Source organism: Ambystoma mexicanum, chromosome 2p (genome assembly GCF_040938575.1).
Source record: "Ambystoma mexicanum isolate Mex_15411 chromosome 2p, UKY_AmexF1_1, whole genome shotgun sequence".
NCBI classification, from domain to species: domain Eukaryota; kingdom Metazoa; phylum Chordata; class Amphibia; order Caudata; family Ambystomatidae; genus Ambystoma; species Ambystoma mexicanum.
In genome coordinates, this window is record NC_090923.1 from 441,574,550 (window position 1) to 441,718,728 (window position 144,179).

The following is a 144,179-nucleotide window of genomic DNA, read 5'->3' on the forward strand; positions in this document are numbered from 1 at the left end:
GGGAGAAGAGGGGCAGAAGTTTAAGCCCAGTTTGAGTACTGATTGTTCTTCGCAGGTAAAGTCTTGTGATGTTAGATTGATAATAGACATGTCTGGTAATTTGCTTTGTGTTTTCATAAATTTTTTGTCCCAGAGAGTGTTTGCCTGTCTGTCTTGTCCATTACTGCGGTATATATGGCAGTTGCCCCTCCTTGTTTTCTTGTTCCTCGCAACCTGGTTGATTTTCCCCGTCCTCTTCCTCTTGTTTTTTTGCTGTTGTTGTTGCTTCTGCCATCCATTCCTAAGAGTCTCATCTCTTCCAAAAAAAATTCAGGTTTCTCTGGGGTTGTTTGTTTTCACTTTCTGTAGTTTCTATATCTGAAGATGAAGGTTCGCTGGGTATATCATTGTCAGCATTCAATATGGCTGTCAGGAGTTTCTGTCTTAGGGTGTCAAACCTTTTGGCAAATGTGAATACTCTCCCCTTCTCATAGTCGTCCTTGTCCCGCAGAAATTTTCACTGTTTCCTCAGCTTTATTTCTTCCTCAAATATTTTATACCCCTTTTCCATATTCATATGGATGGCTTTCCCTTCTTCACTTTGGCTGATAGCCTGCAACTCTTCTTCAACCTTTTGTATTTTAGACAATATTTTCTGTCGGTCAATTTTTGCATATTTTATTAAGATATTAAGGAATGTCACTGAGCAAGTGTTGCTTGATTCTCCCCATTCTTCTAGCATTGCAGGGTCCTGTTCTTCAAAGATGGGTGTTGTCACTATACGTAGGCCTCTAGGGATGTGTCCCACATCGACATAATTTTGCAAAGAATATTCTTCCCACCATTTGCTGATTTCTCGTCTCTGTAACTTCTCTAATTCTCTTAGAAGCCTCACTTCATTGTTGGACTGTACATCTGGCGGTTTATTGCTGGGCCATTCTTTCCTCTCGGTTCACGTTGTCCTTGTAGAAGTTCTGTTTGGAGAGGCCGGCCATAATTGTTCACAAGAACGGAGGGATAGTAGTGTGGGATACAGCTGAATAAACAATACAAAAAGAAATCAGAAGCCTCCCTCAACATGCATGCAAACAGGGCTGGATTTGTGAAGATGAGATACACTTCTTGACGAAAACCCACCCACGGATACCAGCTTTCTACGTCCTCCAAAAAATACACAAGGACACCCAAAAACTACCAGGGAGACCTATTGTATTGACTTGTGACTCTTTGCTTAAACCCTTATCCCTTTACACAGATTCTTTCCTTAAACCTTTTTTAGCGCAAATGCCGTCCTACCTAAAAGACACCACTAGTACGATCCATCAACTTGACAATGTCGTCTTGACTAACAACAGCATTCTTGCCACCATGGAGTCGAATCCTTATACACATCAATGCCACAGACTGAAGGTCTTGAGGCCATTCGTGACATCCTCAACACGAGAGAGAACACCTATTCAACTCCAACAGAATTTATTTTGGAGTGTACAAGACTGGCTGTGTCTAAAAATGTCTTTTTATTTCAGAATCAAATATACAAACAAATCAAAGGGGTAAGCATGGGGGCCACTTTTGCCCCCGATATTGCACATCTTTTCATGGCCAACTATGAGAAAATCAATGTATACACAAATGAGAATCTGTTCCTAGCCCACATCTCCCTCTGGAAACGTTATATAGATGATGTTATACTTATATGGAATGGTTGCCCCTTGGAATTGCAGAATATTCATCAATGGATCAATCAACGGAGCCCACATATTAAATTCACCATACATTGGGACCATCAACAGATTGATTTTCTGAACCTCCACATATACCGGACAGGAGACGGTCTAAAAACTGAGCTATACCGAAAACCGACGGACCGAAACAGCTTATTACACTTTCAGAGCTACCATCGGCTTGGCCTGAAATACAACCTGCCTTGCGGCCAATTTCTGCGAATTTGCAGGAATTGCACCGAAGTAGATCGTTACAAGAAACATGCAGAAGACCTTCAAAAAAGGTTGGCAGAAAGAGGCTACCCCCAAAAAGCCATAAAACAAGCAAGGAAAAGGGCTACACATACCCCGAGGGAAATCTGCCTTGAAAATAAGCCAAAGAAAGAACTAAGACGTTTGCTATGCGTAACCACTTTCAGTCGACTCAGCAATCTGGTACAAAAAAACATAAAGAAAAACTGGCATCTGGTCAAACAGTAAGAACCCTGAATAAAGTACCCTGTTTTGCCTATAAGAAAAATAAGAATTTGAGAGCCTCTCTAGTAGATACTTTTTTAGAACCAACGCCTCAAGCTAGCAACACTCTGTGGAACCTCCCACCTGCCGTGGGACATTTCAAATGCGGCAAATGCGTTGCTTGTGCCCTTACACTACAGAAAAAAACTTTTGAACACAAAAACATCAAGTGGGTAATGCAAGATCACACAAATTGCATTATGAAAGGCGTGATTTATATCATACCTTGTGGGCTCCTCTATGTAGGAAAAACTATATGCCCTATCAAGATGCGTATCTCTGAACCTCGTTCCTGCATTAGGAACAAAGTAACCGACAAGCCACTAGTAGAACATTTCAGTAAGAAGGACCACAAAGACACAGACCTAAAATGGTTCATCCTGCAAAAAGTGACACCCGCAGTAAGGGGGGGAGACCTAAATAAGACCCTAGCACAATTAGAACAAAGGTGGGTGCATAGATTGGAGACGGTACAGACAGGACTAAATGTTTCTGTTGAATGGAAATCATTCCTCTAACTACCAAAGTGTTTCTATAGCGATATTTCACCACCAGAGACTATCACTGTTTGTTCTACTCTGCTTAAATAGCTGGTTATATTTCAATTACCATATGAAGTTGATGGATCTATTAGGTTTGGATGGTTTTGCAGAAACAGTTTTTAATTTGCCTTTGTTATTAAACCTAAAAACTGTCACACACAATGTTTATATGGCATCTAATGTAACCTAGAAAGAGATGGGATATCTCACACCTCGTTTTTCTATTACAATTAATGACTACAGACGATTGTGAATGAGACTCTGTCATGTATACCTAACTACACCCTGTCTACGATACCACCTTTTTGCATATGTTCATATTTAGATATGCAGTGTATTTTTTCACATAGGCTTCCAGTTGCTGCCACTATTTAAAGGGCTCTTTTTCCATCAATTTAGTCCACAGCTCTGTGACTGTGTTAATGTCTCAAGCCGATAGTTGCCATGGCAATGTTTTGATGCATGCTGTGAAATTTCCACTACAATTCAGCACTTATCTAATACTTTCGCTATAATTATCTCTCGAGTGCTTTAAAAACTTTGCTGTTATTAAACTCACAATACGGCGCGATTTAACTTCCTAAAATGGCTGCCACTATTTAAACTACTGACTACCTAGCAACAGCATTAGCAACACCATTGTTTGAGTTCGACAACCAGCGATCCAGCCGGAATTCTGAACACGCTGAATACCATGACTCAGCATTAAATCGGAGGCACGGCACACGCTGCACACAGTTTGCAGCGATAAAGATCCTTACAAAGGTATTGCTCACTCACAGACACCATAGGATTTAAGAACGCTAAGGTGCATTGAAAATTACCGATCCGACTGACTGTGTGCCCTTTTTTAGGACACCCTGAAAGCAATCCATTCGAATCATGCATTAATGCATTCAGAAGTCTGTAGCCCGCGTCCAGGTAAGCCGATGCATATGTGCTGCTAAGACTTTCCTATACGTAAATTATATGTGGTTCTTCTATGAATAACCCAATAGAAGACAATACTGATGTCACCCAATTTCTATTCAATCACAGGAGTTCACTGTGACCCAGATTAAGGAGAGATTGCCCATGAGATTGCCTGTGGACATTTTTTAACCACAGGTAAGCGTTGTCCAAGTTTTGGCACACGTAGTGATTAAATCACTTTGCTTACAATAATTAACTAAAATAGATTGAGCACAGCACCCCACTGACTATATCTCCTCTCAAGCTTACAACACAGTTTGAACATCCTGGTCAGACAGTACCCCGTCCTGATGAAGGCCATATTAATCATGAGGCATGTCCAGCCCCTATAGACGGCTGAAACACCTTGGTGTAGACAAACTTTTACCACAGTGTTATTCATGTGTCCACACTGTTTTGTACACAATCATGTTCCCGTGTTGTAAATGTTCACACTATGACATTTATTGCCATACTACTGCATTAGAGAATTGTACCATGTTTGCTTTATAAGCAATTTGTTAATTTGTTGCCTATTGTTTTGTGATTATACTGTGACCATTTTCTGAATACTGTGATGTTTTATCTTTGTACCTAACATCTCACAAATAGATGTTATTAGTAAAAATGAGAATTTATAAAAAATGAGAATTAACTATAGCTAGGTGCAATAGTAAAAAAGAAATGTTTGTTTGATTGACTGTGACTGAATGGAAGAATAGTGGAGTGCTCAATTTATTTTTCAACCCATTCACTTGTATCCTTGTCCTTGAAATGTACTGGTGACAGTGAAATCTGACCAACCCCACCCATTTGCCCTGCACAGGGCGGTGTCTGGCCCTGTGTTATCAGTATAGGCGATTTCGGGAGATGGTCGATTTTGCGACTTATGAAAAAATAGTAAGTTAGGACACAAGGTCGGCATATCAGTCTGGGGTTTACTGGCGATTGTGAAATTTGACCAACCCCACCCATGGGCCCTGCACAGGGGTGGAGCGGCGTCCGGCCCTGTGCTATCAATATAGGTGCATTTCGGCGATTTCTCAAAAATAGGAAGTTAGGACACAATATAACATACACTAGGCTTTAGCAGACCCCCACTTGCATGTCAGCTACAGACCCGGGCAACCACTAGTTTGAAATATTTCTGTGTATGTGAAATAGCCCTAAATAATATATTATGTGCCTTTTATTACTAGGACTTTGCAATAGTAACGCTCACAATTTAAAGAAAATGCAACAAATGCTAAAATACAAACCTACCTAGATTATATCACATGAAATTCACCACAGGTCCTTGGCAGAAGTACACAAAACAATGTGTAAAGTATTTTTTGCTGCATGCAAAATACTTGTAAGTGACTCCAGATTTCTTTGAACCATTACTTAACGATTGATTGTAATAACCTAGCATGTTATTCATGTTGTAGCAGCTACTTATTAAGCAAGGAAATGATTATCAACCAGTATACTGCAAAATTATACCATTATAAACATATTTTGTCAAGTGAAAAATGATTTCGTAAGAAAGAAGCCTCTTTCCGTCAGATGTATACAATAAAAAATGTAACTAATGAACGCATACTCATTATATTTTGATCCAATGTAGAGCGTGCTTATCAAAATAAAAGGCCTTGAATTTACAAATTATGCTAACGTACTTCAAATTCAGCCTATTCATCTACAGTAGAAGCATAATTAATTTCAGAATCTTACAAGATTACACCATTGACAGTGGGTGTTAATGTAGCATTATTTAAATGTCCATCTTCACATCAGAACACTTATTATTCATCATCCCATTAGAGTCCATCTTGAAGCATGTTGTGAATAGAACGTTACAAAAATAATATTAAGTACTGTCACAGATGGCCTCAAGACCACACCAACTACTGCAAACATTTCAAGGGTTTGCATTGAACGTTTGGAGAAGGTTTTCATAACGGTCATCCCATTTTTTCTTTTCATCAGTGGGCTTTCCCTTCCCTAGTCCAGGTGTCCCTAAATCCCAAGATGGTCACAAGAGATCAGTAACCCCTACCCTCTAACAGTTGACTGACTGGTTGGGATGGCCTAAAGACAAATACCTTACCTAGATGTCTCCCTCTGGGATTTACTAGCTGGATACCACCTCAGCGTTCCACAAAAATAGCAGTGAACTTTACAGTTCAAATGTGTGCCTTCCAATTTCCCAGGCTCCACTTGTTCTTCCCTTTCATCCCATTGTTTTCCTTGCCCAGCCCTTTTCTCGATCTCCTTCCCTTCTACCTACTCTCCTACATGTTCATCCTTCCTTTAATCTCTCCGGATTGACGGTTGGATATGCACAACATTGCTCTGCCACTATGTTTTTGCCACCTCTCTCTCCGGTGAGCTACAGCCACAGGTCTTTACTACTAGAACTCTTGGTAATTGCGGTCCTACGAGAAAAGAGAAAGAACACTGGCAAGTGTTGTCCATAACCGACATGAGGAAAACATTTTGTGTTCTGATAATTGAACCAGTCACAGGTCGAAAGAGCAGAGACTTAGGCTCTTTCCATTCCCACATCCAATGTTTGGGGGAGGCTAGTCATTTGGAACGATTGACCCCCACTTCAATATGTGCAATTCTTGGCATATCACACTGCAAATGCTGTAAATATACTGCATAATCCATTGTACATTTTGTAAATATTATAATAATACTGCAAAACTATTTGTATATGCATTGTTGCTCCTCGTATGTCCCTTCACCCTGCATTGACTTGTACATTTTGTTAAGTTTATTTGAATATGTAATAACCCTATTGTGACCTACTTTCCTGTAAATTGTAACTGTAAGAAATGCACCCAGATGCCTTTGGGTCAGGTGTGCAATACAAATAAACTAAATACAAATACAAATACTGTCTCTGGTAAGTACACTGGCAGGCCTCATGCCCAAGGTTGAGTGGGGTCGCCATCCCTGTCACAGTAAAAAGCAAAGTATTTGAAAATGTCTTCAACATAAAATTAATTATTTTACATAACTGTTATAAAACTAAAGAATGTTTCATAAATATGTCAATAACCAGTTTTGAAATAATCCAGAGATATTACAAATATCAATCCAATGCAATCACCCATTTCTCACCAACGTACATATATTCATGTCTTATTAGATAAGTTACTCTTGCAATGTTCAGAATGTTCAAGTTAATCACTGTCTAATGAGCTGGACCTTTACATTAATAGCAATGAACATGTCTTCCTGTGTTTAATAGTAAAGAGTGCAACCTATAATTGTTATGGCACCCTTGGTTATGGAAATAAGGCCCGGAAAATATAGTGTTCTTTTCTACACCATGTCTACTCAGATCAGTAAAATTAAACAAACCTTGATGAAATCATGTAGTTTGAAAAACTACAAATTGTGGCCAAAGATATTTGATATAAGAAACAAATATTTCCAAATCAGGCAATCCTATTTAATTAAGAAAAAAAAAATGTTATTAAAACCTTACCAAAATGCACGCATTGAAAGTAGTATTGCTGCGTTACATACTGAAAATATAAATGATCAGTAGCGTTTTATATGTAATAAAACAATCAGAATCTACAAAGTGTGCCCTTTAACTGATACGAGATCCAAAAGTAATCAATTTGCATATTATAGGATAAACATTTGGGTATATACCTATATGAATGGTACAATCAACTTGTCATTTTTTCATATGTATTTTTAGTATTTGCCATTTTGTAATTAAAGTTATGCATTCCAAAATATTAAAAATGTATGCGTTCTCTTTGTCTTTCAGCACACAACTACGTGAGGCATTATGCACATAAGTACAGACAGCCTGACCTGCCCACTGCCCCTATAGGGAGCAGCTCTATACCTAGTCCCTCTTACAGGCCGTCCCTGTTGCTCCCTTCAAATGTGCCCTCATCAATGCACGTTCCCTACCCGCACATGCACTGGATGTTCTTGATCTCATCCAAAGCAGCAACATTGACCTTCTAATGATTACCGAAACCTGGCTCTCTGTTTCGTCAGGACCTGCCCTCGGCTTGGCCATTCCCCCAGGCTACAATATCTTTAGACACGACCGCCCCCTCCAGAAAGGAGGAGGGGTAGCCCTAATTGCAAAAAACTGTATTGCCATAAAACAACTAGAAGGAGATGTTAGCCATAACTGTGACTACCTTCCTCTCAAAGTTAAGGTCTCTGCCAACTCCACCATTGCAATCCACATCATCTATAGACCACCTGGGCCTGTGGCAGACTTCCAAGATGCACTAATCCATGCTCTCTCAGACAATTTAAGAAAACATCCCAATCCATTCTCCTAGGAGACTTCAATCTGAGCTTCGACGACCCTAATGATACCCAGGAAGCCTCCCTTAGCAAAGCCTTATCCACCCTAGGGTTCACTCAGGCCATCAAAGTACCCACACATAGCAAAGGCCGCACCCTCGACTGGGTTGCTCATCACAACTGCTCCATCAGAGTCACGGACGTTTCTCATATTCCATGGTCTGATCACCATTCTATCATGTTTGAAATTAAGGTCTCCAGGGACCAACTCAAACCGACCGCCCTACCTGCTGCTATGGCAAGAAGTGCCCGATAACTAACTAAAGAAAGGCTTACACCCTATCCGTTAGTTACGGCCCTTCAGGCCCCTGGCTCCAATGACCCAGAAACCCTTGCTGAAGTGTTTAAAATGGTCATCTCTCAGGCAGTGGATGCAATCGCCCCCCTTACCTTGAAAAAGGCCAAGTGGTCCAAGCATTCCAACACCTGGTTCTCCAAAGAGCTATTCGACCTCAGAGCCAAAAAAGGAAAGCGCTCTCCCATTGGAAAGCAAAAACCAATGACGCCACCAAGTCCACCTTCAAGGCTATATCCAAAGAATATAAAGCAGCAATTATTAAAGCAAAAGCCTCTTCCTTCAACTCTAGGATAGCAAATGCAAAATCCGACACCAAGGAAATCTTTGCCATTTTCAGGGAGCTGGAAACTCCCACTACCCCCCCACCAACACTCCAAAAGGATGAAGATTGGTGCAACAAAATCCAAACGGCTATGTTTGACAAGCTCAACATGCTCCAGAACAAAATCCTAGCCCATCAACAAGCCCTGAGTCACCAGATATCTCATTCTCAGTCCTCTGCTAGCATTGTCTCCCCCTCATTTGAGTTCAAGGAATTGAGCGAACAAGAGGTTATCACTCTCCTCAACTCAATTAAACCATCATCCTGCAAGGGGGATGCTTGCTCAGCTCAACTTATGAAAGAATGCGCCCCCTCTTACCCCTTCATCACAGCGTTCATTAACGCCTCTTTCCAATCCGGCCATGTCCCACTAGTCTCAAGGAAGCATGGGTTTGCCCTCTCCTTAAAAAGCCGACCCTTGACCCTACCATCCCAGGAAACTATAGAGCCATCACGACAGTCCCCTTCCTTCTAAAAATTCTGGACAAAGCAGCCTATCTGCAAATCCAAAAGTTCTTGGAGGAAAATAATGTGCTTGGCCTTGAGCAATCGGGATTCCGTCCAGGACACGGCACCGAAACTGCCCTCCTAGACCTAAAGAATCAAATGGATGACCTGAGAGACACTGGCAAACCCGCTCTTCTCCTGCTCCTTGATCTATCAGCAGCATTTGACCTAGTGGACCATAATACCCTCTGCCACCACTTGTCCACTAGTGCCAACTTTTCCACTACAGCCATTGCTTGGATCACCTCGTTCCTTCAGGAAAGGGTTATGAAAGTCTTCTCGGACTCAGCCTCTGCCCTCCCAAGCCTCATCAAATATGGAGTCCCACAGGGATCCTGCATTTCTCCCACGCTCTATAACTTGTTTACAAGGCCCCTGTTCCAAATCTTGGACGCCTTGGGTATCACATATACCAACTATGCTGATGACACACAGGTCCTCATCCCACTCACAGGTGACTATGGAGCGATTCGGCCAGGCCACCCTCGAGGCCATCTATTCCACTATCCAAACCTGGATGGCCGAGAATTGGTTATGCATCAATGGGGAGAAAACCGAGCTCCTGATAATAGGATCACCGGCCGCACTAAAAAAAATGGACAAACAATACAGTTCCTTCACTATTGACCACTCGTTTATCCCAGTATCACAAGCTGTAAAGACACTGGGCGTCTACCTGGACTCAGACCTCTCGATGAATAGGCAGGTCAATGCCATTGCCTCTACCTCCGCCTATCACGCCAAACTAATTAACGCAGCCAGACCTTATCTCTCAAAGACCAACTGCCTCACCATTGCAAGAGCCATAATCGGATCCAGATTAGACTACTGTAATGCCCTCTTCCTAGGGACCTCCAACAAAAACCTCTCCAAACTGCAGATAGTCCAGAATAACGCCCTTAGGGCAGCTACTGGCATCTCTAAAAGGGAACACATTTCGGAGACCAGAAAGCAAGCTCACTGGCTACCCATCAAAGAGAGGATAGTCATTAAAGCCCTTGCTCTAACACAGAAGTGCATCAACAACCGTGCACCCCTATACTTAGCACAAAGAGTTGTTGAGCAAGTATCCACCAGACCTACCAGAATAGCCTACACGAACATGATTTCTGTGCCTAAATCTAAGAGAATGCGAGCAGGAGGCTCCAGCTTTCCAGTACTGGGAGCCTCACACTGGAATGCCCTAACTCCCCCAGCCAGAAAACTTGAATCGCACCTTGCTTTCAGGAAAGCTATCAAAACAATGCTGTTCACCTAAGGGCCTTGATTCGCGGACCTCAATATGGCTGATTTGTCATACCAGCCTACGGGTGTTCTGTACACCTAAAATGTATCTTGCTCACTGTAACCGAGAGCCAAATCATGTCTACTGTATGATGATCTCCATTCGCAATAACGCCTTCATATGTCTCCTGCTCACTGTAACCATGAGCCAGGCATACTCACGTAACTAAGACAAATATGTGCAAATAAGACAACTGCTGCAACAGCGAGTGGGCTGTACGTGCGCTTTACAAATACAAATAAATAAATAAAATAAAGTGATTAAAATAAAATAATTATGGAACGTTTCCTTAATAGGGAAAGGGCAGTTTCTAATCCTAGGAAAATTAGTATAACTAAAACAAGGGAATCTTCAATCAGGTCAAACCTTTGATTTTGTAAACATGCCACCACCATGTTGATGTCCACCCAGCAGCAATTTAGAATGGTTATAAGATTTACTGTTAAAAATTTCAAAGCAAATATGACATGGAAACAGAGAACAACAATTTGCAGAAAAAGTACAAAGTTAAAGATTACAAAGTGTAAACTTTCACAAGTGAAAATAGCATCATCGAATTACACAATGGATAGGTTCACAGCATTTTAAGGATTATGACAGAACAGAATAATGACTTTGACGACATTGTCCATACCAACTACCGCAGAAAAAGCATACATTTTCACAAATTTTGTTTACAAGTATTGAACTTGACTCACAAAGGCAACAATCGTATTTTTCCAGAGCATTAATCCCTGTTTCATGTGCGTGTATACAAAGATAAAAGAACACCACATTTCATTGGATGTTGGCTCCTCATAACACACTTATACATGCCTTGTTATGAAAAATGTACATTGACCAAATTCCCACAGCAATGTTAAAAAAAAGTTGCATAGTAAAAGGAAACAGTTCAGAAAAGAAATAACCCTTTGAAAGGTATTGAAGACTGAGCTGTCCAGTGTCCAGTAGTTGAGTATTGCTTATGTTGGGAAAAGGGACAATAGGAGCTGTTTGCACACCCATTGGAATAATGATGCCCATGAGGTATATGTAAGGAAGAGGTGTGTTGATCCTGGAATTCCACTGTGCTCATTATTGCAAATGATTAAGAAACCATGGAAGACTACTACGAAGCAGGTAGGCGGCCTGTATCGAATGGATGAGGAGTGGGAGAAAAAGCTGATGGAGAAAGAAGCATCCAGACAGTGGGTGATGCAGCAGAGGGCTTCCCCAACTGCACAGATTCAGCAAGCAGCATGACATCCTGAAATGATAAGCAGACAATACAAAATTTCAATTCTGGTGGTCCAGCAAACAAACTAAATTAGTAAAGGAAACAATGTACTCGAATACAATTATTCAGCAGTGGGAGGTAACTAAGCAATACATGATGGAGTATGTAGTCTACCTAAGGAGGTGAACATAAGCTCTATTGTGGGGAGGACCATTACAGGTGCAAAAGACACGGTTTGGGGTACCCACAGCAATAGGAGATTAGGAAGGCCAGGACATTCTAAATTATTTTGGAGCTGATTCAATTAGATAAACATGCAGAACTGTAAATGGAATTAAAGGCTCCTAAAGGAGGAATGTGCCCATGTGCACCACATACAGAGATTATTGCAGGAGCTCTAAATGATCTCTACATGTTTTTCTTATTCTGAATGACCATTCTGTTGCATCCACAAAGAACCAGTCTTCTAACACACAATTCACAACAATGCAGTTGGCATCGGAAAATGATGTTGGAATGTGGAGAGGTTCACATACGCACCCATAGCATTCACTAAGAACAAACCGCCTACATACTTAGGTAATCTACAAGAAAGTATTAACCAGAATGTTGTTTGAAAGAAGATATGAAGAGAGGTCTTGCAGGAATACATCAAGAGATCACATTTCTGGGTGAAATTGTTGATGTTGACAAATAAACACTTACTGATTACTCAATATAAGCACCTAAATTACAGGAAGATATGCCAGCACTCAAAACCCTAACCTTCCAGCTAATCATCAAGTGCAAAGAGCTAGCGAATCGGCCATGCATAAGTAATTTCCACCTTAAAGGTCACGGGTAGAAGGATCTTATCTGTATTCCTTTATTAAGTAACTGATAATATAAATGCTTCCCAATGACACCGTTATTGACAGTGCACGTTGTACAGGGCCAGGAAAAAATTGCATTCTTATACAACTAGGGAGGGCATCTTAGATGCAGAATAGGGCAGAGTGTACATAAAACACAACCTCTCCTTTACCTCTGGAACCTTTCCCTCTGAAGCACTCTTTTGTGTACCTTCTTTTCAAGAAACCCACAGTCAACCCTTCATGCCTGGCTAACTATCGTCCGATCTCCATCACTCCTTTCCTGGGCAAACTCCTGGAAAAGCTGGCCATCTCCCAGCTTAGTCTTCACACTGAAGTCAAACTACCAACTGCACCTCCTCAGAGGTAGTCTTTCTTTCCTTTCCTTCCCCCAGAAGTTCACTGTCTCTAGAGCTCTGGTTCTCTCTAGGCTGGGCTACTGCAACAGCATCTTTCTAAATCTGCCTGCCTCTAGTCTCCGCCCTCTACAACTTATCTTGAACAGGACTGCGAGACTTGTCCTTGGCCTCAAGTCCTGGGATCATATCTCTCCAGCCCTGAAATCTCTGTACTAGCTCCCTGTGGCTGAAAGGATTAAATGCAAGACCCTTTGCATTGTCCACAAGGCTTTCTTGGGCCTGGGTCTACAATACCTTTAACTCTCCCTCCTTAATACCTTCCTAATTGAGTTCTTCGCTCCTCCACCTCCAACTGCCTCAGGGTCAGTCGCTTCTCCAAGGCACAAGTTGGGGAAAGATCTCTTTCCTCGGCTGGGGACTCCCTCTGGAACAGCCTCCCTGCCTTTCTAAAACTTGAGGAGAACCATCTTCGGTTCCAGAAGCACCTCAAGAGCTTCCCCTTTGCTTCTGCCTTCGATCTTACTCTCCCCTGCTGATCTGTCTGCTTCAGCACTGGGCAACTGGTTACCCTGTGATTTATGGGCCCAGGTCCCTGCTCACCCAGCCACACACCTGCCTTGGGTCTGGATCTGCAACCCTACAGTCCCCTTACCTGCACTTATTAGACAACCTGTGTCTGTGCTTTAACCTTGCACTTGCCACCTGCTGGCTGCACTACCTGCTGTTGTTTTTTCCTTTGTTCAGTACTTTCCACTCCTCCCTCCCCCTTTCACTTTCCTCTTTCCTTCTCCTCTACACTTGCACATTCTCAATGTCACTGGGCCTTGTAAGATGTTTGTTTTTGTCCTCCCTTGTTCCCCTCCCCTGCCTCGTCGCGCTCTGAAACACTTGTGTATGATTGCGATACAAATAAATAATAATTTCATACCATAAACACAATGGAAGTAGGATCTACTTTTTCTAAGTTGCACCAGCAAATACTCTGAGACATGAGGTGTTTAGAGCACCACATAATATCTGTAAAAACATGAATTGCATATTGACAGACCTTCCTATATGAAATAGGCTTCTGACAAAGTGACCTTTAGAAGACATATATTTTCTACAACCTGGTTGTGAAATGATGGCCATTGAATATGTTGAAGAGCCAGCAGTGATGTATAACCAAACTCATGAGGCCTGGAAAAGGGGCTGGACTAGAGTCAATAACATGAAGGAGACAGATAGCAACAAGAAGTCCTCAAGATGACTTTGTGTCAAAAAGCTTTATTAGAATTGATCCTTTAGCACAGAACAACACAATCACAGTCACAATTAATATATTACAAACCACAAAAAGTAAATCCACATGAAGATAAAACCATACACTTAGTGAAAAGGGATAAAAACTACTTAAAATTAACAACTATGTGTTGTTAACCTTGGATTTCAACCTTGGGAGGAGAGCAGGGCTCGGAACCTCAATACTGCATTATAGAGGTCTGATTGGACTACAAGAGTAGAGCACAGCTCGCAATCTAAATGTAGCCTTTGGGTGGTCTAAATCAATACCTGAAAACCTGCTTCTTAAAAGCCAGGCACATAGGACATACCTTGCAGAGGCAAATACCCATTTGCACTCTAGTGTGTTAATGAGGAATTTCATTGATTCCCTCGTGGATCTTAGCCCGATATCAAGTAGGAGTGGTAGTAAGTCTCTGCGCCTGAGCTCCAGTAAGGATGGACATAACAATGTAAAATGAATCATGGTTTCTTTAACTTTTTTCCAAAGTGGGCATACACCAGTACTTTCAGGCGACCAGCATTGCATATACCAGTCAGTATACAATATACCCAGTCTGAAACAAACATGTAGGGAGCGCTCATATGGCGGATGGATGCCATCCAAGAACAGTTTGCTGTTTCCTATTGAATCGGGTAGGAGGAATACAGGGGCATTTTTTAGAGCATGCATTTCAATCTCTAGGTTCCTGAATATATTGCATTTGGCAGTTAACTTGAGCTCAGCTTTGAGTAAGGGGCGACACTCTCTGGAGTTTTCCCAGAAGTGTCTGGCACCTAACGTACACAACATCTTTTTCACATGTAGGACCCATCCCTGATTTTTTCTTCCTTTCAATTCCAGGAAGTTTCTCCAATCATCTTTATAGGGGGCCACGTTCATGGAGGACCAAAGTCTCACCCAATACAGGGCTGGATTAAGGGCAATCAGATCCGCCACGGACAGTATTTGCAGTTCTAAGTGAATCAAAGTAGTTGGTGCATTTTAAGGAAGAGCAACCATTTCTTTAAGAAAACATCCTCGACTGGGGATAATAATTTTGTATTGACAAAACCCCATATCTCTGCGCCCTAAAGAGACGCAGGCAGTGTGTGTTTGTCAAATAGTGCCAGGCTGGTGTGATTGCCCCACTGTCATGGCTCGAGAAAAAAAGGCAGATAACTTTGTATGCCATACTTGTCTTGTTAGTTATGCTATGCTGTGAGAGTGTGAGGAATCTGTTCGAGGTACTTATGAAGTAGAATTATGTACCCTCTGTGTTAGTTCACACATTTAAATGTATAGGTCGCATTAGCCCGGGTAACAATGGAGTCCTTGATTGGTCTACTCCATTAGGAAAGGGCAGTTAAAAAAGGGTTACCCTTGGGGTATATTCATGCGCCCATTTGTTTGAATTCCATTGAAAGAAATGAAAAAGTCACACACAGTATGTATTTACTTCACACAGTATATAGAAATTCAATGCCCTTTAGTGATGACACGTGTTTCGACATATAAAACGTCTTTTTCAAATCAGGGACAGACACGTGTTTCGACGTATAAAACATCTTTTTCAAATCAGGGCTTCAAAATCAAAAATGTAATGGACATTCACATTTATGGTTGACAAAAAATATAAATAAATAAAGCATAATAAGTTGCAATTGTTACGATCATTGCCAAATTATGTTGTGAGTAACAAAAGAAAACCATCAAATGAACATTTTTTGTAAAACATAAAAGTATTGGTAGTTATTTGTTCATTCATACAATGAAGGAAAGACATGGCCATGTTGGGGAGGGGGAAAAGGGTAGGAGGATTGTGGGAAGTAAAAAAAAAAAAGGAAAAAGAGACAAAAGATTTACAGGGTAATTCATGGAATAAATGTGCGCCAAAAAGGGGAGCACAAGCGTGAGAATCGCAGCGCACGCGTGCCAAAGCCGCGCACACAGCCGTTCATCGATTCATGGAATGCGCTGCGCTAATAAAACCTGGGATGTGCGCCAAATCTGTGGTTGGCACACGCGGGCGCATACGTCACTAAACGGCATGCGCTACACGCACAGAGAAAGCACATCCCAGGTTTTATTAGCTAAATCAATACCTGAAAACCTGCTTCTTAAAAGCCAGGCACATAGGACATACCTTGCAGAGGCAAATACCCATTTGCACTCTAGTGTGTTAATGAGGAATTTCATTGATTCCCTCGTGGATCTTAGCCCGATATCAAGTAGGAGTGGTAGTAAGTCTCTGCGCCTGAGCTCCAGTAAGGATGGACATAACAATGTAAAATGAATCATGGTTTCTTTAACTTTTTTCCAAAGTGGGCATACACCAGTACTTTCAGGCGACCAGCATTGCATATACCAGTCAGTATACAATATACCCAGCCTGAAACAAACATGTAGGGAGCGCTCATATGGAGGATGGATGCCATCCAAGAACAGTTTGCTGTTTCCTATTGAATCGGGTAGGAGGAATACAGGGGCATTTTTTAGAGCATGCATTTCAATCTCTAGGTTCCTGAATATATTGCATTTGGCAGTTAACTTGAGCTCAGCTTTGAGTAAGGGGCGACACTCTCTGGAGTTTTCCCAGAAGTGTCTGGCACCTAACGCACACAACATCTTTTTCACATGTAGGACCCATCCCTGATTTTTTCTTCCTTTCAATTCCAGGAAGTTTCTCCAATCATCTTTATAGGGGGCCACGTTCATGGAGGACCAAAGTCTCACCCAATACAGGGCTGGATTAAGGGCAATCAGATCCGCCACGGACAGTATTTGCAGTTCTAAGTGAATCAAAGTAGTTGGTGCATTTTAAGGAAGAGCAACCATTTCTTTAAGAAAACATCCTCGACTGGGGATAATAATTTTGTATTGACAAAACCCCATATCTCTGCGCCCTAAAGAGACGCAGGCAGTGTGTGTTTGTCAAATAGTGCCAGGCTGGTGTGATTGCCCCACTGTCATGGCTCGAGAAAAAAGGCAGATAACTTTGTATGCCATACTTGTCTTGTTAGTTATGCTATGCTGTGAGAGTGTGAGGAATCTGTTCGAGGTACTTATGAAGTAGAATTATGTACCCTCTGTGTTAGTTCACACATTTAAATGTATAGGTCGCATTAGCCCGGGTAACAATGGAGTCCTTGATTGGTCTACTCCATTAGGAAAGGGCAGTTAAAAAAGGGTTATCCTTGGGGTATATTCATGCGCCCATTTGTTTGAATTCCATTGAAAGAAATGAAAAAGTCACACACAGTATGTATTTACTTCACACAGTATATAGAAATGCAATGCCCTTTAGTGATGACACGTGTTTCGACGTATAAAACGTCTTTTTCAAATCAGGGCCAGACACGTGTTTCGACGTATAAAACATCTTTTTCAAATCAGGGCTTCAAAATCAAAAATGTAATGGACATTCACATTTATGGTTGACAAAAAATATAAATAAATAAAGCATAATAAGTTGCAATTGTTACGATCATTGCCAAATTATGTTGTGAGTAACAAAAGAAAACCATCAAATGAACATTTTTTGTAAAACATAAAAGTATTGGTAGTTATTTGTTCATTCATACAATGAAGGAAAGACATGGCCATGTTGGGGAGGGGGAAAAGGGTAGGAGGATTGTGGGAAGTAAAAAAAAAAAAGAGACAAAAGATTTACAGGGTAATTCATGGAATAAATGTGCGCCAAAAAGGGGAGCACAAGCGTGAGAATCGCAGCGCACGCGTGCCAAAGCCGCGCACACAGCCGTTCATCGATTCATGGAATGCGCTGCGCTAATAAAACCTGGGATGTTCGCCAAATCTGTGGTTGGCACACGCGGGCGCATACGTCACTAAACGGCATGCGCTACACGCACAGAGAAAGCACACATTGTGTAGCACACACAAGAAAAGTGGGCGGAACACGGGGCATAACATGCGGAATGGGGAACAATGTGTGAAAATGTGGGCATTAGGGGGGAAGTACAGGAGGTAAATGCTTGCAATGCCCACACGCGTGCTAACAACACGTATTCATGGAATCAAACAGGGGAAAGCCGTAAGCCAAAAAAGACGCGCTAATCCGGAAACACGTACGCCAGCAGGAAGCAGGTGTAAGCGGCCCTGTGCAGCATAAAAGTGCATGCAAACAACAAACAAGGTCAGACGCTACGATGAATATACCGTTCCTCACAGCAGTGGTCGTGGTACACCGCAGGAGGAGGAGGATAGCCAGGCCCCGCATTATTTTAACCAGGACCAGCCTTTTTGGGATGCCTGATGACCAGGTGTATGGGAGGTACAGGATTCCACCACACATAATCCTAGAACTGGTCAGGGAGTGGGAGGATGACCTCACATCACCCACCCTGTGCTCCCAAGCACTGAGCCCCTTGGAAAAGGTGCTCAATGTACTGCACTTCTTGGCTGCTGGGTCATTTCAGTGGACAAGTGCCATAGTGGGGGGTGTGTCACAGGCCACGCAGTCACGCTGCCTACACCAGGTGTTGGCCATCATGACTGCACGCCCCTCAGTCTGCAGGCACATATACATGCCCAGAACACCTGCAGAAAGGCAGGCTGTTGTCCAGAACTTTTACAGGGTGGCACACTGCCCCAAAGTGCTAGGTGCCATTGAATGCACCCATGTGGCTCTACGTCCTCCCAGGGCCACTGAGCATATCTATCAAAACCGCAAACAATGGCATTACATCAACGTACAGGTTGTATGTGATGCAAAGGGAATCATCACCCCAGTATATGCCAACTATCCAGGGTCCAGCCATGAAAGTTTCATATTCAGAATGTCACCCCTAAACCGGGACCTGGAAGCTGGGTGTCATGGCGACACATGGCTAATTGGTGAGTATAAATGCCTCTGCACATGCATGCATGTCAGAGATTGAGAAATGTGAAAACCCCACTAATGACAACCATTATCACCTCCCCAGGGGACAGTGCCTACCCTCTGAGCACCTACATGATGACGCCAATTCGGAACCCCACCACACCACCCAAGGTAAGATACAACACAGCCCATATTGCAACCTGGGGCATAGTGGAGCGCACATTCGGAGTGCTCAAGTCACGCTTTCGCTCCCTTGACCGCTCTGGTGGGCAGCTGCTATATGTACCCCCAGTAGTGTGCAGGATCATAGTGGCAGCATGTGTCCTGCACAACGTTGCAACCCAGCGGGGTGGGGCCATGTGAGTACTCCTGGCTCTGTGCCATCTTCTCCTCCTCAACAGCCTCAAGTGCCTCATCACCTGCAAAAACATGAAAGATAACTAATGAAAACAGGCATGAGCACCATAGCACACACACATAGGCATGACGAGGCAGACATCCAGTACAAAAATTACACATGTCACACATGACAATAACTCTGGGATGCATGCACTGTCATGAGTTGGAAGGGGAGGTAAAAATCAGACACTAATGACTCCAAGATAGAAAACCAACACATATGCTGCATGCTGGATAGCACTGGCATCACACATTAGCCTGTGAGTGGCAGTGACATGACACATGCCAGCAAACAGATGGCACTTAGCATAGCCATGGCAGATTTGACAAGGACACCCAGATGGTAGCAAATCACTACTGTCACCCATCCATGTGAGATGGACATCATGAAATTAAACATGGATAAAAGTGTGACAAAACACACATGTGCCACACGCTGCAACAAAGCCAGTGTTCACTGATGCAGTGATGGCAGGCACATCGATACATCAATGGTTGCTCACTTCGACATGACAGAATACAATTGTCATGTTCAACATTCAAACAGGGCCCAAAATGATTGTGTGCAGGCCATGTGTAGGTGCACATTACTCAATCAGCCTGATTGTTCAAATCATTCCCATAATAAGTTGACAAATGTGGGCCAATTTGGGGTGTAATCTATGACGGAAGTATGTCAAATTTGGGGCAGTAGGCCACAAAAATGTGTGGTAAAAATGCTAATTATTTCATCAATCAGGCAGAATGAACAAAAAAACAGTATGAACAATGTTGTGGCAAGAGGACAGTTGAAGGGCAAGTGCAGTAATCATGTGCAATTTGTCAACTGCGGTCAGAAGGGGTACTGTGAAATGGAACCCCAAGGCCGGGGAATGGTTTGGAGGGACCACAGGGGTGACCCATAGCAGTCATGACTACACAGCCTCACCTGGCACTCAATCAGAACACATCACCCAATCAACATACACATGGATTGCACACACATGCATGGTCACTCATCGGACATTGCTTAAAGATCTGATAGGTCTCCCACGCCTTGGATCTGATCCTCTGTGATGAATGATCCAGCGATAGACTCCAGAGTAGAAGCATGATTGGAAGCCAGCTTGTTCTTTGCTCTGCGTTTCAGGTCATTCCACCGCTTACAGCAATCATCAGCTGTGCACTTCACAAATCCAAGGGAACTAATGTAGTCCGCGATGGTCTGCCAGTGGGCCCTACGTTGAGCAGTCGTAGTCTTGCACCCTGCAGTCGCCACCATTTCGTGGCCATGGGCCGACACGTAGCCCACAAGTGCATCTAGTCCTGCATCATTGTAACTAGGCTTCCTTGACGTGCCGGAGTGGGTAGCCGTGTCTGGGGTCCCAGCCTGTACCGCAAGATCACCCTTCTTCCTCTTGGAAGGTGGTGCGGACCCTGAGTGGTTTACACCACTCTGGTTGGTAGGGGCAGAAGCGCAGGTGGAATGGGCACTCGAAGTAGCCAAAGGCACGATGATCAAAGGTCTCACTGCAGGCATTGGCTGCTGGGTGATGTTGGTAGGACCAACCTCGGTGTGATGGACTTGGACCAACACTGTCCCGGCTGGGAGACTCGGAGCTGGGGTGGATTGAGCTGCAGCTGCCCCTGCAGCCTCCTCACCCTGGCTACTTGGGGCAGCAGATGACATTGGTGACACGGAAGTCATCCTGGGAGTCATCCTGTGCCGGTTCGGTTGACAATATGGGCCGGGTTATTAACAAGGCCTGAGCTGGGATGGTGTCAGATACATCGCCTGACCCATTGGGGGGGCATAGGTGTCCCTGATTGGTCCTCCACACACTGGCCTCTTGATCCACCCTGAACATCCTGGCCACGTCCCCTACCGCACACACCTCTTTGAGGTCGGCTACCTTTGCCTCCCTTACTGCTTAGTCCCCTCCCAACCATGGCACTGATGTTGTTGTGCGAATGAGGGTTGCAGTAAACAAGTGTCCTGGGCAATTGGGGTGAAAGGGGTAGGGTACTAGATGTAATACATACCCTAGTGCTCTAGCAAGGCTGTATGTGACCCCTGGGGGAAGATGACGGGTCACGTAATGCAGAGGCACCCTGAAAACAAAATTTAAAGTGCACGCGACCCCTGGTAGACCACGTGCGTGGAATAAAGAACCTGCACTACGCTGTGGCACCCAGAAACACAAAAGTAAGCTTACGCATGGTACACTCAGCCTACAATATCCTCTGAATGGGTACACGACACACGGGGGAAACCACAGTTGAAAAATATGTGCGCGACTCACTGTCTGCCTGGAAAAAGAACATGAAAAAGACGCGCGTGTGCACGTTGGCAACACCCCCGCCAAAAGAAGAATTGAACGCTGTCTGAGTATACAGGGAGTACGAACTGGAACCGTTGTGAAGTAATCGCGTGTGAACCAACAAGAAGTACAGGAATCACCTGCTCGCTCTCCGCAAAAGCACGCACAAGTAAATGGCGTCCTACGCGTACCTTTTAACCCAGCCCACACGTACAACGTCACTTACATGCGTACGTGCTAAGGGCCTTTCCTCCAATTACACGCAGTGACACCCGGACGTGCAGTTTTTGCACGTGTACAATCAACATGCACCCGTGTTGAGGGAAACACCCTTCCGCATCATGTCACAGACGCGCTTACGCACTAAGGGCCTTTCCTCGAATTACACGCAGACGTCTGGTTTTTTCACATGCCAAATCACTCGGTATCAAGCTGGCCACGCAACAACACACGGAAGACCACGCTCCTGCCCAGAAGGCCATTTTCCTGCCCCCCAGAGCCCCGAGCATGCTCCCACCTGTCATCTGCTGCTGCCTGCCTGCCTGCTGCCCACATGCCCTGCTGTTTGGTGCCTGCACGTCAGCCATCTGCAGGGGTGCAGTTTCTGTGACCACCCCTGCTGGAACAGAAGACTCCCGACTGGTATTCCATCGCTCCACAACCCAGCCCCAGGACCCAGTTGCCCACCCACATCTGCCTCTGGGGTTGCCATGTCGGACACAACACCATCTGGCACCACTGGCAACACCCAGCCAGAGAGGCAGAGGGCTCCCAGCTTCAGTGCCAATGAAGTTGGTATCCTGGTGGAGCAAGTCCTGGGGCAGTATGATGCCCTCTTTGGAAGTTTGCGCGCCGACAATGAAGGACAGAAGAGGATCTGGATGGACATCGTGGCTGCCATCAACGTGGAGGGGGACGCACTCCGCGAAATTCAACACGTCCGGAAGTGCTGGGAGGACTTCAGGTCCAGGACCCTCAACAAGGCCCGGCGCCTCTTGAAGGCAGCGGATGCTAAGGGGTGCCGGGTCCGCCTAAACAATAACCAGATGAGGGTCCTGGAACGTATACGCCCAGTGCTCCACCTCCAGGTCCTTGAGAGGCAGACCCGTCTGGAGTCGAGCGGTAAGTGTACATGCATACTGATTGGACGCTGTGCATGTTGAGGTGTAGCAGGAATGTGCAGGTTGCACATATGTCTTTGTAGGGCCATGTATGGATGTGTATGTACAGGGACATGAGCCTGCCGCATGTGAGTCCTCTCATGTGTGACACACATCGACGGTGTATGTGTTGCTAAGCATGCTGGCCAAATGCAGGTGTGGGTGCACACATTTTTAAATTTCTGTGTATGTACTGTGGCATGGTTGTGGTGTCACACATGGATACTGCTTCCACCTACATGTATCTGCACTATGAGCATTTGCATGTCTGTGTATTTGACAAGTGTGCAACTGTGATACACCATGGATGCATGTGACACTGACATGTAGGAGGCTGATTGCCAGATGTGACATGGATGACGATGTTATCACTGCGACAGGTGGTGGAGATGTACAGATGCATGTATGTCTGTTGACGTGTGTGCATGTGTTCTGCGCTCCCTGTGTTGCATGTGACGTCAGGCTCACCTTCGGCTGCTCATGGTGTTGTTTGTGTATGGATGGTGCTGTCTGGTGCAACATTCCTGTTGATTTGCTCATGTATGTGAGTTGAAATGACATGTGTGTTGGGGAGTGTGATGCCATGTCTGAGGTTTAACACTGCCACTCATGAACAACTGTCATGTGTGCATCAGACCATTGTACAGTGCTCTGATGCCTGTGTTCTATCTCTCCCTGTCTGCAGCATCAACTGATGAAGAGGGCGGAGACGGTGCTGTGGAGCAAAGCACCAGGGATCGCACCACCAGCTGGAGACGCAAGGCCCGGCTCCCCTCCCATGTTGTCATCTCGTCGGGGAATGAGGAGTCTGGTGCCGCGTCCGTGGCCGCAGCTGCCGAAGGTAGGTCCAAGAGGCGGAGGTTGGAGGTGGACTCCTCGGCAGCAGAATGGGCAGCTGAGACCCCACAGGGTCCAATGGAGGAAGATGGCACAGAGTCATCCAGGTTGGTGGGGGGTTTGGTTGATGAGGGGGCCGTAGAAGGGACACACACCGGGTCTGGAGGGGGGATTCCAGTGGTGCTAGTGGTGCAGTCCAAGGGCAGGGACAGGAGGCAGCACAGGCCGCCGCGGAGGTGCCTGTGTGTAATCCTGCCCCGATCCTGTGACTGCATCATCCCGCACCAGCAGGGATGCCTACGTCCAGACCCGTTCTCAGGGAGGGGATGAGCGCACAACAACTGGCCTTCCTCTCCCTAGGGACGTGGCAATCCGGGACCGTGTTGAGCCTGTCCTGGCTGGGATGGCGTTGCGTCAACGGGGCATGCAAGTTGACCTGTAGTGTTTTCGTGAAGACTCTGCACGTCATCTCGGATGCCTCTTTGACCGCGTCAACCTACTTGGACGGGTCACCAGGGCTATATTCCTCCGTGTGCTGGACCTTCTACCGACCCCCTCCTCACCTGAACCCCCTATGTGCCAGTCGTCCTCTGTGCCATCTTCGGGGCCCATGTATCACCTGGGTACCCTGTGGAGCTGCCTCTGACCCAGCGGCCAGGCTGGTGGAGGACACATCCCTGCCACAGTTGGGAGTCGGAGGTCCAGCAGGGGTTTGCCACAACAACAGCAGCACCCCAGCAGGAGGAGGACATGCAGGCATCAAGAGGCAGGGCACAGTAACGGCAGCAGCAGGCTCAAGGTGGGAGCGATGATGGCTCGGGGCCATCAACATCAGAGGGGCAGGCATCGGTCGGAGGGCAGGAGGACCCTGGATTGGGAGTGTGTTCCATGTGGCAGCGTTTGGGCCAGCAAATAGATGCGGAGCGGCGGCGGGTGGAAGAGGCACGGCTCACTATGGTCAGGGTGGAGAACTCCATGCACAGGGTGCTGAGGCAGGCTGAGTGCCTCGAGGCAATTCGCAGGGTGTTGGAGGTGGACATGGCTACATCCCTGCGAAACCTCGGGGCCATGGAGCAGGCCCGCCTCCAGGACGTAGAACAGGAGTTCGATGATGCCCTGGCCTGGGAAATCAACAAGTGAGACGTAGGACTTGCCCGCCGCCATTGTATATAGTTAATTAGTGTTAGGTTTCCTTTCTGTTTTTTATTTATTTTGGGACGCTTGGACAATGCCCCACCTTTTTTATATAGTTGTTCATTAGGTAGGGATTTTTGTAGGTTTCCTTTCAATGGTTGGTCTCATGGACCCTGGATTCGTACGATGTATATAGTTTTACACTGGATTTCACTTCTTTTTTTTTTCATGGATCAATGGTTTTGTCTTATTTTTTCACTTTGGATTTGTTTTGACGGACAGACACTTTGGAACCATGTGCTTTTGGATTGATTTGGATTCTGCTTTCACACATTTTTATTTCATATTTTGGACAAGCTTTTTCTTTATTATTGTGTGTTTCATTTCATTCCCTTGCTTTTGTGTTTAATACATTTTTATGTCATCCTTCAATTTGTGGTATTCTCTCTTTGGTTTCATGCATGTCACAATGTATGTTTTCTCAATCACGTGCATCGATTGGGTGTGTGTGAGGGACATGTGTTGATGTGCATACTTGCCTTTTGGGATGTATCATGTGATGGGGATTTCAATGTGGGGTGGATGTAATACTTGGTTGTGTGTTTGGACTGGGATGGCATGGTGTGTGATTTGGGTGGCCATAAAGCCCATGATTGTGGATCGTAATGACGTGTTGGGGGGTACATGAGTCGGGGCCTGCTGGTAGGTGCCTGTCACTGCTGGGTGGGTGAGTGGGTGGGGGGACATGAGTCGTACCCCACTCGTCCAGCGAAATCCCGTGTGAAACTCCCCGCACACCCCTCAGAATACATGTACCCTGCTCGCCCAAGGCCTATCGCGTGTACAACTTCCCGCGCACCCCCAAAATATACGTACCCCGCTCGCACAAGGCCTATCGCATGTGCAACACCCCGCACACCCCCAAAATACACATACCCCACTCAACCAAGGCCTATCGCGTGTACAACTTCCGGCGCACCCCCGAAATACACGTACCCCGCTCGCCCAAGGCCTATCACGTGTAAAACTTCCCGCGCACCCCCAAAATACACATTCCCCACTCGCACAAGGCCTATCACGTGTACAACTTCCCACACATCCCCAAAATACACGTACCCCGCTTGCACAAGGCCTATCGCGTGAGCAACACCCTGCGGACCCCCAAAATACATGTACCCACCTCAACCAAGGCCTATTGCGTGTACAACTTCCTGCGCACTCCCAAAATACACGTACCCCGCTCGCCCAAGGCCTATCACGTGTAAAGCCTCCCGCGCACCCCCAAAATACACGTACCCCACTCGCACAAGGCCTATCGCGGGTAAGACTTCCCGCGCACCCCCAGAATACACGTACCCTGCTCGCACAACGCCTATCGCGTGTAAGACATCCCGCACACCCCCAGAATACACGTACACCGCTCGCACACGGCCTATCGCATGTGAAACTCCCCGCGCACCCCAGAATACATGTACCCCGCTCACACAAGGCCTATCACGTGTTCAACTTCCTGCGCACCCCCGAAATACACGTACCCCGCTCACCCAAGGCCTATCGCGTGAAAAACTTCCCGCGCACCCCCAAGATACACGCACCACTCTTGCACAAAGCCTACCGCTTGTGAAACTCCCCGCGCAGCCCCCAAATACCCAGTGAACTGGTGCAGGGTTAGCGCTGCATTGGGCATTTCAATGCCTTATCCTTGCGCAAGGGGTATTCTTGGGGCGTAACTGGCGCTGCGGGATGTTCTCTGCGCCATCGCTCAAAATGGCTTTGATATTCCATGACTACGTGCTGCACCCGAATGCTGTTTAGCGCTCGTGGCTGGTGCATGCTGGCGCATGCTAACTCTCTGCGCTGCTCGCGTGCACTGCCTCTGCGCTGAAATCTATGAATTACCCCGATAGTATCATTGGTAAGTATGATATGGAACTTGATATAACCACACTGTCATCTTGCTAATAAGTTACATTTACATCAAATTGTAGTCTCGTTTAGTGTCTTACCCAGTAGTTTTTGTTGCATTAGATATCCTTCACAGCCTTTTCATCCAGTCATGGGATAATCCTTGTTTCCCTATAGAAAAATGCGATCACATACTCTCAGTCATCTTATCCATGTTGTAACGGTAAAGTCAACAGTATTCTTGTGTTTTTTTCTATGCATGCGTTCATTATTGCTAGGGTAATTCCAATTCCCAGATCCTTGTCCATGCGAAAACATTTCCCGTGACCAGCCGCGGCTTAACATTCCCGTAAGGCTGATCCGCCTTGTGCACTTGATATTCAAAAAAGGACATTGTTTTTTTTTTCTGTTTCATGACTTTGCATCGGCAAAGGTATATGCCTGCACGGAATTCGTATTGTTGCTGCAACATAAAGGTCGCCGTAGGGCTAAACCGCGTTGCGCGTGTTAACATCATGGGAAAAAGATCGATGATTGTTATCTCGTGCTATGCAGGGGCCGATACCACAAAGTTCTGCATGCCTCTTATCCGTATTCAATTACTAGGTGGGCTAGTCCTGCTATGGAACTCACCTCCGTTTTGCTAGGGTAATGTCTTTCTGTTCTCATGCAAGTGTGTCCACCCGATCCCTGTCTGTTATGTGGTTAAGTTGCTAGGTAACCGTAGTCCTTCTACTGTTTCTCTCTTGTCCGCCATGTTATGGGCTAATCTACTCCTATTCCAATGTGTAGTGCGTGTTGCTATTCCCATTGTGCTCTGTTTGGTGTTCAGGTGAATTACTAACTATGACCATGTTTAAGTATGGCTAAATCCGAATGTCTAATATAATACTAACTGATTATTTGTGACTGATTTGCTGTGCTAAACTCAAATGGAAAATTACAAAAAAATTATAAAAAATTACGACACGTGTTCCAAATTGTAACTGAAAAAGGTTAAACAGTGCCAAATCTAATAGTTGTATAGCTCGCTCCCGCTACATGAGATTTACTTATTTTTGGAAATGTTTAATTACAATTACTCAGGTTGTAATGTAATAGTTCCCCATAGATTTTATGGTCAAGTTCCCTTGTGGATGTCTGCCGTGCCTATTCAATGTGCTGGCCGGAAGCCCTTAGTCAATGCTCCATCTTGGTGCTAGAAGCCTCGCTTCTTGTGTTAAGTACAAATCCAAATTAGCCTGAATGGTGGATGAATGTTGAAATAAAGTGAAGTTGGATTGTTGGACAGTCACTCTTCTGTAGTCATTGGAGGACGATGTGCCATGCCCTTAGAGTAACACAGTTGATAAAAAAAGAGGGGGGGTGTTTTAAGCCAATGGTATGGCTATACTCCCTGGATTCCTATTTGTGTGAATCTAATGACAGGTAGTTTGCATGTTCTGTCCTTTATTTCAAATAGTTTTAAGGATTTCTGTCAAATCTGTGTGCATCTGTTGTGAAATGGGGGTATTTATATTCTCCTATATCCCAGATGAACAGATTAAAACATTAAAGACATTTTACAGGAAAGAGTACATCTCGTTGTCCGAGTTTAAACCTCTTTCTACTGTACAGAATTTACAAATCATTTTTGCTTCTTCCTGTCACAGTTTAGCTCATGATTTTCTCCTCTTGATCCTAGGGTTACTCTCTTCAAACCTGCACATTTTAATGTTCTTTTGTCATTGCATTGGTGTTCCTTTTGCCAATGCTGGGCCAATGGTGAATTTGTGCTTTGATTTCCTATGGATGAAAAATGTTCTCTTCTCCGGGTCCTTAATTCCCTTATCGTGCTCCCTATGTAAATCCTGTGGCATTCACAAATGGTGACATATATGACATATTTAGTTCTGCAGTTGATATGTTCAGAAATGTTGTGCTTTATGCCATATTTGTCTTCAAAGCTTGATGTACCATCCATGGCGTGTTTGCACATTGTGCAGGTCCCACATTCTTCCATTTGGTTGTTAGTTTTGTTTTTTGGAGTTAGAGTCTCGGTTCTATTCAGATTCCTGGCTTTCTTTTGAGCCTTAGTAATGGTTTGAGTGCCATATCCTCTTGCTTTAAACCTCCTCAAAAGCAGGTGACATTCTTCCTCAAAAGTCTCTTTTTCAGAGCAGTTCTGGTGGGCTCTGACATACTCTAGCATTGGAATGTTCCTACGACCGAGTTGTGGTGACAGCTGGTTGCGTATAAAGTTGAGTTTGCCTGTGTTGTCTTTCTGAAAGTTCTGGTCATCAATTGATTTTCTTTCAAATAGATGTTAAGATCCAAGAAATCTATTTCTACTTTACTGGAGTTTCCAATAAATTCTATCTCCATGGAGTTGATGTTTGCTCTGATCCTGAATTGTTCCAACCCGTCCTCTTCTCCTTTCCTTATTAGTAGAACTTTGTCTATGTATCGAGTCCAAAGGATCACGTGTTGTTGAAATGCTTCATCTTCATACACATGTTGGTCCTCATACATCGACATCATCAGATTGGCAAGCGCGGGGGCAAATTTAACCCCCATTGCCACCCCTCTGGTTCGTCGGTAAAAATCTCCATTGAACATAAAAAAGTTGTTTTGCAGGGTTAGGAGTACCATTTCCTTTAGCATAATGACTGATTGAAATTTGGATGCAGTTATTTTGGAGAAAATGTAATCTATTGTTTCAATTGCCGTGTCGTGTCTGATAGATGTGTATAATGACTTAATATCCCAAGTGGCTAATATATAGTCAGATTCCCATTTGATTGAAGCCAGTTTGTTGATTGCAGAGGTGGTGTCCAGAGGGCTGAGTATGTTGTCAATAAACTCCCCCATGTTCATTGTTGCCCAGTTAATCCCACTGAGGATGTGTCTCCCTTCTGGTATTTTGTCAAATGCCTTGTGAATTTTCGGCAACATTTTTTTTTTAGGTACAGTGGGTTGCTGCATGTCCAGAAATGTTTTTTCCTCATCTGTGATCAAACCTTGTCTATACCAGTTTGTTATGGCATCTCTTAGTTCAATTAGAATTTGCTGTTTCGGGTTCCCATCAAGTTTGTTGTAGCCTAAGGAGGTCTTTAGGTGATTTGTGGCCATTGTTATGTAGTCTTCCCTATTTATAACAATAATTTTACCTCCCTTATCCGCCGCTTTTATAGTCAAGTTGTGATTCAGTTTAAGTTCCTGCAGCGCTGTTCTTTCTGCTTTAGTCAAATTGTCATATTCGTGTTTGAAATGGTCTCTGTTTTTCTTTTTCTTTTGGTTGTCCATGAAGTCATTGAGATCTTTAGTGACTGCTTTATAGAAGGTGTCCACAAGGTTATGTGGCACTAATTGTGGTGTGAACCTAGCTTTTACTTTCCTGTACTTTGTCTGAAGGCTGGTCTGTTGTATCTGTAAATCCTTTATGGTTTAATGAATGGTTCGCTCTACCATGTCGTGCAGTGAGCTCAAAAGATGGATGTTGCTTAGATATTTGATTGTATAATCACTGTCCTCAATGTCTGATTCTTTGGCATGGAACATCGAAATTTGTGTTGCAAAGTACTTTTTTAATTTTAATTTTCTGATGAATTTCAATAGATCTATTGCACATCAATTTGATCAAAATCAGTTAAAGGGGCAAATGAGAAGCCTTTATTCAACAATGAAATGACTTCTGTTTTTAAGTGATAATCAGATAGGTTCAGAACTAAGTCATTTGTTTGTTCTTTTTCGCTGCTTCTCTTGCCCCAGCTCTTGTTAACTGCCTGAGATATTCTAAAGCATCTGGATTGCCCATGTCTACCACTCCCCCGCTCGCCCCTCCTCCTGTGGTTTGATGTAGATTGGTCTGCTGGGGTAATAATAAACGCACCTGTTTCTGTAAATTGATTTTATTACTTTTCTTATACCGTCTGATTTGGTTAATGAACCCTTGTCCCTCAGTTGCTTTCTCTGTTGTTTCTGTGTCCTTCATTCTGATTCTGCATCTGAACTGCCTGGTGATGTATTTCGAGTGCTCTCTCTTGATACTGGTTTTGTGAACTGTCTGTATTTTTCCTGGAAGGTGTAGACTTTATCATCCTGGTAATCTCTGTCATCTCGGAAAAACGTACGCATTTTTCTTAATTTAATTTCATCTTGGTAGTCTTTCAAATATTTTTTGGTAATTTTTCTCCTTTGTTACTTCCAGGGCCTTTGCCTCTGTAATTTCTTTTTTAATTGTGTCTATTTGTTCGGTTATTCTCTTGTGTTCTCGTGATACATGTTCAATTAGGAGTTCCAACATAGTACTGGAGCTTTGGTTGAGATTCTGTTCCCATGAGTCTGCTAAATCCTTGTCTTCGTCTCTTGTGAAATCCAGAAAGATTAAGATCCTTAAACCTCTAGGTATTTGTTTTTTAGTTACATAATTCTTTAGTGATATAATTTCCCAATATTTATCCACTTCTTTCTTTGAGGCTCTTTCCAGTTTGACAAATTTGTAACGTAAGTCTTCTCTGGGTTTAGGCAGGTTAGATGCAAAAGCATGAGCATTACTACCCTTGGGGACAAAAAGATTTACAGCATCCTCTTCTCTTGTTTCTAAATATTCTGCCATTTGGGTATGGTTTCTGGATTAATCCTGGTCTGCAGGTTCTGAATTACCTATTGTAAAAGTCTATGAGAGTGTGAGGAATCTGTTCGAGGTACTTATGAAGTAGAACTCTGCGCCCTCTGTGTTAGTTCACGCACTTAAATGTATAGGTCGCATTAGCCCGGGTAACAATGGAGTCCTTGATTCCTCGACTCCATTAGGAAAGGGCAGTTCGAAAAGGGTTACCCTTGGGGTTAATTAATGTGCCCATTTGTTTGAATTCCATTGAAAGAAATGAAAATGTCACACGCAGTATGCATTTGCTTCACACAGTGTTGATTTATATAGAAATTCAATGCCCTTTAGTGATGACACGTGTTTCAACGTATAAAACGTCTTTTTCAAATCAGGGCCAGACATGTTATGCTATGCTGTAGTTTATAATTTGGCTATATTGTTGTCTTATTTCTTTTTCCGTGATGGAGAAGCAAAGTAAAGGTATAGGATAATAAATGTTTTTTGATATATGAATAGGGATTTCTAACAGCACAATTTAAAAATAGTTGGCACTCTATTTGGTGGTGACAGGCTTTCACCGAAAAAAATGGTAATATGATTTCTTTGAATGTGGTAAATTGAAGTTTGTTTTAGATTAAAGTACCTGGTTTGTTGGTAAGAATAAAGAGTTCCCTTTTCAAGCCCATTCTCCGAACATTTGTGGGCTTTTAAAAAAATGTCTTTCAAACAAAAGCACAATATTTATTTTTAAAAATGTTTTAAAATGACATGTTTCAAACATAACATTCCACCAGACCTACTACAGTTGATGTGTGGTAAGATTGACGATTAAAACACACTACCCTTCAGATGATTGTGTCACCTTTCTATGTCTATCAACAGCAGGCTTCTGTGTAAATAAAGTATCTTTTTTGTAACCATTTTTACAATGTTGTAAATACATTACGGGGTATGAAAACATGGTTGCAGGTTCTACACAAATTCAGAGAGTTTTAGACTGTGTTTATTTTATATATGATAACAATATAAGATGGAAATACAGTATATTGTTTTTCAATACTGTAGAACTCTCTGTTTTATGAATCATAAGAGTGAAATACAGAATCGAATAATGTTTATAGTTGTACTCCCTTCTTTTATATATTGTACTAAGATAATCAGATGAGCTGATAAGTCTAAAGAGTACAAGTTTAATTTGAGATACATGCATTACAATTATTCCATTAACACAGGGGGTTCCCTTTTAAAAGTTTTACATGTTGCAGATCTTTCAATATGCCAACTCTAAAAGAGGAACATTGTGTATTTAGGACTTCCTTAGATGCAGCAATTGCAAGTTATAAAAAACATGCATTGTAAAACACATTTACTTAATTTGTTCATTATGCTATGAATGACCTGTTTCTTTATATTGATCTGGTTATACAATTCAATGGTGGCTCCTTTAGATTGCTGAAATGTGATTATTTTATACAACAAAGTATATATGTTTAAATAGGTTTAGATAAATACATGATTTGCTAATGGCTGTTACCCAAACAGAAGTATTTCCACAGCTGAACTGTGCCAATGTTTACCAAGATGAAGTAGCATTTGGATGATTGTGTCACTATTCTATATTTATCATCATTTGCAGTTGTTTTATGAAGTATACAAAGTAAAGATTTTTGCAGTTGAGTCAATGTTTTGAGACATACATTGTGGTCTATAAAAAATTGGTCATCGGTAACTACTTAACTTCATCAACGTTCACATTTTCTTTTTTTGGATATGTCAGCAATAGAAGTTGAATTTAAAGAATATATTTTGTTGCTTTTTGTATTTTGTATTCCAAATGGACGATCTAAGAGATAAAGGCAAACTAGGCCTTCTTCTCCTCTTGGACCTCTCAGTGGCGTTCGATCTTGTGGACCACACATCCTGTGCAAAGACTTGACTTCAGCAGCACACTTCTCTCCAAACGCCACTCAATGGATAAAATCCAGAAGCCCAACCTACAATGGTAACTTTTGGAGTACCCCAAGGCTCATGTGTATCCCCAACTTTATACATTATTTTCATCAATCCCTTGTTTCACTGCCTGGACGATTTGGGTGTCACACAAATTATGCAGATGACACCCAGATCCCTCATCGCCATCACAGGAGATCATGCCACTGACACCACCACACACAATACCATCTACCTATAAGTTGAGATGGCCCATCATGGACTGTGCTTGAATGATGATAAAACAGAGTTGCTCCTTATAGGATCACAACATCGGCTATCCGAACTAAACGACACCTACAAATCCTTTATCATTGATGGTAACATCATTAAAGTCTCCAACAAGGTAAAAACTATTGGCTTCTATCTGGATTCCTCGCTTACATTATCTAAACAAGTTAATGCAACCTCATCAGCAACAGCTTACACATGTAAACTGAACAATGCCTGCAGACCATTCCTGTCCCATGACAGTCACACTACCTAGCCAGAGAACTAATTCTGACCCGTCTGGACTACTGTTAAGTCCTATATGCTGGCACCAAAAGTCAGAAGATCAAAAACTTCAAGTTTTGCAAAATAAAGCCCTCAGAGCTGCACTCGATATCCTTAAAATGACACATATCTCCTTAACTAGACAGAATGCCCATTGGTTTCTGGTACAAGAATGAATCATGTTCAAAACTATCACATTGACTCATAAATGTCTCCACCAATCGGCCCCACTTTACCTGTCTGACAAAATCTCTAAACCTCAACGGGACAGACCCATTAGAGTGACCTACTTGCACCTTCTCTTCGCTCAGAGATTTAACCTCCAGAAAGCAGTTGGCAGCAGCTGTCCTACCATTGCCAGTAAACAATGGAATACCTTTGTGTACAGGCGCATTATAAATGCCATAGCATATAATATCATGTCATATCAATACACTCTACATATGTGAGCAAATATTCTCTCATGCAACCGTTCAAACCCTATCCAGCAGATGTCGTCACAGACACAGGTGCTACATCACTGGACCAGGTTGACTAATGATAAATATCCAGCCGTGCTGACGTCATTAGTGACACTGTGACATAGAGATGCAGATTCTGCAGCATGAAGCAAAGGACTAGTGCTCGCAGCCAAGGACAAGGGCGGGTGGAACATTCCTGACTCCAGGGGCAAGGAGCCACCTGCAAAATAAAAGATTAAATCCTCACTAATTGCAGATGGAAAAACTCAGTTTTGCGGTCCTCCCCCACCCGACTAAGCTAAGCAGAACAATAGCCCTTTACCCATGGTAGTAAATGCTCTCTCCCCGACTTACACCTGCAATACCAAAAAATATTAGTCACCCCAGAGGGGAATGAGACCAAGAGAACAGGTTGCAAGAGTTAAGTTTTGTTTTATATAAAGTTGGCATCCAGAGAACTCTGCTGCCTCGAGAGTGCTCTGCCAAACATTACAAAGACATGAACTTATCAAGGGACAAAGCGTCATCAATGACATCACTCTATATGGGACTACAATTGCTTGGGATTGGATGAATGTCATTGATACACATGGAACTGTGGGCCTCTTCATCCAGATTGGTTGCTCCATTGGCGGGAGGGTGAGCATCACGTGGTCCAGCTGCCAGTGTCTAGGAGAGGTGAGGGTCAGGTCTTGGTGAGGTAGGGCAGACACTAACTAAGCTAGAATTAGAAACTACCATTAGACATGTAATAAACAATGATCATTAGTATATTCTTATGTAAATCCTTTTGAACCTATAAATTGCATGCATATGATCAGACCTTCACTCATTGGGACTTATATGGAGTACCAGGCTTAGGGGTCTTGGTCAGTGTGATAACATTGATCATGGGGTGAGCCTGTGTGCATCAAAGCAATGAGTGGAAGGAGAGGGCACTTGAGACCCCCCTTCCTTATTCCTATGCTTCCTGGGTAGGCCCAGCCACGGCTGCTTTGGGTCCAGGGCCCAGCCCCGGGGCACTCATGCGGGAACACATTTAGGAACCGTGAACCCTTTATGTACGGGAATATCTCTGGGTGCTAACCAGGGGTGATTAAGACTTCATTTTAAAAATCACAAACTCCATTTTGCAATAGTAAATGGCTATTAAGGTTTCACTCCAGCCTGCAGCCCTCCCCGTCGAGCACACACAGCAAGCGAGATTCTCCCCCCACCTCCTCCCCTCTGCCGTCCACACAACTGCTTGGTTCCCATGAGAAGGTTGGCTGCGAGAATGCAACTCTGATACAACCCAGAGCAATGGCCAGAGCAAGGGCCATCTGTCTCTGTAAACCTGCCCCGCACCCCACAGACCCTGGCCATAAAAACATAATCCCTGTGCACTCTAGATAACGTCAACAGTTGGAAAAGACCCTTAAACCAGTGAGCCTATTTTTCCTTTAACATGGACAAAAGTAAGCATGCTTTTTCATCTTGTGCCAGGTCATACAAACCTGCTAATAAGCTAAGAGGGTCTATCAGTAAATATAAATACATATACGTTTGTAACTGGAAGTTCATATGCTAACCTGCCATGTTGAAAGCATAATATATGTCGATCTATAATTCTGAAATGCTTGTAACACTAATTGCAATATTACACTGGTTAACAAAATATAGATCTGTACGTGCTCGCACAATGCTACCTCATTCTTGACAAAGTTGAATGTAACTGCATGTATAATGTCGGATAAGTATAATGCAGAAGTTAGTTGCTCCTAGCTGGTACTCTCATAGATCTTTAGCCACAACCTGCACGTCTATGAATAAGTGAATCTCGAGTCAAAGAAATGTTTTAATATGTGGATATTCATCGACAAAGTCTCTATCTCTCTTTTGTAGTAAAATTGCTTAGTTGTAAATAGATGAAAGCATGCTCCGAGCCCATGTGACTCAAATGCAAAACAGCCAGCCACGTGTTAAAATATAGTGTGGGATCAAACTGCAAAGGGGGCCTCAACTCGGCCCAGATCACTTTGGCGTCAACAGAGAGTTAGTGATGTTTGGACATTCAGACCCTGAGCCCCTACTGATTATCTACTTCACCGCTAAAGGCGTCAGATGATGTAGCTGCTGACCTTACGTTCAATGGTTTCTTATTCTTATGCCAGGCTGGTCTTGACCCTCTTTGATTGTCTCTTTCCTGATAATAGGCTTTCCACGTATAGACTATATCTAATTTATAATCTAACGTGTCCCTTCTGAATTTTCTGATTTTTTTCGATTCAATTTCTCTTTTGTATGTATCCAATTTATTATCAACTTCCGCTAATAATGATGTAAGTTCTTCTTTTGTCATCAAAGTTGCCAGGGATTTTTTGGTGATCCATATAATGGTTGAAAAATTCCATTAATGCATACGTCAACTTGTGATTTAAAAAAAATTTGATATACGGCATAAAATGCCCTTGCGGCATGTAATATGTGGGACTTACCAGTAGGAAAGCCAAAGTAAGATGGGGGGAACATAAGTCAAATATAAGGAATCTTTCCATAAAGTCACCTATTCCCCAACATTTTATTGCAGAAAGACATACTATTGCACAAATGAAATTTGTCATTTTGGAATCTGTGAAACTTCCCAAAAGGGGGGGTAATCTGATAAAACTGTTACAACAAAGAGAGATCGTTTGGATCAAAAAATTGGACACCATGTATCCTCGGGGAATGAACATAGATTGGGATTTGAACTGTTTCTTGTGAAATCTAATTTTAAAACAATGTGAGAAGTGAATATTGTTTGTTGCTTATCCAGATTGGAGGGTATGCGATGTATATTTTCAGAGTGATGTGGACATTACTGGCAAAGTTTAGAAGATTTTGTTTTCGTGTAATTTTTTAATGTGGTTCATACAAATGGGGTGATTTTCTATGTTATGTATTTAAAATGAAGCTATGTGCGGTTTAATTCTTAAAATATGTTACCATGGTACAATGTGCATCATGCAGTGTAATGACTTAGCCTTGAATGAGCAGCAATACAAAACATCAAATCAGATAATACATCTGAGCCCGAGTTACCGGCAATTAGAAAAATAGCAGATTATGTTTTAAATAGCCTATATGAGATGCTCGGCTATTATGGTGTAAAACACTTACTTAGTCAGTAAAACTTAGTCCGACCTTTCGGGTACGAATGGAACAGCGGGTTGAATATAATATCTATATCCACCTTTGAAGCCATTCCAAGATGGCGCACAGTGTTGAGCCGCCGTTAACATAGTAGAAGGACAGTTTAAATTAGCAGTCTCGTGGTAAAGCAGCTCCTTTAGCCGAATCAGTAGAGAAGGACAGACGGAGGAATTACATTGTGAGCGACGTGATGATTATAGCAAACAACTAAGGTAAAATATTATTTTATGGGCCCCACAGTAACGAGGTAACCGATACCAGGAAAGTTCAACACCTGAAACTTTGTTTTACTATTGCCGTTCAGAATCTCAGCCGTACGCACGCTCACCAGCAAGTGATCGAGCGCACATTAAAACGACAGGGAAAACAGCACACGTGGAGTGCCACCGTTAACTACAGGTAGGCGATTTCACTTTAAACCATGAATTTCTCAGATAGCACATAGCTTGAGTCATCTCCTAATTGCATGTTACATATATCTTATAGGATAGCGCTGCCATTACTTCCCCAGAAGACGGGATTCCATTTGTTATTCACTACTGATCCGTACAGTTTCATTATTGTCATTGGTTTTGGGTAAGCAAGAAGTTGATTTTTCGCAATTTGATACAAGATGGATTTAATTTTGTTTGGCAACAGGGGGACCCAGCGCTATGACATGGCGCTTACTCCCCCTGGGCCACACCGTGTATTTTTGGCTATCTGACACTGATTCATATATATCTTTTCAGTGATCATCAAATCCGTTTGAATATTAACATTCGGACTACACTCCAAGTCCAACACAAAGGTTAGTGCTATGCAGTACCTTAATATATTCCTCAGTATTGGAAATTATGGAAATGAATAGAAAAACACTCATCTAGTTTTCTTTATTATTAATTGCAGGTTAAACACAAAGAACAGTTACCCAATATTTAAAACCTGAAGAAGGGGGTTTAACACCCGAAACGCGTAGTTAAGAAGAGGGCACCACCGTTATACTAATACTGAACTATTTGTGTCAACTCAAATATTGGGACTCATCTATGATTATTATGATAAATGTGTATCTTTATTGAAAATGTTATATACACAATAGTGTATGTTTAACACAACATTTTGTTTGAAACAAATGATTTTTGCTTACAATAACTGACTGAATTTGTATCATTAATTTAATTTGTGTATGATGTGGAAAAATACACAGATATGATTTATTTAATCAGAAAAACTGAAAGTTTCCATTTTTTGAATTATTGAATGAATGCAAATGTCCTGTACATTGAAATAAGAAATTGCACTATATTTGCCAGTTGCTGTGCCCCAGTTCATTTACCGTGATTGTGCAGTGAATCTCCCCAGGACGCCTTCTCTTAGTGTCCAATCCCGATTGACTCTGTGCTCCTTAGGCCACCCCTCTCTTGAATGACAAAAACTGTATAAAAATGAGTTGTGACATGTTTCCTGCAGAGCGCTCTCAGTGTGACCAGAGTAGATTCTGTTTGCCCTAATTTTAGATAAAGCCTTTAATCGCACTCTCACTTGGTCTTGGTCTTATTCCCTCCTGGGATGTACCTTTATTGACTCTGTTGAGTGATTTGCCTGCAGTATTGGGGGTCTCTCACTTTCAGCAACTATGGGGCATGCTGACATTTGTTAGTTCTAGTGTGCAATATACTGTGACAGAGGTCTAGTTTTAGTAGGGGGCACACCGAGGTGGGCTTCACAGCAGGGTCACACTTCTGGTACGTTAAGGGAATACCTTAGGGGTTACAGGGTTATAGTGGCAGTCATTTTCCAACAGCAGGGGTAAGAGGGCGCAGGCAGGTTTGTGGAGATGAATGGGCTACAAGTCATAGTTCTGGCCGGTTCACACACAGGACAGTAATCCCAGAGGAAGAGTAAGATGTTACATTGCATATTTGTTTCAATTGTCCCCGGCGCATCCGTGAGAAATGGAACTGTGAAGCCTGCAGACAGAGTGAGAAAAGGTGGGAGCCATGAGTGCGGTGTGCGCGGCGCTGCAGAGTGGAGAGAGGACTTTTCGTATTATCGCAGTGGGCCTAGGTCAAAGATGGAGATGAGGTCACACAAATTGGAAGCCAAGTGTCCCTCACAACAGCCCTGCTTATGCTACTGTTAGCACGCGGGCAATGGAGGTGTCCCCCGCAATTGTACGACCAAGTGGTCCACATTGTGCTGAATGTGTGAGGGGGCCCAAATGACCCCTCGCTCCCACACATTCCCCCCTTTCGTTACATCTAAAGTAACAAACTAATCCTTTTTATTATTCTCCCTCCGATAATACTCTGCTTCTTGCACTGCCTCATCCCATGCCGGTGTACCTTTTATTGGCATCCAAGCCCTACAGACACCTCTTAGGCTTTGCCCTCTCCTGGCGTATTCATCAGGTGTGCTTGTCATATATATACCCCATCCCCATTTAGATCCACCCACACCTACCTGTACCATTGCAACTCCCGTGGCTCTTTAATTGTGGTGTGGTATAGGTTGTCTACCCTGTCCCCATGCTGTTGATAAACAGCTGTCAGGTGATACTTTGGTGGGTTTGACTGCCCAGTTTGTATTTGCGCATCTATCATGGTTGCTACCATTGTCGGTTTGCCCATTGTTACCATCATCATTGTTGAACTAGGTATAGACTTTGTTCAACATCGTATGTCCAACTGGCCCACACAGAAAAATAGCAAAAGAAAAAAGATGACTGAAACAAAAATGTTCATCATAATGCTGAACCACGAGGGTATCCAGTTGAAGATGTTGTCGAACCAATTGTTCGGCTCCATTCCTCCTTCCTTCCGCATTCTCTCCTCCAGGTTGTGTACTGCCGAGATGACATGGGAGAGAATCTCGTTATCCACATCTTTAGAACGCACGAATTGTGGGATGTTTTTACCCATGCATCCAAGCCCTACCATAAAACTGTGCAGTACTGGCATGGAAAACATCATGATGGCCAGAACTCCCCAGAGAGTGCACAGGGAAAACATGAATAATAGGCTGCCACCCATTTTTGCCTATCTTGTGAGCACAGGAGGGCACTGCCTAAAACCACCATTGGGCTACACACACATTAGCCTGAAACCATTGGGAATGGCAATGCTGATTGCCAAAAAGCAACTCAGAACTGTGGGGAGTTCATTTTCTTAATCCCAAAAATGGTTGCATTACCGGTACTCACCACTATCAGAAAGCCGGCGTTTTAAAACCACCAGACCTTTGTGTAAAACTGAACAAATGAAACAAAACCAGACCAAGGAAAGACTTGCTAAGAGGTGGATACAATGTAAAACTATATTCTGAAATGACTTGAAGGAAGTAATTATTTAATGTATAGGTAAAAATTGTCAGTTTGATTTGAGTGTAGAAAACTGGGAACAAAAAGTGACATTTAGCTGAAACCTGGCTTAATGAAACTGAATTCTGCCTGACAACTACCCCCGACAGGAGTTGAAACTGGATCAACAGCCACTCTTCCCAGGCCTAGCTGCATCCTGCTGCCCCTTGCCAAAAGGAGTTGACACCTCTCTGATTAGATTAGGGGTGGAGCACCTGGGAACTGGAAGGGACCGAACAATGCAACTTCCTTGACTCAGGCAAATGTTATATTGGGGGCGTCGTAAAATGGCTTCCTCTTGGGTGAAACTGGGGGGCAGCTGTGCCTCTGTGAACAAGCTGGCTTGGGGGAAGTGGATAAACCAGTTATTCCACCATGTGATATGGGAAGCCACACCCCTTTTTGACCAGGGCTTAATTTAAAAAAAGATGGATAATTCATAGTATGGACTTGTCAGAATTATATAAGTAATATAATTATTTTTGTGATTTTTCTGTGCACGTTTTAAGAGGTGTTAGGACCCTGTGGTGTATTCTAGGGGGTTGCTAGCGGAAAATAGGGTCTCACTCCAAATGTCTGCATGTTAAAAATCTGACACTTTATCATCTGTAACCCATCTCCCTGGTGCACATTTGTGTAAAAAATGGAAAGGTTTAGAGGTCGTTATCTGGATGAAAAGGGGAGAATTCTGTCATCAGTGGACACGACATCGTACAAAGACAGGGATCGGATGGTTTGGTGCTACAGAAAATATGTTAACTGGACCTATAATATTAGAAAAATGGTACATAGATAAATATGTATTTGGGTCAGAAATAGATTTGTGTGCAATCTGACAAGGGGAGGTTCCTCTGACCATAAAACCTACAGCATCACTCTGACTCACATTTCCTTCCCCCAATTAAGGGAGAGAGGAGGAATTGGCCAATGATAAGTGAGAGGGGCAGGTTTAGTTATGACCAACGCACACACCCACTTTCCAAAACACATAAAAAGAGACTGCTGGGACAGGTAGAGACATTCAATTCCATTTGCTGCGGAGCATGCAGACCGACGACTTCCCATCCAGAGATCTAGACTTCAAATCCATCAATCTCCAGAACCTGTAGCAGAAATTAACTCCAGAATTTGTAGCAGAGAGGCCTGAATCCACCAGCTGAATCCTCTTCAGCAGGCCTCAAAACTAACCAAACTATTCAACAGCCGGGCGAGCTGTTTGAAGTTTTGCCGAGAATTTTTGCAAGAACCTGTAGCAGTACCCAGAAAGCAGTGTTACATCCAGAATCCAGAGAGGCTAGACCAGCAGAGCAGAGCTGACCCAGATCGCTGTGAGCAGAACCGGTGCCTGATTGACCCACTGAGCAGACAGAACCGCAGCCGGACGTGTTGACCAGATCCGTGACGAGGCCTAGTTCAAATTTATATTGTGAGTGCCTAGCAGAACTGTGCAGAACCAATCTCTTAGTTAAAATAATCTAATCCAAACTATTTTAACCTAAGTAGAACAGCCTCCTAGAAATCGTGTCATCTGTCATTTTTAAAGCTGCACAACTGTCACCTGTCAATTCTGCAGCTGCAAGCTGTCACCTGTCATTTTGAGTTTTACTTTAAATCCGAAAATCTACCTTTATTAAATTGTCCGTATCTCTTGAACCGTTTGGGCTAGGAACGAAATTTAACTTTCATCTGAAAGCTTAGAATGTAGGCTTTCCATCGAACCTAGAACTTCCTACCCCCTATACCTTTTCCTTTACCGCGATTTGCGATTCCTTCATCTGTAGAAATCAGCAGCTTTTTGCTTCTCTTTGCTAAAATTCGTTTGCAATCTGCTAATCATTCATAGAGTATTGTTAACGTGAGCCTGAACTAATATAAAGTAGCCATCACCTACCCTGAACCTCTAGAGGTAATTAAAAGCAATTTTATCACCTTTTCACTTCATTGCCATCACATTTAAAAGCATTTTGGGCCTGTGTTTCAAACCTCTACCTGTTTTCCTCTAAGCTTGCTGGGGGGGAACTGCATTTCGTATTGCATTTTGTTGGGATTCTTGAAGACTGTGTGCTCTCCTTCCATTTCTTACATTGCATAGGGGGGGAGTGAATTGCCAAGGAAAAGTGATTACATTGCCTTTTGTTGAAGCCATATCAAGTTATTTTCTGTACTGCATTTCATTCATCATTGCGTTGTCCTTGAAGCCCTAAAAGCACTCTCAGCTACCTCATCCTCTATACTACTCCTAAGTAATCAAGTGTACCACTGTAACATTACCCATTGTGGATCCACATCATATGTCTCAGTGTACTATCAGATATTAATTTATTATAAAAGTGTGATATATATATATATATTGTTTAATTTTTCAAATAAACCTTTTAATTTGCAAAACAATCCTACTTCTTGGCTCAGTGGGGTCAGGGGGATTCTAAGAGGGGGGTGTTATACAAGGGCTGTCATCCAGAGTACTGAACTGAATATAAAAAAACATCAATAAGGGTTTTCCTCAGCATCCCAGACTAGGCATTGACTTAGCTGTAGTGTTGATTGAATATCGCTTACAGAATGTACAGCACGTGCTCCCGATATTTCACCAAACACCGCCGTCCATTGCTGTGAGGAGGTCTAGGACGTACCGGTTCTGCATTGTCATTAGGGATAAGGCGCGGAGTTCCACCTTGATCACATGCAATCCTTCTTCAGTGCCATTGGCCAGTTGGATCAGTTCCCAGCAGACGATTTGCAGCCATTTGGTGTTTTTTCATGCCTGAAGTCCTGGCGCCAGGAGGGAGGCAAAGAACGTTTCAGCCGAATTGAACAATTTATATTTATCAGGAATCTCAGCGAGGAGGTTTAATGATTCACTGAAGATATAGTTGGATGACTTCTTTTTGCGGGACATTCTGTCTTGTAGCTCCTTTTCAGACATTACGACCATGGCGGTAAGAGAAATACGATGCCGGTAAAGGATTACCGGCATCGCTTACCACTAGGGCTGATTATGACCCGAGATAGTGCTAATAGCGGCACCGTAATCAACGGTGCCGTTAAAAGCGCCAAGGGCGCGGGCATGCGACTCCTATGCCGACCGTAAATGGCCATGTGCAGTGTTCCCAGCTGCAACAGGTGCACACAAGCAGCACAGGTGGAGTCAATACAGACTGGGCAAGCACAAAAGGAGCACACCCCACCCCACCCCTTCCCACACACAGTTACACTCCACAATGATTCCAACACCACTAGCAATGCTGGGGCTGCAGGACCTGATTGCAGTGGAAGTGCCACAACAACAACTACAAGAAGTACAACAGCAGGCAGCACAGAGGAGACGCAGGAGGAGAAGGAGGGTAAGGCAGGGCCAGCATGCCCCACCAGCACAGCCAGTGCCACCACACAGGCACCCCCCAATTCAACGCATCTGTGCCAGTCCATTCAACCTAACCGCTGACCAGATCCACACCCTGTCCCCCCTGGACCGGGACAGCATCACCACCATTGTGGAAACGATACACACGACATAGTCAGCCTCATTGAAACATGCACCGCCATCCCATCCCTACTGAAGGTAGTGTCTGTGCTCCACTTCCTGGCCACAGGCACCTACCAACACACAGTCGGGCAACTGCATGGCATTTCACAACCATTACCCTCACTTATGCTGAACCAAGTGCCTGATTCCCTCCTAAAGCACACAGACAAACACATTTCCTTACCACGGTCTGCCCAGGAGATCTCAAACATCAAAGTGGTTTCCATTCACTGGCCGGCATACCTGGTTGCATTGACGCCATTAACTGCACCCATGTTGAATTTGTGGCTCCACATGCCATGGAGGTAGCTTACTGCAACCGTAAACTATACCACTCAATCAACGTGCAAATGGTATGTGACTCGAACTACATCATCACACAATGTTGTGCCCTATTCCCCAGGCCAACCCATGATTCAATGGTCCTGCGGAACTTTACGATTCAACGCTACATGGAGCGACATGCAGGGCAGAGATCCTGGCTACTCAGTGAGTCGCATACTTCACCTGGCTGAGATGGGGGGGGGAATGCCTACGTCACCTAGCTGCGAGTGCCAGAGTAAATGGAGCAAACTCATACCCCAAAAGCAGCCCAGACTGGACTTGACACCTGACAACATAATGCAAGATGTAAGCAGCCCTACCATGCGAATGAAGTGGTGTTCCAACCATCCCACAGACATCTGCATGTGCACTGTACGAAATCAGACTGCATCTCCCTCAACAAAATGCAGCTACAAGCAACGACTATAGCCAATACACACCACAAAACACCATGAACTGAAAGGCCAGTCCCCCATCACTGCGCATACAGGAGTCACATGAGGGTCAAATACATCAATACACCACTACACTGACACAGATGCCCAACTACATTGCATGACACCATTTGTTGTGCGTAGTGATAGCATCATAAGGCTGACATCACCATTGCCAGGATGAAAGCATACAAATTATTGGACATCTGCAAGATCACAGAAATAACCGTTGTGGACTGACAGAGCGCATGTGCACTCACAAGTAACTGGACCCCCCAGCGCACACTAGTCGATGGCATGCAAAACAGTCCATATGAGGAATACACACATAGCACACATATTGTGTGACTCCATCCATGCATGGAAATCAGCTTGAGATGAAGAAACAAATGCATGCCATGGTATCACTCAATAAGGTTAAACATGATGAGTTAACTTACACATACATTGTTGCCCACATGCAGGTGATGCAGGCTATCCTTTGAAGCGGTGTCTCCTTACCCCAGTCAGGAACCCACAGAACAGGCTAGAGGAGGACTATAATCGTGGCCATACACAAACCCGTGTGATGTTTGAGCAGACATTTGCCCTCTGGAAGGCACGGTTTCGCAGCCTCAGCAGGTCTGGTGGGTCACTCATGTACCGCCATGAGAAGGTGGCTAAGATTGTCATGGCATGTGTGATGCTAAACAATATGTGCATCACACGGAATGTGCCCCTGCCCCCTGATGCAGAACAGCAACCACCTGACGAAGAAGATGAGGAGGGTAGGGATGGTACAGCACCCCAGGAAGTATGCGATGCACAGGAGGGACGTGACATGCGTCGGACTCTGATCAAAATAATCTACTAGCACACAAGTATGGGGTTGTCACATGGAGATGAAACTTGGGGCACTGGTTGTGTCTGGGACATGCACACTGTACACTGTTCACCAATTAAACACATGTACGCAATGAGGAATGTCCACACAAGTGATTTGTGCATAATCCAAATGTGTATAGAAATAGTAAATATAAGTGAACACACCCACTCCCCCTCCCCCTCAACTCCCCAACACACCCACTCCCCTCTCCCCCTTCAACTCCCCAACACACCCAGTCCCCCCTCCCCCTCAACTCCCCAACACACCCACTCCCCCCTCCCCTCCCCACAACTCCCCAACACACCCACTCCCCCCTCTCCCCCTCAACTTCCCATAACATGGTGTGGATGTCTGTGCTCAAGTGCATCATGTGGCATCGGTCCACGTGGCAGCCTTTATTGGTACCCCCCTCTCCCGGCACCCAGTGCACCCCTGTCTGTATGCCGCAGGTTCCTGCCCGATCTGCGGACGGGGCTGGTTCGGGTAGAACTGGCAGCCGAGGAGGAACTAGGCTTCTCACAGGGACGCATGTCCCTCATTGTCTGGACAAGCTGAGAAAGTACGTGCTGCACCGCGACCAGTTCAGCACAAATGTCCTTAGAGGTGGACTCTATAGCAGCCTTTACAGTTTCAGCACATTCGTGCATTTCCCCCCTTGCGCTGGCGCATTCTGCGACATGCTGTGTCAAGAGGGAGCTTAGCTGTTCTTGCTGTGTGATAATTTCATGCATTGACTCCTGGGTTTTGTGGCCTGTTGATGATAGCTCTGGCGTGTCCATTGTGCTGCTCCCCTCTTGCCCATCTGCCACTGGGCGTGGAGTGGCCGGCCAGGTATTTTCAGGAGATTGCTCCTGTATGCCATTGTCATGCTGGCTGCATGGGGACAGGTAGGGGGAATGCGAGGGGCCAGTGGGGGGGACCCACAAAAACATCGACATCCCCTTCATCATTATCTGAGCTAGCTGCGGTGGCGGCAGTCTCACCAATGGTGCTGCTTCCTGCGGACCCAATGCCTTCAGTAGACACCACTGGGTGGATGGTTGTAGTCGGTGGTGCCGTAGTGCTTGACTTGCTGCACATCAGTGCCGTGGCCTGTGATGTGCTGTGGGATTTTGGCTGCTGTGGGGGTTTGCTTTTTGCACCAGAGGTGGAGGGACGGTGTTTTGGGTCTTCGGGCCTGGGCTTCTTGGCAGGTGTAGTACCTGTGTCTTCATCGGCACTGTCCGAATGAGAGCCTGTGGTGGACCAAAGGAGGGAAAGGGTTAGTGATGGGTCTGCGGACATTGAGCAGGCATTGTGATGGCTGCATTCATTTTGATTACTAGATGGTGCACATTGGAGGCAGTGACATACAGGTTGTCTCCCTCTTAGGTGGTAGAAGCATGGAGGCATGTGGGTGGCTACAGAAAGGGTGTGCATAATGTGTACAAAGTGGAGGTCAGCACTGCCTGTAGGCAGTCTTGTGCTAATGTGTCGTGTGGACTCTGTTAGGCATCATTGCACTTCACAAACATCTGGACTTCATTGTGTTGAGTTTTGCATAGCTGGATTTAAGGCACCTACCTGCGTCGCCTGATGTTAGAGCTCCTCTCTCCATATCTCCGACCCCCTCTATGCTCTCTGTGCCTATGGTTGCGGCACATATCTCCTCCCACAGCTGCAGTTTGATGGGCGACACAGCTCCTCCGCCTGTCGACATGCCCAGATTCCTATTGGCCGCCAGTATACTCCTGATGCGGAGACGTAGATCGTCCCACCGTTTTCTGCATTGTCTGGCATTGCGGGGTGTTGTGCCGACTGCACTGACCCTCTGGGCTACCATGGCCCATATGGCCTTCTTTCTCATTAGCGCCGGTCAGGTCATCTACCGTTGAAAAGACTACATCGGCATGCTCTTGTAGGGTTTCAGCCAACATATTTAACTCCTCCCTAGAAAAGCACTCCTGCCGCAGCCGATCTCCGGTCTTTTTCAAAGCTTTAGGCATTGTGATGTGGAATGGGTGTTGGAGAAGGTTTGTGGAGGTTGTGGGGGTCAGGTGGCCACTGGTTGCAGAGGATGGCAATGTATTGTGTTTTTAAAGATGGGCGCAATGCTCTTTCCCGTTCCTGTGCGGTGACGCAACTTCCGGATCCGCTTACTTGCGGTCGGCGCTAATAGCGGTTCCCGGCCGGTAATATCGATGGCTAGGATGGCCGAGGTGCTATTTGCACAGCATACAATGCCGGTCAGTGGGGTTTTACGGCCTTTAACGGCATGGCAGTGATTATATTACCAGCATGGCGCAATGCTCGTGCCCGAGAAGTCGTAATTTGCCGCTTTTAGCGGTCTCTGGCCAGCACGGACACGTTAATTGTGCCATGCCAGTAATGGCCGGTCCTTACCGCCAGGGTCGTAATGAGGGCCAGAATGTTGTATGGGGAAGGCTCTGTGGTTGCTAGATGGAGTGCTGCCGATGTGCCAGCCAAATCTCTCCCCCCTTCGATATGGCTTTCTGGAATTACTATTAGCGCTGAGTGCAGGGTGGCCAGGGCCAGGTACCCTTCCATGATGCCGGTAGATGCAGGCAGGCTTGCTTGCCACATACCCAATACATGTCCATGAGCGCTGCTGTGCCTTTTTCATATCTGGAATGATGATTGTTTTGTTGCATTGCTTATTTGAGCCTGTTTGTACCTTCCCTTCGCCATGGAAACAAAGTTTGTGCAGAATTTCCTTCTGTGTTTTGATGGGTTTCTCAAGTGCAGTATCCCACGTGAGCTTTGAAATGTGCTGCGACCAGACAGGAGTATACATTTCTTTGACCCATTGAAAGTTCTCTTAAGTTAGGCCTCGCAACGCCTCTGATTTACAAGTGATTGTCTCGTCATGCCACTTGTTTTCTGTGAACCTTGTCCCTTTGATAACAAAAAATGGTTCTTTGATGCAAATCACTCCTTGCGGTTTGGTCGTGCAGGTTTTCTCATTCTGCAGCATTTCTATTGTAACTGTGTGTGACTGGAAGGTGCTCCGAATCCTACATAATGCGAGATGAATTAAACATTGGGCATCCGACAAGGGCACTTCTTGCGGCATAAGTATTTTAGGTGTGCCTGAAGCGTGCGGTATGAGAGAGCAGACATAGGAGCTCTCATTTGTGGCTTGTTTTGCTGTTGCTCTCATGTCTGAGTACCACTTGTTTGACTGATCTTGGTAGTGGGGGTCTTCAATTTCATCTAGTCCCAGGCCATGGTAAACATCATATCTTTTCCCTCCCGACCCCCTTTTCCATCTCCACCTCCCCCCTTCTTGTTATTTATCATTTTCACTCTCCGGTAATTTATGGGAAAGACATCTGCCCATGTTGCGTCACTGAACTCAATAGCAGCTTGCCAGGACTGTGGTGCTGGAGTGTCTTGTGTAATTGCAGTATCAGGATTTCAGTGCATTACAGTGCCTTGTGAGGTAGGTTCTACGGTTGTATACGCATCAGTATTTTTCAGATCAGGCTCATTAACCCTGGTGTAGTCCCCATCATACTGATTGGTCTTGTTATCTTTGCTTAATTCAATAGCAGCAAGTGAAAAAAGTGGAGTTTTGGCGGTTCAGTTTTTATGCAACGTGGTGAGATTGTTACTTACAGTGCCATTATGTTTCCACAAAGTAGTAACTGCAGCACATATGAGGCTTTAGCCTACCCGCATCAAGTTTATCCCACTACCCCCCTTTTTCATATCCCCAGTTATGAAAGAGAATGTCCAGTACCAGGCCGCAAAAAATAATATCACAGAAAACAATATTGCTGCAAACTTAAGTTCACATTCAAAACTATACCACATATTTACTCTACTGTCTACTCTATCACTATCTACATTTATGTCATTGTTAGTGAGGGCCCTCCTTTCCACCATTTTTCCACCTGAAGGGGCGATATAAATTTGTTTAGTGCATTGCAAACCATGCTTTTCATACTTCTCTACATAACTTTGTTTCGATCATTACCACATTAATTTCTTATTATATTTCTTTTCCTTTCAGATATTCACTCTTTATACTTTTAATTTCTACAACTCTGTTTTATTCTATTAATGTTCCTCACACAAGAAAATAAACGTATTCGTAAACCATATTTACAGGGATCTTTACCGAAAGAGAGAGAGAAAGATAGAGAGAGAGAGAGAGAGAGAGAGAGAGAGAGAGAGAGAGAGAGAGGGCGAGAGAGAGCGAGAGAGAGAGAGAGAGAGAGAAATAGAGTGAGCTGTATGCTGTATATTATATATGCAATTCTTTACATATCTCTCTTTATCATACAATTTTATTTGATCACTTTTCTTAATGTGTTGCTTTTAAATTTACTGTATTTTGCACATCTTTATTTTAGCCACTTGCAACTTTGTGGTTCTCTAGTTGTGCACATTGAGGGGTTGTACTATTGTGTGCTCTTCTCACATCTGAGAGATGCACCCAATATTTCAACCCCTTAACTTTCACTGCAGTTGGTGTGCAATATACAACCTCGTAAGGCCCATCAAACCATGGGGAGTTCCACCCCCACACGAAGCTTCGCATGTGAACATGTTCACCTGGCATTAATTGTCCGTTGGGCTGTCCTGCTCTGGCATTGTAGTATCTGTCTCAGTGTTCTGTGTGAATAGTGGTGCAATCTGTCTTGCTATGCTATGCACTGCGTGTGTTAGTTGGGTAATGTATTCCTTAAATTCATCCCCCAGCACTGTGGCAGCACTGTGAGCATTTGATGCTCTTCTTACTGGGGAGAGTGGTGTATGAATGCGTCATCCCATCACTATTTCGTAAGGGCTCGAATGGTGGTCCTTACTTGGTTGCGTTTACAGCTCGAACAGTGCTAGGGCCAAGCAATACACCCAGTTTTTCTTGAGGGTCTAACATAATTTTGACAGTTTCAAGCCATTGATTTTTTGTTCCATTCCGTTTGCCTGCGGGTGATAAATCGAACATAATTTGTGCTTTACACCCAATAATGTAGTTACCTCCTTGAAAAGATCATTTACAAACTGCGTGCCATTATCTGACCTTATGACATCACATATTCCCCACCTTGAGAAAACCTCTCATCCTAAAAAATGTTCAGCGCACTTCACGTCTGGGTGAGGACAGGGTTCAGCTCCACCCACCTTGAGAATGGACAAACTATTACTATCAGATATATTGCTCCATTGCATCTCTCCCCCATATCCGCATAGTCAATGTGGAGCTCTCTGAACGGGCCCACAGGACGCGGTAGTGTTCCTCGCAGTGTTCTAAGAGTCATCCTTGAGCTGTATGTTTGGCAAGTTTTGCATTCTACTGTGAATTTTGACAAATGTTCCTGCAAATACGGAACAAACCAGTGTTCCAGTATTTCAGCTGAAATGTTTTTTTAGTCACATGCGTTGGGAAGTGAAGTTGTTGAAATGCTCTTTCTAACAATTCCATGGGTATTACCACCTTCCCTGTTAGTTCCTGTTCGCCATATCAAATCTGTTGGTGACTGTTTACATCCTCTTTTTCCCCACAATTCTTGTTCCTCCACAGGTGCATGTTTTTGGAGCTCAATTATTTGGCCAATTGGTGTATGGCTATATCCTTCCTCTGGTGTATCTGAGCGGGGCGTTTTTACAATACACTCTAATGCTTGCGGGATATTGAAATATGCTGCTTCTTTTGCGGCTGCGTCCGCTGCCGCGTTCCCCAATGAGAGTGTGTCCGTGTTATTGGTATGTGCTTGGCACTTCACCAATGCTACCACGACGGTTCTGCCAGTGCTTCTATTAGATCATTTAATAGTGCTGCATGTTGTACTGGTGAACCATCTGTCCTTCGAAACCCTCTTTGTCGCCATCGTGACAATCCCGAGTGCGCTGTTGTTGTTGCATATGCTGAGTCAGAGTATATTGTCACAGCACATCCTTTTGCTGTATGCAGCGCTTCAATCAGTGCTATCAGTTCTGCTGCCTGTGCCGAATAATGTGAGGGGAGGCGCCACGGTACAATAACTTCATACCCTTCTTCTTCCATTCTTACTTCTGCCGCCCCTACATGCTTTTCTCCTGTCTCACTGTCTATTGATGCTGACCCATCGACAAAATATATTGCATCTACCTGTAGTGCATTTTCACTCGCTTTTGGAATGTCATCTTCTCCCTCATACATCACGCAATCATGCCCCTGCATGTCTTCTACTCTGCATGGCTCAGTAATGAATATGGCTGGGTTTTCTGTCTTACATCTAACCACATGAACAGTTGGGCTAGATATTATAATTTCGTATGCTGTTGCCCTCTGTGTTGTTAAGGTAGATTTTGACCGTTCTATAATTGCAAACAGTGAGTGTTCTGCATATAGTGGCACTGAACAACCCATCACAATGATGGCACTTTTTTCTATAGCGAAGGCAGCTGCGGTGAGAGCTTGTTCGCACGCAAAGTGGCCCTGATTTACTGAATCTAGAGTGGCACTGTAGTAGGCCAATGGCTTTCGACCTAATGATGTCTTTTGTTTTAAAACTGCAGTCATCAAAATGCTGTTGCAGTGTGAAAAAAGGTAGAACTCCCGATCATAATCAGGGTTCGCTAAAACTGGTGCGTGAGCAATGAGGTCTTTCAATTTGAAAAATTGTGTCATCATCTCTTGTGTCCATTTTAATGGAATGTTGTCTTTTTGCGCTTCTTTTAAGGCCTGAAATAATGGGCGTGTGTATGCTGCATAGTCAAGTATCCATGCACGGCAATCATTGCAGATACCGACAAATGTTTGCATATCCTTTACTGTTTTTGGTAGCAGCAGGTGGAGTATTGCCGCTGCTCTATCTGGTATGATTCTTTTGCCATCTTTCGAAATCAGCTGTCCTAAGTAGAGTACCTCTGCTAAGCAATATTGCAGCTTTCCTTTGTCTACCTTGCATCCTTTTGTGGCTAGTAAATTTAACAATGATATCGAGTCGGCCCTGCACTGTTCTTCACTTTTGCTACAAATGAGTAAAATAATCCATGTACTGAATTATCGTGCTCTCTACATCAACATTACCAAGATCTTCATGCAATATTCTATTGAAAATGCTGGGGCTCTCACAGTACCCTTGTGGTAATCTGCAATGCTCATATCTGTTGCCCCCCCAATGTGAATGCTGTGAGATACTGACAGCTTGGATTAGGTGGTACTGAGAAGAAGGCATTCTTCAAATCCACTACTGTAAAACAAGTAGCATCTTTAGGTATGCTACATAGAATTGATGCATGATTAGGCACTAGTGGAAATTCTTTCTGTATGACGTCATTAAGTGGGCGTAGGTCCTGGATCATCCTCCATGCCCTGCCCCTTGTTTTTTTGATTGGGAAAATTGCAGTGTTACATGGTGAATTGGACGGCACTATTATGCCTTGTTGCAATAATGCATTTATTGTTTCTCGTATCCCTTCCTCTGCTTCTCTTGATACTGGGTACTGTTTTACTCTAGGTGGTATTGCACCTGGTTTCAATTGTATATTCATGAGCGTGACCTCTTGTAATGGTCCTACGTCATGGGGGCCTGTGATCCATAATTCTGGCAGTACCTTTTCCATATCTTCCTCAAATATAGTGGGTGACACATTAACACTTGCCATGAGAGGGTTGTGTATTTCTCTGTGTTGGATCATGATGTCACAAGGTACACTTATTTCCATTATTATTTCCCCATCGGTATCACTGTCAGTGAACAATTCTTCATCAGAAAAATCACAAAAGTTATGTTTGGGTCTATGCACAGCACTGTTCTCCATCCACAACCATGTGTGTCCAGTCCTATCACTGCAATATGTTTGCTTCAGACCTGTAACTCTTCCAGATCAATAGACAAAATTGTTCCGGGCACAACATCTGTATTTACAATTGGGCGAAAGACAAAATCAGAAGGCACCCTCCATTATTTTCTTGTTATTTCGGGTACCACCCTGACAAGTACCCTGATCACATAAATGACATGTCCACCCCCCCTTACAGCAATTTTGTTTGTCATTGTGCTTATCATCACATCACTCTTACTGGACACACCTCTGGAGGGAGCACACTATCCCTCGCTCAGTTAATGAGATGGTCATATTCAATTTACTCAGGAGGACTCTTCCCAACACATTTTTTTGGCGAGTCTTCATGATATAGTAGAGGTGCTTGCACTGTTATGTCAAGATATTTTGTGTAAGTAACTTTTAAAATATCCCCAGAGAACCCTTGTATTTCCAAATTTTTCCTGAGAGAGGGAACTGGCCTTCCATGAGACACGATTTTTCAGCTCCCAAGTCCACCCTAAAGATGAACTATTTGTTGCCTATCTCTGCCCCCACTAGTGCTTCCTCTTCTGCACATAGGGTAGTGGATAGGACTGGACATGCAAGTGCGTTCTGTGGGCTGTCCTAATCTGCATATGTCTCTGTTCCTGGAACAGAGAATACATTGCCCCCCACTACAGCTGTGCCGCAAAAAGGGGCGCGCCATTTGTAGAAGTTGCAAAACTGTTGGTGTTCGTGTTTCCCATAGTATTCTGCTGTGCCATTTGTTGCTGAATACCTCTCTGTTGTGGTTGCTTTCTTTGTTGCATTTGTGGCTCTCTCTGTTGTGGTTCATTATAGCATTGTTTGTTCTGCCCACTCCCTCCCATTGGTAACCCATAGGGACTGCGTGGGTGTGGGTGCTGTTCGTTTCCCATGGGGTGTTGCCCTTGGTAATAACCCCTTGGTCGCATTCTGCACTCTCTCGAAAAATGTCCCCACCTCCCGCAGTTCCAACATGACCCTTGTGGTCCTCCTCTCATCCCTTGCCCTCCAAATCCTCTATTTCCCATTCCTCCAAATCCTCCTCTCTAGCCTCGGTACCCACCTTGTACTCTTGCGGGCCTGCCCTGCCATTGGGGCCTCCGTACTACTCCTCTCCATCCCATTGCTCTTGTCCGTTTGCAGACCAAGTTGCGGCCATCCTTGCTGGTGTATTGCCTAACCCCTCCTCTCCTTCCCCCTGCCTGTCAGTGGATGTTGTTGCATTCATTGCCGTGACCTTCACTAATTTATTTTGTTCTAACTTTGCTTCGTCTGCCAACCTTCTCTGTGCTATCTCTCTTTCTCTTTCTTTGATCCTTCTACAATGGTGCACAATTATGTTCTCAATCTCTGGCCAGCCTTTGGCTTCTATCCCAGCTATTTTATCCAAGGCCATCTTTACCTCCTTCAGGAGCCCTTTTTTAATTATAAAGTAGAACAAGGCAGTGGGTTGGTCCCACGCTGTGCCCGTTTCAGATCTCCACAGGTCTTGCACCTGGAGGATGAACAGCGTAGGCTCCTCCTCCTCTCCCATAGTGCATTGCATCACTAAGTGTAAATCCGGAGTGTCTGGAAAAGTTCTGCGCAATGCATCCCATGCTTGGGCTCTGACGTTATTAAATGATGACACATCGTGGTGGTCACAGTTCATTGTAACCCCCGGGAAGCCCGCCTTCACCCACCGTGCGTCTGCTTGGTCACCAACGGCGGACACTAATAAACTTTTTACATCCCCTATGGCTAATGGCACCCCTTTTGTGTTCTTTTCAAATGCTTGTATCCACTATCCCGCTCCACCTGAAAGTGGAGGGAGAAGTTTCAACAAGTTATTCTTGTCCATCTGTGCCCATGGTATGTAATGTGGTCTCCCTGCTCCTTTATGTATCAGGGGTATTTGTACTTCTGCCTTTCCTCCTTTTTTACTTACCGTTCCCTTCTTTGTTTTACTTACCAGCATGTTACCTACTCTTTGTCTTAACCTCCTTTGCCATCTTGGGGCGGCCCTCTCATCCTCTTGGTTGAATGGGAATGGCAGCGGAGACCCCGCTGCTGCTGCCCCATCTTTGTATTCGACTAGATCACTCCATACTTCGTCTATCTCTTCTTCTGACTCTCTTTCTCCCTGCCCCTCCCCTGTTTGGCTGTCTGGTGTTTCAGGTTGTATTATTCTTATAGGTTTGCCATTTAAATGAAAAAGGAACTCTCCTGATTACCGCTCTTGCTCCTGCCCTTTCGGTATTGGTGCTGGTGGCGGCGGGGACGGTGTAGATCCCCCCGCTACACTTGGTGGAGGTGTGAGATCAACAGGTGCTAATGGTGCTACTTCCCTTCCTCCAGGCAACATCTGGCCCTTATCACACAAGGCTCTTAATCGTGTCATTTCCATGTGGGCATGTGTGAGCTGCCTGTCTAAATTTCCAGTCTCGGTGCTGCTGCCTCTGGAGCCCGGGTCTCCTGTAACATTAAGTAGAAAAGGAAGGTCAGGCGTGCACTCTGGTTCCAAGTCATTTAATCCTGATGTAAGTAATAACAGGGTTGAATCCCAACACAGTTCAAAAAATAATAACAGGGCTGAATCCCAGATGCAAATAGTCCCAACAATGTTCAAAAATTACCAGGGTTAAATCCCAACTGCTACAGTTTCAAAGCACAATAGTTAGTTCTACTCCTCCAAGTACTTTCAAGTCTCAAACTCTCATCAGGGAGGCTGTGTTAGCTGTGTTCCTTTTCAGGTGTTGCTAATTACTTTTTTCAATTTCAGTCTCCCCTAATAATTTTTTATCATTGTTGGGACTATTTGCATCTGGGATTCAGCCCTGTTATTATTTTTTGAACTGTGTTGGGATTCAACCCTGTTATTACTTACATCAGGATTAAATGACTTGGAACCAGAGTGCGCGCCTGACCTTCTTTTTCTACTTAATGTTACAGGAGACCCGGGCTCCAGAGGCAGCAGCACAGGGGCTATTATGCCCCCACTTTGGAGAGCCATATTCATGGTTTTCCCCCCTCCCCCAATTGTGGGTAAGATTTGTGTTTGGAGGGGAGTTGGTTCCTGGTTTCCTGAATGAAACACTTGTGCCATCACTACAATAACCAGAATCCTTTGAGACTGAAATTGAAAAAAGTAATTAGCAACACCTGAAAAGGAACACAGCTAACACAGCCTCCCTGATGAGAGTTTGAGACTTGAAAGTACTTGGAGGAGTAGAACTAACTATTGTGATTTGAAACTGTAGAAGTTGGGATTTAACCCTGGTAATTTTTGAACATTGTTGGGACTATTTGCATCTGGGATTCAGCCCTGTTATTATTTTTTGAACTGTGTTGGGATTCAACCCTGTTATTACTTACATCAGGATTAAATGACTTGGAACCAGAGTGCGCGCCTGACCTTCTTTTTCTACTTAATGTTACAGGAGACCCGGGCTCCAGAGGCAGCAGCAAAGGGGCTATTTTGCCCCCACTTTGGAGAGCCATATTCATGGTTTCTCCCCCCTCCCCCAATTGTGGGTAAGATTTGTGTTTGGAGGGGAGTTGGTTCCTGGTCTCCTGAATGAAACACTTGTGCCATCTCTACAATAACCAGAATCCTTTGAGACTGAAATTGAAAAACGTAATTAGCAACACCTGAAAAGGAACACAGCTAACACAGCCTCCCTGATGAGAGTTTGAGACTTGAAAGTACTTGGAGGAGTAGAACTAACTATTGTTCTTTGAAACTGTAGCAGTTGGGAGTTAACCCTGGTAATTTTTGAACATTGTTGGGACTATTTGCATCTGGGATTCAGCCCTATTATTATTTTTTGAACTGTGTTGGGATTCAACCCTGTTATTACTTACATCATGATTAAATGACTTGGAACCAGAGTGCGCGCCTGACCTTCTTTTTCTACTTAATGTTACAGGAGACCTGGGCTCCAGAGGCAGCAGCACCGGGGCTATTATGCCCCCAATTTGGAGAGCCATATTCATGGTTTTCCCCCCCTCCCCCAATTGTGGGTAAGATTTGTGTTTGGAGGGGAGTTGGTTCCTGGTCTCCTGAATGAAACACTTGTGCCATCAGTACAATAACCAGAATCCTTTGAGACTGAAATTGAAAAAAGTAATTAGCAACACCTGAAAAGGAACACAGCTAACACAGCCTCCCTGATGAGAGTTTGAGACTTGAGTACTTGGATGAGTAGAACTAACTATTGTGCTTTGAAACTGTAGCAGTTGGGATTTAACCCTGGTCATTTTTTAACATTGTTGGGACTATTTGCATCTGGGATTCAGCCCTGTTATTATTTTTTGAACTGTGTTGGGATTCAACCCTGTTATTACTTACATCAGGATTAAATGACTTGGAACCAGAGTGCGCGCCTGACCTTCTTTTTCTACTTAATGTTACAGGAGACCCGGGCTCCAGAGGCAGCAGCACCGGGGCTATTATGCCCCCACTTTGGAGAGCCATATTCATGGTTTTCCCCCCTCTCCCAATTGTGGGTAAGATTTGTGTTTGAGTGGAGTTGGTTCCTGGTCTCCTGAATGAAACACTTGTGCTATCACTACAATAACCAGAATCCTTTGAGACTGAAATTGAAAAAAGTAATTAGCAACACCTGAAAAGGAACACAGCTAACACAGCCTCCCTGATGAGAGTTTGAGACTTGAAAGTACTTGGAGGAGTAGAACTAACTATTGTGCTTTGAAACTGTAGCAGTTGGGATTTAACCCTGGTAATTTTTGAACATTGTTGGGACTATTTGCATCTGGGATTCAGCCCTGTTATTATTTTTTGAACTGGGTTGGGATTCAACCCTGTTATTACTTACATCAGGATTAAATGACTTGAAACCAGAGTGCGCGCCTGACCTTTTTCTACTTATTGATACATATGGTTTGCTCCGTTGGCGGAAGGGTGAGCATCACGTGGTTCGGCTGCCAGTGTCCAGGGGGGGTGAGGGTCAGGTCTCGGTGAGGTAGGGCAGACACTAACTAAGCTAGCATGAAAAACTACCATTAGACATGTAACAGACTTGTAATAAACAATGATCATTAGTATATTCTTAAGTAATTCCTTTTGAACCTATAAATTGCATGCATATAATCAGACCATCACTCTTTGGGACTTATATGGAGTACCAGGCTTAGGGGTCTTGGTCAGTGTGATAACATTGATTATGGGGTGAGCTGTGTGTATCAAAGCAACTATGGGACACAGTAGGAAGAGAAGCTATTCCCATCGAAGCAAACAAGAACTGATAAATGTGTTGCCAAACAAATATTACAATCCGCAGGCACTCTCTCAGGCTAGGTGACTATACCAGTGGCTACAATTGAGACACACAGTCTTTCTCATTAGCTTGAGAAGGTACACTGTGCACTGGGAACAGAGCAGGATCCCAGGACTGGGAGACCTGCTCCAGCCAATCAGGGAACCTAAATCCTAGGGTCGTGTGTAATGGGCAAGGGCCAATGGTAGTCTTGTGACCCTGCAACAATGTAATAGATAGTTTTTGGAGAAGTCTCAGGCAAGACCACTGACATAGAAAGACCAGTTAGGCCACTAACATAGGTGACTTCCATAGTTACTACCACCCAAACCACCCAATAGAATGGGCTCTTAGGTTTTTAGGGAGAGGTTATCTTTTTTGATGCCATTGTGTAATAAAAGCTTGTGACAGGCTCAGGTGCTGTGATTGCTGGAGAATTGTGTTTTCCTGTTTGATGCCTGTCTGTTATGGAAACTAAAGGACAGTTCTAACTTGCCCTTAACATCATTGCTGGGGAGGGTTCCTTGGGCCTGGGGCATGCTTCTGAACGGTGACTTTGTAGTACAAACCTCGTTCCTCTGGTGTACCTTTGCTGATTCTACTGTTGCATGGGCCTCACCTCTCCCACTGCTTCCTACTATTCACTCTTCTATATGTACATATTTATTTATTTATTTATTTATTTATATACAGGTGGAACAATACTCTTTTGATCAGAAAAGAACGTACAATAAATACAAAATCAGATTTGACGGGAAGAAGTGAGCTTCTTACAATGGGGTAAGTTTGACGGACATTCTGACCAGGTTGTGGAGGGGAGTAAATGGAACAGTCATCGGGGACAATACATAAGTGGACATACATAGATTAAGGGTAACCAACATTGGATATTATTAAGTACAGGTAGGTGGTACGTCCAGTTTATGCTTGGGACGTGACCATAATCGGTGAAGTGCTAGAATGGAGGCAGATGAAGTGAGAGCCAGAGGCAGGTTAGAGGTGATGGAAGCATGTTAGCTAGCAGGTAGATGAGAGGTAGGTTAAGAGAGTAACTCAGAGGCATGGAGTTAAGCTTTTAGTTTGGTTTTGAACAGCAGAGTGTAGATTACGAGAAGGCTTATCTAGTTGGCTAGCAGAGGATAGCTACAGTGGGGACGTACCATGGATAGATTTGTGAACCACAAGAAGAAATGTAAATCTTGACCTGTTTTGCATCATCAGCCATCCAGCCTGGTGACTGTATAAGGAAGTAGGTAGGTGTGAAGTGAGGGAGTTCAAAGAGAGTACTGGTATTGAAGTTAATGATCTTGTCGAGAGGACGAAAAGCATAGTTGGGGAGACCAAAGAAGATACTGCCAAAGGAGATCAGTTTAGAGACGACAAGGGAGGGGTGACCATGGCTATTTTGAAAACAGAAGGAAAGGACAGGTTGAAGAGTTTAGCGAGGTGAAAGGCCACTATAGGGGCAATAGTCTTGACTAGCTGAGGAGCAGGATGGTCTGATTGGGCACAAGAGGGGTTAGCCTTCATCAATAGATATAGCACTTAGTCAGGATTAGTGTGACTAAAGTTGGAGATGGAGGCATAGGATGATGGGAGAGTAAGCAGAGTGTACAATGTAGGAGGAGGGAGGGTGAGGAAGGTCAGGGGCGAGTCTCTAATTTTGGTAATGTTTGTAGCAAACTATTCAGCAAGGCCATTATGTGAGAGTGGGGTTGATATTCATTTACTTAGGAGGAGTGAGGAGTGAGTTTATTGTGCCCTGCAGCTGGCGAGCATGGATGGAGTGAGAGTCAATGAGGATTAAGTAGAATTCCCGTTTAGCTCTATCAAGAGTGTGGTTGAGAGAGTTCAGGGCAGAGAGGGAGAGTTGCAGGTCCACATGTGCGTTGATACACCTCCATTTGAGTATAAGCCAACACATGTCTTTGCGGAAAGAGTATATTAAGGGGATGAACATGGTTGAGGATGCTGAGACTTAGGGTTGAAAGTAAGCAGTGGGAGGTGAGAGGAGAATTTTTTATTCTGTTTATTTTATTGTTCATATTAATATCAGCAAGTGGTTTCTAAGCATGGGATCAAGATTCAAACCTGTGTTGTGCCATGTTGTCTTGCTTCCAAGACAAACGCATTGCCCCTGAGCTATCCTTCCTCCTCAATAAAATTAAAATGAATGTGTTTGTTGGAAGGAGGTCAAAGCGAAATGGAGTACTGGGAGATTTGAGTTGTGAGTTTTATAATAGGGATAGGAAAGGAAGTCGTTGTAGCATGATTTGGAGAAAGCATAGGGAGAGGTGAGTTAGAGGAGTAGCAGGAGGAGCAAGAGTGAATGTATTATAGGTTAGTAGCACGGTGTGGGGAGGCAGCACAGTAATTAGGAAGCTTTGGGTACTCACAGGTGCAACAGTGACAAAGGCAAGATGAATTCCTTTAATGGGTATATATTGGTAGCACCGTTTCTGGTGTAATTAGCTAAGTATTCTGCTGTCATTTGGGACATGTTTTCTTTGACTAAGGGCCGGTTGTGAGGAAAGTTAACCTTCCATCCTTTCTGACCGGTTTTATCTGGGTACATGCAGGTTCTTTCAGATTATGGTATTTCCTTTGAGACCGGTATGATAAGGGTACAGGTAGATTCCTGGGTATTTAGGTATCTTTTTGCAGCAATTTTCTCTTATAGCTAGAGGTAGGTTGTTCTTTTGTCACTGTCCCCAATTGGATTTTTGGTGGATTGATGTCCATTTGGGGTGCATGTATGGGGTTTGAGATACAGTCCCTGTGTAATGGCCATAGTCAATGCTCCCTGTTGTTTGACATACAGAGTGTACATTTCTGGACATTTGTGTTTAATATGTGCTAATACGGACACAGTACCCAGATGGTACTCTCAGGACTTGTCTCAAAAGCCAGTAAATATACAAGATATGCAAATTACTTTAGAAGCAGTAAGAGTGTCTTTTTGGTTTGTGACATCAAATGGAATCCCACAAATTTCCAGTGGTATAACTGATGTCATGCATGATATCGATTGTGATGTAATTGGTGATATCATTAGTGTGCTTAAGGGCTGCACTACAGGATGTATCGAAGTTAAGGGGCATAGTGTTCAACACCTTATATATTTCAGGTGTTTCGTTGCATTAAACTAGAACATTGATGTAACATAAATAAGATTGTTCATTAACTTCTAAGGGTGGTATTGTGTTGAAGGGATGCACCTCAACTGTTTCTTAATTAAAGTGTGTTCCCTTATTTTCTAAGGTTTTGCTATCATGTCTATATTTACAATACCTGTGACAAAGGTGTTTTTCTTTTGATATCACATATATTCAATGTTAAATGTGTGTTTCCATTATGAACATTGTTGGGTTCTCCCAATTGTTGATCTGTGGGCCACAGGATATGTCCAGTGGCTACTTTGTCTGGGTTATAGCCTCTGACCATAACCATGCCCAACATTTTCATCCAATCTGGAAAAGGAAAAGGAATTGGGAAAATGAAGAGAAAGTGGGGCAAGTGAATGTAAGCAGGACCGGAACAAGTAGCAGGTATATGGAAGAGGAAGATGTGATGAGGATGCACATAATGACCTGTGCTCAGGATGCACGCAAGGGTCTGTTAGGGAGATGTGGGATGTGGAGGGTAAAGGGATACTGTGACGAGGACGAGGGAGGTAAGGGTAACTGTGATGCAGGAGAGGGAGGCAGGGGAAGTGTGGACTGTGATGAGGAAGAGGGAGTTGGGTAATGGGGAACTGAGCAAATGGAGGGATCTGTATTAGGTCACTGTGCAAGAGTGACTGAAGTGGGGCTATAAGGCACTTTGACGAGGATGATGCAGCTGGGGAAATGTTGCTCTATGATGAGGAAGAGGTGGGATGAAGATGAGGAATCAAGGGAAATGCGGACCTGGGACAAGGAAATGAGAAGTAGGGGCAATAGAGTGGTTTGAAGAGTCATGGGACCAGGAAGGCGGATATGGAGTTAATGACAAGGGATGAGGAAGAGTGAGGCAATGATAATGGGGGACTGCGATAAGAAAGTTGGAGGGTGTGATGGTGACTGGGAAGTGTGAGGAGATTCATAGAGTAGTGGGAAGCGTTAGAGTGAGGAGTGCCTAATGGAACAGACATATTCGTTATGAAGCACAATTCATTCTAAATTCAGCAGGGAGGAGCCAGTGTAGCCGCTTACTTCTTTCAATCTGTTGTAAGGGAATGATAATTCCCATTCCATGGAGTTCCAAAGGACTCCATGGGGGATTGCCTGTATTACTGGTACCAGTAATATGGTGCAGGCAATACCAGCTCTTGGCTGAAGGTAAATCAGGACACCCCACCAGCAAACTTGCAGTTTGCCAGTCTGGAAATGCACCAGTGGAATTACTGACCGCCATACTTATAATAAGGCCTATCTCCGACCAGTGGCACCTTTTTACTTTTTACTGTTGCCATGCACTATTCTTCCGTGGTGTGACTTATTTGTGCCTGTTTGGCAAAGTGACAATTACTTTTAAAAAAGAATAATTAGAGGAATCTTATATTCAGTGTATACTAACAAAACAAGTCAATACCTTTAATTAGTCATTTATTTTTGAGTTTTCGTTGTCTTCACTACTTCCTCGGGCAGGGATGCAAATAGGCCTCTGAAAAACATTGCAACAGCTTGAAAAGCTTAAATTGTCCCTCCTCGGATTCCTTTGCCTCCTTATCTGTGACTCTCTGTGTACCGGTGTACCTGATTTGTAGTTTGTTCAGAGAGTCCTACATTATGTATTGCCCCCCCACTACACACAGTTTGCACTATTCAATATTTAAACGGTACACTGTGTTAAGTGAGGTCGGGGCCAGTGGAACTAAAGAGAAGGGAAAGAAAGAAGATATTCGGTGTTGAGTGCAATTTCTTTCAAATTAACACTCTATTCTACCCTTGGCTAACATGGTAGAAGCAACATTAACATTAATTACACCAACTGTCAGATTTTTCCATGCTTCACATGACAGAAGGTGCAGAGAGAGTGCTATGCTTTATTATGGAATAAGCACCCAGACCTTGACTGCAGTGTAGCTCATCCAGTGGCAACCTAGGTCAGGTGGGTGTCATGGAAAAGTGAAAACCTTGCAGTTAGGCAGATGGGTGTCTTTCGTGCCTCAGTACACGCATATGGAAAACTATAAACATAGGTCCTTCTTCTGAGTTACAACTTTGACTACTTGAGTAGTTTATATCTTTTTGCAACAGTGTCCTCATATGATCAAATATTACATTAACTACACATACCTCAGTGCCTCGATGTCTTAGGGCTGTTTGTGCCTATACAAATGCATATATATATATATATATATATATATATATATATATATATATATATATATATATATATATATATATATATATATATATATATATATATATATATATATATATATATATATATATATATATATATATATATATTATTTGCTATTGCTAGTCACGTGTCATTCGGCACAACGTTTTTATGGATGGCCTTCAAAAGGTTGAGTTTATGTTTGAGGAGCTTTTTAAATAAAATACATGCGTCATCAAACATTCTCACGTTGTAGCTCCAGAATGCAAACAGGTATTGATCCATGAGTTGACCAACTAGTAGGCTGGCTGTGACAAAAAGTGATATCCAATAGAAGCTTGTTTATCCGCCACCATTGATATCAACTGGGTCAGATAATCAAATAGCGTCGTGATTGCAAAATAACTAACATCAAAGATGGGATACATGTTTGAAATACATCATAAAACAACTTTTGAAGACTTCTCTGATAATTCACTGTCCCTGAAATGACTAATCAACAGACTTTAGTTTAGTTGTGTTTCTTGTTTGCTTGTTAGGCGCTGTACAGCAAATAAATTCAGTTTCAAAGTGCTCACAGGGCAACAGGGAGGTACATTGGTATTGTAGCACAATTAAAATGCACAGAAATCCAGTGGGGAAAGGGACAGTCGGATCTACTATGCCCTGTGAGTATTCATAATGTGCAAGTGCAGCAAGGAAGAGAGCAGAGGGGTAGGTGCTTGGGTGTCTATGCTCGAGAGTGAACCACTGATGAAATGCAAGGTATGTTAAGTGCTATGGGCCCACAAGCCTCGCTAAGTGTATAAGTGTGACTCTCCAGTGTGGAGTGTGTGTGTGCCAAGGCAAGTGTTGAAGGTAGATAGAAGCTGGGGTGGGTGTGAGTGGTCAGGGGCCCTGAGGATGCATAAGGGTCCAAGTCACCAATCAAAGCAATTGTGACCTTAGCAGAGGAAGGAAAAAGGGAAGGAGGATTCTTGAAGTGCTTTTGGAAATTAAGAAGGTCCTGCTCAAGACGCAGATGGAGGGGGAGGCTGATCCATAGGAGGAATCCAGCTGAGGAAAGTGAACAACCTCCTGCTATCCATTTAGCAAAACACTTTACACACAGGGAGTTGGTGCCAGAGGAACGAAGAGGTCTATAAGGAGAGTATTTTGTAAGAGAGAGTTGCAGATAGTGTGGTCCCTGGCCCCAGACAGCCTTGTGGATGTTGCAGAGGGATTTGAATTTGATCTGTACAGCAACCGGAATCCAGTGGAGGCTTTTTAGGGCAGGAGAGATGCAGTGCCTGGGCCTAAGGCCAAAGATATGTCTTGCTGTTCTAGTCTGGATTAGCTGAAGGGGTTGCAGAGCGGAAAAAGGTATATTGAGGAGGAGGATGGTGCAATAGTTAAGCCTAGAAAAGAACCATGGTTCTGGAAACATTGAACTTCTGGGGCTAAGTGAGAAAAGGGAGCATTCCTTTGAGAAGGAAGAGTTGAAAGTGGGACTTCTTAGCAATGTCCTGAGTATGATGGAGTAAGGAGAGAGAGGAGTCAAAGATGACTCCAAGGTTTATGGCTTCAGAAGGAGCAGTGGGAGAGCCCAAGGTTGGAAGCCAGAGAGAAGGGAAGAGTGAGGGAGAAGGGATCCCAATCAGAAGGATCTCAGTTTTACCACCATTGAGGCAGAGATCATTGGAAGTGCACTAGGCCTGGATGGCAGATAGGCAGTGAGGGATGAAGGAAGGTGCGAGTGAGTCAGCAGGAAGTCTGAAAAAGAGATGAGTGTCCTCTGCATAAAACTGGAAGTTGAGGGAAAAGGAGCAGATGAGGAGTGTCAGCTGTGCCAGGTAGATGTTAAAGAGCGAGGAGGAAAGGATAGATCCCTGGGGGACACCACAGTTGGAGAAGGAAGTAGGAGAGGAGAAGGTGCACAAGATCTTTTCTTATCTTATGTTAATGAAAATTGTAGAGCGCAACATAATACCAAAGGCATCTTGGCGCTAAGCTAAAGGAGGTCAGTCCAATTAGCAGGAAAAAATTAAAAAAGAAAAGTCTTTAGTGCTCGACGGAAAGGTAAATGGGCCTCAATATTGCACAAAAAGAAAGGAAGCTGGTTCCAGGCCTTTGCAGCTGCCACAGAGAATACACGCGCACCTATCTGTGCAAGCCTGGACCTCAGGGGCTGTATGGTCTTCAGATCTTCTGAGCAAAGCGGCCTGGTAGGTGTATACATGCCGAACTTATTCTGAAGAAATTCAGTGCCTAATCCATAGAAGACTTTGTGCCCAAGATGACTTGGGAGGAGTGGTTAGTAAGGAAAGAGGTCAATCATTCCAGTGCCCGTTCCGAGATACCAAGGGTATCATGGAGCCTTTGTGTGAGGATGGAATGGTTGACAGTGTCAAAGGCAGAGGAGAGATCAAGAAAGATGAGGACAGTTGCCGTGTTGGAGTCCAGGGATGCGAGCAGTTCTTCACGGGTGTTCAGAAGAGCAGTTACTGTGCCTCGGATGCTCAGAATCTGGATTGATGATCGTGGGGACCACCGACAAGTTCAGTATGCAAGTAAGGCCAGCTTCTCCAGCAGGTTCCCATGGAAGGGGGTGATTGAAATAGGGCGGTAGTTGGATGGACAGGTAGGGATCTGCTGAAGGTTTTTTCAGAAGCGGGCATAAAAAGGAGTGCTTGAGGGAGGACGGCAAAGAACCTGCAGTGAAAGAATGTTTGCAGAAGTTTGCGAGTGCAGGGGCAAAAGAACCAATGTTGTCGTTGATGGTTCTAGACAGGCAGGTGGGAACCTGTTTGGAAAAGCCTTCATAGATGCAACAACTCTGGTGACTTCTTCGGGTGTAACAGGGGTGAAGGAGGAGAAGGCGGAAGGAGGCGGGTGAGTGGCCAATGGAAACAAGGGGGTGTGGGATGGGTTTGGCAGGTGAGTAACAAGGGTGTTCAGAGAGATTTGGTGACAAAATGTGTGGCCAGTGCATTGCATTGTGCCTGGGGAGGAAGAGGGTAGGAGGAGACTGTGGATGGGTTGGCTAGCTCCCTGCAGATTTTGAAAAGTTCAGCGATGTTATTGGATGTGTTACACATGTGTCCTGCTCCCCCGAGACTAGTGCTCATCCTGCTCCCTCACACTGTCTCAGGCATTCCAAGCACTCGGCACTCGGGACTCTGACACAAATAATACACAAAGCCAGAAGTTTGGGTGTAAACACGCTGTAATGCTAACACACACACCAGGCTCCGGAGGGCTGCATTCGACTCTGCCACTTCCCAGGCCTGGCTCATCCTTATGTACAAATCGCAAGAACAAAGAGAAAGAAAACATATTTCGTAACTTCAGATTGTCTTTGCAAGGCAGGCTCTTATCGACCTTGGGACTTCAACCAGCAGCTTCAGAACTGTGTATGTTCTCGAAGAGGGAGGGGTATGGATACCCATCTCTGAGGCCTGGACGGCTTTCCACAGCTCGGCTGGTTGTGCTCTGATTATGCTTTGCGACATCTGCTTTCATGGCTGTTAGATGTTTAGGCCAGTCCTTATGCCAAATCATTAGGCCAGTCTTCCTGCTTCAGAAGTGATGTATCTCAAACCAAAAGAAAGTGCAGAATCAGAAATGTACCAGGTAAATAATGCACCAGACATTTTATCATTGTTAAAATGTTAAATTAATGTTTTAATCTTTGTATGCCAAGACTTCAGTCTGGTCCATGCCAATACAGTTGGCCTTGTTTATTCTTAATTCTAGTAATATCCTTATTTTGACTGCAAGCCTCTTTCATGTTCTTCGGTCTGTAACATATTGAAGTTATTGTTCCCTAAGGTCCTCTAAATTAAGAACATTTGCTTTGCCTCTACTTCCTGTCTACCCCTCCGCGTCAATCCCAATATGCTTGACACTTCAATAGAAACAAAGACATGTTATTGCTCAGGAGATCTGGATATGACTTTGCTATATGATTTTAATCCAATGGCAGTTGGGTTGCTGTGGTTATGTTATCAATTAAAATACACGAAAATACACATTCTGCATACCCAAAGCCTGGCAAATACTCAAGGTCCAACTATTGAGCTGCTGATCTGACTGCAGGCAGGGCGTGGTTACTGCTGCTGTTGTGCATTTGTCACACTGGCAGCACGGCGCCTGCTTTTTATCTTAGTAATTCTATAGCCTACCATCCGGACAAGTTAATCAAGTTAATCAATTGCTGCAAATAGCGCGAGAGCTGGAGGGCGCAAATAAAACCTGAAAAGCTACATGTCAAGCCATGTATATATACACAAAAAACTGCAATTCACTACTCCACTAGGTAGATAATTTGATATTTCAAACATGGGTTTACACTTTCTGTTTATATCGGAAATGGAATAATGCCGAACTCTGATATCTGCAAAGACGGGCAGCAAGGTAAATAGCGAAAGTCAGAAAATGGGTATGGATCCATTGCATTCCAAAGTAAAGGTAACATTAAGAAAAATATTGCTGCCAAATTAAAGCGAGGTTTTGACATACATGGGCGGCTGCAAGATGTTTGACTTGAATGTAAATGGAGGAACATTTCAGAGGACTAAAGAATCTAAAAACAGTGGGAGGCAGCTACAATTGTAGGCAACAATAATTCCAACACTTTTTATCGTGCTCCCCCCGCTGTACTGTACTTTTTTTTCCCCCTTTGTGGCTTTTGAGTTTCTATTGGTTATATATAGCACAGTATAAAGGCCATAGAAATAACACACGCTTTGCCCGATTCGTGGAAGGATGTGAAGACAGCATTACAAAGGTACACAAGCCACATGTCACTCTGCCCCCAACTCTTCATAATTGAAAATGCATGACTAACAGTAAGGTTTTGCATGCAGGGGACAGACTCCCTGTAGACTCACTGGATCTGCAAACAGGTGCTGCATGCCTAAGTGTTGGGTTAGCTTCTGGCACGCATTCATGAAGTAAAGTAAGATAGCTCAGTGGGATAAGTGTTCACTGCTGTGATCTGTGCGTGATCTGCAGGTCTCAGGTTAACTCAGCCTTTCGTCCTTCTGAGGTTGATACAATGAGTACCAATTTTTATTGGGTTAGAATAATTGCATATACACATGTTCTTCGTAAAGAACTTTGGCTAAAAGCGCTATCGAAATAACACATATGTTTATAATTGGGCAAGTGAGCCCACTTGTTTGACGGATTGGGTCATCTCCCTTTCCACATGAGCCAAACTATCACAATAGCTGTGATGGGCTTAATGAGACTATCTATCACTGCGAATGCTATTTTGACATTAGCACCTTTGTTTCTGGGTGAACAATGAGGGAAAGGATGGCTAGTAGGAGGAGAAAAGGCCAACATTATAATTGACCATACAAGACTACGACCATTGAGTATGACAGCATAGCAGATACACTCAATATCACCTCTTAATGCCCTGAACCGCATTAGTGAATTTGATAATGGCACTAAATGAATGCTCCTTTCAAAATACACAGAAGGAATGGCACATGGATTGCCAAAACTCTCATTCCCAGACGGGTCATGCGTGGACTATTGAGGTGTACCTCTGCCACAGCATATGTTTGATGCTCTAAAATACCATCAGTCATCTTCAGCAAACGATGTGCATTACATGGACAGGCAAATAAACAGTGCAATGCATGAATGCATGCCATGTCAATCCACACATGGGGTTACTAGGAATAAATAAATGTTCACCAACGATCCATATATCAGCACACATCACCAGATGCAATATGAATGTGTGGCTAATAGCCCACGTGTGGTGACTCATAATGATAGTCAGCTCTGCTATTTAATTCATTCTATAGAACCTATTGTGCATAACATTTTAGGCTCAGGTAGCTGAATAAATGAAAAACAGCAAAAACACGTCTGACCTTTTGCAGTTAATCTGGAATTTAAAACCTACAATGGTTGCTGACACCACTTGCAGTCATATAAATGTGACGCAAAGGGTATTTCTTATTCTCTAACAGATCTTCCACTGGGATGTGGAAGGAAGACCTTGCATCACCAACCACCGTCTCCCATGCACTCACAACCCTAGAATACCTCTGCAATTGTTGGGGGCATATCGCAGCACACGCAATCCTGGTGCCTAGAGCCGTTATTGCGCTGCATAACATCACGTGTTCTTAGGCACATATAAATGCCATGCAGACTGCAGGCAAGGCAGAGTGTGCCAGGAGGTTATGCCATTGGAAACTTCCCACGGGTACTGGGAGACATTCATTGTATGCATGTTGCACACAGGCTCCCCCTGAGAAAGTGAGCCCATGTACTGCAACCAAAAACATTGGCATTCGATCAATACACATTTTGTCTGTGACCCGAAAGGAGTTATTATGCATCTGAATGCCAATTTCCCAGAAGCACACAAGATGGATTTATTTGCTGCCATTCACCACCATACCAGGCCCTGACATCAGGAAACTTTGTCAACACCTGGCTCATTGGTGAGTATCAACTATTACACAAATGCAATCAGTCACGTGACAGACATAAGAACGTGCCATTACAATCAATGCTAACTGTGATGCGGGAAATGCCTTATGGAGGGGGAGGGCATCCTGTCCTTGTCCTTCCACTTCTCTCTGTGTGTTTTCACTATGTTTTCTTCCATTGAGGTCCCGCCTGTACCTCTGCCAGTGAAAATCTTCATTCTTCTCTTTTGGTGATCATTACCCATGGGATACCCTTATGGCACCCATGGGTGGGGTACACCTGTGTTTTTGGACACCTTGTGTGGCCCACAGAGCAGATATGGGCTGGTGGCAGCTACATGCTGACCTGACAATGGCTCTGAGTATCCTCCATTTTGGGATACCTAGGCACTGCCACAGGAATCAGTCGATTCCTGACAGAAGGCAAGATGGCCCCTGTGGCCCCTTGGTTTCTAATGACGTTTACCTTGTTTCCCAAAGTCCTGGCAAGCACTGACTCTGTCCCTCCCCCCTGAATGGCTGGTGGGTGTAAACACCATATTTGTCTCTGTTGTTCCCTTCCCCCTGACTTCCCCCTGACTATCTGTTTGGTGGAAATACAATATATGGCTCTAGGGCTGCCTCCTGTCAGACTGACTGAAAGCTTCCCAAGTGTTGTGGGTATACCCTAAGGGGTGGGACCTGTGTGAATAGAGTCTGAAGCAAACTCACATTCTCTGTTATGGGTGTCTGGTTTCTGTATGTGTGACACAAGGAATGAGACATTCCTGTCTGAAACTGACATGAATGCAGTGTCAGTGCTGAAAGGCTGGGTACTTGCTTCAAGCCACATATTTTGTTATGGGTTTCTGGGTGGAGTGAATGGCCTGAATGCCTCTGAGCCTGATCGGCTGCCTGCCTGCATGAATGCCCTACTGGATGATTGGCTGACTGAGCCTGGCTCAGACAGAGTGAATAAGGGACAGATGTGTATATCTGGGGACCTCTCACTTACCAATTTAATCAGTAGCTGAAGGTGAAGTTTAGCAAGAAGAATCTGCTCCTTGAAGCCCAGCTGGAAGTGAAGTATGCTGCTGCATGTCTTCACCAATTTGAAAGCTGTCGTGTCTCCCAAGGACTGATCCAGAGAGAATCTGCAAAGGAGACCTCTGCCCGAGCTACAGCAGACCATTGTGCAGAACTTATTGTCTTCATCGAAGTATCCTCAGAGCCAGTCCTGTGTGCCTGCCATCCGGTGAAGGGGCCTTCGAAGTTCAGAAGAGGACTACCAGACATCTCGAGGCAGAGAAGTCCATTGGTGTCACCCAGATTCCGGAGGTATGTTTTGTGACCGCTGGAAGTCGTTGCTGTCTACCGCCCAGAAGATGGTACACTGGCATAGTGCTGCTGTACACCCGGAGATGCAAAGTTCCAAAATGTCTAAGAACATTTGAAAGGACATACGTTCAGTCATCACTAACCACTTTTTACCACCAAAGAGAGCCCAGAGTTCTGGAGTGCTGAGGAAGGTCCGCCGGTGGGTTTCCCACCACCAGAAGATAACGGGATTGTCCCAAGAGTCCAGACTTGGTGAGAGTCTGAGGTCCACTCCAGTGATCAAGGCCAGGTTACCAGAAGCCATCCAGATGTCCGGGTTGCGGCTGCAGCACCGAAGAACCGGAAAGTTGAACAACCGCAATATTCCGACACCAAAAGTGACCTATGCACCCGTCACCACCAGAAGTCATCAAAGGGGCAAAGGGGTCTTATCTGCATCAGCCACGCCTTTAAGGAGACCAGACCAAGTTTCTTCATCACAGGACTTCTACATTCAGAGAAATCATTGACCAATGGAAAGCACCGTGAAGAGCAGAACTGCTGCTATTCTGAAAGACTTTGGTGCCTTTTTATTCTTGGACTCAGCATCCCAGTGGGTCCTTCTTCCAAAGGAGGTCTATCCTTGGAGGGAATCATTAAGGAACGCAAAATAACTCAGCCACTTTGCCAGCCATGGGACCAAAGTTACTATGATGAGGAAGAGCATCTTCTAGCCTCAGGAGTCGTCAAGGGGTCCCTGATTCATCTTGGATCCTGTTCTTCTGCGGCCTCTCAGGTACTTTGTGGTGGTAGAATCCTTTAGAAGAAAGCACAAATGTTATTGAAAAATATTGGACTGAGCTGTAAAAGACAACATAATTTACTCCCTATATTTGGCCAGGTGGGGGGAATTAATTGTCTAGTCTAAAGATAACATTCTGCCACTATTCATAACTAACCTTCCTTTCTTTCCTATTCTATGTTGGTTACAACTTATTTAAGAATTCACCTGCCATTTAAAAATGTCTGCAGTTAGTGCAGATCTTACTGAATTCAAGTTGTGTGTGGTACCATATATATTTACCATTCTCTGAATAAGTCATTTCATGAACACTGTGTTATTATTTATATGTATATACTGTTGGTAGAGGTAGCAACCCTTACTTTATATGAGGAAGCTTTGTTATCACCTAACATAGTGTGTGGACATTCCAATGTGGAGGATTTGGGGAAACACTATACTTAGGTACCTGCCTGCATCACCTCCTGAAAGCTTAAGCATGGCTAGTTACCACATTTTACCAAATTGAGAGCCTTGCTGGTGTTGTTCTGTGCCTTTACCCTACCATATAGGGGGTAGAAGTACGGATACCCCCCTCCAGTCTTTACACTGGTGGCAGTGGTGGGATCCCTCGTTTTAAGACTCTGTGGGCCTCATTACGAGTTTGGAGGCAGCCATGCCCTTAACAAGGGCATGGCTGCCTCCAAACTCGGGTCCACGGCCGTGGTCCCTGAATGGGGAAATACCAGGCCATTCCGACTTTGGAGGGCCTGGTATTTCCCCATTCAGGGAACCCAGACCCAGACCATCCCCATTCCCGTTTGAGCCCCCATAGGGCTCAATGGGAATGGGGTGCATGCTAACAACGGGCCAGTTAATGACGTGCCTGTTGTTAGCATGCTGGTCCCCTCGTGGGACACGCAAAGGACGTCTGGTCAGACCAGAGCGGGTCCCGCGAGGGAACCTCATAATGAGGCGGTACGGGGTTAATGGCGCTGGCACCTTTACCGGCGCTGTTAACCCCTTACCGCCTCACTTGTAATGAGGCCCAGTGTTTAACCTAGCTGCTACAAAATAGCTACACTTCTTTAGTGATTTAGAGTTCTATTAGAGTATATTGATAACTAAGCTACATACAATGGAAAGTATTGCAAATGGTAAATTTGCTAGGATGAGCTTAGAGGCTCTCCAGAGTGCTTGTCAAGAGAAAGAAATAGATTTTGAAGATAAGTAATTGGCAGAGCTTATAGCTTCCCTTGTGGATTTTCAAGCAGATTTTGACACTCATGATCAAAATGGGATAGGCTCTGAAGGGGTCCTTTCCCCTGGTGAAGTTCAATATGTTGCCAATGGGATTGCCACCGCTTCAGTCACTTCTATTCCAAAACCCCACATTTATTTGCCAGGGAATGCCATGGAACTTGAATTATTAAGGTTGAAATTTGCCTTTAAATACAATAAGTTAGAGACTGAAGCTGCGTTGAAGAAAAGAAGTTGGCACAACAAGTAATATTCAAAGACAGGGATCTTGAACTCAAAATACAGTGACACTGAATCTTAGAGAATCCAGCTAGAGAAAGCTACAGTGTAGTCTTCAGCAACACCAGGTGAGAGTGTCAGGTATCCTGCAACAAATTTTATGAAAGATATGGTTGGTGTTGAACCCTCATGGTCCTGATGGTAACACATGGTATGATGGATGGGATGGAGAATAACTCTCACACCATGAAAGAAGCCCAACTCAGGAAGTTGACAACATTTCTGTTTTATTCTCAATTGTCTGAAACAGGGAGTACAACGGACATCAATGGACGTTGCAGAGCATGATCTCAAAGCATTTCACTAAAAAACATACTTTTATAGCAAATACTCATCATACGTCATGTCATTCTACATGGCAAACTACAAAAACCTGCACCCTAAACCTGGTACAGTCAGGAGGTTGGTTGTGTCCCAAGTATACAGGCCCTTCCTTTTACAGTTGGCACATGAGGTGCCCTTAGCTGGTTATCTTGGCACCAAGACCACTAAGCAGAGGCTCTCAGTGCACTTCTATTGGCCCAGAATGGTAGTAGAAGTGGAAGGTCACTGCAAGACCTGTCCCACTTGTCAGTTGTCTGGCAAGACTTGAGGCAGTGTGATTTCCCCACTGGAGCCTTTATTGGATGGCGCACCATTTGAGAGGGTGGGCATCGTCATTTTTGGTCCCCTTGACCCTCCCACATCAGGTAGACACCGGTTCATCCTGGTACTGGGAGATCATGTCAACAGGTACCCTGAGGCTATACCCCTTCGGACCATAACAGCCAGGGTGGTTGCCAGGGATCTCCTGGGAATCCTACTTGGGTGAAGATGCCCAGGAGATCCCTGGATTCCCTAAAGAGGTGATCTCTAACAGAGGAATCAACTTCATTTTGAGTTACATGCAAGCTATGTTGAAGGAATCTGGTGTAACCTGTAAATTCTCCACCTCCTACCATCTTCAGACCAATGGTCTGGTTGAGAGATTCAATAAACCTCTCAAGGACATGTTAGGTCCTTTGGAAGAGCCCCTAAGGAGTAAATGGAATCTCCTTCTACCATGCCTGATGTTTGCTTAGAGAGAGGTGCCTCAAGAGGGTGTTGGTTTCAGCCCCTTTGACTTCCCCTTTGGACATCTAATGAGGGGCCTCTTTCCTTAGTACGAGAAGGATTGGAAGCCACCCCTTCACACCCTGCCAACCAAATGGAGGACAATGTGTTAGCCCTCAGGAGGAGGATGGCACAGATGATGGGCCAAGCATCAGCAAATCTTAAGGCCAGACAGGAATTGAACAAGTACTGGAATGACCTTAAATTCTCACAAGTGGAGTGGACTCCTGGACAGGAGATCATTGTGATGGAGCCTACCAAGCATTAGGCTCTGGCAGATAAGTGGACTGGACACTTCAGGATAATCTCCAAGATGGGTGAAGTCAATTATTATCTGGTGGACATGGGTATCCGTGGGGTAGCACCTCAGGAACTCCATGTCAACAGCCTCAAGCCTTTCTGCAGGATAGGAGAAATCTCCTGCCTCTTGCTTGCTTTAGAGCAAGAAGAGGATGAGAGTAAGCCCCTTCCTGATTTGCTGCATAGCAACCTTCAGGATGGCTCAGTGGAGGGAGTGCAACTCTCTCCAGATCGAACACGAGAGCAACAGAGGACTCGCAGGGCTTTGCTCCAGAAGTATGCCCCTGTGTTCTCACTGACACCAGGCCTCACCCCATGGTGTAGGCACAATATTGACACTGGTGACAGTGTACCTGTCAAAAACAGATGCTACCCGATGTCAGACAGTGTAGAAGCACATCCAGGCAGAGGACGCGAGATGTTGGATATGAGTGCCATTGAACCCTCACGCCGCCCCTGGTCCAGACAAGTGGTCCTTGTCCCCAAGGCTAGTTCCCAGCAGGTACAAAGGATTGGAGGTTCTGTGTGGACTGTGTGGACTACAGAGGAGTAACTGAAGTTACTAAGACTGATGCACACCCATTGCCCAGGGCTGATGAGCTTGTGGACAAAAAAGGTGCTGCCAGGTTTGTGAGCATCTTCGACCTCACTTCAGGCTATTGGCAAATAGCTCTAAATGACCCAGCCAAGGGGAAAATGATTTCTAAACACCTGAGGGGCTGTACCAGTTTAGAGTCATTCCTTTTTGGTTGAAAAATGCCCTTGTCATCTTCGAAAGGTTAGTCAATCATGCTCCCAGTTGACTGGAGGCCTTTTGTGTGGCCTTCCTTGACGACATTGCTGTCTACACTGGGAAGAGCTTTTGACACACCTGGAGTTGCAGGCCATGAAAAGTGCCAACCTCACTATCAAGGCAACCAAGTGCCAGATAGCACAGGGAAGGTTACTGTTAAGCCGCAAAATACACACAGTGACACAGTGAAAGTTAAGGATTTATTTAAGATAATAACATGAAGGACCCCAGCTGCCCACACACAGCTTGGACTACCTAAAGGTCCCACCAACTGAATAAAATAGAATCTCTCTAAAAGTAAACATGAATCACTATGACTAAAAGAATGCTCCTGAACTAATCATTCCACATGACATCATTGTATAGCACAGTCAATATGAATGCTCCTTTAAGCTGCATTACAACAGTTACCTTGGTCATGAGGTAGGAAGGGGTTAAATCCAACCTCTCCCTAGTAAAGTACAAGCTGCACAAGACTGGGAGACTCCCTCTATTCAAACCAGATGAGAGCTTTTTGGGCTTCACTGGGTACTACCGAAACTTCATGGCAGACTATGGCACCATAGCTGCACCTCTGACAACTCTCACCTCACCTAAACAGCCTAGGAAAATTCATTGGAGTGAAGACTGTCAAAAGGACCTGGCTTGAAGGGAAGTCTGTGCAGGGCACCTCTTTTGTGTGCCCCTGACTACAGCAAACTGTTAATTGTGCAAACTGGTGCATATGACAATGGAATTGGAGCTGTCTTGTCTCAGTTAGACAGCAAAGGGAGGGAACAACCCATAGTTTTCATCAGTAGGCAACTTAAGGGTAGGGAACGTAGGTAGGCCACAGTTGGAAGGAGTGTTTCAGCATAGTTAGGGCACTTCAGCATTTCAGACCTTACCTTACAGGGTCTGCCTTTAAGGTCCAAACTGATCATAAGCCCTTAAAATGGATTATGCAGATGAAGGGTGAAAAACTGCTCAGGTGGTCCATTAGCCTGCAAGGGCTAGACTTCATCATTGAGCATATGCCAGGGAAGAGTCCTGATAATTCAGATGGCCGTTCCAGAAGGTATGTTGACCATCTGGATGAGAGTAACGTGGAAGATCTGTTGCCCTAACCTTAGTCTGGGTGGGCGCATGTGAAGCAGGAAATGCCTGATGTAGGGACAGGGCCTATCCTTGTCCTGCCACTTCTCTTTGTGTGTTTTGTCTGTTTTCTGCCACCGAGGTCCCGCCTGGACCTCTGGAAGTGCAGCTCTTCATTCTTATCTTTTGGTGAACATCACCCATGGGATACCCTTATGGCACCCATGGGTGGGGGTGCACCCATTTACCCATTATGTGTGTTTTGGACACCTGTGTGTGGCCCACAGAGCAGAGTATGGGCTGGTGGAAGCTACATACTGACTTGACAGTGGCTCTGAGTATCCTCCATTTTGGGATACCTAGGCCCTGCCATAGGAATCAGTGGATTCATGACAGAATGCAAGATAGTGCCTGCGTCCTCCTGGTTTATATGGCCTTTTACCTTGTTTCCCAAAGTCATGAAAAGCCCTGACTCTGTTCCTTCATCCTGAAAGCCTGGTGGGTGGAAACACCATATATGTCTCTGTTGTTCCCTTTCCCCTGACTGGCAGTTGGATGGAAATACCATATATGGCCCTGGGGCTGCCTCCTGTCAGAGTGACTGGGACCTTCCCAAGTGTTGTGTGTTGTGGGTATACACCCTAGGGTTGGGACCTGTTTGAATTCAGTCTGAAGTGAGCTCACATTCTCTGTTATGGGTGTCTGGTTTCTGTATGTGTGACACAAGGAATGAGAACGTCCTGCCTGAAACTAACATGAATGCAGTGCAGGTGCTAAAACTCAGGGTACTTCAGGGTACTTGCTGCAATCCACATCTTTTGTTATGGGTGTCTGGGTGGAGTGAATGACCTGAATGCCTGTGAGACTGATTGGCTGCATGAATGCCCTACTGTGTGATTGGCTGACTAGCCTGGCTCAGAGTGAATGAGGGTCATTTGTGTATATCTGAGGACCTCTCACTTACCAATTTGTTCAGTAACTGAATTCGAAGCTTAGCAAGAAGAAGCTGCTCCTAGAAGCCCAGCTAGAAGATGAGTCTACCGCTGCATTTCTCCACCAGTCCGAAAGCTGTCATGTCTCCCAAGCACTAATCCAGAGATGACCTGCAAGGGAGACCTCTCCCCGAGCTACAATGGACCATTGTGCAAAACTGTGACTCTTCATCGAAGTATCCTGGGAGCCAGTCCTGTGTGCCTGCTGTCCGGAAAAAGGGATCTTCGAAGTCCAGAAAAGGAGTGGCAGACATCTCAAGCCACAGAAGTCCATTGGTGACGTCTAATGTCTGTAGGTGCATTTCGTGACCGCTGGAAGCCGTTGCTGTCTAACGCCCAGGGAGGGGGTACTCTGGCATAGTGCTGCTGGCCACCCAGAGCTGAAAAAGTTCCAAACTGCCATTTGAACGGACCTCCTTGCAGTCACCACTGACGACTTTTTCCTAGAGGAGAGAGCAAAGAATCATGGAGTGCTGTGGAAGATCTGCCTGTGGGTTTCCTGTCACCATAAGCTAACAAAGTTGTCCCGAGGGTCCAGACTTGGTGAGGGTCTGAGGTCCCCTCCAGTCGCTGACTCCAGCTCACCAGAAGCTGTCCAGAGGTCTGTGTTGCAGCTGCAGAACTGAAATAACCAAAACTCAAACAACTGCGATATTTCAAAATTTGACACCAATGGTTACTGATGCACCCATTACCACTAGACGTCATCACAGGGTCCCAGCGGTCGTATCCTCATTCATCAACCCGTTAAGGAGACCACATAAAGTTTCTTCTTCTTCTTCACAGGACTTCTACAGTCGGAGAAATTTCCGACCAAAGGAGAGCACTGCTAAGAGCCAAACTTCTGCCATTCTGAAAGACTTCGGTGCCTTTTTATTCTTGGACTCAGCATCCAAATAGCTCCTTCTTCCAAAGGTTATCCATTCTCAGGGAGAGGGAATCGTTGAGTAAAGCCAAGAAACTCTGGCAAATCGCCCGCCAAGGCACCAAAAGTACTGTAACGAGGAAGAGCTTCTTCTAGCCTCAGGAGTCGTTCAGTTGTCCCCAATCTGTCTTGGATCCTGTTCTCCTGTGGCCTCTCAGTACTTTGGGGTGGTAGAACCTTTTTAAAGAAATCACGCACATTATTCAATAATATTGGCCTGGGCTCTAAAAGACAACATAAGCTACTCCCTAAATTTTCCATTGCAGGTTGCCCAGGTGGGGGCATCCTCCCTCAGAATTACTTGTCTAGTCTAAAGATAACATTCTGCCACTGTTCATAACTAACCTGCCTTTCTTTACTATTCTATGCTGGTGACATTTTGCATAAGAATGCATACACCATTTAAAACTGTCTGTAGTTAGTGCAGTTCTTACCGAATTTAAGTAGTGTGTGGTTCCACATAGAGTGTATATATTTTCCATTCTGAATAAGTCGTTTAATGTACAAATGTTATGTTTATACTGTTGGTGGAGGTAGTAACCGTTATTTTATATAATGATCCTGGGTTATCACCTAACATAGTGTGTGGAAATTCCTTTGTGGGGGCTTTGGGGAAACACTATACTTAAGAATCTGCCTGCATCACCTCCTTATAGCTTAAGTCAGGCTGCTTGACATGTTTCACCAAATTGAGAGCCTTTCTGGGGTTATTCTGTGCCTTTTCCCTACCATATAGGGGGCAGAATTACAAATACCCCCCTCCAGTCTTTACACTAACAACAACCATTTCCACATTTGCAGGGGAGAGTGCACAGCCATTCTCACCATGCCTTCTCACACCATTCAGCAATCCTGCCACCCTAGTTGAGGTATGACATAACGAAGCACACATGGCCACTAGGGCCATAGTGGAGCGCATGTTTTGAGTGCTTAAGTCACACTTCTGCTCCCTTGACCACTCTGGCAGCACATTGCTACATGTTACACCAATAGAATGTAAGACAATTGTGGAATTTTGTGTCCTGCACATTGTTATCACACAGCGTGGCATACCAGTAGAGCTGCAGGAGGAATGTCGCCTGAACCACAGGCACCACCCATCTCCTTGTCAGAACAACCTAATTTACCTAAATAGCAGCCCCTGTGGAGCATACACAGTGAAACCACATCCCTCATGCCCATCAATGAGGAATCAGGGCTAATCCACCGTGCTCATAACAACACCTTAAGAATGTGTGCCTGGGGGAGGTCAAAAGTGTGTGTCCATAGCCATCAAATCAAGTGCACAAACCACTGACACAGTCATAGCAAGTGGAAACAACAGTATCCTTGTTGCTGACACAAAAGCACACAACACAATCAATGAAACCTGTTACCACTTGTATGTGTCCACCACCAATAATTGTACACGTAACAACCTGACAACATACAGGAGAACAGAGATAGAAAGGCACAGAATATAATGTAAGCAGGATAAAATGCCTTGGAGGAATGCTCGGCCCACTCTAGGCATGAGTCACCCTAATATACATGTGAAGTGGCTATTCCATTATCTGCCAACAATACAGCTCATAAAACAAATCTCCATATAAATAATCATACAGACTGAGAAAAGTGCAAGTTGAATCCAATAAAAATGTCCATCTCACATGGCAGCACTGTCCCTTCAGAGTCTTTTTCAGCCATCCTAATTCATGTACCAATGCACTTCTCTGGAGGTGCTGAAACCAGGCTACACTGCCTGAAGTGTGGCATGCAGACATAACACAGCCCTTTGTCACTGCACACTGCATAGCAGCAACCGTCTCCCCTTGCATAATGCTCCAGACGAAAGGAAAACACAAGGTAGGAGTAGGTAGCACATCCCTGCACACAATGACACTCTACCCTGTGCTCCCCTGAGTGCCAAGCACAACTGCAAGCAATGACTCACCAGCCTCCTATCACCATTTCTCCCTCTGTATCCATGCTGCTGGACCTGCTCATCCCAGGCCGATGCACTGAAAACCATTGCACACAGTTAAAATATCCCCACTCACAACAGCACCACTGTGTGCTCACCTGAGTGGCATGCAACAACTACAAGCAATGACTCACCAGCTCCCATCGCCACGGCTCCCTTCACACCTTCAGACACATGCTGCTGGACTGGATCACCTCAGGCCAAAGCACTAAGAAATGTCCCACACAGTGCCAACATCCCTGCCACCAATGACACCATACCCTGTTCTCCTCTGAGTGCCATGAACCAACCTGCACAAAGGACTCACCTGGCTCCCATCTACACTATTTCTCCCTAAATCACCATCTCAGCTTGCATAGACATGCAATGCATGAAAGAAAAACAACTCGACAGACTTGAGGTGTCCCATATGGAACAAGGAAACCTGAGAGCTATGGTCTACTCAGTGGCACCAAAGGGTAGAGTAGCACTCCTGGCCATCCAGGGCTCTGCACTTGAAGCCTTTCAGCTTAGCCCTCCAGAGTTTGCTGGGTCCCCTTTGAGGGAAATTAGCTGAGTAATGTGGCTGTTGTACTACATCAGAGTCAGGTGCACAATGGCAAGGTTAGCACATCTGGATGATCAGGGACACCTCTGAGCCATGCTCTCTGGAGAGGTAGGTGCAGGAAATGTCAGACCTCCTTGCCTGCTCGCAGTGTGGAATAAAACAAGACTTGTCAAAGATTCCTGCATGGAACTGTGAAACTTGACAACTATGGTTTACTGAGCAGTGTCCTTTGTCTGCGGTATGCCCCCAGTCCTGTAAAGCTCTAATGCATTTAGGAGTTTTCCGCCCTGCCAAGGTTCCTGCAGCCACCTCCACACCACAACACAACCTGGACCATGCAGAGGCTGTGGTTCTGTGCCAGGAATTCAGGGACCATGCCAGATTAGCAGGCTCATTGGAAGAGCAATATTGTGCCCTGGCCTGAGCTCCATGATGGCTGGGGATGCTGCTGCCCCTTCCCTTGAGCACCTGCCTTGAATGCGGGTTGACAGTTTGCATGGCCTGCAGTGTACCTGGGGCAACATACTGAGGTCCACATTCCTCCCTAGGGAGAAAAACTAAAATATATCCTGGCCAGAGCACAAGTGCTGTCCTTCCTCAACCCGATACTTGTGCGTCTGGCTCACATATGCGTCCACTGTGCCCTCTATCCAGTGGGCCCAAGGACCTTCATGCACAGGACCATTTCAATAAATTGCACTACTCTACTGCTGGCTTACACTCGAAGTCCGAATGGCCGCCTATTCAAAACATCAATTTCCAGTTAAGTCTATAAGTCTGGCTGTTTTTGGCCAGAACTCCCCCACTGTCACTCAGGTAACACAGAATACAAGAAATTGTGTATGTGTACTGTCTGTGTGTCACTTGGTTCTGGTTGCGCCACCTGAAACCACTGTGCTGGTGGGCTTCATGTTTAAACCACTACACCCTTCCAAGCCTGCAAAGTGTTGTGCACCCCTTTGATGTCTGTTCAGAGCATGGCGTGTTGGAGGTGTCTTGCCGCCTCACATTGGGGGGAAAAGCAAGCCTATGGTTCTTTTCCAAGAGGCCAACATTGTTCCAGCAGGGTGCATAGCTGACAAAGGTACCTCAGTTGACTTGCATGTCGATGAGAGGATGCCTTGCCTGTGTGCCTACCCACTCACCAGAGGACTGATTAGGTGCACTTTGTCTGTCCATTGTTAGACTGCTTTGCTGGGACAGCACTGGCAAAACAGTCATGCCTCTACAGCTGCTTACAGTAGCATTAAACAAATCGCACTACCCAGCACACACATCTAAAGAGTGTCTTGCAGTACTGATTTGAGAGGGCTGGTTTGTGCTGAATTTGGCAGAACACATCACCAATTATATTGCAAAATGTTTAACATGCCAGAAGTGTGTTGTACCGGCATGCCCTGCGAACAGTGAGAGGAGCAATACCATGCCCTAGTGGACCATTTCAGTATTTGCATATTGACTATGTAGATATGCTCCACATTTTTTACAACTACAGGTATATACTAGTCATCTTATGTTCCTTTTGCCGATTGATCGAAGCAAGTCCATGAACACATCCAGATGCCACAGTTGCTGGGAAGTTCCTCGTACATGAGGAATTTCAAAGGTGGGGAGTGTGCAAGGTGCTCTGGTCTGATAACAGACCACACTTTGTAAATGAGGTGTTTGAAAATATATTATCCTGTTGGGTGTAAAGCACAAATTCTCATCAGATTATCACCCACAAGCAAATGGCATTTGCATCCGTCTCCTAGCCTCCTAAAGGAGCGAATTGCCAAACTAAAAGTGACAATGAATAAAGGTTGGTTCCATTGCCTTCTTCTAACCCTTTTCACAACGCACTCAGCCTGGCTCTAAGCATCATCGGACTCCACATGAGCTGTTTACGTGACACCGAAGGCATACGGCCCTTGCTCCTCCAAATCAAGCTCAAACTGATGCAGAATATGGTGCTGTTGTGTTAGTGAAAGAAATGCACGATTATTTGGCAGCTATAATGGAATCTCTCAAATGTATGCCTCAAAAGGTACGAATGTGGCGTGGGGTTCAAGGAAGAGTGATGAAGCAAATGAACAAACTGATTCAAGTGTTCTACTGAACCCACTAGTACTGTTTCCAGGGGATAAGGTCCTTTGTAGTAACTTCACATGACAGTGGCACAATCCCGGCTTTGAGGGACTGTTCGTAGTGGATGCAGTTACACAGTCTGCTGTGAAAGATTAAGGAGGGCGTGCCTAGTTGCATTTTGGCAAAGTCAAACCGTACAAATGTGAGACCTCCATATCCGCCAACATTGAAAACGAAGGTGAAGAAGATAGAAGAAGAATCCTAACCAGTTGTATGATGATGTCCAATCAGCAGCTAGAAGAATGAAACACACATTGGGCCTCATTACGAGAATGGAGGTAGCTCCGTTCCGGGCTCCTTTTTCCCGGGTTCCTGCAATGGGGACTTACCGGGTTACTCCGAGATAGGAGGACCCGGTAAGTCCTCCATGGAGGAAGCCATCCCCATTCCCGTTTGAGCCCCCATAGGGCTCAATGGGAATGGGGAGGGAGGTAATAACGGGCAAAGTACAACTTGCCCATTATTGCCTCCCTCTTCCCCTCGCGGGACCAGGAAAGCCCACCTGGTTTTAGGAGGCGTGCGATCCGGGTCCCGCGATGGGAAGCTTGTAATCGGCGCTCCCGGAATGAAGGGGGCCGGTGCTGTACCGGCCCCCTTCATTCCGGGAGCGCCAGCCTTATAATGAAGCCCATTGTTTCTTCTATAAATACACAGACAAGTCAGTCCGACATACTTTCAACTGTGCTTGTCTAAACCAAACCATTTTACTTCTTTAGTAAAAGGAAAATAGCAAATGCTCCCTATAGCGATTTTATTTTTCTTGGTATTGTCCTTTTCAATGAACACTTCCCCTTTTTAGGAGGCTGGAACATTTGTATATTACTATTTATTTATTTATTTATATATTTATTTATTTATTTATTTATTTATTGGGTTTGTATAAAGTGCCTATGCCGCAAATTGTCTTTCAAGGCGCCAAAACACAATGAAGGGGGGGACTGGGATGAAAAATAGCAATCATGATCCTACTAAGCTTTGTGTCATTCAGATTGTGCAAGTACCGTCACAAGAAGTGCAGTGGAGAGGGGAATGGACTGGGGTTGTGTCAGTTGGCGCGGAATGGGATAAAGCTAGGGTGTCAAGGGAAGTGCACGAAACAGTAGAGAGTGCAAAGTGCTGGGGGAAGAGGAGGGGAAGAAGAGGGCCGCTGGGGCTAGGCAAGTGCTAAGGGGAGGCCATGGGGCAAGTGCCGGGGAATGCAGGGAATGCATGGATTGAGGGTCCACCTGCTAAGTGCGATGACAGCGGTGGACCGGGCTCAGTTGGGATGCAGACCCTGCCATGCTAGTGAGGGGAAGGGGGCCCAGAAGGACAAGTGCAGGTTATGGGGATTGTCAGGGGAGACAGTGGTGGTGTAGTAGAGTAGGCAAAGAGGCCTGGTGCCCTCTAGGACTCAGAAGGGACAAGGCAGCCAGTCAATGCAGCAGCAGGGTGCATTAGCAGGGGAGGGAGAGAGGGAAGGAAGAAGAGAAAAGGAGGGTCTTGAGAAGCTTCTGGAATTCAAGGAGATCTGGATTAAACCTGAAAGGATCAGGGAGGCCAATCCAGAGGGAGACTCTCTGCCGAAGTGAGAGATCTACCACACACTCTCTGCTTGGAAAAGCATCTAATCTGCAGAGAGTTGGAGCTAGAAGACCAAAGGGCTCTATCATATAGGTATTTAGGGAGAGAGAGTTGGATGTAGCAGTGTTCCATGCCCCAGAAAGCCTCATGGATGATGCAGAGGGTCTAGAACTTGATCCTTGCAACAAGCCAGTGGAGAGATTTTAGGGATGGAGAGATGCAATCCTATTCTGGATTAGTTGAAAGGGAAGTAAGGGAGGAAGGGTATTTTTGCCTCCCCTTGTACATTCTGCATGAAAGGAATCTATTTGCTCATCCCATCTTGGGGAGGCGTCCCCCTTGTCTTTCCTCTGATGACAGCGGAAGGAAGCCATGAGATGACAGATACAGACTCCATTTTGTGCCACCCCAGACTCCATATTTTTATAAGGCCACAAAATGATTTCTAAAAAGCCTTCTCTCCCATCGTCCAGTGCCATTCACAGCCAGCCCTGACACCCCCACCATCTCCTCCTCTGTCTGTGCCATGCCGGTCCGTTTCTCACGGAAGCCCAGGTGCGAATTGGTGCAAACAGAAACAGTATTCTTTCTCTTCCTCTGAGCTCATTGCACTGTGTGTGACCGGGGCGAATCTTGACTTGTGTATTCATCCGTCTCCACAAACCTGCTCCTGCTCCTTCAACCCCCACCTTTAGAAATTACTGCCTGCACAACTTTTTGCCACTATGCTCTTCTTTCATGTAACGGTTTGAAAGGCCCTTCCCTACGGACCACCCTAAATTGCCCCCATATACATAATCCTGTATGATCATATACTCTCCTTATACCAACACCCATCAATCCATTTGTTTGAACCATGAGGCACTAGGGAAAATGAACCGGTACGACTCCTTTCATCGCGGGATGTTTTTTCGTGGGATTTTAACTGAAATTGTTTCCTGTAAAAACTCATTGAATTTTTGGGGGGGTTTGGAAAAATATATATATTGGGTGTGGGTGGTCAGGGATATATAAAAAATTAAAGGGGATGGTGGAGTTGGGATTGGAACCCCCCAAAAAGAAAAAAAATAGATGACTTTTTTCGTTAACAAATCGACAGTAAAAAAACCCACAAAAAAAAAAATCCCGCGATGAAATGACATGGAACCAAATGAATCACAGATTAAAACCCTTCAGATAAGGCATCTGGGAAAAAGGGCCACTGCAAACAATATGAGTAGATCAATCGACACACCTGATTTTTGTGTGTATATAGTAAGTGGATTTTATACAAGGGAATAATGCATTTTAAGGTGCAGAGGAGAAAGATGACAGCCCTGGCATATGGGCTGCAAAGACATAAAACAAAAGTCGAGTTCCCAAATCTGGGAACTCACGTCCTCTGCACTCTATGGGTGGCTCAATGATGAGTACTGTTATTCATTTTTTCTATTGAATAGAAGATTGGGTAATATATTCGATTGAGATCAACAGTAGAATGATCAATAATAATTGTTCAATTGAATATGTACAAATCTACACAATGACAAAACGTCTATTAGTTTAAATCCAATGATTTATTTAGGAGCCCAACGCGTTTTCGTGAATTGGTTCACTTCTTCAGGGGCAATTTTCATCATTTTCAAAATTTTCAAACTTTTCAAACAATCTCTGAAAAACATAACATTCAAATAGATCCACATTAGAACAAATAATCTCAACGCAGAGTATCTTATATATTATTACAAAAGTAATCAAATAAGTCATATCATAACACAACATTTTGTGGATAAAGATCCAAAAAGAAACCCATATCACGCTCATTCATGTGTTCCTTACTAATAGTCATAGACACAATGTGTCCTATCTGTACAAAAAAGTTCATCACCAAGTTAATCACATATAATATCTATTTGGTGTGTTGTGTTAAACCCAATAGTCAATAAAGTAATTGCTGTCAAAAATATGACATGTCAATATTCCAAGAGAACATTTACCTATGGTTTAGATTATATCAGTCATCAAAAAGATAGTTTCACATCATAGAGAAGGTGGGAAGTAGATCCTCTGTCTATTTGCGTCAGAATATGCTGAGGTCCTATTTGAAAAATATGCACAAAAAAATATATATTGTAAAAAATAATTAAAATGGATAGGTAGGTAATAAAAAGTAAAGATATTAAAGGCATAGCTGTATCTTACCAGCAAGGGTCTCGACACAGTTAACGAGTAAATACTGAAGCGGGATCCAGTTTAGTAGTGTGGTCAGCCATTTTGTTCAGCAATGAATGGGCCAGGGAAAACCCCTTTCCTAAAAAGAAATCCGAAAAAAAGGAAGGGTAAATGACCCTAGTGGGCTTAAAGTCAAACAAGTATCAAGAGTCGAAATACACTCACGTTGGACGAAATAGTGTAGAAGAAAAGAAGAAGAACACAGTCTTCTGGGGGGAGCTGTCTCCTGGCAGGATCCGCTACAAAGGAGGTGACTGGAAGCTGTCCTTAAATACTCAGAAGTATAGCAATGCAAATCAACGTACTGCCTCTAGAGAACATGTGACGTCACGGTGTAAACACTGTGACGTCATCATGCCCATGCGCAGTTGCGGTCAATATCAAAGTAGATATGAAAAAACCAGGGTTGTTGGAGGATGTCCTTGGAAATGATCCGTTTAGTTTAATATTGTGTGTTAAAGCAGGAACATGTATATTCTGATGTAAAGTGTCTTGGTAAACACAAAAAGATAAGTAGAAGAATATTTAATGGATGCTGAAAGCAAACTCGACTGGCAGAAAACATCTGGATGATGTTTAACGAGTAAAAGCATCTAAAACAAAGTAAGAGCCAATGAAATCGGATGATGCGCATAAAGAAGTATTATGGGATAATAGTATGAGAAAATAACTGTATTCAACATCGTAACTGCATAGCCACTGCACCCCTGCCCCATAAAGGCCAGGTTGGAATGTGTATATGTTTGCCTACGATTTATGGGTGACCTCTCATTCTGGTACAAGTTTTATGCCCAGCATTACTATTTGCATGCTAATAATTTTTGTTAGTTTAGATTAGCTAGAACAGTTACATTTTATGGAGCCAGGCTGACCTTCACCCTGCGAAGATGTGCCCAGCTGACCCGTGTATCCACAGACTGCCCCAGCCACAGCAACCAATCAGAGTCTGGCACTGTTTATTGTTACATACTGGGCCATAGGGGCCCATCAATTAACGTTATTTTTCACTGTATGTAATGACCTCGGTCATGACATGTTTTTGCTTTATAATGTACTGTTTATGTATTGTTTGCCAGAGCAGCCTCAGAGCAGCAGAGTCCTCTGCGTGCACCTTTTATCTGATATAAACTTTGTTCAACTTGCATTCTATCTCCTGGTCTCATTCCCTACTTGGGTGTGTCCATTTATCCAAAGTTTGGGATCTGCGTTTTGGGGAATGAACACCTTTACTTGGTGACCTCAACGTGACTGATCCGGGAAGACCCTGTACCCTGCGGCGAGATCCGGGGCACCCCCATCAAGACCGCTGCCACCTACAGCAGACAGTATTTAAAATGTGTACGCTCCGGAGCAGGTTCTGAGGGTCCCAGCTTTGCGAATACCCAACTGCTCACCGGAGCGGGCGATGGGTTGGTTGGGTTAGGCACCCCAATTGTGGATAGACTGCGAAAAGAGGCTCTCGGACCACCACAAACACGTGAGTAGTGATTGCAAGAAGAATTAAAGGAGGGAAAATTGATAGGAGAAGGGTCAAATTAAATAGGGGAGGAACGGGCTGTGGGTTGGATTGGGAGTGAGTGAGATTGAGTGATTGGTGACTAAGGTGTTTTTTCTTCTTCGTATGGCCATTAGTTTTTTTTATATACAGTGATGAAATAAGGGGAGATACAGGAACCTAGCTCTGAAAGGGGGTGGAAAGCGGCACTGCATAGTGCTGTCTCAACCAGTGCAGGAATATAAGTGAGGAAAAAGGAATAAGTAGGAGTCTTGTATATTGAGTAGACTCTGAAAATAGCAGTAATTCCTTCCTTCCAATACAGCAATTTATTCTATAGTAAAGCGAAGGCAGGGGCTTGTAGGATGATGCAGGATTTGCGCCCACTTGATGTCATAAAAAAGGAGTTTCCCCTTGTCCCAAATCCTGCATTCATTTTGTGCAGCATCCCAAATAAAGCCACACATGTCATAGTGGTAGACTTGAAAAAAAAAATCTCGGTACCACTCGATCAAAGTTCACAATATCTGACTGCATTTACCCTGTGGGGGAGATATGGACATTGCAGATTATCACTGGGATACTGTGAAAGCCCAAGCATTTTCAATGCAATATTGCATGAAGATCTTGGAAATATTGATGTTAAAAGTACAGTGATACAATACATAGACGACATTTTGATTTGCAGTGAGAATGAGGAACAGTGCAGAGCAGATCTGATAACATTACTGAATTTGCATGGCGCACAAAAGGTACAAGGTGGACAGAAGGAAGTTGCAGTACTGCCTAGCTGTAAGCGATATTCAATCAACACTACAGCTAAGTCAATGCCTAGTCTGGGATGCTGAGGAAAACCCTTATTGATGTATTTTTATGTCCAGTTCAGTACTCTGGATGACAACCCTTTTATAACACCACCCTCTTAGAATCCCCCTGACCCCACTGAGCCAAGAAGTAGGTTTGATTTGCAAATTTAAAAGGTTTATTTGGACAATTCAACAATATATATCTATCACACTTTATAAATAAATTGATAACTGATATCACACTTCAGAATATGACCGTGATCAACAATGGATAATGTTACAGGGGTACACTGATTTGGTTACTTAGGAGTAGTGTAGAGGATGAGGTAGCTGAAAGTGCTTGCTGGTTTCAAGGAAATGCAAGGTGGAATAAAAAGCAGTACAGAAATAACTTATGATTTTAGCAAAAGGTAATATGATCACTTTTTCTTGACAATTCACTCCCCCCCCTATGCAAAGTAAGAAATGGAAGGAGAGCACACAGTCTTCAAGAATCCCAACAAATCACACTTTATAATGCAATACACAGTTCCAGTTCCCCCAGCAAGCTTAGAGAAAACAGGGTTGAGTTTTAAACACAGGCGAATTACTTTAATGTGGTTTGCAAGGAAGTGAAAAGGTGCTAAATTGTTTTTAATTCCCTATAGAGGTTCAGGGTGAGTGAGAGATGATTGTTGGTATTAGTTCAGGCTCACTTTAGCAATGCTCTATGAGTTATTACCAGGTTGCAACAAAGGAAAGAATGGAGCTGCTATTTTGACATGTGGAGAAATTGAGCCAAATCACAAATCGTGGTAAATTTCGCGAGTGCGTAAATCGCGATTGCGGAAAAAGTATAGGGAGTAGGAGGTCTAGGTTAGTTGGAAAGCCTAGAATCACAGCTTTAAAATGAAAGTTAAACCACGTTCCTAGGACAAACGGTTCTGGAGATACAAACGATTTAATAAAGGTAGATTTTTGGATTTAAAGTAAAACTCAAAATGACAGGTGACAATTGTGCCGCTTTGCAAATGACAGATGACACGGTTTCTAGGAGGCTGTTCTAATTAGGTTAAAATAGTTTGGATTAGATTATTTTAACTAAGAGATTGGTTCTGCACAGTTCTGCTAGGTACTCACAATATAAATTTGAAATAGGCCTCGTCACGGATCTGATCAACACGTCCGGCGACGGTTCTCTCTGCTCGGCGGGTCAATCAGGCACCGGTTCTGCTCACAGCAAACCGGATCTCTGGTTCTGCTCACAGCGGTCTGGGTCAGCTCTCTGGATACAGCGGCATGTGGTTCTCTGGATCTCTGGTCTGGTCTCTGGCAATTGTTCTTGGCAAAGAATTCAAACAGCTCGCCCGGCTGTGGAATAGTTTGCAAATTATTTTAAGGATGCTGAGGCCTGCTGAGAAGAGTTCTCAGTTTGTGGGTTTAGGCCCTTGCTTTAAGTTCTGAAGTAAATTTCTGGTCTCTGAAGATTGATGGATGTGAAGTCTGGAGTCTCCCGGCAGAGCGTCCCGCAGAAAATGGAATTGAATTCCTCTACCGGTCCCAGCAGTCTCTTTTTATGTGTTTTAAAAAGTGGGTGCAGAGGCTAGCATCACTAAGCCTGCCCCTCTCTTGATTTGATAGGTCAATAGATTCTTTGGTCCCTGACTTGGGAAGGGATAGTGTGTCAGAGTGATGTCATTTTTATGACCTGCAGAAATGACACTCCCCTTGGTCAATGTGCACACAAATCTATTCCTGATCCAAATACATATTTCCCAGGTACACAGTTGTTCGACATCACGCACACACATCATATATTACTAAAGATAGTCCCTGTCCCGACTCTGGCGTTTCTAGGAGCTTGCATTCAAAAATGGCAACTTATTTTCGATTTTAGTGGGTTGTGCAATATGGGATTTTCATCAAAAATTATACAAAGGTACATTTCCCTTCCACATATATCCCAGTAACTTTCCATGTGTCTAGCTTACATACATTGGGCTTCATTACGACCCAGGCAGTCCGGAAATAACGGTGGCGGTAAACCCGCCGCCACCGTTGTTTCCGGACCGCCTGAGTCCGACCCCTGCAGGCGGGAGGTGATGTTCCCGCCAGGTCTGACCTGGCGGGTTTAACACCGCCCGCCTGCAGGCGGATGAGGAAACACCGGCAGCATTACGAGATGCTGCCGGTGTTTCCATGATCCCCATTCCCATCGAGTCCCATAGGACTCAATGGGAATGGGGATTAACACCATTCCGCCTCCGTGATTCCCGGAAAACCGGGGTTGTAATGCCCCGGTAATTCCGGGAATCACGGAGGCGGAATGGTAATACGAGTCCGGCGGTAACCAGGCGGTTTTACCGCCGCGGTTACCGCTGGACTCGTAATGAGGCCCATTGTCTCCGGGGTTTTGCTCCAGAACATGGTACAAATTGAAGTTTGGACTCAAATCGTGAGGGCATTTTTCAAACTAAGACTCTCAAAGTTGTACATTCCTGTCATTTGGTTACAATAAGTTATCACAGTTTCTATAAAATATATATTTGTTGCAATTCAACTCCCCAAAGTGTTTGAGTCCACCTCCAGAAGTCTGGGTGGGTCAGTGATCACATGTCTCTCCTTGCTGGCAGAGGGCTGTTGACAGGAAACACTCAAAATTAACATACCCCATTCAACAGAAAGAGCCTTTTTTGTGGGCTCCAGCAGGCTGCCTGGAAGTCTCTCCTCAATCAATCAACTGAGTCATGTGATATCCTGCCTCCTGGTGTGGGAATCTCTGAGGTGTTAAGGTTTCCCAGCCTCTTGGCCTCTGGGAACAGCAGGTGGCAAAGATTTTCAATTAACCAACAAGCTTTGAAGTCCCTGCCCCTCTTGCAACTCCTAAATACAGTTTCCCTGTCAGAGTTTAGACCGCTAGCGCCACCTTGGGGAATTTGTCGGTACTGCATCCATTTTTGAGTTGTCTTGAATTACTGCATTTCAATAGAGTGGTCTTTTGCTTGATAGTATAGGACCCTTGCTTAACATTGTTTTGATGGCATCCTTACAGTAGAGTGGTGATGTGGAACCCCCCACAAGAAGGTTGTATCTTTGGAGTAGTCTCTTGCCAACTGCGCGGTTCTCCTTGATTCTGGCGTGAATGTGGGCGGCAATAGCTCATCCCCACATCCACCCAGTCTATTGATTTAGTTTGTCCTGGGATAGAATAATGGGCGGCGACAGCTCATCCCCACATCTATACAGTCTATTGATTCAACATGGGTCAAAACCCTTGACATAGCAGAGGTACTGTATCTGGGACAACTGATATTAAAAGATGGCAAAAGAATAATCCCTGACAGGGCAGCTGCAGTATGTGCAGCAGCTAGGCCTCACACAGTGAAGGACATGCAAACATTTCTCGGCATATGTAATTATTGCTGAGCATAGATACTCGATTATGCAGCATATACCAGGCCCCTACTACAAGCAATGAAGGAGGCACAGATAGCTAGTACATGAACACCAGACGTACACACAGCCTTTACAACACTATAGGAACTTATCTCGATGGATCCCCGTTCTAGCGACCACAGATTATGTATGGGATATCTTCCCATTTTCGCACTGCAATGGGACACTCATGACAGCTGTCCTAACACAGAAGACATCCCAAGGGCACAAGCCACTGGCTTACTACAGCGGCATGCTTGACTCCATGATGCAAGGGCAATTTGCGTGCGAACAGGCTCTCACAGCCGCTGCCTTTGCAATTGAGAAGAGTGCCACCATATTAATAGGGTGCTCGGTCACACTGTTTGTTGTACGCTCCTTCTTTGCAATACTGGAACGATCTAAATCTACACTTATGACACAAAGAGCAACAGCTTATGAAATAATACTTTCTAGCTCTAACATTCACATACGGCGCTGTAAAACTGTAAATCCAGCCACATTCATCACTGAACCGTGCACAGTAGAAGACATGCAAAATCATGATTGCGCCACATACGAGGGGGGGGAGACGACATTCCCAAAGCAAACAAAAATGCCCTAGAAGACGTTGTGGTGCATTTTGTGGATGGGTCAGCATTTATTTGCCCAGAGACAGGTGAAAAGCATCTGGGTGCAGCAGTGGTAAGATTGGAAGAAGGGGAGTATGTGATCATCGTACAAAAATGCCCACCAATGCATTACTCAGCACAAGCAGCAGAGCTCGTAGCACTAATTGAAGTATTGGATGCAGAAAAGGGATGTGCAGTAGCCATTTATTCAGATTTCCCATATGTACCCACAACGGTACATGCTGGATTGTCCAGGTGGAGGCGGAGAGGTTTCAGAACAGCATATGGGTCTAGTACAACATGCAGAACTTTTAAATGAATTGATAAAGCTCTAGCAGAACCATCAGTAGTGGCTTTGGTAAAATGCCAAGCCCATACCAATAACAGTGACGTAATCTCACTGGGCAACGCGGCAGCCATATCTGAATAAACCTAAGCATTCTCCCTCTAAGATCCAAAACTCTAGTGGGGATAAGTCTCATGGGGGTGGGAATAAGAGTACTGGTACTCCTGCTGCAAAGCAGGCGCCCATTGGATCCAGTTCAGTCCCTCACATTTCTGGCACCTGTTGGGGCTGTGGGGCCTTGGACCACAAGAATGGTGACCCCAAGTGTAAAGGTAAGGCACTGGTATCCAGGCTGTCAGCCTGACATACCCTTACTCTATGCCTGAGTGGAGGCCACTGTCCTCTCCTCCTCTCCAGGGATCGCCTTTGGTGCTCCTGTAGAGATACCCTTTGTGTTCCTTGGGGCCTGGGACCAGTACTCAGAGGTACTGGCTACTATCCCACAGAACACTATAGGAGCTTCGAGAAATATCCTTATAAATTGACAGCCTTCCACTGGTCTGAGAGACACTGGGTCACTCAATCATGACAGTGGTGGACACAACCCTGCTCAGGCCAGAGGACTATGTAGGTGCTCCTCTGAGAACTACTAGGTTAGCTTGTGGTCCTCACAAATTATCTCCTGTAGCCCTAGTCAGCCATCAAAATTGATGACAAGACAGAAAAGCTCCATGTCCTGTTTCAGGACAATTTGCTGCCAACATTGTGTTGGGGATTGACTTGGTCGAGATGGGGTTTTTCTCAGATGGGTTACCTCTGACTGCTGCTGCATTCACTAGGTCACAAGTGCAACACGGTCTGATTGAGCCAAAGGGGTAACCCAGGGCTCGGAGGAAGAGTAAGAAGGACACCTCTGTGATGGGGGCTCCTTATCTTCCTGCTCTTTCTACAGCACCCACTGTGGCCCCAGCTCCTGAGGATCTAGGCCCAGTGGTAACCCATGACTCAACTCCAGAGAGAGAAGAGCCAGAGGACCCTCCTCAGGGAGAGGTACTCAACTCAGAGGTTCACTCTGACCTTTGACGCCTGCAGCCTAAACCTGGTACAGTCAGGAGGTTGGTTGTATCAGAAGTATACAGGCCCTTCCTTTTATAATTGGCACATGAGGTGCCCTTTGCTGGTTATCTTGGCACCAAGACAACTAAGCAGAGGCTCTCAGTGCACTTCTATTGGCCCAGAATGGTAGAAGAAGTGGAAGGTCACTGCAAGACCTGTCCCACTTGTCAGTTGTCTGGCAAGACTTGAGGCAGTGTGATTGCCCCACTGCAGCCTTTATTGGATGGCACACCATTTGAGACAGTAGGCATCGACATCGTTGGTCCCCTTGACCCTCCCACATCAGGCGGACGCCGGTTCATCCTGGTACTGGGAGATCCTGTCACCTTGTACCCTGAGGCTATACCCCTTCGGACCATAACAGCCAAGGTGGTTGCCAGGGATCTCCTGGGAATCCTACTCTGGTAAAAATGCCCAGGAGATCCCTGGATTCCCTAAAGAGGTGATCTCTAATAGAGGATTCAACTTCATTTTGAGTTACATGCAAGCTATGTTGAAGGAATCTGGTGTGACCTATAAGTTCTCCACCTCCTACCATCTTCAGACCAATGGTCTGGTTGAGAGATTCAATAAACCTCTCAAGGACATGTTAGGTCCTTTGGAAGAGCCCCTAAGGAGTAAATGGAATCTCCTTCTACCATGGATGATGTTTGCTTAGAGAGAGGTGCCTCAAGAGGGTGTTGGTTTCAGCCCCTTTGAGTTCCTCTTTGGACATACAATGAGGGGGCTTCTTTCCTTAGTACGAGAAGGATTGGAAGCCACCCCTCCATGCCCTGCCAACCAAATGGAGGACAATGTGTTAGCCCTCAGGAGGAGGATGGCACAGATGATGGGCCAAGCATCAGCAAATCTTAAGGCCAGACAGGAATTGAACAAGTACTGGAATGACCTTAAATCCTCACAAGTGGATTGGACTCCTCGTCAGGAGATCCTTGTGATGGAGCCTACCAAGCATCAGGCTTTGGCAGATAAGTGGACTGGACACTTCAGGATAATCTCCAAGATGGGTGAAGTCAATTATTATCTGGTGGACATGGGTATCCGTGGGGTAGCACCTCAGGAATTCCATGTCACAGCTTCAACCCTTTCTGCAGGATAGGAGAAGTCTCCTGCCTCTTGCTTGCTTTAGAGCAAGAAGGGGATGAGAGTAAGCGCCTTCCTGATTTGCTGCATAGTAACCTTCAGGATGGCTCAGTGGAGGGAGTGCAACTCTCTCCAGATCGAACACCAGAGCAGCAGAGGACCTGCAGGTCTTTGCTCCAGAAGTATGCCTCTGTGTTCTCACTGACACCAGGCCTCACCCCATGGTGTAGGCACGATCTTGACACTGTTGAAGGTGTACCTGTCAAAAACAGATGCTACCCGATGTCAGACACTGTAGAACCACACCAAGGCAGAGGACACGAGATGTTGGATATGAGTGCCATTGAACTCTCAACCAGCCCCTGGTCCAGACCAGTGGTCCTTGTCCCCAAGGCTAGTACCCAGCAGGTACAAAGGATTGGAGGTTCTGTGTGGACAGTGTGGACTATAGAGGAGTAAATGAAGTTACTAAGAACAATGCACACCCATTGCCCAGGGCTGATGAGCTTGTGGACAAAAAAGATGCTGCCAGGTTTGTGAGCATCTTCGACCTCACTTCAGGCTATTGGCAAATAGCTCTAAATGACCCGGCCAAGGGGAAAATGATTTCTAAACACCTGTGGTGCTCTACCAGTTTAGAGTCATTCCTTTTGGGTTGAAAAATGCCCTTAAGAATCCAAAGACCAAGTGTGATGCAAGGTCACACAGCCGCTCTCTTAGATGACCCAATCTGGGCATATAAGTAATGTAAACTCTCCAGAGCTTGATAAATTCCAAAGTAAAATGTTTACATATTCAAAAATGATGATACTCATAGAAGTTCAGTGATTTTTCAAAAAGCCTTTTATCAACAAATGATTTTGTAAAAGAATAATGCGTCTCTTGATATGAGGCGTCACTAATATCTTCTTAGTGAGGAAGAACAAAGCCACTAGCATTTTACATCAGACCAGAACATTTTTGCCAATACATTTCGGATTTACAAATCCTTCATCGGGGCAAGTCTGCAATTAACATGTACAATTTCATAACATCCAAAAGACAGTGTATCAAAATGCACATTTGCATAAAAAATGTAAATAACATACCAATCATTGTAGTGGTAGAAGAAGTCGAGATTGATTGATACATAGAATATAAAACAGAAAGAGAAAGAGCAATGAGAGGTCTGTTTATAATGAGGTTGACGGTGACAAGAGATGCAGAAAGCATTTACCTGAAAAAATGGTGGAATGCTTGCATAGAAAGTGGCTTGGTAAACGAGAACCATGAGGTAGGCAGAAAACTGCCCGGAGAATGTCAGCGCCGATGCGCAGCATTCAGTAGATAGGCTGAAATGTAAGAAAAGCATTGTAAGAAACACGGGTGGAATCCGTGTGAAAAATACGTGTCATAGCATCAAGGAGGCTTACCATGAGACCAGCGAGGAGTCGGACTGATCCTCTCGCTTGCTGGCGTGTAACTGCGTTGTTCGCATCGGAGCGTTGCCGGGACAACGCTCCTTTAATACACCACATGACCGCGACCTGGAGGGGCACGCGGTCTGGGACTACAGGCTGCATACGGGTCTCCGAGCAGGAGTTCAAAGATTAACTAATTATCAGCCTTGATGGGAATGTGTCAAGAATTGTGGTAACAAAATAATGTACAAAAAAAAAGTATGTGAAAAACATAGAGATAGAAGAAATACTCCAATGCAAGCCCTGATGCAAAAATCAGGGAAAAAAGTTATATGGAAAATCACAGGTGGGCAAATATAACATGAGTGAAAAAAAAGTAGATAAAAGAGATAAATAGTAACGAGGAGAGAGTCATGAAAAGGAAGTAGCGAATACAGAAGAGCCCAAAAAGTAGCTGGGCTGCTTCAAGGAATTTGCAAAGTCAACACATGGTAATAAAATCTACATCAACATTAATATGTTTTTGCCCCAACTGGACCGTGTCGTCAAGTGACGGCATCTGGGGCTGTTTAGTACACTCATGGGTTTAAATCCGACAAATTTGCTAGAGGAAAACCGGCAGTTAGGTTAATGGCACATGAGTCATTCTTTATGTACACCCTCACTGCAATAGTGTCGTCGCCAGATGTCACCTTGGGTCCAGGAAACACAGCGTGGTGGCCTAGATCCATAACACACAGGGTATACCACAGCATATAGTAGCTAGAAGCATATACCTAAAAGCAAAGAAATTACAAGATTATAAAAAACAGTGATAGTTAATCTCCTTGTTGATCCCATTGGGAACCAAACACCCAAGTTTGTCAATCCAAAACGACTCCCTGCGATTCAACCATTGGTTCAGGTCTTCATGTGGGCTGTTTCTTGTGAGTACCTCTAAAACCACAAATCTAATCTGGGTCAAATTGTGTCCGTTCTCCATCCAGTGCCGTGCCACGGCAGAGTTGGTGTTAGCATTACAATACATGAACGATGCTCATTCCACGTTGTTTTGGCCATTCTTGTGGATTGGCCTACATAGAATTTTCCACACGGGCATTTAATGCCATAAATTATGTTGGTGCTGTCGCAGGTACCATAGTTTTTGAGCAGAATCTTTTTCCCTGTTCTAGGATGGTTAATGGAATTTCCTTTGATAACTAAATTGCAGTTTGTACAGTTAAGACAAGAGTATGTACCGGTCCGTTGAGTTATCGGTTCCTTAAGGGGTGGTCTTGTATGCACCAGTTCATCTCTCAGATTCCTGCTGCGTTGGTAGGCAAACACCGGTAATTCTGTGAATAAACCTTGTACTCTGATATCATTTTTAAAGATCCCCCAGTGCTTACTGATGGTTTTCTTAATTCTGTTACTCTGGATTGAAAATTTAGATACAAATACAGGTGTTTTCAGTTCTCTCTTGTTTTTTGGATTTTGGGTAGATAACAAGGTCTCTCGTGCCAGGCTGCTGACCCTAGCTGATGCTGTATCAAGTTCTGCTTGTTTGTAGCCCCGGGCTAAAAATTTCTCTTTCATGACCTGTTGTTGGGCTAAACAGTCATCGGGGTCGCTAACAATCTTCTTAACCCTTAGGAGTTGACTATATGGGAGATTCCTGAGTAGATTGGGCTGGTGAAAACTCAGACGATGTCGAAGGTTGTTACAATCAGTTGGTTTACGGAAGATCGAGGTGCTGTAGCACGTGGTCCCCTTTTTGATGGAAACATCCAAGAAGGTAATTGTGTCATGTGAAATTTCTCTCGTGAATTGGATCCGTTGGTCTATGTTGTTGAGATATTCAAAGAAAGTGTCGAAGGCTATCCTGGTGCCCCTCCACACTCCAAAAATATCATCAATGTAACAAGTCCATAGATGAATGTCATTCTTCCAAAGCTGATTATTAAGTACATTATCAGTCTCAAACTTATGCATAAAGCTATTGGCATATGGGGTGCCATTGTTGCCCCCATGGATGTTCCTGAGGTTTGGAGGTAAAACTGATTGCAGTATTGAAAGTAAGAATTTTCTGAAATGAATTGTAAGTGGGCTAGTATGAACTCTTTCTGTGCTCGGATTACAGATGCTTGTAACAGTAGCCATTCTACAGATTCTATCCCGAGGTCATGTGGTATAGATGTATAAAGGCTTGTAACCTCTATAGTGAACATCAAATCATCCTGTTCGGGAGTTATAGAGGTAAGTTTCTGTAGGAAATGGGTGGTATCACGAGTATATGTGGAGGTTTTTTGAATCAGAGGCTGTAGAAAAAAATCAATGTAGATGCCCAGCGGTTGGTTGATGCTTTCCATGCCTGCAACAATGGGTCTTCCTGGTGGATTAGTGGTGTGTTTATGAATCTTTGGTAAAGTGTAGAAATTTGGAATCCTTGGGTGGTCGTTGAGCAAAAATGTATGGGTGTGTTTGTTTATCCATTCAAGTTCGAGAGCTTTGTCTAGTAGAGTCTTCAGGTTCTGCCTGATCGTGACAGTAGGATCATCATAGTAAGCCGTGTTCTGGATAACCAACGCCCCACCTTTGTCCGCTGGACGGATGGTTATGTTCTTGTCACTATACAAGTCTTTGATGAATGCCCTTGTCATCTTCCAAAGGTTAGTCAATCATGCTCCCAGTTGACTGGAGTCCTTTTGTGTGGCATTCCTTGATGACATTGAGCATTTGACACACCTGGATAAGGACTTGCAGGCCATGAAAAGTGCCAACCTCACTGTCAAGGCAACCAAGTGCCAGATAGCACAGGGAAGGTTACTGTTAAGCCGCAACATACACACGGTGACACTGTGAAAGTTAAGGATTTATTTAAGATAATAACATGAAGGACCCCCACTGCCCACACACAGCTTGGACTACCTAAAGGTCCTACCAACTGAATAAAATAGAATCTCTCTAAAAGTAAACATAAATCACTATGACTAAAAGAATGCTCCTGAACTAATCATTCCACATGACATCATTGTATAGCACTGTCAATATGAATGCCCCTTTAAGCTGCATTACAACAGTTACTTACCTTGGCCATGAGGTAGGAAGGGGATAAATCCAACCTCTCCCTAGTAAAGTACAAGCTGCACAAGACTGGGAGACTATTCAAACCAGGTGAGAGCTTTTTGGGCCTCACTGGGTACTACCGAAACTTCATGGCAGACTATGGCACCATAGCTGCAACTCCGACAGCTCTCACCTCACCTAAACAGCCTAGGAAGGTTCATTGGAGTGAAGACTGTCAAAAGCGCCTGGCTTGAAAGCAAGTCTGTGCAGGGCACCTCTTTTGTGTGCCCCTGACTACAGCAAACTGTTTATCGTGCAAACTGGTGCCTGTGACACTGAAATTGGAGCTGTCTTGTCTCAGTTAGACAGCAAAGGGAGGGAACAATCCATAGTTTTCATCAGTAGGCAACTTAAGGGTAGGGAACGTAGGTAGGCCACAGTTGGAAAGGAGTGTTTCAGCATAATTAGGGCACTTCAGCATTTTAGACCTTACCTTACAGGGTCTGCCTTTAAGGTTCAAACTGACCATAAGCCCTTAAAATGGATTATGCAGATGAAGGGTGAAAAATTGCTCCGGTGGTCCATTAGCCTACAAGGGCTAGACTTCACCATTGAGCATATGCCAGGGAAGAGTCATGATAATCCAGATGGCCGTTCCAGAAGGTATGTTGACCATCTGGATGAGAGTAACAATCTCGTGGAAGATCGGTTACCCTAACCTCAGTCTGGGGGGGGCGCATTTGAAGCAGGAAATGCCTGATGTAGGGACAGGGCCTCCTGTCCTTGTCCTACCACTTCTCATTGTGTGTTTTCTCTATCTTTTCTGCCACTGAGGTCCTGCCTGGACCTCTGGCAGTGCAGCTCTTCATTCTTATCTTTTGGTGAACATCACCCATGGGATACCCTTATGGCACCCATGGGTGGGGGTGCACCCATGTACCCCTCATGTGTGTTTTGGGCACTTGTGTGTGGCCCACAGAGCAGAGTATGGGCTGGTGGAAGCTACATACTGACTTGACAGTGGCTCTGAGTATCCTCCATTTTGCGATACCCAGGCCCTGCCATAGGAATCAGTGGAATCCTGACAGAATGCAAGATGGTCTCTGTGTCCTCCTGGTTTATATTGCCTTTTACCTTGTTTCCCAAAGTCATGAAAAGCCCCAACTCTGTTCCTTCAGCCTGAATGCCTGGTGGGTGGAAACACCATATATGTCTCTGTTGTTCCCTTTCCCCTGACTGGCTGTTGGGTGGAAATACCATATATTTTACTTATGCCCTGGGGCTGCCTCCTGTCAGAGTGACTGGGACCTTCCCAAGTGTTGTGTGTTGTGGGTATACACCGTAGGGTTGGGACCAGTGTGAATGCCGTCTGAAGTGAACTCACATTATCTGTTATGGGTGTCTGGTTTCTGTATGTGTAACACAAGGAATGAGACAGTCCTGCCTGAAACTAACACGAATGCAGTGCCGGTGCTAAAACGCAGGGTACTTGCTGCAATCCACATCTTTTGTTATGGGTGTCTGGGTGGAGTGAATGACCTGAATGCCTGTGAGCCTGATTGGCTGCATGAATGCCCTACTGTGTGATTGGCTGACTAGCCTGGCTCAGAGAGAATAAGGGTCAGATGTGTATATGTCAGGACCTCTCACCAATTTGTTCAGTTCCTGAAGTTGATGCTTACCAAGAAGAAGCTGCTCCTTGAAGCCCAGCTAGAAGACTAGTCTGCTGCTGCATTTCTCCACCCATCTGAAAGCTGTCATGTCTCCCAAGGACTAATCCAGAGATGACCTGCAAAGGAGACCTCTCCCCGAGCTACAACGGACCATTGTGCAAAACTGTGACTCTTCATCGAAGTATCCTGGCAGCCAGTCCTGTGTGCCTGCTGTCCGGAAAAAGGGATCTTTGAAATCCAGAAAAGGAGTGGCAGATATATAAAGCCACAGAAGTCCATTGGTGACGTCTAGTGTCTGTAGGTGCATTTTGTGACCGCTGGAAGCCGTTGCTATCTACCACCCGGGGAGGGGTACACTGGCAAAGTGCTGCTAGCCACCCAGAGCTGAAAAAGTTCCAAACTGCCTCAGAACATTTGAACAGACCTCCTTGCAGTCACCACTGACCACTTTTTCCTGGCGGAGAGAGCCCAGAATCATGGAGTGCTGTGGAAGATCCGCCTGTGGGTTTCCTGTCACCATAAGCTAACAAAGTTGTCCCGAGGGTCCAGACTTGGTGAGGGTCTGAGGTCCACTCCAGTGGTTGACTCCAGCTCACCATAAGCTGTCCAGAGGTCTGTTTTGCGGCTGCAGCACCAAAACAACCAAAAGTCAAACAACCACGATATTCCAAAACTGACACCAAAGGTGACTGATACACCCATCAACGCTAGACGTCATCAAAGGGTCCCAGGGGTCCTATCTTCATTCATCAAGCCTTTAAGGAGACCACGGCAAGTTTCTTCTTCACAGGACTTCTACAGTCGGAGAAATAGCCGACCAAAGTAGAGCACTACTAAGAGCCAAACTTCTGCCATTCTAAAAGACTTTGGTGCCTCTTTATTCTTGGACTCAGCATCCAAGTGGCTCCTTCTTCAAAAGGGGGTCCATCCTCAGAGGGAATCGTTGAGTAAAGCCAAGAAACTCTGCCAAATCGCCCCCCAACGCACCAAAGGTACTGTAACGAGCAAGAGCTTCTTCTAGCCTCAGGAGTCGGCCAATTGTCCCCGATTTGTCTTGCATCCTGTTCTCCTGTGGCCTCTGAGGTACTTTGGGGTGGTAGAACCTTTTCAAAGAAAGCACACACATTATTGAATAATATTGGCCTGGGCTGTAAAAGACAACATAAGCTTTTCCCTAACTTTTCTATTACAGGTTACCCAGGTGGGGGTATCCTCCCTCAGAAATACTTGTCTTGTCTAAAGATAACATTCTGTCACTGTTCATAACTAACCTGCCTTTCTTTACTATTCTTTGCTGGTAACACCTTACATACGAATTCACCTACCATTTAAAACTGTCTGTAGTTAGTGCAGTTCTTACCAAATTTAAGTAGTGTGTGGTTCCACATAGAGTGTATATATTTGCCATTCTGAATAAGTCGTTTGATGTACAAATTTTTGTTATTCATATGTGGATACTTTTGGTGGAGGTAGTAACCATTATCTTATATAAAAATCCTGAGTTATCACCTAACATAGTGTGTGGGGGCTTTGGGGAAACACTATACTTAAGAATCTGCCTGCATCACCTCCTTAATGCTTAAGTCAGGCTGCTTGACATGTTTCACCAAATTGAGAGCCTTGCTGGGGTTGTTCTGTGCCTTTGCCCTACCATATAGGGGTCAGAATTACAAATACCCTCTCCAGTCTTTACACTGACAACAACTATTTCCACATTTGCAGGGGAGAGTGCATACCCATTCTCACCATGCCTGCTCACACCATTCAGCAATCCTGCCACCCTACGTGAGGTTAGATATAACGCAGCACACATGGCCACTAGGGCTATAGTGGAGCGCATGTTTTGAGTGCTTAAGTCATGCTTCTGCTCCCTTGACCACTCTGGCAACACATTGCTACATGTTACACCAATAGCATGTAAGACCATTGTGGAATTTTGTGTCCTGCACATTGTTATCACACAGCGTGGCATACCAGTAGAGCTGCAGGAGGAATGTCGCCTGAACCACAGGCACCACCCATCTCCTTGTCAGAACAACCTAATTTACCTAAATAGCAGCCCCTGTGGAGCATACACAGTGAAACCACATCCCTCATGCCCATCAATGAGGAATCAGGGCTAATCCACCGTGCTCATAACAATACCTTAAGAATGTGTGCCTGGGGGAGGTCAAAAGTGTGTGTCCATAGCCATCAAATAAAGTGCACAAACCACTGACACAGTCATAGCAAGTGGAAACAACAGTATCCTTGTTGCTGACCCAAAAGCACACAACACAATCAATGAAACCTGTTACCACTTGTACGTGTCCACCACCAATAATTGTACACGCAGACACCGGACAACACACAGGAGAACAGAGATAGAAAGGCACAGCATATAATGTAAGCAGGAAAAAATGCCTGGGAGGAATGCTCGGCCCACTCTAGGCATGAGACACCACAATAAACATGTGAAGTGGCTATTCCATTATCTGCCAACAATACAGCTCATAAAACAAATCTCCATATAAATAATCATACATACTGTGTATGTATGATTATATATATATATTTATATATGATTTTATTTTATATAGTTGTATTAGATAGTGTCAACATCCCTGCAAAGAAAAGTGCAAGTTGAGTCCAATAAAAATGACCATCTCACATGGCAGCACTGTCCCTTCAAAGTCTTTTCCAGCCATCCTCATTCATGTACCAATGCACTTCTCTGGAGGTGCTGAAACCAGGCTACACTGCCTGAAGTGTGGCATGCGGACCTAACACAGCCATTTGTCACTGCATAGCAGCAACTGTCTCCCCTTGCATAATGCCCCAGAAGAAAGGAAAACACAAGGTCGGAGCAGGTAGCACATCCCTGCACACAATGACACTCTACCCTGTGCCCCCCTGAGTGCCAAGCACAACTGCAAGCAATGACTCACTAGCCTCCCATCACAATATCTCCCTCTGTATCCATGCTGCTGGGCCTGCTCATCCCAGGCCAATGCACTGAAACCCTTTGCACACAGTTAAAACATCCCGACTTACAACAGCACCACTGTGTGCTCCCCTGAGTGACATGCAACAACTACAAGCAATGACTCACCAGCCTCCCATCACCACGGCTCCCTTAACACCTTCAGACGCATGCTGCTGGACTTGATCACCTCAGCCCAATGCACTAAGAAACGCCTCACACAGTGTCAACATCCCTGACACCAATGACACCATACCCTGTGCTCCTCTGAGTGCCATGAACCAACCTGCACAAAGGACTCACCTGGCTCCCATCTACACTATTTCTCCCTAAATCACCATCTCAGCTTGCATAGACATGCCGTGCATGAAAGAAAAACAACTCGACAGACTTGAGGTGTCCCATAAGGAACAAGGAAACTTGACAGCTATGGTCTACCCAGTGGCACCAAAGGGTAGAGTAGCACTCCTGGCCATCCAGGGCTCTGCCCTTGATGTCTTTCAGCTTTGCACACCAGAGTTTGGTGGGTCCCCTGTGAGGGAAATATGCTGAGTAATGTGGCCGGTGTCAGGTGCTCAATGGCAAGGTTAGCACATCTGGATGATAAGGGACACCTCTGAGCCATGCCCTCTGGGGAGGTAGGTGCAGGAAATGTCAGACCTCCTCACCTGCTCGCAGTGTGAAATAAAACAAGACTTGTCAAAGAATCATGCATGGAACTGTGAAACGTGACAACTATGGTTTACTGAATAGTGCCCCTTGTCTGCAGTGTGCCCCTAGTCCTGTAAAGCTCTAATGCATTTAGGAGTTTTCTGCCCTGTCAAGGTTCCTGCAGCCACCTCCACACCACAAAACAACCTGGGCCATGCAGAGGGTGTGGTTCTGTGCCAGGAATTCAGGGGCCATGCCTGATTAGCAGGCTCATTGGACGAGCAATCTTGTGCCCTATCCTGAGCTCCGTGATGGCTGGGGATGCTGCTGCCCCCTCCCTTGAGCACCTGTCTTGAATGTGGGTTGACAGTTTGCCTGGCCAGCAGTGTACCTGGGACAACCTGCTGAGGTCCACATTCCTCCCTAGAGAGAAAAACTAAAATATATCCTGGCCAGAGCACAGGTGCTGTCCTTCCTAAATCTGATCTTTGTGCGCCTGGCTCACATATGCGTCCACTGTGCCTTCTGTACAGTGGGCCCAAGGTCCTTCCTGCCCAGGAGCATTGGAATAAATTGCACTACTAGACTGCTGGCTCACACTCGAAGTCCGAATGCCCGCCTATTCAAAACATCAATTTCCAATTAGGTCTATAAGGCTGGCTGTTTTTGGCCAGAACTCCCCCAATGTCACCCAGGTTACACATAATACAAGAAATTGTGTATGTGTACTGTCTGTGCCTCACTTGGTTCTGGTTCTGAAACCACTGTGCTGGTGGGCTTCATGTTTAAACCACTACACCCTTCCAAGCCTGCAAAGTGTTGTGCACCCCTTTGATGTCTGTTCAGAGCATGGCGGGTTGGAGGCTTCCTGCTGCCTCACATTGGGGGGAAAAGCAAGCCTATGGTTCTTTTCCAAGAGGCCAACATTGTTTCAGCAGGGTGCCTAGCTGACGAAGGTACCTCAGCTGACTTGCATGTGGAAGAGAGGATACCGTGCCTGTGTGCCTACCCACTCACCAGATGACTGATTAGGTGCAATTTTTCTGTCCATTGTTAGACTGCTTTGCTGGGACAGCACTGGCAAAACAGTCATGCCTCTACAGCTGCTTAAAGTAGCATTAAAAAAATTGCACTCACTACCCAACACACACATCTAAAGAGTGTCTTGCAGTACTGATTTGAGAGGGCTGGTTTGTGCTGAATTTGGCAGAACACATCACCAATTATATTGTAAAATGTTTAACATGCCAGAAGTTTGCTGTACGGCATGCCCTGCGAACAGTGAAAGGAGCAATACCATGCCCTAGTGGACCATTTCAGTATTTGCATATCGACTATGTAGATATGCTCCAAATTGTTAACGACTACAAGTTTATACTAGTCATTTTATGTTCCTTTTGCTGATTGATCGAAGCAAGTCCATGAACACTTCCAGATGCCACAGTTGCTGGGAAGTTCCTCGTTCATGAGGAATTTCAAAGGTGGGGAGTGTGCAAAGTGCTCTGGTCTGATAACGGACCACACTTTGTAAATGAGATGTTTGAACATATCCTTATCCTGTTGGGTATAAAGCACAAATTCTCATCAGCTTATCACCCACAAGCAAATGGCATTTGCATCCGTCTCCTAGCCTCCTAAAGGAGCGAATTGCCTAACTAAAAGTGTCAATGAATAAAGGTTGGTTCCATTGCCTTCCTCTGGCCCTTTGCACAACGCAATCAGCCTGGCTCTAACCATCATCGGACTCCACATGAGCTGCTGACGTGACACCGAATGCATACGGCCCTTGATCCTCCAAATCAAGCTCAAACTGATGCAGAATATGGTGCTGTTGTGTTGGTGAAAGAAATGCACGATTATTTGGCACTTATGATGGAATCTCTTAAATGTATTCCTCAAACGGTACAAATGTGGCGTGGGGTTCAAGGAAGACTGATGAAGCAAATGAACAAACTGATTCAAGTGTTCTACTGAACCCACTACTTCTTCTGAACCCACTAGTACCGTTTCCAGGGATAAGGTCCTTTGTAGTAACTTCACATGACAGTGGCACAATCCCGGCTTCGAGGGACCGTTAGTAGTGGATGCAGTTACATAGCCTGCTGTGAAAGATTAAGGAGGGCGTGCCTAGTTGCATTTTGGTATATAAGAAGAATCCTAACTAGTTCTATGATGATGTCCAATCAGCAGCTAGAAGAATGAAGCACACATTGGGCCTCATTACGAGAATGGAGGTAACCATGGAGCTATTAGCTCTATGGCTGGCTCCGTTCTGGGCTCCTTTAGTGGTTTCTGCAATGGGGAGTTACCGGGTTACTCCGAGATAGGAGGACCTGGTAAGTCCTCCATGCAGGAACCCATCCTCATTCCCGTTTGAGCCCCCATAGGGCTCAATGGGAATGGGGAGGGAGGTAATAACGGGCAGAGTACAACTTGCCCGTTATTGCCTTCCTCTTCCCCAAACGGGACCAGGAAATCATGCCTGGTTTTACCAGGCATGCGATCCGGGTCCCGCGATGGGAATCTTGTAATCGGCGCTCCCGGAATGAAGGGGGCCGGTGCTGTACCGGCCCCCTTCATTCCGGGAGCACCAGCCTTATAATGATTCCCATTGTTTCTTCTATAAATACACAGGCAAGTCAGTCCGACATACTTTCAACTGTGCTTGTCTAAACCAAACCATTTTTCTTCTTTAGTAAAAGGAAAATAGCAAATGCTCCCCATAGCAATTTTATTTTTCTTGGTATTGTCCTTTTCTAGGAACACTTCCCCTTTTTAGGTGCCTGGAACATTTGCATATTATTTATTTATTTATTTATTTGTTTATGTATTTATTTATTGGGTATGTATAAAGTGACTATGCAGCAAATGGTGTTTCAAGGCGCCACAACACAATGAAGGGGGGGACAGGAATGAAAAATAACAATAATGATCCTACTAGGCTTTGTGTCATTCAGATTGCGCAAGTACCGTCACAAGAAGTGCAGTGGAGAGGGGAGTGGACGGGGGTTGTGTCGGTTGGCGCGGAAAGGGATAAACCTAGGGTGTCAAGGGAAGTGCACGAAACAGTAGAGAGTGCCAAGTGCTGGGGGAAGAGGAGGGGAAGAAGAGAGCCACTGGGGGTAGGCAAGTGCTAAGGGGAGGCCATGGGGCAAGTGCCGGGGAATGCAGGGAATGCATGGATTGAGGGTCCACCTGCTAAGTGCGATGACAGGGGTGGACCGGGCTTGGATGGGATGCAGACCCTGCCAAGCTAGTGAGGGGAAGGGGGCCCAGAAGGACAAGTGCAGGATATGGGGATTGTCATGGGAGACTGTGGTGGTGCAGTAGACTGGGCAAAGAGGGCCTGGTGCCCTGGAGCACTCAGAAGGGACAAGGCAGCCAGTCAATGCAGCAGCAGGGTGCATTAGCAGGGGAGGGAGAGATGGACGGAAGAAGAGAAAGGGAGGGTCTTGAGAAGATTCTGGAATTAAAGGAGATCTGGATTAAGCCTGAAAGGATCAGGGAGGCCAATCCAGAGGGAGGCTCCCTGCCGAAGTGAGAGATCTACCACACACTCTCTGCTTGGAAAAGCATCTAATCTGCAGAGAGTTGGAGCTAGAAGACCAAGGGGCTCTATCATATAGGTATTTAGGGAGAGAGAGCTGGATGTAGCAGTGTTCCATGCCCCAGAAAGCCTTATGGATGATGCAGAGGGTCTCGAACTTGATCCTTGCAACAAGCGGGAGCCAGTGGAGAGATTTTAGGGATGGAGAGATGCAATCCTATCCTGGATTAGTTGAAGGGGGTGTAAGGGAGTAAGGGTATTTTTTCCCTCCCCTTGTACATTCTGCATGAAAGGCATCTCTTGGCTCATCCCATCGTGGGGAGGCGTCCCCCTTGTCTTTCCTCTGATGACAGCGGAAGGAAGCCATGGGATGACAGATACAGACTCCATTTTGTGCCACCCCAGACTCCATCTTTTTATTAGGCCACAAAATGATTTCTAAAAGCCTTCTCTTCCATCGTCCAGCGCCGTTCACAGCCAGCCCTGACACCCCCACCATCCCCTCCCCTGTCTGTGCCATGCCGTTTCTTTTCTCACGGAAGCCCAGGTGCGAATTGTTGCAAACAGAAACTGTATTCTTTCTCTTCCTCTGAGCTCATTGCCCTGTGTGTGTCTGGGGTGAATCTTGACTTGTGTATTCATCCGTCTCCACAAACCTGCTCCTGCTCCTTCAACCCTCCCCTTTAGAAATTACTGCCTGCACAACTTTTTGCCACTCTGCTCTTCTTTCATGTAACGGTTTGAAAGGCCCTTCCCTACAGACCACCTGATATTGCCCCCCATATACCTAATCCTGTGTGATCATATATTCTCCTTAGATCAACACCCATCAATCCATTTGTTTGAACCATGATGCACTAGGGAAAATCAATTGGTACGACTCATTTCATCGCAGGATGTTTTTTCGTGGGATTTTTACTGCAATTATTTGCTGTAAAAACTCATCGAATTTTTTGGGGGGGTTGGAAAAATCTATATATTGGGTGTGGGTGGTCAGGGATATATAAAAAATTAAAGGGGATGGGGGAGTTGGGGGTGGAACCCCCCCAAAAAAAATGAGATTTGTTTTTTTGTTAACAAATCCACAGTAAAAAAAAACCACAAAAAAAATCCTGCAATGAAATGACATGGAACTGAAAGAATCACAGATCAAAACCCTTCAGTTAAGGCACCTGGGAAAAAGGGCTACTGCACCCCTGCCCCATAAAGGCCATGTTGGAATGTGTATATGTTTGCCTACGATTTATAGGTGACCCCGCATTCTGGTACAAGTTTTATGCCCAGCATTACTATTTGCATGCCAATAATCATTGTGTAGTTTAGATTAGCTAGAACAGTTCCATCTTATGGAGCCAGGCTGACCTTCACCCTGCGAAGATGAGCCCAGCTGACCCATGTATCCACAGACTGCCCCATCCACAGCAACCAATCGGAGTCTGGCACTGTTTATTGTTACATACTGGGCCATAGGGGCCCATCAATTAACGTTATTTTTCACTGTATGTAATGACCTGAGTCATGACGTGTTTTTGCTTTATAATGTACTGTTTATGTATTGTTTGCCAGAGCGGCCTCAGAGCAGCAGAGTCCTCTGCGTGCACCTTTTATCTGATATAAACTTTGTTCAACTTGCATTCTATCTCCTCGTCTCATTCCCTACTTGGGTGTGTCCATTTATTCTAAGTTTGGGATCTGTGTTTTGGGGAATTAACACCTTTACTTGGTGACCCCAACGTGATTGATCCGGGAAGACCCTGTACTCTGCGGCGAGATCCGGGGCACCCCCATCAAGATCACTGCTACCTACAGCAGACCGTATTTAAAATGCGTACGCTCCGGAGCAGGTTCTGAGGGTCCCATCTTTGCGAATACCCAACTGCTCGCCAGAGCAGGCGACGGGTTGGTTAGGTTATGCACCCCAATTGTGGAAAGACCGCGAAAGAAGGCTCTCGGACCACCACAGACACGTGAATAGTGATTGCAAGAAGAATTAAAGGAGGGAAAATTGATAGGAGAAGGGTCAAATTAAATAGGGGGGGAACGGGCTGTGGGTTGGATTGGGTGTGAGTGAGATTGAGTGATTGGTGACTAAGGTGTTTTTTCTTCTTCGTATGGCCATTAGTTTTTTTATAAACGGTGATGAAATAAGAGGAGATACAGGGACATAGCTCTGAAAGGGGGTGGGAGGCGTGCTGCATAGTACTGTCTCGACCAGTGCAGGAATATAAGTGAGGAAAAAGGAATAAGTAGGAGTAGGAAAGCGAAGGGAGGGGTTTGGAGGATGATGCAGGATTTGCGCCCACTTAATGACGTCAAAAAAAGGAGTTTCCCCTTGTCCCAAATCTGCATCCATTTTGTGCAGCATCCCAAATAAAGCCACATATGTCACAGTGGTAGACTTGAAAAATGATTTTTTACTCGGTACCACTCGATCCAAGTTCACAACATCTGACTGCATTTACCCTGTGGGGGAGATATGAACATTGCAGATTATCACTGGGATGCTGTGAAAGCCCAAGCATTTTCCACAGAATATTGCATGAAGATCTTGGCAATATTGACGTTAAAAGCACAGTGATACAATACATAGACGACATTTTGATTTGCAGTGAGAATGAGGAACAGTGGAGAGCAGATCCGATAACATCACTGAATTTGCTGGCGCACAAAAGGTGCAAGGTGGACAGAAGGAAGTGGCAGTACTACCTAGCAGAGGTACTGTATCTGGGACAACTGATATCAAAATATGGCAAAAGAATAATCCCTGACAGGGCAGCTGCAGTATGTTCAGCAGCTAGGCCTCACACAGTGAAGGACATGCAAACATTTCTTGGCATATGAAAGAATTGCTGAGAATAGATACTTCATTATTCAGCATATACCAGGCCCCTACTACAAGCACTGAAGGAGGCACAGAAAGATAGCACAACTATCACATGGACACCAGACATACACACAGCATTTACAACACTATAGGAACTTATCTCTACAGATCCCTGTTCTAGCGACCCCAGATTATGTATGGGATATCTTCCCGTTTTCACACTGCAATGGGACACTCATGGTAGCTGTCCTGACACAGTAGACATCCCAAGGGCACAAGCCATTGGCCTACTACAGCAGCACGCTTGACTCCATGCTGCAAGGGCACTTTGCGTGTGAACAGGCTCTCACAGCCGCTGCCTTGGCAATTGAGAAGAGTGCCACCAAATTAATGGGGTCCTCGGTCACACTGTTTGTTGAACGCTCGCTCCTTGTTTGCAATACTGGAACGATCTAAATCTACACTTACGACACAAAGAGCAACAGCTTATGAAATAATACTTTCTAGCTCTAACATTCACATAGTGCGCTGTAAAACTGTAAATCCAGCCACATTCATCACTGAACCGTGCACAGTAGAAGACATGCAAAATCATGATTGTGCTACATACAAGGAGGAGGGAGACGACATTCCCAAAGCAAACGTAAATGCCCTAGAAGAAGGTGTGGTGCATTTTGTGGATGGGTCAGCATCTATTTGCCCAGAGAAAGGTGAAAAGCATCTGGGTGCAGCAGTAGTAAGATTGGAAGAATGGGAGTATGCATTTATCGTACAAAAATGCCCACCAATGCTTTACTCAGCACAAGCAGCAGAGCTCGTAGCACTAATTGAAGTATTGCATGTAGAAAAAGGATGTGCAGTAGCAATTTATTCAGATTTCCCATATGTACCCACAACGGTACATGCTGGATTGTCCAGGTTGAGGCGGAGAGGTTTCAGAATGGCATATGGGTCCAGTACAACATGAACTGAAAAGTTCTGAACTTTTAAATGAACTGATAGAAGCTCTAGCAGAACTATCAGTAGTGGCTTTTGTAAAATGCTAAGCCCATACCAATAACAGTGACGTAATCTCACAGGGCAACGCGACAGCAGATGCTGCAGCAAATCAAGCAGCATACTTCCAAAAACCCCAAACAGAATATTTGCTAAAAGGTAACACGCAGGAAGAAAAGGAAGTTGGATACAATTTTCTGCCCATCACACAAATAATTGAGCTACAGAAAAGGGCCCCAATGCAGGAACAAGAGATGTGATCTAAGAGGGGTTGTACACAGTCACTCACTGATCTCCTTTGGCGACAAGAAGCAACAATAAAGGTAATAATGCCTGAGGAATGATTACAGCTTGTATTCCAACAACTACATTTTCCAGCGCAAACAACAAAACAACACATAGATGCTTACATACAGCAAGACTGGTTTGTCCCAAATCTCCAAAAGCACCTTGCCAAAATGACAATTGAATGTGTAACGTGTCAGACATACAACTCTGGGATGACCCGCAGGACACTACGAGGGACACTGCTCCGCCCCATCAAACCTTTCCGTGAACTGCACATTGACTATGCAGACATGGGAGAAAGGTGCAATGGAGCAAGATACCTAATAGTGGTGGTCTGCCCCTTTTCACGCTGGGTGGAAGCAGGACCCTGTGCATACCCAGATGCAAAATGTGTGGCAACATTTTTGGTGAGGGAAGTGTTGCTGCATTGGGGCATTTGTGATGTCATATACTCCGATAATGGGACACATTTTGTTGACAACCTCTTTAAAGAAGTAACGTCACTGCTACGTATAAAACACAAACTATATTCCATTTACTGCCTGCAACGGGGTGAAAATCACCAGCCTCCTTAAAAGCAGATTGTCAAAGTTATGTCACACCCTCAAAATAAATTGGGTGTATTGCCTGCACTTGGCATTATTTCAATTACAAACACAGCCAAGCAAGGACCACCACTTGTCCCTGCACAAAATAGTAACAGGAAGGCACATACAAACCCTGCTATCCCCAATGAGAAGAGCATTTGATGCTCATCGGACTGCCACAATCTTATAGGAGGCATTTAAGGTGTACATAACACAGCATACACAGGCAGTGAGGAGCATAGCTAAGCAAGTGGCCCCACCCTTCACTCAAGAAAGCGAAAGTGACACAACCACTGCAGCAACAGACAGCCCCATGACACAGTTAATACCCGTGGAGTTGGTATTCGTGCGAGTTTTGTGAGGAGATGGAATTCTCCAAGATTTCACGCCCCTTATGAGGTGATATATTGCACCCCTTCCTTGGTGAAGGTTAAGGGCCTGAAATATTTGATACATCTCTCTGACATTAGAAAAGCCCACAGCAGTGTTACACCAGAAGCAGAACAGCCCAATGCCCAGGAAGTGGTAGTTCCCTAAAGAGAATAAAAGGGTTTAGAAAGACATTTTGAAAATCACAGAAAATGGGATACCTGTGTAAATAAGAAAATAAATATTTGATTAATATGTAAATAAAGTTGAATAATGATTATGTGCTGTTCTCTCGTCTCTCTCTCTCTCTGTATGAAATAATATGTTTTTTTATAACTGAAAATGTACTTAACCCATTGTATTACACCCTATAGGTACAAACATGGCACAAACGAGTGATCTCAATGACAACGCGACAGAGATAGTTAGCAGTAGGAGCAATGTTAGCGCCACTAGAGCTTACTCATAAGAATGTGGCCTTTATTTTACAGCCATTGTATTCCTAACAATATTATTGTGTTTAGGACTTTACTGGAGCGTGTTGTTTAATTTAGAGGGAATAAAAGAAGAGTGGTGGGGGAAAAAATTATACAAGAGGGAACACACTTAATATGGGATGGGATTAAATTGATGTGGGCCCACAATATCCCCACAAATCTAACCTCACTGCACAAAAATCATACAATGACAGCCCCTCAGTCTGAGTCCTCAACAATAAACAGTGATGAGAATGTATTGTATGTTTATAATGGAGACCAACCAATTTCTGATGTATAAATGCTCTCATATGCTCACCGACAGATGTCCTTTGAACCTACCTCAAATGATGATTACATGAACTTTAGGTCTCAAACACCCACCCCACATACCCATCCTACCACACAGTATTGGCAACATGATTATGATCGTAATGAAAAGATGAATTTATGCATTTTCCCTATCCGTTATCAAAGAATTATGAAGTTGCACAATGGTCTAGGGGGGAGTAACAGAAGGAAAAGGGAGTCGGAACGGAAAAGATATGATGCATACCATGGCCTAGGGTTGGATGCAGTAGAAGACCCTCTTCACCCAGATCAGTCCAACAAATGTAACTCTGATATGATCACAATGGGTAAGCAAGCAACAAATAAACGTTGCTATGTGTGTTCCCTGATACTTCATGCATCAGGAACACCTAAGGTTCTAATACCCCAGGAAACCCCCACAGCGGATGTCCAGTGTCTCATTCATCTTGCACTTTGCAGAATTCAAAGTACCTTCCAGGCACACATAGTAACGTTGCAACTGCTCCAGAATGAGATGACCTGTCACAGCAAGTATCAATGAGTACTTTGCATAAATGAACCGTTTCTCATCATAAAGGGGACAGTGTTCACAGAAAACAAATGGCAAGAGGAAACAATGATGTGTAAGGCAGAAACACTACGAGGATTGTCAGAAGAAAAATTTCAATGGTTCGAAAAAACATGCACTCAAACCTGGTCCCAGCACATTGGCAAATTAACATGGGTAACAGTTCTCGAAAAGCTGATCAAGATCCAACATGAAGTGCAGTGTGAACTTTGTTTCCATGTAGAAGGAAAGGTGCTCATGGGCTCGAACAAACATTGCAACAAAACGCTTATCCTCCACGACATGAAAAAAGTAACAGCTGCTTTAATGGACAATTATTGGGTATGTGGTACTTGTGTACTTGCACCTCCCACTGTCATGGAGAGGTACTTGAGCCCTGGCTATGCTGCATTCGGCCCTGTTGGTGATTCTGGAGAGCCACCAGAATGTCCCTGGCTCCCCAGTCAACAACTGTCAACAACTGAAGAGCCCCTCACCTATGATGTGCTGTCGGAGGATAAGCTACAAGACAGAGTGTTACGCAACAGAAGGGCATCAAACTACATTTCTAAAGAAATATACTAATATAGAATGGGAAGGTAATGTGCTTTACACCATTACACTAATGCATCACAAAAGTGTAGGAGAGTTTTAATAAGGTCATGAACAGCTGACACGTGTTTCGACACACAGGTCGTCTTCAAGGCGCGCAATGTTGCAGTCAAAATCCAATGAAATGTCCGTGACCACTACATGGCAATAAGGGTCAGCATCGTCATCCAAATGAAAAGAACAAAGTGTAATGCCTCACTGGCTAAAGCACATATATCGCTTGTCCGATCGAGCCACATAGATTTGAACAGGAAAATCCTAGTGCGTGCGTTTGGATGAGCAAACACCACGATCCATATCAAGACATATTTGTTATGAAGAGTCATCAATCTTATCGCTCTCAGTTCTTTTTTGATAGCATTGAATCCCTTTATTGTACTGTTGATAGTCTGCAGGAGCACCCATCTGGTTATCTGTAACCATCTGGCATTTGCCATTGTCTGGATCCCTGGCATAAAGATTTTGTGAATATTGCTGAAGGCTGGCTGAACAACTTGTGTTCATATGGATGTCATTGAAAGATTCTATTGATTTAGCTGAGAAGTAATATTCTCTTTTTATCCGATTGAGAAATCCAACTAACCTCCTCTTTCTCAGGTGAGCATCTGCTTTTGGAAATTATCCAATGTTCAGGTCACTCTTTGGTATCACCAATGCTGGAACATGGACAATCACTATAGAACATAGAGAATAGGGGATTCTGCACACATCTATTACTGCGCCACACATATATTTAGATTTTTTCCCATATTTTATTAGTGGCCCATAGTGATAACACGTGTTTCGGCACCCTTACCGTGCCTTTTTTCAAATCTGGGCAATAAGGTACAAGTTGCTGTATTCACACAAAATTATACACAACATATTGTAAAAGTAAATATAATCATATTGGTCATCATATGTATTACATTTTGTTTCCCCATATAGAACATAAACTAAATCATTTTTCAACATTTGGGGAAATCAAAGACACACAGTGAAAAGAAATAAAGTATCAAGGAATTCACGTAATGTAAAATGTTAACACATACCATCATGGCGGCCAGTTGTCTTGTTGATATATGACCAGAGGAAAGGTAGGGGTGAGAAGACATTGTGGTAAAAAGAAAAAGAAAAAGAACAAAAAACTTGTGAGGGTGAAGTTAGGACAACTATAAATAATTAACTATTTTATTTGTAAGATGTCTTCAAAAAAGCTTACCTATCTTTTGGTGTTCAAAAAGTCTCTATTAACATATCCGATTGAGTGAAAAGAGTCCCATCAGACTCGTAACATAGCCGGTGCTTGTAACGGTAAAGAATATTTAAGGAAGCGTTAGTTTCTCTGTGTATACTCCCATTCTAATTAGTTACATATATGACATCTTAGATGCATTTGTTGTAAATAAAAATCTACTTATTTACTCTCTTTTTTCTCTTTCTTTTCTCTTTGTAATACAGATTTTTGTAATCACTGTGAAGCGGTAAGCTTTAACCCGTTCTCCTTTACATGGAGTTAAAGATTGCATTATTCTACTGCTGTTCTCGTTCATACTTAGTTTTCCATATTACGTAAAACCATATGCGTTTTTGTAATCATTGCATAGCGGTTAGCTTTAACACATTTTCCTTTAAAAGGAGTTAAATTGCATTATCTTAATGTGTTTCCGTATTGCGAATAGCAACAGTGGTAGAAATGAAACCGCCTATTCTTCGTGCAGATCTATACCTAATTGGAAGTGCAAATCGGTGGTCTCGCACTGTCTGCTAGGGCTTACCTATAAATTCATGTCTCCTGCATCACGCGTCGTGTCCCTTTTGAGAGCTCGCTCTGGTTGACGTGAAGTGTATATATATTGTAACCACGGCAACCCATTTGGTCGCGAAATGCCGTCTACCATTTTTTGGGAAAGGTTTAACCCTACGATCTCATTTGTATTGTTTAACAGTAAGTAATCTGTTTCTAGTATGAAATTATTCTATGTGAATATTATTGCTTAGTCCTAAACAGTGGTCTGTGGCAAGAAAAAATGTCTTAAGTGTTTAGGTGGGCGTGATGAAAAGACATGTCCATGTAGTCTTGTTCTTAAAAGCCTCATTGGAACTGTAGTTAACAATACTGGCTTAAGGTTTACTTCCTTTGCCTTGGTTATTATTTGCCAAATTTTACAGCCTGGAAAATCATGGCAAACAGTTTACTTATAGATGTCAATATTTCCAAATTTCTAACTTTACATGGAATATATTTTCAAAAAAGTTTTGTTTTACGTATATTTAGAGCGTAGTCACATGTGCCTTTGTTCCCAAGCCTCATGGGGACTGTAGTTCCGAATGTGGACTTTGGGTTTGGAGCGTTTGCCTTTGTTTTCCGTAGCAATAAATGAAGTTAGAAAAATGCAGTTTGCTTTAGCAAAAACATTATTTTCACATTACTGACATTACATCATCAACAGAAAAACACATGTTACAAGAAGATAGATTAGCAAGGTACTTCCTAAAGTCCTGATTACAGATTGTACTGATATCTGTTTTAGTTATTCTCCATAGGTTATCATAATGGATATTTGCGGATGTGGTAATTACATAAAAAACCCACTAGAACACTTTCAACATTACATTTCCTGCACAAGATATATGTGTATATGTATTTGTTCCATGATTGTTTATAAAAAAGTAGACATCTCATTGTCTGTATTCAAACCAGTTTCTATACATCTAAAATAACTTATTAGTTTGGCTTCTTCCTGGCGTAGCCGCAATTCTTGATTTCCACCTCTGCGTCCCAGAGACACCTTCTTCAGACCAATGAATTTAATGTCTTGCTTATGGTCCATCTGATGACATTTCTGAAAGTGTTCAGCCACTGAACTGCCAAGTGCTCTCGGATTCTGACCCGAAGTTCACGAATCGTACTACCAATGTAGATTTTTCTGCAAATGCATTTAATCGCATAGATTATATACTTAGTACGGCAATTAATTTGTTCTCGAATCTTGATTTTTATCATATTTTCATTCTTAAAGTTGTCTGTCATAGTAACCGCATGCTTACACATAGTACAAGTTCTACACTTCCTGAAGCCTAGTCTCGGTTTATCTAGCCAATTTTCTGGTCTTTCTTCATTATCCTCTGGTAATAGTGAAGGGCTGAGACTCAGTTTTAAAGTTCTAGCTCGTCGGTAAACTATTGAGGGGTGATCCTCTATTATTCGTACAATATGTGGGTCCAACTTGAGCAGGCCCCAATGTCTTTTAAGGGTTTTCTTGATCAGTTTATTATTTGCACAAAAAGTTGTAATGAATTGTACCTCTTTACCTTGAATTGGTTTGTTCCGTTGTACAAGTGTTTGTGATCTCAGTGTTTGGTAAGCCTTATTATAGGCTGTTGTGATACTTTTTGCAGAATAACCTCTTGCTTTAAATCTGGTAGATAGGATTTTGCATTATTCCTCAAAATTGGTTTGTTCATGACAGTTCCTCCTCACTCTGATATACTCGCCTTTCGGGATATTGCGAATCACGGGTTCATAGTGACAACTTGTGGCATGTAGTGTAGAAGAATTTATTCAGTACTCTTCCGATATGTTCTGGTTTTGAGACAGTTTTCTGATACATAGATTGTCAAATCTAAATAATGAATCTCTAATGCGCTAGATTCTCCTGTGAAATCGATGCCTAAGTCATTCTTGTTTATTTCTTGTCTAAAAAGTTCCAGTTCTTCAGATGTTCCATCCCATATAAACAAAACATTGTCAATGTAACAAGTCCATTTCACAACATGTTGACTGTATGTCTCGGTAGTGTAAATCCGTAAGTCCCAAACAGACCCATTACTAGATTCGATAAAGCAGGTGCATATTTTACCCCCATAGCTACACCACGCTTTTGTTTGAAAAAGCTGTTGTTAAACGTGAAGATGCTATTATCCAGTGTAGCCTTGAGCATCTCTTTGAGCATACTGTCATGATGCCTACCCCCGGGGACCCAGACCAAGTCCAGCAACCCCGGAAGCAGGCATCACGTTACCTCAAGCAAGCCCAACTACCCCCACTAGTGGCTATTTGGGTGCAGTCCTGGCGCCTATGGCACCAGATTCATACCGAGAGTCAGTCCTGGCGCCATAGGCACCAGCTCATAGATTAAAACTTACCTGATGCAGACCATGCTGAAACCTTACCTGATGCAGACTATGCTGCAAGAGCTCCAAGCCAAATGAGGCTTGGAAGGGACTATTTTACCTAGGGACTATTTTTTTACTCGGGTGGGGCTGGGGAGGAATACTTACCTGGGACTACTTTGGAGGCTATTTAAACCACGCCCGAAGAGCAGCACACGCTTCACGTCATTCTGCATCCAGCAGCATGACGCTCACCGTGCCTGCAAGTCTTCCTCCAGTCTTCTGCCACGCCCGCCTCAAGATTGGAGTTCCTAGAAAAAGGGAGAAAGAAGGAGAAAAGGTTAGAACAAGAGCAATACATTTAATCCTTACCTGAATTCCCGATCCATCGCGCCTTCGAACTGGAAGAAAGAAGTTATTTTATGCGCGTCGCCTCACCTGCTGCAGCGTCACGCTGAACTCACCGGCCTTTGCAGCATCTTCACATTTCACTGCATCCTCCTGCATGTTACCACTGCACTCCTGCACTTAAGGAGAAGACAAGAACAGCAAGGTGAGCCAAGGGAATACACAGAGGAATACCCCCCATAGACTTACCTGATTTTACCACCGGGGGTACTATTCTTCTTCACGGGTCGGCGCAACTTCCACTGTATCCTAGCCGAACCCCGGCCCCTAAGGGGAAACAAAAGGACAGCAAGGTGAAACAAGGGACTAACAAGGGGAACCCTCCTCACCACAAAAAACGTACTTGATTTTACCTCCGGAGGCATTATTCCCCGAGACTTCATACTTTCTCTCAGCACCTGAATAAGGGAGAAAGCAACAGGTTACATATGGACATTATTTTATCGAACTGTGTTGGATAATACAAATTCTTACCAGAACATTACCCGTTGCCACGAGGAACTCTTCAGTAGGGTCAAGCTGCAACCTGCAAGGAATCGGACAAGAGTGAAAGTCAGGCATTTGAACTCTTACGAACTACATACTTACGGCGTCTTGCCGGGAATATCGGAGTCAATATTGTCCTGGAACTCACCAATTCCTTCGAGCCAGTGAAGCAACTAGTTATCTACGCACCCCTGCGCTCAATGCAGGATGAAGAGCTCATCTTTTCAAATCATCAGGTGAGACGATAAGAGGGAACATCCAAGGTGATCAGTGGGGAGAACAGCGGGGTGGGGCGATTTACGCTGAACTCCACGGGTGGTTAATTCCCTTTCTCCACTTGCAGAAGAATATTCCTACGGGCCAAGCAAACAAAGCTAGGTGGGCCAGTCCAGTCCGTCATCTCGGCCCTACGTGTCACATTGGTGGAGACCGCAGCAGTCCAGTCCAGATTGACGCCTCTGTGGGAGCCAGGTGAGCGTAACACATACAGATAAATGGAAGATATGATGCTGATTCATCTGTGAAGGTATGATCAATTGTGTCTAAGGCTAGGTCATGGCCTATAGACGTATACAGAGCCTTAACGTCCCAGGTTGCAAGTAGATAAGTTGGATGCCATAGGATATTTTCAATGATATTTATTGCTGCAGTTGAGTCTTTCAAATATGCTTTTACAGTTTTAACTTTTGGTCTTAATATATTGTCAATATATTCTGAAATAGGCTCCGTAGCCTAGCCTATTCCGCTTAATATTGGTCTGCCTTCTGAGATGGTTAAGAAGGGTTTGTGTACTTTAATGAGAAAGTAAATGGTTGGCAAAATCGGTTTAGGAATGAAAAGAAATCTCTTTTCCTCATCAGTTATGAGGCCTTGTCCGTACCAACCATCAATTGCGTCCTTAAGGTCTTGTACAATTTAAATTTTGGGGTTACTTGGTAGTCTCTCATAACAGTTTGCTGTATCCAGGTGGTTAAGGGCCATGTTGATGTAATCTGGACGGTTCATAATCACTATGTTTCCGCCCTTGTCGGCCTCTTTAATGACAATTGCTCGATTCTTCACCAATTTCTTAAGGGCACTCTTGTGTTGTGAGGTTTTCCCGCTCTCTCCTTCTACCCATTCTTCTCTGTCTGTCTTCTATTTCTTGTAGATCTTTCGTTACCGATTTATAAAAAGCATCAATCATGTTATCTGGTGGGAATTGTGGTAAAAATTTGGAGGTTGGTTTCAGTTCTTTTGTGGTTAAGCTAGTCGGCGCAATTGCTAGTTCTTGCATGGTTTGGTGAATCGGGAAAGGATTCTGTTTCTTGCAAAGATCTTATAAGATGTACATTCCCTAGTTCCTCTATTGTCACTTCACTCTTGGTAATCCTATGCGATTGCTGTTTTCCTGATGTTATTTGAGTCGCAAAGAATTTTTTAAGTTTAAGTTTCCGTACAAACTTGAAAAGGTCTATGTGTACTTGCATGGGTTCCATGCATGCCGTATGAGCAAATGATAGTCCTTTGTTTAATAGGCTAGTCTCGTCGTGATTTAGCTAAAAATCTGATAGGTTCATCGCAAGATTATGTATTGGCTCTTCTTGGCCGCTTCTTTTGTTGCTGCTCTTGTTAATCTGCAAAAATCTTCTAAGGCATCTGGGTTGCCGGAGTCTACCCGACCCCCTCCCTCCTCTTCTCAGAGCAAAGGTTGTTTTTTGGTAGGTTGGTTCGTCAATTGAAAACGGACTTGTTTGGGTGTTTGAGTCCTATTTCCTTTTTTATACCTGTGAATTTGATTGAGGAAGCCTTTGCCTGTTTTATTTTGTTTTATTATTGTATCTGTTTCTCCGTCTTCTCCTTGTTCTTCTGCATCTGAGCTTGGTGCTGAACTAACAGGTGATGTGTTTGGTGTATTCTCTTTTGATTCTGATTTAGTAAACTTATTGTATTTTTCTTGAAATGTGTACACTCGATCTTCATTGTAATCTCTTTCATCCCTAAATAATTTTCTTAGTTTACGTAGTTTGATGTCATCCTGATATTCTTTTAGTACCTCATACATCTTGAGGAAGTTTTTTTCTTTTGTTACTTACAATGCTTTGGCGTCTGCGATTTCCTGTTTAATGATTTCTATTTGTTCACTGGCTCTCTTTTGTTCTCTAGTTGCATGTTCTACCAACATTTCCAACATCCGTGTAGAGCAGGACCGTAGGTTTCTCCCAGTCCTCTGCGAGGTCTTTGTCTGCATCATTGTTAAAGTCTGGAAAGACTAAAATTCGTAGACCTCTAGGTATTTGCTTCTTGCTCAGATAATTTTTGAGTGAGACAATCAACCAGTATTTATCTATCTCCTTTCTGGAGATCCTTTCTAGTTTTATGAATGTATATCTTAGATCTTCACGTTTTGGTGTACTCGTCCCGAATGCATGTGCATTGCTTCCTTTAGGTGTAAAGAGGTTTCCAGCTGCCTCTTCTCGGTTTTCAAGATATTCAGCCGTTTGTTCACAGTTCAATCCTTAGTCAGCGCGGTGAGTGATTTCTTTATAGTAAGCAACACAACTGGCCGCCATGATGGTATGTGTTAACATTTTACATTACGTGAATTCCTTGATACTTTATTTCTTTTCATTGTGTGTCTTTGATTGCCCCAAATGTAGAAAAATGATTTATTTTATGTTCTATATTGGGAAACAAAATGTAATACATATGATGACCAATATGATTATATTTACTTTTACAATATGTTGTGAATAATTTTGTGTGAATACAGCAACTTGTACCTTACTGCCCAGATTTGAAAAAGGCACGATAAGGGTGCCGTAACATGTGTTATCACTATGGGCCACAAATAAAATATGGGAAAAAGCAAAATCTATGTGTGGCACAGTAATAGATGTGTGCAGAATCCCCTTTCCTCTCAGCTTTGACAAACGAAGTAGGGAACTCTGTGTCTTCGTTTTCTGCACGCATCATAGTGACACAGAAAAGCTTGTATCTTATTATTAGTCGCGGAGGTTGAAGAGTGAGGTCCAAAAAAGTCCCCCAAAGTTTGCTCACTATAGAACATAGTCCCCCCAATCTCTGGGCAGATTCATATATGCTCTGGATCCGCAGGCCCAGTAGTGGTCCATTATCACTACTGTTCCATCCTTCATTCCTGGTACATCGAAGATTCGACTGCACTTCTGATTCTCTCCAATTTTTCTTGTGCCATTGTTTCTAAAGCATAGATCTGCACTGGCCAGAGGCACTATCTGCAACAGGCCTCCTTTGTCTTTGACCCATGTCAGCAATTCTGCACGTTTTGGCCATAACGATTTGCATCCCTTTTCCACACGATCTATAACTGGTTTGTGATGTATTGTTACTGCCACGGCTCTGCATATAACTATGCCTTCTTCCCAGCCATCTGGAGAAAGTACTGTTCCCCAGCTCTACATCTGTCCCCTCTCCTTGAATCTTTGTTTTGCGTTATCAGTATTTCCCAGACAATTGAGATTCTTTTTTATCTACCATCTGATTCCTGCTGCTTTCATTCCATGCTGCTCATATCTTATCACATGATCTCTGGTGTGTGCTCTTGCTCTTGTCTTCAAATCTTTGACATAATCATCTTCTTCTGGCTCTGACCATTCCGTCACTCATACCAAAGATGCTGTTCGACCCTGGAAGTGACCTCTTTTATGGCATAGTACAAGGTGAGTCAAGCAATGAGCTGTCTGCACATTTATTTCTATAGCTTTACGGTAGGAGAGAACATACATAGCAGTCCTCCTCAGAGGTTCTCTTTCCTACATCCATCATGTGTTCATACCACATGGTGTTCCCGAAATGTGCTGTGCTATCTATATAATTATTTTACTCATAATCATCTTCACTTGCACTTCTCTTGAGTCTCTTTCTTGTATAATGAGTGTGTACATAATGACCATGGAGTATATCATATATCAAAAATGGACCTTCCTACAGGGGAAACCGTAGGAACACTTGTCAAATAAATAGGTGACCTTGTATGTGTCATTGGTGTAGGGATAATACCATATGGCCTTGGTTTCCTTGCAACATCTTACTGTGCATATGTCACTGGTGTGGAAACAATCAAGGGGACGCCTACCTTTATGGAACCAGCAAGGTAAGCAGCGTGCATTAGCAAAAACAGGGATAACAATAATAGAAGCTGAGCACACATCTATTATGCAGTACATCAGACCCCACCACTGGTATCTCTCCACTCGTCGTTGAGTCTGCTCTTTTTTCTGAAACTGCATTATTTTCAATACTCCACATTGTGCATGTGTGCTATTTTTTAAGTAAGGAAAAAACCTTTTTAATCAGGCAGCCTTGTCCGATGCTCAGGTGGCTGCTGAATTTGCTCAATTATTGCTGCCAGCAATCTTCTAATCGCAGAGATATTCTTAGGATCTTGCACGAAAGTATGTATGCCAGTGCTATGCCCAACAAGAGCAGGGTAAGCTTGGAGTTTGAAAACAAACACGACAAGGAGTCTATGAAAATCGACATCAGATAGGACAATTAATCTAGCCAAAGTGAAACTCAGTGAGGAAAGAGTTGGGGAAAAGAGGTCTGGCATTTTTGGACACCAGCACTTTCTAAAGTTCCATAAAAGAGATTCCTGTGGCTTAAGAATGTTGGTTATCACACTCCTACTAAAATATCTATAAAGAGTGTTCGGTGTAAGCCACAGTCCAAATTCACACTTGCATTTATTTAACCAGCAATCTTAGCGTCCTTCTTCCTTGTCATCGATCAAGCCTGCACATGCTGAACTGCTTCTTCTTTTCTTGCTTCCGAATCGGATGGGGGTGTTCCGATCTAACCATCATATGGCTTCACGTCTTTCAAGTGTATCCAGGCGCGCCTTTCTTGAACTTTTACTGCTGAGGGAGTCACATTCTCGACAAGGTTTGATCCACTGAACGAGGCTCGTGCCACTTCCTATTGAAGTTGCGGATTAAAATGGAATCTCTAGCAAACAATTTAGGTACAGATAGTTCTTCAGATCCGTTTGCTGAATCATCTTCATCTGTGTCCTGAGACCGACACCCCTTATGCTTGAGTTGATCTGAAATGACAAACATACTAGCGGTAATGCATGTTAAATTCACACGTAGCTCATTTTCTAACAATGCTGCTGTCTTCTAGGCATCACTTCCATTCCTCGATGGAGAAGTCAGAGGCGTTTTCATCCGCCTACCTGTTAATAACTCATGGGGTGTGAGGTGGTGGTCCGACCCAAGCTGATTTTCTATTGCATAAAATGCGCAGAGCAAGGAGCATAGCCATCCCTTCTTCAGTGACAAGTTAAGTTTAGCACTTCTCTCTTTGAGAAGACCGTTGAGTCTCTCACATATACTGCTTGCTTGTGGGTGGTAAGCAGAAGAAAATGTATGTTTTATGCTAAGCAATAGGCTAATCGCTTTGAATACTTCATTAACAAAAGGGGCCATTGTCGGCTCTGAGCACCTCACATACTCCCCATCTAGGAATTACTTCTCAAACTAAAGACTTTGCAGCACAAGTGGAATCAGGCTGTGCACATGGACCAGCTTCAATCCATCTTGAAAAGGGGCACACCACCACTATCATATACCTATATCCACTATATACTTGCAGCATATCGACATAGTCGACAGGTAAATGCTAAAAAGGACCATTCGGTTGAGGAATTACTCCTCTGATTGTTGGCAGTGCAATGCAATTTACTACATACAATGTAACGTGTTCTAACATATTTGGTATGAACAAGTTCTCAGCTGTAGTTGCTGCAAGACTTTCCCTAGTTACATGTGCAGGGTAGTGCAGCTGTTCAAGAGCTACCCTTAATGACGCTACAGGCATAATGGGTTTCCAGTGCTGTCCTGTCGCCACAATGTTACAGAGGGGGATAGAGAACACCCACTCCATTTCCAAAGTTCTTGAGGTGCAATGCCTTGAATTTCCATTAACTGTGTTTTCGGTAAATGATTAAACCATTCCTCCATTATCATAGGCATAATCACCCACGTTTCTTATATCAGGAGTATCAAAACTCGAGATATCTGAAGAAGTTGCAACCCTTTTGGCGTCTTCGTCTGCGGCTTTGTTCCCGCGTGATAAAGTCAGTTCTCTTAATAAGTGCTGTGCATTTAACTATTGCAATGGCTGCTGGGAGCGGTAGTGCCTTAATAAGCCTGTCAAATAATGTAGCATGTTGCACTGGAGTACCGTCCGCTCGGAGGTAGCCCCTCCTTTTCCAATGTTTTAGCCCTGCGTGTATGGTTGATGTCACATAGGTGACGTCACTGTAAACCGTCACTTCCTCCACTTCGTATTTTTCAAGTGTAATAAGCACCACCAATTCTGCACCCTGTGTCGGAAAATGAGACGGCAGCCTTATGCTCACCACAATTTCACATTCCCCCATTAGTTCTGTGCCTTACCACAGCTGAACATGAATGCCTTTCCCCATCAGTTTGATACATTTTTGACAACCCGTCAATGAAGAGAACCCCCCCTGCAAGAGAATTCTCCTTTACCCTTGGGATATTGTCATAAAACTCCTCGTAAATGGAGCAATCATGCACCTGCACATCCGCTGTCACAGGTTCAGCTACAAACATGGCAGGGGTCACTATTCTGCACAAGACTATTTTAATCACTGGATTCGACATAACTACCTCTTATGCAGAAGCCCTCTGAGATGTCAGTGTACCTGTAGGCTTCTCCAAAACATCAAACAAAGCATGCTCGACAAAATGAAGTAATGGAACACCCCATCACAATGCTTGTAGACTTCTCAATGGTGAACGCAGCTGCTGCCAGCGATTGTTTGCAGGGAAAGTGTGGTCTCATAACTAGATCTAATATCCCACTATAATATGCCACTGGTTTGTACCCTAGTGTAGTCCTCTGCGTAAGCACTGCTGTCCTAACTGTCCCATTCATGTGCAAAGACAGGAAGAACTCCTCAGAATAATTGTGAATTCCTAAATCTGGAGCTGTAGAAATTGCTTTTTTCAATTCCTTAAACTCTCCCTCCATTTCCTCAGTCCATTCTATTTTCTCCTTGTTCACTTGGACCTTTTTCAAAGCCTGCAAAAGGGGTCTTGTGTATGAACTATAATCACATACCCATGCTCTAACATAGTTGCACAATCCCAGGAACTGCTGCATTTACTTTACCGTGTGCGGTTTTGGTGTTTTCATAATCGCCCCAGCTCTTTCAGGTGTGACTTTCTTTCCTTCATGCGAGATTAACTGGCCTTTGTACAACACCTCCTCTTGACAATAGTGCAGTTTCTCCTTGTCTACTTTATATCACTTGTCTGCTAGGATAGTCATTAATTGAATCAAATCTCATTGACACTCATCCTCTGTCATACTAAAATGTCATCTACGTATTGCAGCACAACACTATTTTCCAATTTAATATTGCCTAGGTCCATATGCAGGACCCTATTAAAGATCAAAGGAGACTGAAGACACTTGTTTGCCCCTAGGGGCTCTTCAGTTTAGCCTGACGAAACTTAAAGGACATAAGGTCTTGAGAGTCCTTGTGCAACACTATTGAGAAAAACACATTTTTCAAGTCAATCACCGTGAAATATCATGCCTCTGTGGGGATACTACATAAAATCATTACAACTAGAGGAAACTCTGCCTCTACAATCTGGTTAATTTGTCTCATGTCCTGAATTAATCTCCACCACCACCCTTTCGATTTCTTCACAGGGTACAAAGCACTATTACACAGCGACTATGATGTCACTAAGATACCCTGTTCCATCATAGCTTATATAGTCTTAAAAATACCCTCAACTGCCTCTCGAGAAAACAAACATTGCCTTAGTCAAGGTAAAATTGCTCCTGGTTTCAACTTAAACTTAACTTCTTGCACCCCTTTTAATAGACATACGTCATAGGGGCCTGTACTCCATAAAGATTTTGACACTTTCTCCAAGTCCTTGTCAGAATATGCTGGATGCTGCCGTACTATCATCATTCACTGTGGGACCTCTCTTTTCTCTATCTTGATCCATTTATGTTATACACGTATCACTTCATCATCTGACAGATCATCTCTAAACATATCCTTGTCAGTGGCATTAGTCAATCTATACCCTTCCACAATGGCAATCACTGTTCTCCATGGCCTGCCTTCCTCATTGTTTCCTTCGAGCATGGCCAGTTCCGCTCGTACTATGGCTGCAGATAATCTGATAATCCTAAAGGAATAATCTGTCCCCCTCTTTGTCCATAGGTATCTGTGGCCTGAACAAAATCTCATCAGGTGTTCTCATAGCCGTTCATACTAAGCCGGGTAGCCATGTTAACAGAATGTGTACCCCATAAAGAAAAAATTCTGGCTCCAATGGCATCCCTCACAGAGCTATTTGCCCTGTCAACGTCATTATAAATTCACCCATATTTAGATAATGTATCCCTGGAGTGGCACACACTATGCCTTCATCAGTAAAGGAAATCGTCATATTTAACTTTATCATTAAATCTCGTCCCAGAATATTAACTGGTGTCTGCCATGAATACAATAATAGAACAGACATAACACACTCTGCTATAGAGACCGGTAATTCATCAGTTAAAGGAACTCTACTTGTAGCTCCAGAGAAGCCTTGCGCATTCATGGCATTTCCCGATAATAGATATTTTCCTTCTCGTATAAATGAGCGAGTTGCCCCAGTATCTACTAAAAAAGAAAAAGATGTGCCACCTATGATAACATCAACCCTTGGTTCCTCATGAGGTTTCGGTGTTACCGATAGTACTGAACATCTCAAGTCACCCTGTGAGCTGTCCTATTGTGGGTACATACTTTTCCCATTTCTCCTACAACAGTGACACCCCCTACTCTAAGTGTCAATAACTGTGCCGTGTTTGCACTCTGCTGTATCTGCACTGGTGCGTGCTGTGACTGCCCTTGTGGCGGATTCAATAGTGCTTGATGTGGTTGCAAAGCCTTATGCATTTGAAGCCCTTGTGCTTGATACACTATCTGATCTTGGACAAACCCATCCCTATTTTGTGGGCTATAAGCTGGAGGATAAGCTGTTACCCCTCTTGATAATTGCCCATTTTGTACATACCCTTGGCTTCCATATGTTTTCACAATGTGCCCTTGTCATGCCACATGTCCAACATACAAGAGGGAGTCTTCTAATCTGCCCTCCTTACATATTTTGATTATCATTCTGCATATTCTGAAACCCACCTTGGTTATTTTGAAAGCCACCCTGATTATTCTGGAAACCACCTCTTCCTCTGAAACCCATTCCTCTGCCTCGCGGCATGAAGCCCTTCCCTCATTGATCTAATTGCTGTTGGTTATTCGCCTGTGATGTGCTCGCTGCTTGCTGCTGCATTCCCAGCCCTTCTTCACTTGTCAATACCGCTCCTTCCAAGGCATATTTTGACATTTTTTTCTGAACTAACTTAGCCTCCTTGATTTTTCTAGTATCATCCTTCCTTTTATTTTTATCTTGTAGCAACTGGAAATGATGCGCAATGTTCAACTCTATCAATGCCCATTACTTCGCTTCCATTCCCACTAACTTCTTGAGTTGTCTCTGTACCTGCTCTGGCAACCCTTACACAAAATTTGGTAAAGTACTGGCACTGAAATTCCCCACGGCTCCCATGTTTCCAAAGTCCATTGTTCCTGAATACTTTTAATATAAGCAAGCAGATGTATGTCATCTGTCATTTTACGTACCATAATTGCACCCATATCTGATATATCTGGATACTTTACCCTGAGCGCTTTCCAAACAGCCGCCCTTCAATTATTAAATGGCACTCCATCACTCCAGCTGTATTCTGCACTGTGACACTTGAGTAACCTGCTTGCGTCCAAATGTCATCAGCCCTTTCCCCAGGAATTGCTGCTAGGAGACCCTTAACATCCCCTATACCTAAAGTATTTCCTCCTGTCATCTTTTCTAGCTCATAAATCCATTTTCCTGCACCCACCGTTACACTATGGAGTTTACATCTTAAATTATCCTTGTCCATCTGGGGCCAAGAAGAGATACTGCGGTCTGGCACCTCCTTTCTCCAACTGGAGGAACTGCGTTAACCCAAATCCGCAATCGGCTCCCATCGTCTGCCTATCCATAGTGGGGACAATGGTTCCTGATTGCCTTCTACCTGGCAATGACCTCAACCTGTTCACATATGGTGGCGATTCCCCCCTCTCACTATGTGATCATCCTTTAGGTCATTCTGGGTACGCCATGGGGTCTGGCGTCCTATCTTTAGGTTGCTCTAAATCTGACCATCTCACTTACTTTTCTGTCTGCAAGCATCCCTCAGGACCACATGCACTTTTCCCTCCTCCCGATGGAAGGCTTCTCTGTCTTTGTCTGACATATCTAGTCCCCAACTAGTATGGCTTTCATCATTTTCATCCTTATTTAAAGTCAGCCTGTCTAAAGACAAGGTTCTATGCTCGAGACTAAATGGGCTTCCTTCTTTACCTTGTGACCGGGCAACTAGAGATTGATTTCCTTTTCCTCTGCTTCCCGATTCACCTTTTGACCTCATCTCATGGTAAGCTTTATCAATCCTATCTCCAATACTTCCTATCTCAAAATTCTCATAAAGGTTTATCCTATATGGTCCCGGCATTACTATTTGCAACCAGAGAAACTCCTCTATGTCAACCCATATGACTGGACTAGATTCTATCTGCTCTTTCTCAATGCGATCAAAGTTGCATGCCCTCTGTCTCCTTTTTGCTTCATTTCTTCATCTAATTCCCTTTGTTTCTTTGCTTCCCATCTAACACTTTCCTCTTCATGTCTTTTCCCTTCCCTTCTTTCATTTGCTTTATGCACTTCCTCTTTTCTTCGTCTTTGCATTCTTTTAGCCTGCAATCTCTGAGCCTCTTCCTCATTTATCTTCTAGCCTGTCTTGTTCTTCAATTGTTCTCTGCCTGTTGTCATACTTCCTTTGCTCCTCTGCCCATTTTCATTTCTTAGCTGTACCTCCTGATACATATACTCTCGTTTTTGTTTACTCTTTCTTTTCTGCTCATATTCTTTTAATCATTTCTCTTGTTCCCTGTCTTTTCTATCTTGTTCCTCTTGGTCTTCCCCTTGTCTTAATTCCTCGATACTCTTCCCATCAAGTTTGAGCAGTATCTGTACACCGATCTATACTTTTTGTACGAGCGTAACCTCTTCAGCTCTATCCATTTTTCCTTTCCATCTCTTAATCTCCCATTCTATATCTAAGGATACATTTGGTTGTTCATTTTTCTCCTCTTTGTCTAGTAAGACCGTAAGGTCTCCTCTTTTCCTTTAGTCCTTTCTGGACCATCATCACTGCTATATGCAGGCAGTTTGTGTATTGGATTACTATATCCTGTTGCCTCCTTTAATTCCTTAATGTATACAATCCTTCATATTTTGCACTATCGCTATTTACCTCAGTTGAGATAAGGGGAGCAGATGGCTCAACACCTTCCTCCCAACACTGATTAAGCATCCGGTCCTCAGGAGGTGGATTTTCTCATTCCTCTTGATACATGTTCCAAAGCTCTAAACTAGCAAACCTTTTCTCCAATTTCTTCCCTGTGTATGCAGCATGCACATATTGTGTCATGTGTTGCAAAACCGCCTTTGACAGCAATCCCCCTTGTGGCCATGGCATGAACATGTTATCTGCGGTAGCCTTAAACCATTCCGCACTGTACTGTTTGAGCTTGGGTCCGTGTTTTGGCCGATGCTTGCAAAGATGCATCAGTGGAGTAACATCCCCCATCGTGACGAGTCTTAGTTGACTGTCGATACTTACCATTGGTTTACACAAAATATGTTTCAGAAAAATAACAAATATGAGCGCACACCAACAGTCGACGCTCAAAGCCTCTACTTCTCAGTTTACTCCAATCTACCTGTTCAGTCGGTGCTGTTAATGACTAAAAGATATATGTTAACTTTTGATCTCTACTCAACACATCCTATCTTTGTTGCTCTTCGCCACTTCACTTTTTTAATACACAAAACACACAAACTAGTTGACTTCACATGTATCTTCTCAGCGCTCTCCACTGCTATCTTTTGCCCCTTAAATACTCTGGCTGGAGTTTAAATCATTTCCTCTCATAGATCTATCTATGTGCTTCCTAAGTACCCCATGGGTTTTGAAATTACTTCTTCTAAAAGCTCCTTGAGGTTAGGACTATGGGCTATACATATATTCACCAACCCCCCGTTACTTTATACTTTTACCACAATCCCCCTTCCCTTATTTTGCTGGCCCCCTCAATCTACTCACCATTTGCCTTTTCAGCTCCTTACCCTCGGGATCATCTCCTCCTCCAACCGGCCACCGTCGCCTTCGGTCCGCTCAGCACCTCCCCTCAGTGGCCCCTGGAAACCAGGAGGGATTTATTGAAGGAGGGACCAGTCCCACCTGAATCGTCTTTTCCTTGCAAGAGTTCTATATCAGCCACTCTCCACAGGAAGCCTCACGATCCTCAAACTAAATGACATAGGACACCTGATTGTCCGAATTTCTAAAAGCCTACTGGGTCGATGAGTTTTTAACCATCCTCTGCTGCTGCCACGTGAAACCGGAGGCCCTTTAAGATGAGGTAACAGTATTTGAGATGGATGGTAATGCAGATCTTACTCATACATCAATAATCAGACCGACTCAAGACGTTTATCAAAATCACTTCTGTTTTAATAACATTTCTTAACACAGGGAGTACAACGGGCATCAACGAATGCTGCATAGCATAATCTCATTACATTTCATAAAAAATTCTACTTTTATAACAAAAAGTTGTCATAAGTGACATCATACTTTGTGGCAAAATAAGAAAACCTACTAGGGGATCTGATAGGCTTAAAGGGAATATCTAAGTATACTTTCTATAAGGGTGGGGATCGTGAATGGGTCTCTAAGGTCAGGTGTACAACTAAGCCCAACCCAAGTGTAAGTCGTCTTCCGTGTTAGACTAATACACAATGTTCTATTGGTTTCTCAAACTATAGGTTCTTTGCTATGTGGTCCTCTATAATTGGTTGGCACGCTTGTACCCTTCTGGAATATTCCACTCGCAAGCAGCACGCAGGCTGGTATCCCAGGTGCTGGGGTGTCGGCTGGTCATGCCTCCCCACCCAATTAGCCCACCATCCATCATCACTCATGCGGTCTGCGAGTCAATTACTATGTTTGAACTTGGCTTTGTGAAGGCTCTCCGTGCCTGAGAATAAAAGGGAGAGAAGGCATGGTTTTATCTTCTGGTCTCGATGTAGGTTGTCCCAAAGTCTATTTTCATCTGACCATGTGACCACGTTTTGAGCTCCTGCGTTGCATTTTATATTAGTAAATGAAGATAAACTGGTGCTTCTAGTGTTTTTCCATTACACCTCAAAAAGGAGCTCAGCTCGCTTCTCACGTTCATTGCATCTTCTTGAGTAGATAACCAGGCTCTTGGCGGCCCCAACTCTTGACACTGGACCATGCAAGCTTTCTCAAAACTTTGTTCGCCTTCGCTTGTTTTATTGTGCTGCGCACCTGTCATTCATAGGGTCCAAGTTTGCTAAAATGCATCATGGAACATCCAGGTTCTGTACATTCCTATACATATACATTGGCCGCACCGCCTGCAATCTATTCACTTCATAGCCAGCCCCATGATTACTTCGTCTACTTGCGTCACTGCGTCTGTACATTTGTAAAATAGCTTTAGATGTTATTCATTGCTTCTCTGTTTGTTTGTTTGTTTGTCTATTATATTTCTATAGCGCTCCTGACCCGGGAGTTTAAGGGCGCTTAGTACAAGTTACAAGGCACAGTACATGGTAATAAACAGTAGTAGTAATAGTTCAACAAGTATACATGATATATGTACATATATATATATACAGAATATACAGACAGTAGAGGTAATAGCAACCAATAATGACAGAAATGAGCCATATGCAATATGTACAATTTATAGCTGAGAACTAACTTGAAGGTTGACTTTTTGTCAGAAGCCACCCAATGGCAAGCTTCCTGAACGATTCGAAGGATTTGGACGCATTAATATTCAGTGGCAAGGTGTTCCAGAGTTGGGAGGCGAGGACAGTGAAGCTCGAGCCTCCAGCTCTTTTAGAGGTAAATCTGGGTACTGTGAGACATAGGGTATTAGAAGATCTCGTAGTTCTAGGGGAAGATTTCAGAGTAAATTTGTTACTGCACGTGCAATCTTAATTTCGCTCCCGAAATGTTGCTTAATTCACTACTTTGCCATTAGATTCTGTAAGGTCTATATTCTTTCTTCATTAGAATATCTTCTGGGTGCATCATTTCTGCTTCATGTGACATCACTTGTCTTCTCTTTCACTCATTTTCACACTTCTTCCAGAACTTCCTTCAGAACATCATCATTTCTTTGCAGATACATATAGGGTTTTCTCAGTGGATACCTTGTTTCAAGGACTCTTCGTGGTATAGGAACCATTATTGGCTTTGTGCATATCTAATTTTCCGGCTGCCAGCATATAGGCAGAATAGGGGCGGGACTTCCAGTAGAGGCACTTGGCTCCTTCTCTACAGATGTCATAGCAGTGTTTAACAGAAGAGCAAGAGTTGAGGGTAGTTCAGTGAAGATGGTTGCGAGGGGGGTCAGGCAGGTGTCCAAAGGAGGAGCGGCAGGATAAGGGAGGAAGTTGATGAGAGACGGAAGACGCTTATCAAGAAGGAGGAGGTTGGGCTGAGAGCCCTGGCCAATGACAATGCCATTCTGGTTGACATTAATAATGTACCTAGTGAATGTGCAGTATGCCAAGAGTACTTCCCAACTGGTTCCACCAATTATGGGCAAAGAAGAGAAAGAGGAGAGAACTGAGACTATATGGGGAGCCCATAGGTCCGGAAAGGGGGTAACAAAGAGCATATCAGTGACAGTCTGCCTGGAAGAAGTTTTGACATTGGTGTCAGCAATGAGCTTCCCTGGATTGGAGACCAGGAGATCCTTCTTGAACGTTTTCTTTCCAGGCTTTGAAAGAGAGGTAGGATAGGGTATAGAGTAGCAGTTAGAGTAAATAGGGGAGATGGAAAGTACCATGGAGGGAGGGAGGGTGGAGAGAGAGAGACAGAGAAACTGCACAATTAATGACAAACTCAACAGGTGGCCTAGCAGCAAGACAGGCACAGATGAGTCAGGTGCACAACATCCTACAGGTTGCCAAAAACTGGGATGCTGCACTGCTCCAGCAGCTCGAGGGGGAATGCTCCAAGGCATAGGCACAAGGGTGGAAATGATCTGCATTGACTCCTGATGGTAAGGGAGACACAAAGTGCCAGGCATCACAGGCAGAAGAGTGGTGACACTGTTCCACGCAGTCTAGCAGCAAGACATGCACAGACGAGTCAGGTGCATAAGAGGGAACGTCCGGACCAGTAAACAGAGTCCCTAAGGCACAGGAACAAGAGTGGAGTGATCCGCAGCCTCTCCTGATGGTGAGTGAGACACGTGGTGCCAGGAGTCAGAGGCAGTAGGGGGTCAAGCTGTTCCTTGCAAGCTTATAAAGGCTTATTAAGCTTTGTAAAGGAAGTTTTCTTTCAATATTGACAACACTTTTCTTGTGAACACTTGCTTTTAAGGATACAATAGAAACATTTCTCCCAATATTAGAATGCATATGTTAAATACAATAAGATATTCTCTTGTAGCACCTACAAGAGATTTTATGCGGAGAGATTTTCAGAAAGTAGATACCCTAGCAATAATAAAGCAGCGTTTTTAAATGTGTAGTCTTTAAATAATAATTTGTATTGAGCAAGAGAAATAATCATCTATAATACTGTGAGGCCAGTAAACATGAGTATAAGCACTGTAACCATGTGTAACAATGATAAACAAAATGGCACCAGAACAATTCCCCAGAGTAAACAAAAAGATGAAAAGATTAAAAAAGAAGTGTGCTTGATGACTCTAGGTACCTAAGCAAATATATTACTCATTCTGCCCATGTTACCAATCATGTGTTGTACCAGCACATGAGTAAAGTAGGAAGAGAGGTATCTGATGAGAGTTGTTATCTGTGTTTCCTCATTGCCTACGCCATGAGTGCTTTGAGGACATTCGTGGCCACAAAAATGCCTGCACTTAGAGCACACCTCCTTACACGCTTAGCACTTTGAGGCAATATCAATTACAATGGATTACAAAAAAGATGTTTCCATATGAGGATAGTTACATAAAACAAAAAGCTATGATGGATGATCCTAGAAGAAAAAATAAGACGATGCAACACACCCATAGCACCCTTGGTGGGGGAGAAATCCAATCGGGTGGCTGGGAACGCGGGCTGACACTACCAGCAAAAGCTTGTGTTCTATGCCGTCTGATGGCCAGCACCCCCGCCCTCCATCTTCCATGCAACTGACCCTGTTTTTTTTAAAACCCCTCCCCCATTTCACTTACCTGTTGGCTGTGCCTTCTTTTTCCATAGCGGCCATGTTGGTACAGTATTTCCTCTTCATGAACGGACGCCGTAAGGCGTCCCGTGCACAGAAAGAAAATATTTTCCTTTTAAAAAAAAACTGCATGCTTCTCTTGGCCCATTAACTTGGGCTGCAGCCCGTTACTCACAGGGTAGGCCCAATAGAGGATATGTTAAAATAACAGACCATAGGATATTAAAGGGCAGAAATGCCACATGGAAAGAGATACCTGCATCCTGGGAAAGACCACAGTTACTAATATGCGTACAGGTATTTACCTCAGAAGAGTGGGTTGAAGGGACAATGGGGTGAAAAATGCAAATGATATGTGCCTCAAGGAATGGACTGAATATTCCAAATTGCTCAAATGGGTATTTATTTATTTATTGGATATTTGCAAGGTGCCTAAACAACAAATGGTGTTTCAAGGCACTACAAGACAAAAAGGAGGGGAGGGGGAAAGGGAAACAGATAACAATAATGGTCCTACTAGGCTTTGCAACATTCGGAGTGTGCATGGTCAGTAGTAAGAAGTGCAAGGGAGGGGGGAGTTCCGGCTTGCGCATAATGTAAAGTGCTAGGGTGGGAAGGGTAGTGCAGGGTAAAGAGAAGAGAGTGCAAGTGAAAGGGGAGGTAAGAGGGAGGAAAGAGGGCCAAAGGGCAAGGCTAGTGTTAAGGGGGGCCAGGAGGTCAAGTGCCAGGGATTGCATTAGGGGCAGGGGGTGAGGGTCCACATGCTAAGTGTGAGGAGGGGGGTGGACTGGGCAGGGGAATCTGGTGCCCAGTAGAACTCAGAAGGAATCAGGCAGCCAGTCAATGCGGCAGATGGGGGTGTTAGCAGGGGAGGGGGAGAAGGAAGGCAGAAGAGAAAGTAGGGTCTTGAGGTGCTTCCAAAACATAAGGAGATCCTGCTCAAGCCTGAGAAGGGCAGAGAGACCATCCCAGAGGGAGGCTCCTGCGGAGGAGATAGATCTACCCCCACTCTTTGCTTAGAGAACATCTGATCTGCAGAGAGTTGGAACTAGAAGACTTTAGTGCTCTAGCTGGGAGGTATTTAGAAAGAGAGGGTTGGATTCCACAGCATCTGAGACCCCAGAAGCCTTGTGTATGAGGCAAAGGGTCTTGAACTTGATCCTCGCAGCAACTCGGAGCCAGAGGAGCGATTTTAGGGCTGGAGAGATGCAGTCCCTGTGATTGAGGCCCTGTCCTATTCTGGATTAGTTGAAGGGTGAGAAGGGTTGATACGGGATGATTGAGGAAGAGGATGTTGCACTTGTGCAACCTAGAGAGGACCACAGCTATGGAGACATTGAGTTTCTGGGAGAAGGTAAGGAAAGGGAGAATGCCTTTGCGGAGGTGCAGCTGATTGGGGACCTTCTTGGCAAGGTCCACGATGTGAGGAGAGAAGGAGCGAGAGAAGTCAAAGATGACTCCAAGGTTTTTTGCCTCACAAGAGGGTGAGGGGAGGGGACTCATAGGTGACGACCAGAGGCTAGGAGGGAGGGAGGGAGCTGAGGTCCCAATGAGATTTTAAAGCATTTTTATTGGTATTTGTAGCATAAACACAGTAATTCAACAATTCACTTGTTGCCGCTTTTCCCATGAATGCATACAAACACTTATTACGAACTTTAAAATAGCACATTAACAAAACAAAACAGTAAACTGTCTTCACATTGGTCAGCGTTCATTTCCAGTGTCGCTTTTCCCTTTGCTTGGCCACATGGGGGTATCATTTCTAAGCAACTGTTTTACCAGCTAGGAAGTAGTGTTCCAGTCCAACGCCTTTCTCAAAAAGTCTTAACATTGATGTGACAGTCCTCTCCAATGAGACTGACTCATGTGCTTGTCATCAGACGGCTGAAACATGTCCCAAATCAACAATTTCCAGGATTCATACATTTTGCTCACATTTTCATCGGACCTAGATACCTCTTCGCCCCATACCTTGGACTACGCTTCTGCCCAGTGCTTAAAGTCCCTTTGCCACTTCACATATTGCGGGCCCCGTTTTGATTTCCATGCCATTGCAATCGTTTGCTTGGCCAGTATGCACACCATGTCCATAAATTGGACCACATGTTTAAATTGAGTCATTCTGGGGTATACGCCTAGTAAGCATTCCTTAGGGGTCCAATCATATCACACAATGCCTGCTGCTTTGCAGGCCCACTCTATTTGGCCCAAAATGGCTGCACCCTTATACATCCCCAGAACATGTGTATCAACCCTGCCTCTCCCACGCTGCACCAAGGGCACATCAGCTGCGTGTTGCTGCTAAATTTGATGATCATATGTGGTGCCATGTAGGTGCAAACCAGGACATTTAGTTGGATCAGTCGAAATCGGGCATTTCTAAATACTTCCTGGAGATATACTAGTACTCTCTCCAAATCCGTCTCTGATATATCCACTCCCAAGTCCAGTTTCCACCTCCCCTTCAATGCTGCGCTTCTGGGGTTGGGTCTACCTGTCAATTGACCATATAGTCTGGACACCGGCTTCCAGCCATCGGCCAGGTTGTGCATTAGTCATTAGGGGAATTGCTGCTGGTTCCTCAGGCCATTTCTCCCATCTCCCCTTGGCCACTTGCCGAACCAGCTGATACCATAAGAACTGCCCCTTAGGTAACCCATCTTTCTCCCGCAGCGATTCAAACTCCCTAAAAGTACCCTCCTCATGCACATTGCCCCAAGTGTAAATACCCCACCTTTCCCAGTGCCTAATCACTGTGAGATCCGTCTTGTCCCTACAGATATCAGCAGCGAATGGGGTCTCAGGTGAGTTCGTATGTTTGTGTTTTAGTAGTGCCATGGCTCTATTCCATACCTGTCTACCCAGTATTATGATCATGGGAGCACTCACAAGATTTCTTTCAGGTGTGTTGGGGCCACCAGCTGCCGTAGTAGCAAATTCTCAGATGTAGCATCATCCGAGAGCCATCTGGCCACATAATTAAGTTGCACTGCTAGGCAGTACCTCTCCAAATCTGGCACTGTATCCCACCATCTCTATAGGGTAAGCACAGTGTGGTAAGTGGCAGTTTGTGCTGGGTGGTACCCCACAGAAACCCCCTCAGCAGGACTTCTAATAGGTGAAAGAAAGTGGCCCTGACATAGGGCCTCATTACAATTGCTCCGGTCCGGAATTAACGCTGCCGGTATAACCATACCGGCACCGTTTCCGCGTCCGCCCAATCATGACCCGCGGCCCCGGAAATAGCACCTCCCCCAACCACCACCGCGGAGTTAAGGGTCCTGTAAAGTCCACCTCCACGAAAACCCCACCCTTACCGGCAATACGAAACACCGCGAGCATCACAACTAGCACGGACATGAAACACAGCCAGAAAAATGGAGTTAAAACCGTGATCACGGTGGCAGTACCGCCGCCAACGTGAACATGAAGTTAAACAGTGCCTGCTGAACTGAATCAGGGCACCGGTGCACCAAATCAGCCCAGCTGGACCCAGCAGCACACTGGGAGCCTACAAAAGGGCCCCACCCAGGCCAACACAATACAAAACCATGCAGGCAGCAGCTCTAGTAGCACTTGGACTGGGCCTACTCAACCAACAGGCAGCACTGCACATGATGGCAGTAATGGTGCAGAGGAGGAGGCGGAGGCGGAGGAGGCGCATGCACCAACCAGCCAACCCTGCACCTATGGCAAACCCCATTGTCCAGCCGGCACAACCCCGCAGGCAGCCTGCAATACCACGCATCAGGGCCTCACCCTGGAACCTTACCCCAGGACAGATCCACACACTATACCGGCTGGGCCGTCCAACAATCCTGTACATCACTGCCATGATTGAGGACAACATCAGCAGCCACATAGACACCCCCACCGCCACCCCCCCCTCCTGAAGGTTGTGTCTGTGCTGCATTTCCTTGGCACTGCCACCTATCAACACACGGTTGGTGAGCTGCACGGCATATCACAACCCTGTTTTTCAAAAATCCTGGTACAGGTACTGGGGGCCCTGTTGCGCCATGTGTCGGAACACATAGCCCTACTCCGCACCCTCCCCGAGGTCATTGCCACCAAGTTGGCCTTCCATGCCATAGCAGGCATGCCAAATTGCATAGGTGCAGTTGACTGCACCCACATTGAGCTGACAGTACCACGTGCAATTGAGATGGTGTTCCGCAATAGGAAACAGTATCACTCATTGAATGTACAGATGGTATGTGATGCCACGCTACTGATTACACACTGCTGCGCATGGTTTCCAGGCTCAACCCATGACTCAATGGTACTGCGGAATTCCACGTTGCCACGGTATATGGAATGCTATGACGGCCAAAACACATGGCTATTAGGTGAGTACAGCTGACAATGCTCCGACCCTGTTGAAGTGGTGTGTGTGTCTCCAGGCCAATGAGCAATGTGAGTGTGCCGCTGTGAACGCACATGCATCACCCCCCTGCCATCAACTAAATAGACAGCGGATCCCAAACATCACAAAGGAAGACATGACTGGTCAACACAGTGTGCCCATACACACCCTGCCACATGACACACACAGCCGATACTGTCACTGTCCCATACACCTTGTGCCACTGCAAACACCCACCCACAAATGGAACACTGCCCTCCCAATGCACATGATGCCTGTAAATGAGACGTGCTGCATTAACTACTTCATTACAGTGGAGTGACTCTGCCATGTGTGCACATCACTGCACTATGCCATACTCACAATCAAATGTCACCCGCAGGGCAGAGTACACATGCACGTAAATGTGTAGGTCAATATCCATTTGGCTACATCCACTGTGATGGCCGATAAACACTTCCAACCATTGCATGGCACACATGCATGAATGAACAATGATACAAAATAGCACAGCATCAGATGAAGACATGATACAACAAACACTGACATGTCCCCCATCTACATCCCATGTAGGTGATGCTGGATATGCACTCACGCCATGGATGATGACACCTGTACAGAGACCTTGTAACAGGCATGAAGAGGCGTACAATAGGGCACATGTCCGCACACGTGGACTGATTGAGAGGACATTCGGACTGCTGAAGGCCCGCTTCAGCTGTTTGAGCAGATCTGGTGGATCACTGCTGTACAGCCCAGTGAAGACGGGTAAAATCACGCTCATATGTGCCATGATGCACAATCTATGCCTGCGCAGGAACATCCCAATGCCCCCAGACGCAGATGAAGAAGATGGGGATGGAGATGGGGATGGAGATGGAGATGGGGATGGGGATGGGATGGCACCACCTCCCCCTGGGGGTCCACTTGATGGCCAAAGAGCACAGGATGAACTGATTCGCATTTACTTTTGAGACACAGCACATTCACAGCAATGCATGGAAATGGTGATGACAATAAATGAATTGTTGTAGTGCAAATGAAATGATAGATGTCCACACATGTATGTTTTGATTTCAAATGATGATATATAGATGAATTAACAACAGGGAAGGAGGTGCAATGGTTAGGGAAGCTGTACACCTGTGCCCACCCACCACCCAAACGTACCCACCCCCACCCAGGCCCCAATGTTCAAACACCCAAAACAACCTCCCCCACCACCCAAATGTACCCACCCCTCACACCCTTCAAGTCCATGTGTGTCCTGCAGTGCCCCACACACATGCTATCACTTCCGTGTGCGCTTCTGTGCCTGTGCATCCTTGCCCGAGAGCCCCGTTAGCCGACTCGAGCGCC